The sequence below is a fragment of the Cetorhinus maximus genome, chromosome 10 (genome assembly GCF_964194155.1).
Source record: "Cetorhinus maximus chromosome 10, sCetMax3.hap1.1, whole genome shotgun sequence".
Taxonomy (NCBI): Eukaryota; Metazoa; Chordata; class Chondrichthyes; order Lamniformes; family Cetorhinidae; genus Cetorhinus; species Cetorhinus maximus.
The window spans coordinates 43,283,763-43,427,941 of NC_135888.1; the positions used below are offsets into that span (position 1 = coordinate 43,283,763).

At 44.9% G+C, this 144,179-nt stretch overlaps 1 protein-coding gene across 1 annotated transcript; it reads right to left on the reverse strand.

Annotated features, from left to right (window-relative positions):
- Positions 1-34,633: 34,633 nt before the first annotated feature.
- Positions 34,634-100,641, reverse strand: nsmfa (NMDA receptor synaptonuclear signaling and neuronal migration factor a). Its single transcript, XM_078550355.1, has 16 exons — positions 100,428-100,641; positions 98,953-99,020; positions 86,428-86,889; positions 82,389-82,464; positions 72,379-72,384; positions 72,191-72,259; positions 71,135-71,187; positions 64,559-64,648; positions 62,728-62,852; positions 60,763-60,846; positions 58,948-58,981; positions 53,803-53,873; positions 52,946-53,025; positions 50,088-50,190; positions 39,667-39,742; positions 34,634-36,629 (listed from the first exon to the last, which is right to left on the reverse strand). The coding sequence occupies exons 1-16, from the start codon at positions 100,496-100,498 to the stop codon at positions 36,532-36,534; spliced, it is 1,566 nt and encodes a 521-aa protein (XP_078406481.1). The 5' UTR covers positions 100,499-100,641; the 3' UTR covers positions 34,634-36,531.
- Positions 100,642-144,179: the final 43,538 nt, after the last annotated feature.

The following is a 144,179-nucleotide window of genomic DNA, read 5'->3' on the forward strand; positions in this document are numbered from 1 at the left end:
TTAGGCAGCACCTTCCAAACCCACGACTGCTACCATCTAGAAGGACAAGGGCAGCAGACAGATGGGAATGCCACCACTTGGAAGTTCCCCTCCAAGCCACTCACCATCCTGACTTGGAAATATATCGCCGTTCCTTCACTGTCACTGGGTCAAAATCCTGGAACTCCCTAACAGCACTGTGGGTGTACCTACACCACATGGACTGCAGCGGTTCAAGAAGGCAGCTCACCACCACCTTCTCAAGGGCGACTAGGGATGGGCAATAAATGCTGGCCCAGCCAGCAACACCCATATCCCGTAAATGAATTTTTAAAAATGATTTGGGTAGTCAAAGTGAAGCACAAATATTTGTGTAAACAAAGCAGCCTTATTTCATGATGGTGTGACTAGGCTTGTTTATACCTGTACTCACCCCTTTTATAAATAAACAGAATTGAGCAAAGAAATGGTCATCCAATTCTTTAAAAAGGTTACATCAGTAGGATTGTCCTGTAATTAGCCAGGGTGGATGGATGAATATTCTAGTTGGCCTGACTAAAGCAGTTAATAAGATGCAATGTTAGTCATTGCTATTGTTAACAAATTCTCATAGATATTGCCAGTTATACTTATTAATAATTGAACCTCATACAAAATACACAGCTGGCAAGCTAGTACAGCAGCAATTTACATTACCACTGAACAATACAAGCTGAGCAGTGACTCTGTAAATTAGTGGCATCACTGGCATTTTTACCACTTCAGCATGTCCTTCATATTCATTGTTATTCACAACTGAAGCCCTCTCAGTGTAGTTGTTGCTACTGATTGCTCCTTTTAGTTTGTAATCTCCATTGGGTATAAATGACTTTTAACAGGTCAGTAAGGTGCAGAAAACCTTCTACCCCTTATTAAAGATATTTCTAGTTTCAAGGTTTAAATGAAATGAAATGCCTATATTCCATGCACAGATTCAGGACACTTTCAACGCATGCATTCTGCCATGATTTTGTTGAATTGTGGAACAGGCTCAAGGGACTAAATGGCCTACCCATGTTGCCATGTAGTTTCCTTACACAAGGCATTCCTGATCTAGGCACGCTTGAAGATGCCAGGCGATATGAGCTACCTCTTGCATCTAACCTGTGCTGCAGCTGAGCTATATTATGTACATTAATGATCTAGATCTTGGTGTGCAGGGGACAATTTTCAAAGTTTGCGGATGATACAAAACTTGGAAGCATTTTAGACTGTGAGGAGGACAGTGTAGAACTTCAAAAAAAACATGGACAGGTTGGTGGAGTGGGCAGATAGGTGGCAGATGAAGTTCAATGCAAAGAAGGGTGAGGTGATTCCATTTGGTAGGAAAAACATGAAGAGATTATATAAAATAAGGGGTACAACTCTAAAGGAGTTATACCTGGGTATATATGTGCATTAGTCATTAAAGGTGGCAGGACAGGTGGAGAGAGCAGTTAATAAAGCATATAGTATCCTGGGCTTCATTAAGGGGCATAGAGCACACGAGCAAGGAGGCTATGCTGAACTTGTATAGGACATGAGTTAGACCTCAGCTGGAGTATTGTGTACAGGCATCACACTATAGGAAGGGTATGAACGCATTGGAGAGAATGCAGACGAGGTTTACAAGAATGGTTCCAGGGATAAGAAACTTGAGTTATGAAGATAAATTGGAGAAGCTGGGACTGTTCTCCTTGGAGAGGAGAAGGCTAAGAGGAGATTTGATAGAGGTGTTCAAAATCATGAGGGGGCTGGATAGAGCAGATAGGGATAAACTGTTCCTGCTTATAAAAGGATCGAGAACGAGATGGTATAGATTTAAAGTGATTTTCAAAAGAAGCAAATGTGATGTGAGAAAAAAAATTCACACAGCGAGTGGTTTGGGTCTGGAATGCACTGCCTGGAAGTGTGGAGGAGGCAGGTTCAACCTTGGTATTCAAGAGGGCATTGGATGATTATTTAAATAGAAACAATGTGCAGGGTTACATGGAAAAGGCAGGAGAATGGCACTGAGTCATATCGCTCATTCAGAGAGCTGGTGCAGACACGATGGGCCAAAAGGCCTCCTTCTGCACCGTAACATTTCTGTAATTCTGTGGCCTGGGAGCACTCATTTTTCCAAAAATAAAAGATTGTTTGCTTTTCCAGAACAGGCACCCATCATCTCGACAAGGTTGAAAATGAAAAGAAATCTAAATACAAATGCTAACTGGTTTAAGTAGTGATAACCATGGCTGAAGGATTAATGTGTAAATATGAAACTCCCTACATTTAAACAGGGTCCATACTTCAAAATATTTCATTGGCTGTGAAGTGCGCTTGGGTTATCCTGAGGATGTGAAGGGTGCTGTCTAAATGTAAGTCTTTCTTTGCTATTATAACAGAGGAATTGACTGGTTTATTTTAAATGCTTCATGCCTCTTGTTAAAATGAGGATGGGGATGGCATGGTACAAGTTTAGCGTTAACATTGCTCACCTGTTGGGGGAGTTAGTTTGGATTTCTGTTGAAAACAATTTTTCAAAGTTTATATCTGTGAGCCTTGTAAGATCCATTCACCTGAATCATGGAAAGACTCTGTCCTCCAGTTCAGAGCAAAAAAAACCTGTAAGAACAGCAGAAAACCTAAAGGAAAAAATACGCTTGCATTTATTTAGCACCTTTCATGAACTCAAGCATCCTAGAGTGCATTACAGCCAATGAAGTAATTTTTGAAGTGTAGTCACTGTTGTAATGTAGGAAATTATACACAGTATTATGATCCCCAGCTGAGATTACCCTGGACAAGCCTGATCCCTTGGTGGAACCCAGCTTGGTAGGTCCTAACATTTATTTTTGTTTCTTTAGATATGTGGAGAGTAGCTACTGAACAGAGTCACAGGAGTCAGCTGATGAAATTTTAACAGAAGAATAAAACATTTATTCAACAAGAAAAGATTAACTATATTACAATACTCCTTCACCCACAACTATACCTTTACAGGTATATATAGATATGTAAGGATCTTATACACTAATGTTCACAGTAAGTACACTGTAAGTAAGGCGACCTGTGGTCAGACACACCATATTCTGAAACCAAATGACAGATGCCACCTCAACCAGATGCTATGGGTCTCTTATCAACTCCCCCCAGGCGATTGTCACACCATGAGCCAACCGGCCTCACTGAACTCCGTCTTTCACTTGAGGGTTTCCAATCTCCATTCTCCAAGATCTCACTTTGGAATCTTCTCCCAAACCGACACTTTCTCTCAGATGCCTTCCGCAAGGGTTCAACTCCAAGGTTTCGAACTCTACTTCCCATGTTCCTCTGCCCTGGGTCACCACATACAGTCAAGCTTTCTTCCACACACTCTCTCCCACTGACTCAGCTGTCAACAGTACACCGATTCACATGCCCGTAGCAAAGAGTTACAGCCCTTCAGCCACCTCTTCGGACCTTCTTGCCTCTTGGAAGCTGTTCTCACTTTAAATCTGTTTTCTGTAGCTTTTGTCTCAATAAATCTGGAGCTTGGAGCCTTTCTGTCTGCCCCTCACTCTTAACATCATTAACAGGACCTTTTCCAGGTTCCTGTCCTTCCTTTGACTAGAAAGTCTGTTTGGAACTTTCCCTGTTTCTGATCCACTCCTTTGGCCATGGGTCCTTTTGGGTTTTTTGGGAAATCTGCTCTCACTCTGCAGTTCCCTCTCCCAGTGTCCAGTCTCTCTGGAGTCCTGGCTTCAAACTGAACTCAAAATTGTTGTTTCTTCAGTTTTTCTGTGTGTGTCTGTGGGAGGGGCCTCCATCTCTGGACCCCTGTTGCTAGGCAACAGCCCAATTGTTTTTACTTTTGATTGTTTACCATAGCTGCAACAGCCGTAAAACTCTCATTAGAAATGCAAGCACCTTTTAAAGTGAAACTAAAACTCAACTTGACCTTTTCTTAACACACAATACAGAAATACAAATCAAACTTAAACATTAAAGCTAAAACTCATTCGTAACACCTACAAATACCAATGTAACTTAATTAAACTATCTTTATTTCCTAACAACAGCAAGCTCCCACAACTCACCCAGAAGGGGGAGGTGAGGTGAGATTGACTGCCCTTGACATCAAGGCAGAACTTGACCAAGAATGGCATCAAGGAGCCGCAGCAAAATTGATGTCAATGGAATCAGTAGAAAAACCCTCCACTGGTTGGAGTCATACCTAGCACAAAGGAAGATCATTGTGGTTACTGGAGGCCAATCATCTCAGTCCCAAGACATCACTGCAGGAGTTCCTCAGGGTAGTGTCCTAGACTCAATCATTTTCAGCTGTTTCATCAATGACCTTCCTTCCATCATATGGTCAGAAGTGTGGATGTTCGCTGATGATTGCACAATGTTCAGCACCATTCACGACTCCTCAGAATAAGAAGCAGTCCATGTCCAAACACAACAAGACCTGGACAACATTCAGGCTTGGGCTGAGAAGTGGCAAGTAACATTTGTGCCACACAAGTGCCAGGCAATAACCATTTCCAACAAGAGAGAATCTAACCATTGGCCCTTGACACTCAATGGTATTACCATTGCAGAGTCCCCCACTATCAACATCCTGGGGTTTACAATTGAGCAGAAACTTAACTAGACTAGCCATATAAATAATGTGGCTACAAGAGTGGGTCAGAAGCTGGGAATGCTGTGATGAGTAACTCACCTCCTGACTCCCCAAAGCCTGTCCACCATCTACAATGCACAGGTCAGGAGTGTGATGGAATACTCTCCACTTGTTTGGATGAGTGCAGCCCCAACAACGATCATGATGCTCGCCACCATCCAAGAAAAAGGAGCCATTTGAAGAGCACCCCATTCATCACCTTCAACATTTACTCCCACCACCATTGACGTCACGAGACAAACTACCCTGCAGGACTCACTCACTATCACATTGTGACTTGCACACTTTGTGAAATGGTCACTGTAACAGTGTTTTACAAATATATAAAAAGGACAGTAACTGAAGAAACTGTTGGTCCCTGAGAGGCAGAGGCAGGAGAAATTATCCTGGGGAATGAGGAAATAGCAGAAACATTGAAGAAATATTTTGTGTCTGGCTTCACAGTAGGAGACAAAAATTACATACCAGAAATAGAGGGTAACCTAGGAGCTAACGAGAGTAAGGAAATAAAGATAATTCATATCAGCAGAAAAAAATGTATTGGAGAAACTCAAGGGTCCAAAATCCAGAAATTTCCAGGATCTGATGGTCTACACCTTAGGGAGAGCTGCAGAGATAGTGCATGTGCTGATTATAATTTTCCAAAGTTCCCTAGATTCTAGACTAGTTCCAGCAGATTGGAAGTTAGCAAAATTAACACCACTTTTCAAGAAAGGAGGGAGAGAGTAAACAGGGAACTACAGACCAGTTAACCTGACATCAGTCATTGGGAAAGTGCTGGAATTTATCATTAAGTAAGTTTTTAAGAGGCACTTAGAAAATCATAGTATAATCAGACATAGTCAACATGGGTGTACAAAAGTGAAATCATGTTTGATAAATTTATTAGCGTTTTTGAGGATATAACTAGTAGGTTAGATAGAGGGGAAACCAGGAGTTGGAGTATACTTGAATTTCCAAAAAGCATTTGATAAGGTGTTACGCAAAAGGTTAATAGGCAAGGTAAGGGCTCATTGAGTTGAAGATAACATAAAAGCATGGATAGAGGATTGGTTAATGAACAGGAAGCAAAGAATAGGAATAAACAGCTTATTTTCAAGTCGGTAGACTGTGACTAATGATCAGTGCTGGGGCCTCAGCTATGTATAATCAATATTAATAACTTAGACAAAGAAACAGAAAGTAAGGTATCTAAGTCTGCTGGTGATACAAAGCCAGGTGGGAAAGTAAACTGTAAGGAGGACACAAAGAGGCTTGTAAAAGAGGTAGGGACAGGTTAAGTGGGTGGGCAACAAGGTGCCAGTTGGAGTATAATGTGTAGAGAAGTGTGGGGTTATTTACTTTGATCATAATAAAAGAAAAGCAGAATGTTTTTTAAAAGTTGTGAAACTTATGAATGTTGACATTCAGAGGACCTTGGGTGTGCTTGTATAAGAAACTCAGAGAGTTAGCATTTAAGAAGGCAAAAAGGCATGTTGACCTTTATTACAAGAGGATTGGAGTACAAGAACAAGGAAGTCTTGCTACAATTGTACAGAGCTTTGGTGAGACCACACTGCAAACTGCGCTGTTTTGGTCTCCAGATACATGTGCACTGGATTCAGCACAGCAAAGGTTCACTAGGTTAGTTTCTGAGATGAGGGGGTTGTCCTATAATGAGAGGCTGAGTAAATTTAGCCTATATTTTCTGGAGTTTAGAAGGATGAGAGATGATCTCATTGAAACGTATAAGATTATAAAGGGGTTTGATAGGAGAGATACAGAAAGGCTGTTTCCCTTGGCGGGGGAATTTAGAACAAAAACAGAAAATGCTGGAAAAACTCAGCAGGTCTGGTAGCATCTGTGGAGAGAGAAGCAGAGGTAACGTTTCAAGTCCATATGACTCTTCCTCTTCACTCTGAAGAAGGTTCATACAGAATCGAAACATTAACTCTGCTTCTCTCTCCACAGATGTTGTTAGACCTACTGAGTTTTTCCAGCATTTCCTGTTTTTGTTTCAGATTTCCAGGATCCGCAGTATTTTGTTTTTATCTTGGGGAATTTAAACATGGGGGCACTGTCTCAGGATAAGTTGTCAATCATTTAGGACTGAGATAAAAAGAAATCCTTCACTCAAGAGGCTGTGAATCTTTGGAATTCTCTACCACAGAGGATTGTTGATTCACCATTGTTTAAAATATTTAAGGTTGTGATTGACCGATTTTTGGTCTCTCAGGGAATCAAGGGATATGGGAAACAGACAGAAAGTGGAGCTGAGGTTGAAAGATCAGCCATGATTGTACAGAATGGTGGAGTGGGGTGGATGGTCTACTCCTGCTCCCATTTCTTGTGTTCTTATCTTATTATGTGGCAATATATTGTAACTAGACAGCAAGTGGAATGCTATGCTCATGTGCATGTAAAGACATATCCACGTATAGGCCACCCCTGTGTATAGACCACTCCAATATACATTTGGTCCCTGTATATAGTCCTGTGTATAGGCCAATCCTCCATATAAGCTGTCCCTGTATATAGACATCCCCTTCAAATAGATTGCTTCTATATATAAGCTAATGCTACAAAAGAAACAACTGTCCAAGTAAAGATCATGTCACATCCAGTGAGCCAAAGCCAGTAATACAATAGTTTCCGTTCAACCTCTGAGCTGTAGTACAGCAGAGCAAGAAGTTATCGAGTGCTCATGGGACTGGCTTGTCAATGACCAAAGTCAGATCTGGCCGGACCACATAAGGCACTATTGGGTCCTCTTTTCATCTGTTAAAGCTGCTCACCATTACAACGTCTTACTGCAATGCAATGTTAACTCCTGGTTTCTATTCATAACAGTAAGCTGCCTCCTCTCCTGTCTCCTCCACCCTCATCATCAACAGGAAATGTGAGAAACTCATTGATTTCTTTGTTATTAAGGCTAAGATCATTTGATCAGCTGCCCCTGCCTCTTCCCTCCATTCCCACGGGGATAAACCTTCTTTAAGGCTCCCCCATGCCTTAACTTTGAACTTATGTCACTCTTTAGTTTCTCTGCTATCTCCTCTCATGCCCTCTCTGAGCTCATCTTGTCAAAGAGACCCACCTCCTGCTCACTCAACCCTTTTCCCACTAAACTGCTGATCATCCAACTTCCCCTCCCAGCTCCCATGTTAGCTAGTAGTATTAACAGCTCTCTCTCCTCATGTTCCGTCCCTTTCTCCTTCAAATCTGCTGTCGTCACATCTGTCCTCAAAAAAACAACCTTGGATTCTCTGACCTTGCAAACTACCATCCCGTCTCCATCCTTCCTTCCCAGTCCAATGTCTTTGAATATGTTATCTTCCAAATCTTTCACAGAACTCCGTGTTTGAATCTTTCCAATTAAATATCCTCCCACTACAGTACTGAAACAGCTTTTATCAAAGTCATCAATGACATTCCCTGTGACTGTGACTGAGGCAAACTATCCCTTCTCATCCTTCTCAACCTGTCTGCAGCCTTTGACGCACTAGGGTCACACCATCCTCCTCTGATAATGGCACCAGTCTTCCTAATATACAATTGGATGGAATTTCTTGTCATCCAGTACTGGATGTCAGGTAAGCAGTGGATAATTTAGCAATTAGGAGGAGCAGGGTAGAGCTGGGTGTCGTCAGTGTACATGTAGATACTGACACTGTGCTTTCGGGTGAAGTCACTGAGTGGCAGCTAGTAGATGAGAAATAGGAGGAGGTCACGGGTCAGTCCTTGAGGAACACCAGAGGTGACTGTACAGACATGAGAAGAAAAGCCATTGCAAGTGATGCTCTGTCTATGATTAGATAGACAAGAATGGAACCAGACAAAAGCAGCCCTACCCAGCTGGGCAACAGTGCAGAGGTGTTGGAGTAGGATGGTGTGCATAACCATGTCAAAGGCTGCAGACAGGTCAAGAAGGATGAAAATGTTAGTTCACACAGACCCTACTGCATTTAGTCGCATTCCGTTCCCCTAACCCATTCAAATTTTTCTGTTTTAAATATTTATTCGTTTTCCTGGACACTTGTTTGGGTTTCTTCTTTGATGTGTCTTTAAACCTGTCTAATCCTCTCTTAGCCCCAGTTCCCAGCATCCCTTGCTAATCGTTGCAGCACATTAAATTTAAACTGTGAGAGCTGGTTTATCTATGGGAGCAGTTGTGGTGATTACTGAGTGAGCGGAAGCTGAGTCCTCCAGGCCTGTTTTATTGGAGGTTACCATACTGACATTCAAGTTAACCACCGTCCTCAGCTGAACCTTCGTTGCTATGACAGATGTTGACGTTGGTGGATAATGAGCAGGGTTTAAAATCACTCTGCTTCAAATTGGGCTAATTTAAAACCAATTTGTTCTACTTCCCAATCAGCTGCCATTTACCTTCTCCTGATTTCCCAGAGTAACTATTTGGACTGAGAGTTTCTTGTATAGAAGAAAGCAGTCACAATTGCCTTGTCCCTCTGGTGGAACTAACGACCCTTCTTTAAGGGATGAGATTGAAAAGCCAGACTGGCAATGTACAGTGCCATTTATTTCAATGCATTCTGAAAATGCAATTCTGTTTCTTTTCCTCCTCCTTGTCTAATTTTTCCTTTCCTTCCCCCAATATCCAATTGATGGGTTGAGACTGTCGTGTGCCAGTTGCCCTTATTCACACGCAAGTCTTGCCAGTGTCATAGGTCATTCTCACCCTGCCTGCCCACCAATCTGCCGCCACCCTCACTATCCAAAGGGGTACTCCCAGTAGAGCCCACGGGATAGGGATCAGTCCATTTTCATGTGCTGCCAGCCAATCAGAGAGACTATGAGTCCTGAGAGTAATATCACCCTGTCCTGGGACCACATCCAATCCAACACTTCAAACACAAGATTTCTAATGCTGCCCTCGGCATTAAACACCTTGGAGACTATAGTTTCATGTTATGGTTTTATAAGAAGCCTCCAAGTCAAACCGCTCCACAAAAACATAAATATAAAGCATAAACTTCTCAAAATAATTCCCACAAGATAAATAGGAACATCCTGTTTCGTTGTGTGGTTGGGGTCTAGACGGGGGTTTTGGGGGTTGTCTGTTTTCCCAGAGTATGCTGCTCAAGTGTATAGTTTCTCAAAACCATTACTCTTTATTTACAGCAAGCATTTACACATTTGGACCTGTACATGAGGTTGGAGCTTCTCCTCCTTCCAGATCTCACTTACTTCTCAGTCACATGATCTGACATCATTATTACATCAGCATCATATATGCTTCTGATGTTAACCCTTTACTCTACATCTCCCCTCAAATCTTTATCCCTATCATATTTACATCTTCCTACATCTCCCCCCCAAAGTCTCAGACTTCACAGGATTAGTCTCTGAGATGCCTTGACCAGTCTCCCTGATCTCATTCTGATCTCCTATTGATCTCAAGGATATTCCACATTCTCCCTTCTCTCGGTGTGAGTGTTCTTCTCCTGGGTGGCTGTAGAGTTTGTAGTAAGCCTTGCTTCTTCTTCATCAGGATCTGATTGGTAAGCTAAGTTTCTATTGGCTTTCTGCCCAAGGGTATTAAGGTGCTACAGTCTCTTCCTATGATACCCTGGTGTGTCTCCATCGTGTACGATCTTGGTTGTGGAGATTTTTCAATGATTGTGTCTTCCTACTGTTGGTCTCAGACCCATACTCTCTCCTCACACTTCAGAACTGGTAACTCCCATGTTCTATGTCTGTGATTAAAGTTGCGAGCCTGGTTTCTTCACCATTCTTCCTCACACTGCTTTACCCTCTTTTGTGACCGTTTGTGGTGATATTGGGTTTGAGTTCTTGCTCCTGGCTGGTCATGTCTTCTATAGCATGAGTAATGCCAGGCCACCAGACTATTGCTGTGCTCATGCATGACATTTTGCTATTCCTAGATGACCTTGGTGAAGTCTTGCTCTCGGCATGACTATTCTCTCATTGAAAACTAGTAGATTGTGAATGACAGCGAGGTGCTTGGCTGTTCAAAGTACTGCCGGAGTATCAGGTTACAGGGGGTATAGCTTGGCTATCTTTCCAGACAATATTCTTGGATTTGGAGACATTCTTCATCTTGCTGCTGTTTTATTTCCTACAAATTTTTTGCAGTAGCTGGTAAATGCTGAGTGTTTAGTGATGTATATGCTTCAACCTCCTCGATGAAGTGTAAATCCTCTTATTTGGTTCCTTCTGATGGTATTCGTGGCAGTGTGTCTGCCATTGTTTGATACTTCCCTTTCACATACTCTGTGATGGAGTCATATCTCATCAATATTAGACTGAACTACTGGATTCTGGGTGGCATCTTCGCAATTTCTTTCACATTGAAAAGGGTGACTATAGGCTTATGTTCTGTTTTGATTTTGAAATGCAATCCCAAACATAGTCTGAATTTTTTTTCATACACAAGTTGCTGCCAATGCTTCTTTTTCCATCATAGTATATTGCTGTTCTGTTTCTGTTAGTGTCCTATAGGCATAGTAGACTGATCTACGCTTGCTGTCTCTCTGCACTTGAAATAAAACTGCCCCCAGGCCTGTAGATTATGTTTTTGCTGTTAATATGGTCGACAATTCTGGGTCATAATGTGCCAAGATTTCAGAAGAGATGAAAAGTTGTTTAATCCTTTCAAAAGCATTTTGCTGGCCCACATTCCAGCACCTCTGTTGACCCTGTCTCATCAGCTGTCTCAAGTGCTCATTCACCTCTGCTAAATTTAATAGAAACTTGGTCACTTGGTTGACCACCCCAAGGAATCTTTGAAACTCAATTATGTTTCTGGGTTTTGGAAATTCTCTAATTACTTTTGTTTTCTGTGGATCAACTCTGATTCTAACGGCTTGTACTTTGTGACCTAGAAATTTGATCATAATTTTGGCGAACTCACATATTTTATTCAATGTTAGGCCTGCATCCTGTAAGACTCCTAGGACTGCCTCTACTCTGCAATCATGCTCTTCTCTGGTGGAGCCATGTATAAGTATGTCGTCCATATGGCATATTACTCCTTCCATGTCTCTAGAGTGAGGCATTGTTCTCTGGAAAATTTCTGGAGTGGACACTATTCCAAAGGGAAATCTATTGAAACACTAATAAGCAAATGGTATTATAAAGGTGGTCAGCAATCTGGATTCTGTGTCCAGAGGCAACTGCTAAAATCTACTGTTCACATCCAATTTGGAAAATAAATTACCCTTGGCTGGTTTGGCAAGGCTTTCATCCACTGAGGCCATCAAATAGATCTCACGTTCCAATGATTTGTTTACTTGAGTTAAATCCACACACATTCTCACAGAGCCATTTGGCTTTGTGACCCTAACCATTCCTGAACACTATTATGTTGGCATGCTGACCAGTGAAATAACCCCTTGCTGCTGCACTTTTTCAATTTTACCCTTGACTTTGCCCAAGAGCAGGTGAGGGACTTTCCTCAGTGTAAAGAGGCAAATTGCATTAGCATCAGCTCACAGGGTGATATAGTTCTTGGCCTTTAAATTTCCTAGCCCTGTAAACAATTTTGGAAATTTCATTTTGAAATGTACTGCTGTAGTTCTCATTGGCAACTTCATCCACTTTAGGGATTAATTTCAGCTTTAAGCATGCCTTTCTGTTTAGTAGAGTGCACTCTAGATTTTGAATAACTTAGAGAGGTTGGAATATTTCTTGGCCTGAATGTTTCAGCTTTGCCATGAGTTGGCTTTTGACTTTTAAAATTGTCCCACCAGGATCTTGCAAGTTGATGGATGAGGGTTGCAATGTAACCTGTTTGAGCCATTTGACTTCATCTGATAAAACAGAAACCCCTGCTCCTGTGTCTAGTTTTAAACTCTGTGGGGTGTTCATCCACTTCAAATTTAATATTCCAAAACTTGTTTTCAATATCATTTACCTTCCCCAGGAAAGTTAGTTCCTTTGCTTGTTGTTCCTTCACTTCTTGTGTGTGGCTCTGTTTAACATTTTCTCCCTCATTGTACAGGGTGTCAGCATTCTCAAGTAATAAACAGTTTTGAAATGGCCTATTCTTCCACAGATGCAGCAATCTGCACCCCACTTGCTGAACATTCATCTTTCTTGTGCGGTTTGTTCCCGCCACACAAAAGAAATTTCAAAATGGTGGCTGGCATTCTTTACCCCTGTTTGGCAGGCTTACACTTTGGCGCGTTCTCTCTTTTATGGCCTATAAATGGTATGGTCTCACTCGATCTACTACATGGACCCTCCTTGCCCACAAATAAACGCCTGATTCTGTTTCCTAAGTTTCATTTGCCTCGCGATCTACACTGCTTTCTCCAGTGCTGAACCCTCTCTTGATAGTAAGAGATCTGATAATGCTTTGTCTCGGACCCCAACTATGATTCTCCAATGAATCAACTCGCCTTTAATATTCTGTAATTGCAGTTCCCTGCCAGCCTATAGAGATCATTGATGAACAAATCCATGCTTTTGCCGGGTCTTTGCTTCCTTTTATTAAATTTAGCCCTCTCTATTGTTAAATTCTGATGGGTGCTGAATAAGGGTTGAAAGCTTTCAGGACTTCTTCATAAGAAGTTGAAGTCTCATGAATGCCTTGCCTTGTGATCATGTCATCAGTGATAGATCCTATTGCACAAAATAGTGTACTGGCCTGCTCTTTTTGATCTTTTTTGTGTAATCATGGAGCAGTTCTGTACCTTGTGAACCCTTTTCTTCAGTTGTCCTAGTTCTGGGCCTTTTGTGACCCTTCTGCACTCTGAAATGGTTCTGGGAGTGGTCGTGGATTCCATGAGACCTGGAATTGTTCCTACTTCTATGCTGCTGCATGCTACTTCGAGCTTGTGCTCACTACTGTCTGGTCTCTGAGACTGTCTCAGTTTGCATCTGCTGCTGCCACAACTTTCTAACCCCTTGGTGAGTCCTAATATTTTTTCTTTTGCCCCTCCTTCAAGGACCTCTTTTCTTGCCAACCCTGTATCTTCTTTTTAAGATTCAGTGGTCTTTTACTCACTGCCACCATGTTTTGTTGTATGGCCGGGGGCTAGACAGGGATTTTGGGTATTGTCCAGTTTCCCAAAGCATCTTGCTCATGCCTGTAGTTTCCCAAACCATTACTCTTTATTTACAGCAAGTATTTACACATTTGGACCATTACACAAGGTTGGGGCTTCTCTTCCTTCCAGATCTCTCTTCCTTCTCAGTTATGTGATATGACATCATTATTAAATCAGCATCATGTATGCTCCTGATGTTAACCCTTTACTCTACAGTGCTAAAGCTATGTTGAGAGAGAGGTGGTTGTGGTTTGTTGCCTCTTTATTGAGATTTCCAGGTTAAGGCACAAGTGAGTAATGCGTTTTCTTCAGCAAGACTGGCCTGGTATTATTCACAGAGTCTAGTGTTGTCAGACTGTTTATCTGCTGAAAAGCTGCCTTCTCAACAGCTTATCTAATAAAGGCCCTAACCCTGTCACTAACCAATAGTGTCTCAGGATGATGAACGAGTGTATGCTTGGAGGATTACAATCACATTCTGGCCTCCCACCAGAGACCAGTGTTTGCTGTGGTAACGGCAGCCAGTGAGAGACAGAAAGTGAAGAAGGCCAGAAGGGGAGAGAGAGACAGGATGAGAGACAGAGAAGAAAAGGAGAGCAGGAGAATGAGAAAAAGAGAGAGGAGAAAGTGAAAGAGAGCACAAGTATGATAGAGGGAACAAGCAAGAAATTGGAGTGAGTGAGACGATAAGAAATAGGTAGACAGATAGACAAATGCCAGGGAGTTCCTCTGAAATACCAACTTAATCCATCCTTCACTTGGCAGCTGTCTGAGGCTAAACCAAGCTGTTTGCAACCTTGGTGTCATATTTGACCCTGAGACGAGATTCCGACCACATATCAGTGCCATCACTAAAACCGCCTAAGATCTCTGTTACATCACCTCACCCAGCCACAGCTTATCTGCTGCTGAAACCCTCATCCATGCCTTTGTTACCTTCATACTATCCCAGCACACTCCTGGATGGCCTCCCATATTCCACCATCCATAAGCTCGAGGTCATCCAAAACTCTGTTGCCCATGTCCTAACTCTTTTTTAATATTCTTTCACAGGACAGGGGTGTCACTGGCTAGGTCAGCATTTATTGCCCATCTCTAATTGCCCTTGAGAAGGTGGTAGTGAGCTGCCTTCTTGAACAACTGCAGTCCATGTGGTGTAGGTACACCCACAGTGCTATTAGGAAGGGAGTTCCAGGATTTTGATCCAGCGACAGTGAAGGAATGGCAATATATTTCCAAGTCAGGATGGTGAGTGACTTGGAGGGGAACTTGTAGATGGTGGTGTTCCCATCTATCTGCTGCCCTTGTCCTTCTAGATCGTAGAGGACACTGGTTTGGAAGGTGCTGTCGAAGGAGCCTTTGTGAGTTGATGCAGTGCATCTTGTAGATGGTACACACTGCTGCTACTGTGCATCAATGGTGGATAGAGTGGATATTGGAGGTGGTGGATGGGGTGCTTTGTCCTGGATTGTGTCGAGCTTCTTGAGCGTTGTTGGACCTGCACTCATCCAGGCAAGTGGAGAGTATTCCATCACACTCATGACTTGTACCTTGTAGATGGTGGACAGGCTTTGGGAAGTCAGGAGCTGAGTTACTTGCCTCAAAATTCTGAGCCCCTGACCTGCTCTTGTTGTCACAGAATTTATATGGTTGGTCCAGTTCAGTTTCTGGTCAATGGTAACCCTCGAGATGTTGATAGTGAGGATTCAGTGATGGTAATGTCATTGAATATCAAGCGGAGATGTTTGTATTCTCTCCTGTTGGAGATGGTCATTGCCTGGCACTTATGTGGCATGAATGTTACTTGCATCAAGTCACATTCACCCATTACCTCTGTGCTCACTGGCCTACGCTGACTGATTCATTGTTAAACAACTCAATTTTGAAATTTTCATCAGTATTGTTTTCAAATCCCTCCATGAACTTGCCCCTCCCTATCTCTGTAATCTCCTTCGCCCCCAGAACTCTCTGAGACATCTGCATTCATGCAATTCTGACCTCTTGAGCATCCTTGATTTTAATTGCTCCACCATTGGTGTCTGTGCCTTCAGTTGCCTTGGCCCTAAGCTCTGGAATTCCCTCCCTAAATGTCTCTGACTCTCTACCAATTTTCCCTCTTTAGGATGCACCACAAAAAGATGCAAGCTTTGTGTAATTCACATCTTTATTACTTTGAAATAACCTGATCTTTCTGTGAAGAGGTTTTTCAATGCCTGTTTGTTTATTTAGACAAGATTGAAAAGTGTGAAGTGGATTTAAGATTTCCTCAAGCGAACTTCCACTGTCTGTGTTTTATTGACAGATTTATGAGAAGGTAAGAGGATAATGTTTTTCAATGGAATGTTGAATGGCTGTTTTTTTCTCTCATGAGCATTTCAAAGACTTGTCAGTGTGATTCTATGGCTCATTGGTTGTGTACCTGATGCATAGTGGATGAGTGGTCAAGTCGGGGGCATGGGGGAATATGAGGGGCATGAAGGGACCAGTGGGGTATGAATGGGCCATGGCAATATGAGGGAGCATGGGAGAAATGAAGTGGCATGGGGCCATAGAGGATGCAGGGGAGGGAGTGGGAGGTGAAGGATTGAGGAGCGAGGGCCAGAGAGCCTAAAAACCATTATTACAATTTGGCTGAGATCCCAGTAAACAGAGGCAGACCTTCTCATCTTTGATCAGAAATGAAGGCCTTGCAGTGACTTGGGCATCTGAGAAACTCTCTGATCATGTACTGGGTCGGTACTTTAGATTGAGACAATGACACGGCATTAGTAACCTTGTTCAACACAAAGGAAATCACAAAGATATCATCCAAGGTTCAGTGATTTTGACTTAGACTCCTAAAATATGATGCTACTCTGGAGTACGTACAGGGTATTGTCATGAAACCCATTGATCTTTGTGTCCATGTGTGCTAAATTAGTAGTCTGTGGCGATTGTAATATTTAAGGTACAGGATGTTCTAATGCTTGTTACATCAATTCCTGCCTAGTAATAAGCATGGGACCCTCTCAGAGCATTTTGATAGGTCCCCAGATCAGTTCAAGGGTCAGTAAAGAGCTGTTGGCAGTCGGTCATTTTCAGGGGAGTCAGGTGCAGGGGGAAGAAGCTCCATGCAGCCAAAGTGCTGCTGTTAGCTCTAAGGAGCTGAAAAGGGGGTTAGGGGAAGCCCTGGTAATCAAAGAGGGCTCAGGGGAAGCCCTGGGAGTCATATTTAGCTGGATACAGCCGGGAGGCAGGAGTTCAGGGAAACTCAGAAGCAGTACAAGCTCAGTGAAGCTAGCTGTCTAGCAAAGGGCTGAAATTATGGCAGTAAGTGGAGGCTGAAGCGCAGACTCGGGAATCCAGGGGAGACAAGATTGAAACCCTGGGAAGTGAGCCATTGTTAAAGCTGTCCAAGTGGGACAGACTTTTGGAGAGAATTGAAGGGAAAGATCTTCAAAGATGGACATTGGAAACCCTCATGAGAAAGACAAAGTTTCAGTGAGATTGGCTAACTCACAGTGGGACTAATGCCTGGATGATTTCTTGAGAAATCCATGGACTCTGTCTTGGTTGCATGATCATTTACTCTGAGTGTGGTGTGTTCAACCACAGTCCGACCACTGTTAGTTCACATGTACCTTACGCTTACCCTGAATGTTAGGGTAGATATTGTAAATTGTTTTATCTTTCTGAACTTGTACAGTAAAGTTTGATTTTTTTTGTCCAAAATCCGTGGAATCTTGTGGCTTTATTCCAAAAGCAGCTTCTTGAATCTCAACATTTATCTACTTTAAACAAAATGTAATTGGTCCCTAAATAGATCTCTGGGCCTGGCTGGGATCATAACAGTATATATCAGATTATGGCTGATACACTGTCCAGGATACCCGCCACTTACCAAGCAGAGGAAGATAAACCTTCATAGTGGAAGTTGAAACCTCCATAGCCTTGACTACCAAATACTTGCCGGCAACAGACCAGAAGTTGCGTGAACTTCAAGCGGCTCAATGCCAAGATGAAGACTGCATCCAGATTCACATGTACCAACTGAAGGCCACAGTACATTCCAAGCAACCCCACCTTGAAGCAATATTTCGAACAGCGTCACCACTTCAGGGTCACAGAGGACCCCCTGGTATACAATGCAGGAGTGGTGGTACCATGAGCTTTCTGTCTGGAAGTTCTTCAGAGGATCCACAAAGAACATCTTGGTATAACCAAGTATTGAACCGAAGCACAGCAGTCAGTATTATGGCCAGGAATTTCACACTGAAATTTCACACATTGAAGAGATGATCTCCAACTGAGTCACCTGCGCCATTCACAGACAGGAGTAGAAAGAGCCATTTCTGCCCACCTCCTTCCCAGGCCTTGGGAACGCCTTGGCATGGATTTGTTTGATCATAAAGGGAAAATATTTCTTATTGTAGTAGACTATTATTCTTGCTGGATGGAAGCGCCAAAGCTACATTATTACATCCTTGAAGAAAATTTTCTCTACACATGACATTCCAGACATTGTCATCTCTGATAATGGACCACAATTCACCAACGAATGTTTCCAATCCTTCGCAAAAATGGTATGGATTTGTGTATGCCACAAGTTCCTCAAAATACCCCCAGTTTAACAGAGAAGCTGAGCGAAGAGTATGCACTATAAAAGGCCTACTGAAGATGACGACTTGGAGCTTGCTCTGCTTAGTTATCGTTTGGCACCATTACATCATGGGTTTGCCCCATGCAAGCTTTTGATGGGCCGCAGGCTAAAGACTTAAATTCCTTTCCTCCCCTACAGCTTGCCTCCAAATGTCATGGTGGAAGACCATGATCGAACTAGGAAGAAGGAAGTCAAACTCATATGTTTAACCAGAGACATAGGGATCAAGACCTTCCAATTCTTGGAAGGGGAGAGTGAGTATGGATCAGCGACTAGAACCGTGCTGGTACAGTAATTGAGAAGCTACAGCAACTGAGATCGTATCTGGTCAAGGCACAGTCAGGCATCATTTGAAGGAACAGATCTGCCCTGGTTTCAATGGACAGAAAACCACTAACAGCATGGGCAGGGTACCCTGAACCTCAAGACAGCGTAATACCTACAAAACCACAAATGAGGGAAACCAGGAGTGACAACCCCTACGAACTGACCTCAGAGCAACAGGATTCCCATCTACCTCAGAAGGAGCTTTGCACCCATTTAGGAAGACTAGTGAAACCACCAAAGAGACTTTCCCTTTAAGAGAAGAGATTTTGGTGGGAGGTGTGAGGGGAGGGAATTTGTGTATCACACTATGGAGATAAAGACTTGAGGGGAGATGTAAAGGGTCAATTCTAATGATAGCTACTGAACATGTGCTTAAGGAGCTATGTCATAGTGAGGTCACTCACTGAGAGAAGATGAGCATGAAGCATTTCAGAGAGTAGCTCCAGCTATGTCTTGGTCTGACTTAACTTTTGTAAATAGTTAACATGTAAATAAATGTGTTTTCAACAGAAGACCATTGCCTCTAACAAGGTCTCTTCTAGAGTAAGAAGCTAATGAATCCTGAGATAAACCCACAATAACAGGCTGCCCAAAAGTGTGAGGAGGCATGATACACAAATGCCACTGTACATGGCACCGAAGCCTATTGGGGGCGGGGGGGAAGTGCAAGGGGCACACGATGATCGGGCACTAATCATTGTGCAGATTGTTCAGCCTGTGGAGTTCTCATAGGCCATACATGTGAAGGAATGATTGTGCAGGAAATTCTAAATCACTGTAATGTTGCATTGTATCTTCAGAAGAAGAGGGCTCACAATGCCCGAGAAAGAAGCAAGACAGGAGACGGTGTGGCGAATCTGATCATCCTCACACCCATCAAGGAAGCGGTGTTGCAGCTCACTGTAGACGAGCGGAGCCAGTACATTGGCAGGGGCAAGATAGGAGGAAAGCCCCAGGGTGGTGAGATTGCAAGGGACATTGTTTGCTATTGAGAGAGATATGTGCTAAGTGGGCTAAGGGAAGGGTGCATGATGTCTGGTATGTTGTTATGAATGAGGCATTGATGGTATCAGATTGAAAACTCTCTCATGCATCAGGAAGGAGCGAGTGAATACATGCTGGAAGTTTCAAAATGCAAAGACTAACAACTCACTATGCTTGCAATGGTGCCAATGTGGAAGCATGTCTCTGTGCCCTCAACTCTAAGGTTGAAGACAGCCTTAACCTTCCCTATCTTTATCTCCTGCACAGGTGCACCACCGACTGCTGCTCCGCCACCCTCAAGGGTCCCATACTAACCCCTGAGGAGGAAGAGGAAGCCTCAGAGGGTGCAGCATCATATCCTTGCTCTGCACCCAGCACCAGTGCAGATACACACACCTCACTGTATTCATACCTTGGCAGTAAGGGAAACAGGAACTGGTGAGGGCACATCACAGTCGCACATGCAGCTGCCAGAGACTGAGATGGAGTAGGCCTCTGGCAGTCGGAGGAGTGCTGGAGGAGAGACAGGTGCTGAGTCTCAGTCTGATCATGAGCCTCTGGAGTCGTTCGTAAGGTGGCAGCGCTGGACATCCAGCGCGAGGTGCATGGAAATATGGTGGAGATACCAAAGGGGTTGCAGGTTCTAGCACAAACTTTGGAGGTGTCCATCAGGCCCTAAGTGCTGTGGTCACCCACTCAACAGAATGTACGGCTTCCTTCATGGACAGACTGGCAACTGTCATGAAGGGCCAAACCCAGCAAATTAATGAAGCAATCATGTGTATGTGTTCTGACCTGCGCTCGCTTGCCCTGTCTCTGTGCTTAAGGGACCAGAGCCTGTGTGAGCGAGGGACGAGGAGCCTGGATTCACATCCAGCTCCTGGTCCCCCTCAGTGGCAGGGAGGCCCAAATGGATCTCATGGCAGAGGGTGAGCAGCAGCTGACACCATTGTCGGGGGTGGGGGGGGTGGGGGCACCTCTCAGGGCGCTTCTGATGGCGAAAGCCTCTCCTCTGCACCTCTGCCATTGGCACAGATCCCTTTGAGTGCCAAGGTGACATAAGGGTCTCCTGCCACTGTGAAGGAGACACCCACCATGCCAAGGCCCTCACGGCCTCAGACAACCAGAGGACAGCCGCAAAAGCCATCCCAGACAAGAGGGAACAAGGGAGAGCAGCCTGTCTCCACTGCAGCTGTCAGCACTGGGGGAGCACCACACTGCAGCACCCGGAAAAGATTTTTAAAATTCCCACAGTAGTCACAATTTGGTGCACATTGGTGAGTTTATAATTTGTATTATTTGCAAGTGACTATAAGATTTTGTGTAAAGAAATGATGTGTTTTTTGAACATCCTGGAGAAGATCACTGGTTTATTTACTGTGTGTAATAATCCGTTGAGATAGATTCCATGGATGTTTTATTTGAATGTGTCATAAATTCCAGCCAGGGGTGAATACGGTTTGGGTGTTTGTGATTGTAGGAGATAACAAACTGGTTTCCCTGTAATGATGGAGGGAGAAGATGGAGGGAGTAGCCAAGATGAGAAGGTGTTTTGATGGACTGAGCTACTGGAAATTCCTCAGGATGAAGACCTCCCATGTCTCACAACCATCCAAATGCTCCCTGGCAGGGTCTTGCAGGGGCTGTGCCAGTTGTCCCTCCTCTTCCTCTGTCTCCTCATCAAAGGAATGGCTGATCTCCCATCGGTCTTCTTCCAGTAGGGGATCCCCTCTCTGGAGCGTCAGTTTGTAGAGACACAGCAAACACCCGCCATGAGGGACACTCCGGAAGGCAGGTACTGAAGAGATCCCCAGATCCATCAAGGCATCTGAGCGTCATCTTGAGGACATCAATTGTCTGCTCAATGATGAACCTGGTTGTGCCTTGGCTCTCATTGTAACGGCACTCAGGTTCAGTCCTGGGACCTCAAACCAGTGGCATGAGTCACTTCTTCAATAGGTACCCTTTGTCACCCAGCAGCCATCTTTCCAATGCACCAGGTCCACTAAACATGACTGGCACCTGAGAGTTTGGAGGATATGGGAATAGGAATATAGGGCACTTTGCATGGGAGTTCCAGGAGATATAGGGATCATGGCTGCTCCCTGGGCATCTTGCACACACCTGCATTATGTGTTGCTGGTTGTTGCATACTATCTGCACATTGAATGAATGATAGCCCTTCCTGTTAATAAAGACTCCTGGCTGGCTTGCTCGTGCCTTGATGGTGGCATGGGTGCAGTCGATTACACCTTGCACCCTTGGAAAACCTGCCATGGCTGCAAAGCCTCTGGCTCTTTCCATCTGATTATTGTGGGCTATGAATTGATCAGCACATCTAAATATGGCATCTGTAAACACCTTAATACAGTGGTGAACTGAAGACTGGATAATGCCATTCAGGTCTCCACACGCTGACCTGAAATGACTGAGGCAAAAAGTTCAAAGCCATGGTGACTTTCACTGCCACTGGCACTGGATGGCACCCTCACACAGTTGGATGCCATCTCTCCGACAACCATGTCGCACAGCGAAGTCACAGTGGCTCTGGAAAGGCACAGTCTCCTCAGGCACTGTCTCTCTGTCATCTGCAGGTAAGTCTTTCGCACTCTGTACACACAATTGATTGGGTATGGCCTCTGCCTGTGCCTATGCAGATGCTGCAATCTGCCCTCAGCAGCCCCTTGCTCCTTGTTGCACGCCCTGTGGCTCCTGTTAATCTGGCCTCCACCGTCTCCTCCTTCTCTCCCTCTCTCCTCCTCATTGCAGGATGTATCTCCAACAGTAACTATGCCCATAATGGACACAGCAGCAATGTTGCAGTGATGTTAGATTACAGAGTCCACCAGTTAGTAGACAGTGTAATGCTGAGTACCCCTGATACTGTCCAGGGATTAATGCACATCAAAAGTTAGACACTTAAAAGCCTTTTGTCAGCCTCTCCTGTTGAAGTCAGGCATAGACCCACCTCCAGCATTTATATCTGTCCTTACAACCAATAATGAAAAAAATCGAGATTCCCACTTGGTGTGTTTCATGTGCCGGGAACATTTTATTCCACTGGGGACATATTATTGCAGTCGATTAGACTGCTAATGAGCTTAAATGGTCGTTAATTGCTTTTATCAAATGATAGGCTCCCAATTTCGGAGTCCGTCCAGCCACCGTATTATTGCTTATCGGCCTGGGTTTTGATTGGATCAGATCGGATTGGGTTTGTGACCCTATATCATCAATGCTGGACATTAGGTCCCTGCGGGTTTTCAATAGCTCAATGTGCAGTTGGCCATGGAGTATGTGAGTGTACAAGCATTGTTCCTCTCTGTGGTTGTGTATGAGTGAGTGTGGAAGGGTATATGAATGTCACAACGTCTGTCTGACTTGAGGGTCTGCAAATATTTGTACATATTATTTTCCGCTACGCTTCATTGTGAGCTTTTGAACAGAGAATCTTTTTTGGTATCTTACCCTCTAGTTCTGGGATCCCACACATTCGGCAATTCGAAGAATTGTATAAGCTCTGCTTTCAGTCCAGTTCTCTCTGATGAAAACTAAGCCAAGTCTGTAATTAGCTTATAAATTCTGCAATGTTTTTTTTATCCAATTCATCAATATTGCTTTAAAGGTCAGATCTCAAGTTCTGAATGTGGCCCCTTGCTAATTAAATGGCCTATTTTAGCTCTGTAATCAAATACTTTTGAGATGAACTAATGTCATGATCAGATTAGGTGTCTTTATGGATCAATACTCTAATGATTGCTATAGACAGAGGCGCTGAGGGGTGGGAGGTGGGAGATGATGTCAACAGTTTACATACTGTCCTTTTCACTTCTGGAGCTGAAGTTACATTTCAGCCTTGACTGGAAGGAACTTTTCTCTTTCTCTCTGTCAACAACAAGGAATTGTAGAATCTTACAACAAACCCCCACACCCCCTGCCCAATTTCTGGCCTCACAGAGGGGAGTCTTGCTGGCTGAGAGCATATCAGATGCAGGCTCGCGCTGTGGCCAGTTTTCTGGCTTGAGAGGGGTTTTCAGTGGGTATATCTGCCTCCTGGCAGAATGATGTTACAAAATCACCCCATCCACACTGCAGCAGTCTCTGTTTTTTCTCTACATCAACCATCTAATTTACCCCGAACTCCTGCTCGCTCCCCACATGCTTCTTTCCTCTTTTACAGGCGACCCTTTCATTTATTCATTTCCTGTAGAGAATTGCACAAGTGAAATATCTCCAGAGCTTTTTGAAACCTCCACTTGAATTCTCTTAGTAATTATCTTTATTTGCATCATGTTATGTAGGAAATGCTAGCTAGAGGAGAAGGGCTTTTGATACAAGATTTCTGCCTGTTTGATTTGCACCCCACCTTCCTGTATCTCACTACAGTAGAAGTTTTCCTCTCTGTGCTGTCTAGTGAGACATCCTTATAAATAGGTTCATATTGCCTGTTACACAAAACTGACATAATCATTCCACTTAAGTGCCAGCTTGATTCTTATGTCCAAGGAGAAAATCCAGGCTGATGCTCCAGTGAAGTATTGGGAATGCTGCACTGTTGGAGGTGCTGACCTTTGGATGAGAATGTTAAACCTAGGCCTCATCTGCTCTCTCAAGTGGTCATATAAGATCCCATGTTCTTTTTATTTGCTCGTGCGATATGGGCGTTGCTGGCTATGTCAGCATTTATTGCCCATCCCTGATTGCCCTTGTTCAGAGGGCATATAAGAATCAACCACATTGCTGTGGCTCTGGAGTCAGGTGTAGGCCAGACCAGGTAAGGACGGCAGATTTCCTTCCCTTAAGGACATTGGTGAACCAGATTGGTTTTTACAACAACCGGCAATGGTTTCATGGTCATCATTAGACTTTCTTCAACTCCAGGTTTTTGTTGGATTCAAATTTCACCATCTGCCGTGGTGGGATTTGAACCCATGTCCCCAGAGGATTACCCTGGTCTCTGGAATACTACTCCAGTGACAATACCACTATGCCACTGCCTCTCAAAAAGTAGCAAAGGAGTTCTCCTGGTTAACATTCAAATCTCAATAAGTGTCACTAAAACATACTATCTGCTTATTATCACATTGCTGTTTATGGGCACTTGCTGTGTGCAAAGACGTTTCTGCAGAAGCTCCTCAGGTTAGTGTCCTAGGTCCAACCATCTTCAGCTGCTTCATCAATGATTTCCCCTCCATTATAAGGATGATTGCAGTGTTCAGCTCCATTCACAGTTCCTCAGATAACGAAGCATTCATGTCTGTGTGCTGTAAGACCTGGACAACATTTACGCTTGGGCTGATAAGTGGCAAGTAACATTCGCACCACACAAGTGCCAGGCAATGACCATCTCCAACAAGTGAGAATCTAACCATCACCCCTGACATTCAATGGCATTACCATCACTGAATCCCCCAGCATCAACATCTTGGGGGTTACCATTGACCAGAAACTGAAACTGAGCCATATAAATACTGTGGTGACAAGAGTAGGCCAGGTGCTGGGAATTCCGTGGAGAGTAACTCACCTCCTGACTCCCGAAAGCTTGTCCACCATCCACAGGGCACAAGTCAGGAGTGTAATGGAATATTCTCCATTTGCCTGGATGAGTGCAGCTCCAACAACACTTGAGAAGCTTGACACCATCCAGTACAAAGCAGCCCACTTGATTGGTACCCCATCCACCACCTTAAACATTCACTCCCTCCACCACCCACGCATAGTGGCAACAGAGTGCATCATCTACAAGATGCAACTTGACAAGGCTCCTTCGACAGTGCCTTCAAATCTTTACTGCCTAGGACAGGGGCAGCAGTGACATGGGAACACCACCACCTGCAAGTTCCACTCCAAGCAACTCACCATCCTGACTTGGAAATATATCACCGTTCCTTCACTGTCACTGGGTCAAAATCCTGGTTCGCCCTTCCTAACTGAACTGTGGGTGTACCTACACCACATGGACTGCAGCAGGTCAAGAAGGCAGCTCACCACCACCTCCTCCTCAAGAGCAATTAGGGATGGGCAATAAATGCTGGCCGAGCCAGCAACGCTCACATCCCATAAACAATAAAAAGAAATTGGCTGCCACATTTCCTACTTTACAACAGTGACTACATTTCAAATCGACTTCATTGGTTTTAAATCATTTTGAAATGTCCTGAATACATAAAAAGGCATTATATAAATCAAAGTTCTCACTTTCTTTCATCTGTCTTTTGGGCAAGATAAGACACTAGGTAAACATGGAACTATTTGAAGATTAGAGTTCTTCCAGCATCCCAACCAACATAAGAACTGGGAGCAGGAGTAGGTAATTCAGCCCGTCGAGCCTGCCCTGCCTTTCAATACGATCATGGCTGATCTCATGTCTGCCTCAACTCCAATTTCCCATCCCCTCCCCATAACCTTTCAACCCATTACTAATTTAATTCTATCTCCTCCTCAAATTTATTCAGCGTCTCGGCATCCACTGCACTCTGAGGTAGTGAATTCCACAGATTCATCCTTTGAGAGAAGTAATTCCTCCTCATCTCTGATTTAATTCTACCAACCCTTAGCCTAAAACTATGGCCTCTTTCTAGAATGCCCCAGAAGGGGAAACATCCGCTCCACGTCTACTTTGTCTATCCCCCTTAGCATCTTATATACCTCAATTAGATCCCCTCTCATCCTTCTAAACTCTAGTGAGTATAGGCCTAAACTGCTCAATCTCTCCTCATAAGACAAGCCCTGCATCTCTGGAATCAATTTAGTGAACCTCCTCTGAACCACCTCCAATGCAACTACATCCTTTAAGGGGACCAAAACTGTGCACAGTACTCCAGGTGCAGTCTCACCAATGCCTTGTAACACTTCCCTATTTTTATACTCTATTCCTTTAGCAATAAATGCCAAAATTCCATTTGCCTTCCTTATTACCTGCATACTAGCTTTCAGCGATTCATGCACAAGGACACCCAGATCCCTCTGCACTGAAGCATTCTGAAGTTTCTCTCCATTTAAATAATAAATCGCCTTTTTATTCTTCCAACCAAAATGGATAACCTCACACTTATCCACGTTAAAACTCCATCTGTCAAATTTTGGCCCAATCACCTAACCTGTTCATATCCATTTGTAAATTTCTTATTTCTTCATTGCAACTTACTTTCCCACCTATTTTGGTGCCATCTGCAAATTTAGCTATAGTGCCTTCTATCCCTGAATCCAGGTCATTAATATAGATTGTAAATAGTTGGGGCCCAAGAACCAAACCCTGTGGCACCCCACTAGTTACAGCTTGCCATCCAGAAAAAGATCCATTTATCCCGACTCTCTTTCAGTTGGTTAGCTAATCCTCTATCCAAGCTAATATATTACCCCTAACTTCGTGTGATCTGATCTTGTGTATTAATCTTTTGTACGGCACCTTATCGAAGGCCTTCTGGAAGTCCAGGTATACTACATCTACAGGATCCCCATTACCTCCTTTGCTTGTCACATCTTCAAAGAACTCTAAGCAAATTAGTCCAACGTTTCTCATTCAACTAACCCCACCATAACAGATTAACATTGTGTTTGTGGGACCTTACCAAGTGCAAATTATCTGCAGTGTTTGCCTGCATTTTTCCTCTTATGTGAGTCTAACCCATGATGATAAGTGGAGAAAACGTAAGTGCATGTTTCACTGTAGGACTTTATGATGGCTTCAGGATGTCTCAAAGCACTTCACAACTAGTAGGTTGCTTCTGTGGTGTTGTTGTCAGGAAGGAAGCCTAGCCTCTGACTCACTGAATTGCTCAAAGCTTCATCATTTCACAGCCGTCTGAGACAAGCAATAAATAAAACCCAGCAGAACACTGTGGCTTTTTTCTCTCAAAACAGTTTATTAAATAACATCTTGAAACTGTAAAACGATAAAGATTATTCAAATCGGTACAGAATACAGAAAGTGCAGAGCTTTATAGCTCAAGAAAGAAACCGCGATCTGTACATTTACATATTAATCAGAGAGTGGTGGGTAAAACACAGAGTTGAAAGAGATGGCGTCCCTAAGCCTGGGTCTGGCCAGGCTGCATTGTAACTCATTGCTCCACAACACACTCACACTTTGCGAAAGGATGAAAGGTCACAGACCTGAAACGTGAACTCTGTTTCTCTCTCCATAGATGCTGTGCTAGACCTGCTGAGTGTTTCCAGCATTTTCTGTTTTTATTTCAGATTTCCAGCACCTGCAGTACTTTATTTTTGCCAAAGAACCTTCTGGTTTGGCCACCTTTTATCTTAAGGCCAATCTTGTAAAAATGGCACAGGTTGGACTATTTTGGAAGACTAGGCTATATGAGGTGGCAGTTCAATGGGGGAGGGGCTGATCACTCATCTCTCGCCAGGTTGTACTGGGTTTTTCTGGACTCACCTGTGCATTCTTATACTTGGTGAGAAGCCAGGGTGAGGTGTGAATAGTGGGACACCTGTTTGGCATCAGCTTTCCAAACAGGGAGGCACGTTGGTCGGTTCCACATATTTAGGCCGGAATTTTACAGCCCCGTCACAGCAGCAGGCCATTCTAAACTCCACTGACTTCGGCTGGACCATAATATTCCACTGTCGTAAAATTCCACCCTTAATGTCTGCTTCAGTGGTGGGTGTTTTTATTAGAAAAACATTGAGTAGAGAAGCAACATTGCCTGCATCAACCAGCATCAGGAGAAGAATAAACTTGCTAACATAGAGGGTGAAAGGAGGTCATGAGTGCAGGGCAATTGGGGGAGCAAACAACAGTACATGCTAAACAGCAGGGAAAGGGGGAGGAGGAACAAGTGTGTGGGAGATGGGCAGAAGAACAAAGTTCCAGGGGTGGGAAGAATAGAGTAAAACCAACTGTGTTCCTGAAAATGACGGAAGGATAGGGTTGGAAGCAGGTTAGTTGATAAAATTAAGTTGTTTAGAAGCAGCACAGAGCAGGCTGACACCAGGGAGCAAACTGGAACAATCGACACTGAGGACAAGAAAGGGCAGAGTGGGAAGAGGTCGCTGAAACTGGAATTATCAGGATATAAAATATAATCAACCCTATTCTGGAGGTGCTTTAAGACACAATTAGCATTAATAAGGAGGATGCTGAAAAAGACAAATATCTACTACAATTACAAAATGAATCCACTGTAGGGTTTGGCCAACACCTTGGTGCCAGCAAAAAGGGACAATCTGCTTTGTTGCCTATTTGCCTCCCCATGAGTCAGAATGTCCTCCCCACCCCCAAGCCTGTGCACCTTTCACCGGGAAAGAGCTGAAAAACCCAACACAATCTAGGACTAGAATTTGAAAGAGGGTCTAGCCAACCAATAGCCACCCAGTTGGGGCCTCTTTGTCACCAGTTACACTGGCTCTCCCTCTTGACCAGCCAGGTTGGCCTCATTCCCTTTGCAACTGTAGCATAAATGAAGAAAATGTTGGGACTGGTGTGAGAACAGCCCATACAGGGGGAGTGAGGGAGCCATCTCTCATAACACCAACACTGCACTGTGACTTTATTGCTCCAAGTGTTCAACACAGTTATTTCACTGTGATAAAATAGAAAAATCTGTGCTTTAAATAAACTGTATTAACTATATAAAGGCAAATTTAAACAAGCTCAGATATATCGTGTGGCAAAGGACCAACCAAAGGCAGACCAAGTCAAATTGTGCTAACCAACATCAAACTATCTTATCCAGCATCACGCCAAACATCAAACTATCTTAACAAACATTGCACCAAACATCAAACCATCTTAACCAGCTTCACACTAATCCACCTTGCCTAACCTGCAATACACCAAACATCAAACTATCTTAACCAACACCATGGCAAACTCCAAACTCTTCTAAACAGCACCACACCAATCAAATTATCTTAACCAGTACTGAGTCGAATGTCAAATGCCTACCAACCCCAAATATTAAAAACTATTCTTAGATAGCATAACAGCAACTACAAACCATTGTTAGCCAGCACAAAGCCAACCACCAAACTCTCCTAACCAGTATAATGCCAAATCTCAAACACTTAACAAAGGCAATGCCAAATAATAAACTTTTCTAAGGAGTATTGTGTCATCTTTCACATTTTCCTACCCGGTACTGTGCCACATCAATCTACGGTAACCATGATGCCACACAATCCTAACCAGTTGTACCTGGTATTGCACATCAAACGCCTGGATAGCAATGCACCAAATATCAAAACCTCAGAATCCTTACCATGCTGAATACTTTAGCCTGAAGCAACCAGATCTAACCACTCAATAGAATTTAAATAGAACATCAGTGATTGTGTTCCTAGGTCACTGCGTATATGTCCTGGACTCTAAAAGCATTCTGTCAGTAGCTCTGTCACTGTACACTGAAAAAGCAGTATCTTGGAGCTGAGCTGATGTCTGTGCAGAGAGCAGCGATTCGGATGGGATGTTTTGCTTTAGTCTACAAAGCTGCTTTTCCCTATGATCTGCCTTGTGACTGTTGAAATCAAAGCCACTACAGAGCTGGTTACTGACTGACCTTTTAAAATACTTCCTGCCCAGCTGCCTTTGGAAGTTTTGTGTTACCCACCCACGGCTGAAGGTGTACATCGTCAAACTGAGTCAGTTCACACACTACTCCAACCACATGGAGATTCTTTTCAATGGGGCTGATCCCAGACAATTTACTCTTAACTCATGGTTCCAAGGCACAGAGTGTGATTGCGAGGAGTCTCAGGGTGTCTGAGAGAGGTATACTCCTGCGCTGTTTAGAGTTTGGGCGCTTGGCATTACTGTTTTAGAACATATATTAACATGTGGTTTTTTCTAAGCAGAACCAGCATTCCCACCACCTCTGCAACCTCTATGTGAAGTCACAGTATTCGAGCGAATTACATTGCAAGCAGTGAGTGCAGAAACTAGTGGGATTTACCGCAGATCATCACACTGCATATCCATGGGTCAGATCCAAAAATAATCAGGGATAGGGAAAAGGGGGTTCAGGGGCAGGAAAAAGGAGATTCAGAAATAGGGAACAGGGGACCTGGGACAAAGGGCAATTAACGAAAGGAAGATTTTTTTTGCAATATATTGAAACTGTTACTAATATCAACTGCAATTTAAAACATAACTTAGCCTCTGACACAAGACATGACCTCTTAAAGTTAGTAAATTCAGCCCAGCCTGTTTACCTGAAGCAGCCAGCAAATTGCCCAGCCTCACATTGCACAGAGTCACGGACAGCACAGTTGTTGGCAGCAAGTTTTAAAAGTATCGAGAATTAAACACCTGCTAAACAATTACCTAAACTCAAATTATCACCATCTCACTCATGTGATAATTACTTCATATGCTGTACACTAGAACTGCAACTTGACCAAACAATCATTTTATACTTATTTAAATAAGTACTGAACCTTGGTTCCACCATCCTGTATGATACGTGAGGTTAACCATTTATCCAACAGATGATGGGCACTAGCGTAGCCCCAAGGTTGAAAAGCAGTAGCAATTCAGCACTGCCAACTCCCAGTAACTGTCCCTCTGACAGTACCAGGGGGTGAGGGTGAGAATTTAATGGGGCAGGGTGACATTTAGGCAAAATTAAAGGGATTAGGTCGCTGTTGTATATGAAGCCGAAAGGGATTTTAAAGGGGCAGTGGTAGGCGTGACAACATGATCACACCAAATGAATGATTCTGCCAATTGACTCTGAGCTCACTTGTTCTTGTGTTTTTTTGTTGAGGTGTTTTTAGGTGTTGGTACTGTTTTATCATATAGCTGATAATTACTTCTACCTGCCAATACAAGCCAGTGCTAATATTGCAGTCTCCAGTCTCTGCCACAAGTGCATTGAGGCTGCTGAGGCTCAACTTCTTCCATCCTCTCGGAGTGACATAGACAGACCTCCACAGCATTGAGAGTAAATTAACAGCATATGGGAAAGCAGGGGCTAGAAGCACAAGGACTGCTAAAATTCCAAGCAAGCTACTTGTTTTCACCTCGATGCTGAGACCAGGATAATATCAACAGCCAAGAAATACTTCCCAGGATGAGTCACTGCTTCAGTAATGGAGTGTTCAGTGACATTCGCTGTGACTCAGTGGCTAGCACTCTCGCCTCTGAATCAGAAGCTTGTGGATTCAAGTCCCACTCCAGAACCGTAATCATGTAATCTAGGCTGTTCTGAGGGAGTGCTGCACTATTGGCAGTGCTTTGTTTCAGATGAGATGATAAACCCAGGCCCTGTCTGCCCTCTCAGGTGAAAGCAAAAGATCCCATGGCATTATCTGAAGAATAGCAGGGGATTCCTGACCAATATTTATCCCTTAACCAACACCAAAATCAAATGGTCTGGTCATTTATTTCATTGCTGTTTGTGGAAGCTTGCTGTGTCCAAACTGACTGACACATTTCCTACATTACAACAGTGGCTACTCTTCAAAAAGTACTGCATTGGCTGGAAGGCGCTTTGGAATGTCCCAAGGTCATGAAATGAGCTATATAAAGTCCTTTTTTTCTTGTTATTTAGAGTCTTCTTTTCAATGATTGGGGCTGTTATATTGCATCAACTCAGCTACTGAATGACGACCTAGCTTTACAACATCAGGCTCATGTTAGCTTCTTTATCTAGGATGAGGCAAAGGTCAGAGGTTTAATGCCTTTTTTAATGAGCTGATTGAATACATTTTGAACTTGTTAAACTTCAAAACAATTTGAAGTTGTTTTGCCCAGATTATAAAACTTGATGCTTGTACAATAAACAGTCTGTAATATGTCACCATATCAAAAATTATTCAATTTTCTCTACAATAGTTAACACTCCTATTGCCTATAAATGATTCTATCAATTAGCACTGTTAATAAGTTACGGGTGGCCTGAGATTGCACAATAGAGATACAACAAACAGAACTAACCAAGGGGTTGCAGCCGAGACAACTGACAGAAGAGTTGATCGGTCTCTTGTACCATCAGCCCAAATACAGATGTGGTATGTGGCCATCCTTACTTTCCCATGTCATGGTATAAACAGTCTAATCCTCCTGGAGGGGGTGTGAAGGAGAGGTGCTGAGCTTTTTTTATTTGAACAGGGAGCAGCAGTGAGCAGTACAATGATACAGTTTTGTTCTTTCGAAACTGGGTTGTCCCACAAGGGAGCACCTTGAGCTGTATTCACTGATGCTGTCAGTCGTGAAAGCAGTTACAGGTGACCAATTAAGTGCAATTAAGTGATATTTCACAGTCACCAATACACTTAAATAAATTTCAATACAACACTAAGGGCCACTTAAAACAGCAGTCAACTGTAGTGCTTTTACTGTACACAGTAGCCTTGGAATCAGTTGAGGAACCATCACGTGCGAGGGAGAGCACAGTTCTATCCATTTGCTGCCATCAATGTGACTGTCATCAATGAGCATTGCCCAGAAGGCAGCAGGACAGATGCTCTCACCAACTGTCACTGTAAAGGACAATCTGCACCACAGTGGGGAGATGGGAATTTTTTGTGAGGTATTTGAGCTCTGAGAACCATCGTGCACTGAATGCACACTGGCATCCAGGAGAATGAGCAGAGCTTCATCTTGGATACTATTTTCCCACATGGAGGGAGCAAGACATGCAGGATCTTCACTTTTGATCCTTCTGCCATGCTCACATCTTTTCTTGGTTGAGCTTTGTGAAGTAAATAAGATGCAGTGGGTGTACTGAGAGTCCAGCACTGACAGCCATCTCCAGTCTGCTGGCCCCTGGTGACAACATCTTTTAAAAATAAACTCCATTTCCCTCTTCCATAACCCTATGGGTCAATGTTTAGCTCCTCAAATGGTGGCCATATTTATTAAATGCGTGAAGATTTTCAATGTAACCCACAGGAATTCTTAATGGTTGTGTGATATCTCAGGCTATCAGGAGCAACTCAAGGTGGGTGGGTTATAAGCAACAGGCCGTCACTCAATGCAATAGCCCTCATGCTGGTACTTTAACATAAATGCATCTTCAAAAGGAGAGTTTAAGGGTTTCCATTCTTGCCAATTTAGTTCAATAAAAAAAAATTCTGTCCCAACAATGAGTCAAACAGCCAAACATTAATCCATACATATACTCTCAGATTTTGCCTGTGAAGGTTCACATCTATTCTTGGTATAAGTACATGTATTTTATATGATATAATTGTTATAATATCTAGACATAAAAGTACATAATCTCCTACTGATCCACTATCCAGCAAATCCTGCTGCACTCATCACAATTCAATCGTTCAGTGAGGATGTTGTGAAGTTTGCCATAAAAACTGCCTCCCCTCCAACCAAACGTAGGCTGTAATCTTTCCGAGTAACACGACCACAACTATTACTGGGTGGGAGTGACCCTGAGGGACCTCCTTCCTGATTTCAGATGGGTTCTTATGTCTTAGATCTTCATTTAATTAATAAGATTATACTCATCTAATATCCTGCACTTAACTGACATGAAAATTGGCTTAATATTGGTGATTAAGTTAAATAAATAAAACTACAATTTTTCAAAAGCAGTCTAACTCAATCTTGAAAGGTTTGTTGTAGGTTTTAATCAATCTTCAGACCATTGTCTCAGCATCAAAATTAAGGATGGATTGATTAAGATATTAGTTTGGCAACTGCGCAGGCCTCAATATTGAGCAGCAGTAGGCCGTGTGAGTTATTTTGTATTCGATGCATGTAGTAATGGAATAAGAGAACTCAGGACCACAATCTTAGATCACTTACAAAAGGTTTACATTACTCCTTTCTCTCAGGTAGGGTCACTACCTTTGCCAAGATTAAGATTGGATGGAAAGGTGCAAGGCCATCCGCTTCAACGATGGTGAAAATCATCAATAACTCTTAACACATGCTAATAGATGGGAAAAGTTTAATAATTTTAAAAACCATGCTACTACTGGGCTTCTCATAACTAGACTGGTCCTATACAGGTGGGTAATGATCCAATTCTCAGCATCTACTGGAAGTGGTGACAGAGGGGATAGTAAAGGTTAACAATCAACCAGACACAGAAATGGGGCATGATCGGGTGTTTCTGGAGGGAATAATTAAGAGGGGCTGAATGGCCTTCCTCATCCATAATTAATTTGTAATTCTTGTGTTAATATATTGCTCCCACTGCACTCAGTTACACGTAGGTTCACTGATTACTGGTGAGGGTTTATGATGAACTTTATTAGCGTATAAACACTTGACATGTCTATCTTTAAAGGGACTAACTCTCCATTAAAATAGTGACAAAGATCATCCGACACGATTACTAAGTACTTGCACGACACTATCACACTGATAAAGGGTACATGTCGAGAAAATTGAGATTGAAAAACTATTTGGTGCTTATTAATCTGCATGCCGAACTCTTCAGGCCTCGGAAGGTTAAAACCATTGGTGTATCGTCTCCCCACACCCGTGAACACAAAGGTTACAGTGTGGCTGTTGAAATTAGCCTAACTGTTGGAATATTTTACTGAAATAGAGTGAAACTTTACTGTTTAAAACCGGCTGACATACCTTCAGAAGAATTAAAGGAGTTACCTGAAACGTAATTGATAGAAAAGAGTTTTGAGTTTTTCCCCTTGTAGACTACAATGCAACACATGCTAGAATATTCTTTAAAGGCTTGGACTACAGTAATATCTTAATAAAGGGGCAGCTTCTAACCTAGACAACCTAACCTATATCGGAACAACAAAAGGTCTCCATGATGATGCCAAGCAGTCATTTTAAGAATGCTATTTTTCATGACAATACTATGGAGTATAAATAATCTTTAAACGCAATCATGCCTGTGTGTCTATCAATAAAAGTCAGTAGCTCACATTCAGTCCTTCGCTAGTGCAACAGATCTATCCTCAAGTTTAGATAAATCCAGAATTGACAAAAAAGACCAACATGGTGTCTCCAATCAGATGCAAGCAATGTTGCCGGTGTTCGTAACGGATCTAGATGGCACCCAGCTCCTCTCACTGTCAATACACTCTGATTCAGCATTTTACCTAATAAAGTCATTTTTGGCTCCTCCTGGTTATTAGGCCAGACCTTCAGCCACTTTTGCTTAAAACACAATAAAACCCGTATAGATTTTACCACTACTCTGTCACGCCTGTTAGATACACAAATATTAGAACTGTAATTCACAAAGACTATGAGGTCACTTCATCACAGAAAGGTACCCCTTGATGCTTCTATCTGGAGAATCAACCTTTGAACATTGTGAACAAAGGAATTGGTTCCTTTCATGCTTGTTATCACTGCTTGAGTGGCAAACTGAAGGCAATGTTAATGGAATCCACTACATTATACTCTCAAATAGATTAAATATCCTCCTAACTACTGAGACACTCTTACCAAATAACTCTTATAATTAGCACTATTCAATTAAAAATTCAATGTACTTATATTCAATAACAAAACCTTTAGCTTTCTCCTTCATGAAACCTGCCTTCACATCGAGGTTCTTACGGACACCCCAGGCCACGTATGTATTTCAAGCTGGGCCCATGGGGAATTTAGAATTTTCCATCATTAGAACCTTCAAAGAATCTTGTTTAGCACACTCTGGTTTTACCACGATTCCAACAGCTGACCTATTCGGCCTCGTCTTTTGCATAAGGACTTTAAGATGAAAAAAAAAACCCGAGCTCTCCTGTCTTGACCTGGACTGGCCGCAATCAGCAGAAAGAAAAATTCTGATTCCTGCTCCTTCTACTCAAAGAGACAAAGGCCCTAACCTCTCTTTGCCATTCTTTCCACGACTTCCATTAAGTCTTTCTTCATCCGAACAAGATATAACAGAGGTGTCTTCTGCCTCTTCTCAATCCCTTCGGAGACCCTCCGTTTTGTCTCCAGCATTGAGGAGACGTTGTTCTCAATAAGAGCGGCTACAAGTGATTATTCCAAATCTGAGTTTTCCTCTGCCTCACAAGATGTCATCGTAGTCCAGCAGCTTTGAGTGCTGCCTGGATTTCCAGAGTCTATAGAGACGAAAGTCAAAGTATGTCTCTATCATCCGCTTTCCTGAAATTCAATGTGACAACATTCATTAAATGGGCTCATCAACAATAATGGTCATTGAATCAGATGGCTAAAACATGGCCAATTTACTCCCTGATCGTGACATTCCTTATTACTTAGCACCCAGGAGATCTGAACTTTGTGAATTTTTCACTCAAGGCTCAAGCATTTTAGAACCTTTGGAGACCCTTCTTCTAAATACCGGGCTGGATTTTATGTGCTCCTGCCAGGCGTGTTTTTGGCAGGGGAGCATAAAAAATAGGGTGGGCCAAACACCTTCCCACCCACCCCCGAGCTCATCTCCATAACATGGTAAGTGGGCAGGCACCGAAATCAGCAACCCGCCTGCCATATTTAAATATATACTTAAGGGTCAATTGAGTTTGTTAACAAGCCAATTAACCCCAATAATACGCTGCCTATGCCATAATACGGTTGTCATGGACAGGAATGGACAGCCTGCTTTTTAAGGAAGTTTTTAAAAGAGCGGGAAGGAGGGGCGTGTACTATCTTGGGGCGGGGGGGGGGGGGGGGGGGGGGGGGGGGGCGTGCCCTTTGCATATCGGGGGTAGCCCCCCCCTAAGGTAGTAACACCCCCCTTCCTTCCAATCCACCTGCTCTCCAAAACCCATACCCCACCACCTCCCTAAGCTAGCCAAACCCTCCCCTCCCACTACCCCAGACTTGCCTCACTCTGGGATCCATTGGGCCTTCTTATTCAGATTACTTACTGTCCTGGGAGTGCCCGCTACTGAGCTCTTGGCGCTGCTAGGACTGCTGGCCAATCGGATTGGTCAGCAGCTCTGGAGGGCATGACATCCGCCCCAGTGAGAGGCGAAGTCCCACTGTTTGCCAACTTAGCCAGCCCATAGTGCATTATGGCTGTGGGGTGTGCTTGCACGGAGTGAATTGGCTTCCAGCTGACTTTCCTTCGGGGTGGTGGTGGTTGGGGGGGCAAGTGGGCCGCATCCCTCGCCCCCACCATAAAATGTGGGCCACTGTTTCTAACTATAAAAGATGAAGCCAAGAATTGAGCCATGTCACACCGAGAGTGGAAGACATACTTTTCTAACTGGCATTGCAATTTTAGGCATAATATTTTTCCCCAGTTTTTTTCTCTCCTTTCCTGCAAGTCCTACCCCATAGGTTCTATGGTAACATCTCCTGTGCCTCATCTAAGTGAGTAATCTGAAAGTGTGGGCCTCGACAGTTAGCACTGATAGGCTAGTGGATGGTGCAGACTGACAAAGCCAAGTCCTTCACAGGGCCAGACGTTGGTGAGAACACACCTCGATTACGGAGTAGAATTTTGGTCTCCTTACTTAAGGAGGCATATACTTTCATTACTTTCCTACCCCCTTCCCCCCACCGCCCATTACCGTTGTCTCCATTGTTGATCAAGAATCTGTCTAACTCAGCCTTAAGTTTATTCAATTACCCAGCCTCCACTGCTTTCTGGGGTAGAAAATTCCAAAGACTAACGACCTTCTGGGAAAAGGAGTTCCTCCTTATCTCCGTCTTAAATAGCTCGAGTTGGGAAGTTTCCAGACTCAGCAGACCCGCCTCACTTTAAAGGGCCCAGCTAGACCCAATTCTTGCTTTGGGGAGTGAGGCAGGCATGGGATCGAGTTGGGCCCACCAACTCCAGAAGAACATCCTGGCTGGATGCGGGGACAGGTGTGTGCCAAGGCACGCTGGTTGGAAGACCCGTCCCAGTTCTCTGGAACTTAGGTCCCAGTTGTTTCAGAAGCTCTTAGACCCTCAAGCCCTTCCCTGCCCCATGCCAACCTGTGCCTCCATCTACCCCCATGCCCCTTCATACTCCTATGGCCTTTCCATACCAACTATGCCCCCCACCCAAACCCCCATACCTCCTCATACCACTATGATCCCTCTATGCCAACTTATGCCCCGCATCTACCCCCCCCCCCATGCCACCTCCATAGCCACTCATCCAGTATCCACCACAGGCAGACCTCAGTAGCCATGTGGAGATGAAAAAAAACTAACAATCTAATATAGCTCCCATTCATACACAATAGTGAAAAAAATTCCAATTCATGAAATCCATTCAAATTTTTAAAATCTTCTCAAATATTCAATCGCTTATAAAAACAAACTTCATTGCAGACCCTAAATTAAAACCAGCTAATCCTTTAATAGCCTCTTTAAATAGTCAATCAATGAACTCAGAGCCCCTCCTGTTGGGATAATTGTATATTTTGAAGCTCAGCCAAGCATTCATAATGACATAATGATAACTTGGGAAATGTCAGCAAAGAACTCTATTGAAACTGCACAAACAGATGACAACCTTTTTATAACCTACACCAGATGGCCTATCAATTAAATCAGTTCAGCAGACTCTCTTTAATTCTCACAAACAGCTGCATCCTGTTTTTTTTCCAAGTTTAAAGAGCGTGGAATTTAAAAGTACTTCACATCATGACAGTTATACAGACCTTATCTGCCCTTCAAGTGCGTTTACATCTACACCAGTTTGTGACTCCCACACTGTGGGTTAAGGCTTTTGGGTCACCAAAATGAAGTCTGTTAAACTCAGCACCAAGTTCAAATGGCTCTGCTGAGGTTGGTTTTCCTCCTGTGTGATTCACACCCCCTTTCCCCACCGGCAAAAATTGGACCTATCTGAAAGGGGGCAGAACTTCTGAATCCGGGTTCACCCGCCAATTTAAAGGTCTCTGCAAAAATCTGGCTGTATGTGTTTGTTTGGCATCACAGTGGTAGGGATTTTGCATTGGTGCCTTCAGCCCATGATCAAGTTTCATAATGTAAGAAAAGGACACAAACCTAAGTAAGATTTTTCAACAATACTTCCTTGGGTGTTGAAATGAACCCGTTGACAGTAACCCTAAAAAGAGAACAAACCTGCTACTCATTAGGCCATTGGTATGAACTTCTCTAACCTCACCATTGGTATCAGACATGTGTTGAAGAGCCGCAATCCTCCCAACATTTTCTATGATGAATACTGAAAAATTAACTACCCTTTTAAGAGAACAGGGAAACCTCGACATACCTTGCGCTGAAAGCTCCAATGGAGACTCAAAGGATATTCGGTGAGGAGTCATCAAGACAGTCAGGCTCCGAAAAAGCTGAAAGCAACAAGCAAAGGCTTAAATATGTGAAGCACATGGAGTGCTCAAGTCCAATGTTACTTAAAATCTGGGTCGACCAGTTCACAAATCGTTTTTTTAAGTCTATAGTCCCTATGGATCTATAGTAACCCAATTAAAATAATTATTACACACAGTCCTGTGGAACAGTTGCCTTTATAGACAGGCAACCTCCCACTCCCACAACTGGCTCATAAAGAGTTCATACCCCAGTGCAAGCTCATTGCCCTGAATTGCAGCATAATCCTAAATATTGCTGAAAAGAGAGACGTACTGCTGAAGATTTTCATTTTGCACTGATCTGGACAAATGCAAGAATGCCAAATTTCAAACGATCACAAGAGAAAAGGGTGCTGATTGGTTGGCAAGTCGACCCTGATTAGCCTAGGCGTTGCCATGGAGAAAGAAACAGGACACTACAGGCTTCCCAAATGCCTGGGTAAATCAAAAATGGCTCAAGGCTTGAACATATTCCTTTTATTTACAGGGAACAGGTCCCTGCGTATGAATGTATGTCACTTCTAGCAAATGTAAATGAGCCATGCTGTGAGCTTAACTGATTATCTTAAATTGGTTGTTAGTGTGGCTGTAGCACACCCAGGATTGTTTGGCACGTGTGGCCTAATTGCTGTATCACATCTAACAGTGGACGTTTTGTTTTGTGTTTTGCTAGTTGAATGTGGTCTGTACTCTGCCTATCTACTGCTAGGTGATTCTGCAATTGGGCAACATGTCTCTCTTTTCAGTAATATACAACCCTAAATGTTACTATGCGAGCTAGTCACCTCACTGAGGTCTCTCATTGCCTCGCTTAATGAGCTATCTATCTGCTGACTGAGATTTTCAGCCCTCTCCTCATCAAAGCTGTTGATTAGATGCCATCACGTGCAACAACTTTGTTTAGTGGGTTCATAAATGAAGATGATGGATGGCATTTGGGGGTGCAGAAAGAGAAGCAGAGATAAACAGCAATCTCATAAAAACAGAGGGGGACAGGGAAGACAACATTCCCACAGAAAGAGAGATGAGAGAACTCAGAGAGAGAGAGAGAGAGAGAGAGATGAGAGAGACAGGGACAGCATTCTCACAGTGAGAGAGATGGACATAACTCAGAAGGAGAGGGAAAGAACAGGACTCCTGGAGAGAGAACAAGAGGCAACATTCTCATTGAGAGAGATGGACAGGACTCTTTCTGAGAGTTAGATGGACAACATTCTTAAGATCATAGAATGGTTACAGTACATAAGGGGGCCATTCAGTCCATCCTGGCTCTCTGCAAGACTGAATCACCTAGTCCTACTCCCTCACCTTTCCCCAGTAGCCCTGCCAATTTTTTCTGTCAGGTAATTATTCTACTCTCTTTTGAAGACCTCCATTAAATCTGACTCCACCACACTCTCAGACAGTGCATTCCAGATCCTAATTCCTCATTGCGTAAAACCTTTTCCTCATGCCACTGTTGCTTCTTTTGCTCATCACCTTAAATCAGTGGCCTTTGAATCGCCGCCATCCTTCTGTCAATGGGAACAGTTTCTCCCTACCTAATGTGTCCAGGTCCCTCATGATTTTGAATATCTCTGTCAAATCTTCTCTTCTCCAAGGAAAACAGCTCCAGCTTCTCTAATCTACCCATATAACTGAAGTTCCTTATCCCTTGAATCATTCTCGTGAATCTTTTCTGCGCCCTCACTAATGCTTCACATCCTATCATGTGGTGCCTAGAACTGGACACAATACTCCAGCTGAGGCTGAACCAGCCAATGAAGTAAGAAAGAGTGAGAGAGAGAGAGAGAGAGAGAGAAACAGAGACAGAGAGAAAGCAAGAGAACAGACAGACAGACTTTTTTCAGAAAGTGTGAACTGGGTGGAACTCTCTGAAAGAGATCGGTCTGGGGCAACATGTCGAGTAACAGCTTAGCCATATTATGAGTAGCGGGGATTTCAGGCTGAGTGCCTGGAATACAAAGGATTAGATTTCTCTGGAAAAGAGCTTTTACATCCTGCAGCATTAACATCATTCAAATTTATGTTTTCTTTCTAATTCAAATGACAATTTGAAAAAACCTACAAGAAATTGACAGGGAAGTTGAGGAGAATCAGAGTCTGCGAAAAAGCAGGTGATAGGACTGATTTCTACCCTTGACAGAATCAAGGATATGATTGGATTTGTGTATTGTTGGTGTTTCTTTTTCAAACTTTATTTTGATGTTTGATGATGAGAACCACCCCCCCACCCGGCCATTGAGTAAAATACAACCAATCATGCAGCTCCTGCCAATAGCACTGGATCAAAAAAAGGTACAGTCAAAGAGCTGAACAGAAACATTAACAGAGATAGAGAGACAGAGAGCGCGGTCATCCACTCCGGACCCAAGAAAAATAGATCAGAATATTTTCAAAATGATGTGAATCTAGCAATTGTGGAGCAACAGGGAGATTTAGGAGTCCAAGTACAGAAATCACAAAGCTGGTGAACAGGTATAAAAAGTAAAAAAGCTTATTGATCTTTACCTCAAGAGGGATGGAATCTAAAGGGTGAAAGTAATGCTACAGTTACAGAAGGCTCTGACTAGTGTAATGTGTTCAGTTTTGAGCATCACAACTCTGGAATGATATAATGGCTTTGGAGTGTAGTATAGTGTAGATTCACCAAAATTATACCGCGGCTTAAAGGGTTAAATTATGAGGGCAGCTTGCATAAACCAGGCTTGTATTCTCTTGAGTATAGAAAATTAAATAGTAATCTAATTGAGGTGCTTAAAATGATTAAAGGATTTGATAAGGTAGGTAGAAAGAAAATATTTCCTCAGATGAAAGAATCTAGAATAAGTGGCCTCACATTAAAATTAGAACAAAACCAAAGAGTAATGTCATGAAGCACTTCTTCACATAAAGAGTAGTGGGAATCTAGATCATTGTTCCTGCAAAAGTTGAGGGTATGTCAATTCAAAATTTCAAAACTGAGATTAATAAATCTTTGTTGGGAAAGGGTACTTAAGGGTTATGGAACCAAGGTGGACAGATGGAGTTAAGATACAGAGAACTAAATGAGGCGCTGAGTAGCTTTTACTCTTCCTACTTTATGTTACAGAGACAGACAGAAACAGACAGTTAGAGAGAAAGGGTTAAACAGAGATAAAAGGGAGACAGAGAGAGATAGGCAGAGAAAGATTAGGCAGTAAGGGGAAACAGGCAGATACAGAGAAACAGGCAGATACAGAGAAACAGGCAGATACAGAGAAACAGGCAGACACTGAAACATTCAGAGGGAGATATAGAGACAGCTAGAAAAACACAGAGGGATATATAGAGAGATTGACAGAAAGATAGAAACAGATTGCCAGAGAGATATAGAATGACAGAGGATAACAATTCAGGGAAATAAAAAGAGGGAGAGAGTTGGAGGGAGAAACATAGCCAGAGAAGACAGACACTGAATAAACAGACTGAGAATGAGGCAGAGACAGAATAAACAGAGAGAGAGAGAGAGACAGAAAGAGAGAGTGCGAGAGAGACAGACAGAAAGAGAGAGAGATAGAGAGAGGCAGAGAGGCAGAAAGAGAGAGAGACAGAAAGAGAGAGAGGCAGAAAGAGAGAGAGAGAGGCAGAAAGAGAGAGAGAGAGGCAGAAAGAGAGAGAGAGAGGCAGAAAGAGAGAGAGAGGCAGAAAGAGAGAGAGAGGCAGAAAGAGAGAGAGAGAGAGAGGCAGAAAGAGAGAGAGAGAGAGAAGCAGAAAGAGAGAGAGAGAGAGAAGCAGAAAGAGAGAGAGAGGCAGAAAGATAGAGAGAGGCAGAAAGAGAAAGAGAGGCAGAAAGAGAGAGAGAGGCAGAAAGAGAGAGAGGCAGAAAGAGAGAGAGAGGCAGAAAGAGAGAGAGAGGCAGAAAGAGAGAGAGGCAGAAAGAGAGAGAGAGAGGCAGAAAGAGAGAGTGAGAGAGGCAGAAAGAGAGAGAGGCAGAAAGAGAGAGGCAGAAAGAGAGAGAGAGGCAGAGAGAGAGAGGCAGAAAGAGAGAGAGAGAGGGGCAGAAAGAGAGAGAGAGAGAGAGAGGCAGAAAGAGAGAGTGAGAGGGGCAGAAAGAGAGAGAGAGAGAGAGAGAGGCAGAAACAAAGAGAGAGGCAGAGAGAGAGAGAGAGGCAGAAAGAGAGAGAGAGAGAGGCAGAAAGAGAGAGAGAGAGAGAGGCAGAAAGAGAGAGTGAGAGAGGCAGAAAGAGAGAGAGAGAGAGACAGGAAGAGAGAGAGAGAGAGAGAGAGAGAGAGACAGGAAGACAGAGAGAGAGAGGCAGAAAGAGAGAGAGAGAGAGACTCACACACACACAGACAGAGGGTGGAATCTTCCACTCCCACCAGCAGCACCAAGGCAGAGCACAGGGAAAGGGGTGAGACCAAGGCAGGACTGATGGGGGGTGGGAGTCAAGAAGCAGAGAAGAAGATTGAATGGCTGTCCGGGTGCCGTTTAAATATGGCACCCGGCTTTGGAGCCTATGAAGAAACTGCGGGGCAGGTTGCCTCCTGCCCACCCCGCCACAAGATTCATCATGCTGTTCACGGATGCATAATTAATGAGCTGAACAGCGCAAGTGCTTGTGTGTTCAGCTGCCCTGCTCTCCAAATGAAGTCATTCCGCCTTCTGCTCCTGCCACCGGACTTACTCTCCAGAACAAAGATTCCAGAGAGAAGTGGAACAGTAAGAGAGATCAACAGAGAGAGATAAGCATACATAATGATGCAGAGAGTGTGTGTGAGAGAGTCAGAAAGATCAAATAAAATAGAAATAGAGAGGCAGAGTGACAAAAACAGAACGGCTGAAGTCATAGTGAGCAAGTTGAAAAAGAGAGGGTTAGGCAGTCAAACAAAAGGGGAATAAGAGATGGTAGACAAGGTAGAGTGCGTCAGATCAGAGATGGGAATCTGATTGTAAATTAAGTGACTGATCAGATCCTTTTAATTGATTAATAATACCACCTGAAAGATTAAAGGTTAAAAGTATGTTGTTCAAAAAATAAAACTGTGTTTATATTTGCTTCATAAATATCTTCACAATTGTACAAATGGCATGTGTCCAAGGCTTGAAGGGAACAAAATAACTTTATCTTCAGGGTGATCTAGACAAAACCGAATCAGCTGTTACAATCACCTTTCTTTCAGGTAATTCTAAATAAACAAATATCAAATACAGATTTAGAAAAGGAGTCACGTCATTAATGTTAACAGCACAGATTTATTGATCACATGTATGATTTTCACAAAGTAGGTCGCTTTGTCAGTTTATCGAGCGTTGCTGATCAATGATGAATAATACATCACACGGCAACAGAAATGGAATAACCTCAGGCATTCAGCAGATTGGTAGATCAAATAAGGAGAGCTAGCTGCTTGGAGATTGCTGCCAATGCTGTCAATCTCCATATAGCATTCCATTGCAATACAACACAAATTGAGGCCATTCCACCCATCATGCCTATGCCAATGCCAATTCTCTGAAGAAGCCATTTCATTGCTCATTCCCCATAGCCGTGCATTTTATTTTAATTTTCAGGTCTATATCTAATTCCCTTCTAGAAACCACTACTGAATCTGTCTTCACCACTGCCTTCAGGCTGTGCATTTCAGATTATAACAGCTCTACATCAAAACAAATTCTTTCCACCCCAACCTCCCCGACTCTTTTATCAATTATCTTAATTTTATTTCCTCTGGTTGCCAATTTCTTTCAGTTGGAAACAGTTTCTATCAAAGTTGCTCATAATTCTGAACATGTCTATTAGATGTGCCCTTAATCTTTTCCGTTCCAGCTTTTCTAGTTCTCTTAGTGAAATCCATCATTTCAAGTATAATTCTGGTAAGTCTCCAAGACCTTGACATTCTTCCTAAAGGATGATTCCCCAGTTGAGGCCTAACCTGTGTTTTATAAAGGTTTTCCATGACAGGCTGGCTTTGTGTGTCTAATTTTAAAACCAAGGATCCTGTCTGCTTTTGAACAGCCCTTCTCAATGTGTCCCGCCACCTTCAAAGCTTTATTTATATGGAGTCCAGGTCCCTCTGTTCCTGCACACCCTATAAAATTGTACTATTTAGTTTATATTGCAAAATTGTACTATTTAGTTTATTCAGTCCCCCTCAAAAATGCATCACCACACTTCTCTGCATTAAATTTGATCTATGTGTCCACTCATTTCACCAGTCCATCTGTGTCCTTCTGAAGTTTGCTACTATCATCCTCACTACTTACTCCACTTACAAGTTTTATCTCAACCTCAAGCATTGAAATGATGCTCTGTATTCCCAAATCCAGGTCATTAATTTATATCAAAAAAAGCAATGGGCCCAATACTGACCGCTGGGAGACACTGCTGTATAGTTCCCTCTGGTCTCAGCCAATTTTGTATCCACACTGCTGTCCCTTTAATCCCACAGGCTTCAATTTTGCTAATAAATCAATTGTGTAGCACTTTATCAAACACCTTCTGAAAATCCATATATACATCAACCATACTACCCTCATCAAACTCATTTGTTATTTCTTCTAAGAACATAATCAAGTTTGTCAAACATGATTTGCTATGAACAAACTTGTGTTGCCATCATGAATTAACCCGTGGTTTTACAAGTAAAAATTAATTATTTCCCAGGTTATGATGCCTTAGACGTTTCCCGACGACTGATGTTAAACTGACTGGCTTAATTACTGGGTTTATCCCACCTCCCTGATTTGAATAGGAATGTAACATTTGCAATCCTCCTGTCCTCTGGCGTCACCCCTTATCCCCAGATTCTCCACTATTTCCATCTTCGCTTCCCTCAGCGATCTAGGATGAATCCCCTCCAGAGTGGGTGACTTTTCTACTTTTGGCGCTGCCAACCTTTTGAGTGCCTCCTGCATTGGCAACATCCTCTTCTCCAGTGAAGACCAATGCAAAATCTTCATTTAGTACCTCAGACATACCCTTTGTCAACGCAAGATTTACATTTCAGTCTCTAATCGGCTCCAATCTTCCTTTGACTAGGCTTTTTATATCTTTATGAAAAACGCCACTGTTCCCTTTTATGTTACCCGCTAATCTTTTCCCATACTCTTTTTGCTCTGCTTACTTCCTTTTTCTGTTCTCCTCTGCACTTGTATTCAGCTTGTTTCTCTCCCGTACTACCTGACATTTGTCATTAGCCTCCTTTCTCTGTTGCACTTTACTGAAGAATAACAAGGAGTTTTCCAAATATTCCGGCCAACATTAATCCCTTAACCGACAACACTAAACTACTCATTCGTTGTTTATTAGATCTTACTCTGCACAATTTGGCTGCCACATTTGCCCACTAAACTGTGAATACGCTTAAAAATGAGGAATTGTGTGACTGTGAAGCACTCTGGGGCATCCCGAGATTGAGATTCAAATCCCCCCATGGCCTTGCATTCATTCTATCTCGCTATCTTTATAACTCTCTGCACTCCTGCCATTCTGGTCTCCTGTGCATTCTCGATTTCCTTAGTTCCACCACTGGGGGTCTTGTCTTCTGCTGCTAAGTCCTCAAGCTCTGGAATTCCTTCCCAAAGCCTCTCCATCCCTCTATGCACTTTAAGTGGCTCCTTATAACCTACCTCTTTGACCAAGCCTTTGGTCATCCATGCTAGTATTTTTCTACGTGATCCAGCATCAAATTTTCATTGATAATGCCCCTGTTATATACTACAAGGTAGTAGATAAAGACAAATTGTTGTGATATAATGCTTACTAAATGTAAATTCTTCTTTCCTGTTCCCTGGCCCTCATCACTGAATGTAACAGCTTAGACATTCAGAATATGCTGATCCTAACCAAATATTATCCACCAAGCCAGCTCCAACTGCAATGTTACTTATTTAAAGACACAACAACTTGAAAGCAGGCATCAACCTCATGTATGGGAACATCACGGAATGTTTTTGCAAGGTGAAGGGAGAGGAGAGCACTGAGAAAGACAGAAAAAATATTAAAAAGGAGGGTTTAACATAAAGTCGAAGAGGTTACTTTGAAAGGGACTTTTAAAGGGAAAGTTCAATGGCATTCCATCGCTGAATCCCCAGCTATCAACATTCTGGGGGTTACCATTGACCAGAAACTGAACTGGACTGGCCATATAAATACTGTGGCTACAAGAGCAGGTCAAAGGCTAGGACTCCTGTGACGAGTAACTCACTCTTGGCTCCTCAAATCCTGTCCATCATCTATAAGGCACAAGTCAGGAGTGTGATGGAATACCCTCCCCTTGCCTGGATGAGTGCAGCTCCAACAACACTCAAGAAACTTGACACCATCCAAGGCAAAGCAGCACACTTGATTGGCGCCCCGTCCACAAACATTCACTCCCTCCACCACTGATGCACAGTGGCAGCAGTGTGTACAATTTACAGGATGCACTGAAGCAACTCTCTAAGGCTTCTTCGACAGCATCTTCCAATCCACGACCTCTACCACCTAGAAGAACAAAGGCAGCAGATAGATGGGAACACCACCACTTGCAAGTTCCCCTCCAAGCCACTCACTATCCTGACTTGGAAATATATCGCTGTTGCTTCACTGTCGTTGGATCAAAGTCCTGGAACTCCCTCCCTAACAGCACTGTGGGTGTACACCACACGGACTGGAGCAGTTCAAGAAGGCAGCTCACCACCACCTTCTCAAGGGCATTTAGGGTGGGCAGTAACTGCTGGCCTTGTCAGCGAGATCCACATCCCATTAATGAATTTTAAAAAAGAAATGCTGAGGTAAAGTAGTTTCAGGATGGTTGCATAGAGGAGGGCCGCAGTGACTCACATTTTGATATCTGATTTTGTAGCAGAACACAAGAAGTCAGAGGACAGGTTGAACATTTTTCGGGCAAAATGGGGAGATTGTGGCAGGCTCTGAAAGGACAAGGCTTGGGCCCTTTACTTTATTAATCATGAACCTGAGAAACACATCAACTACAACTTGCATTTTTTTGCACCTTTAACGCGCTAAAAGATCCTGAGGCCCTTGATAGGAGTGTAATCAGACAAAATCTGACACCAAGCTACAGAAGGAGATATTAGGACAGGAGAACCAAAGCTTGATCAGGAAGGTTGGTTTTAAGGAGCAACTGATAGGAAGGGAGAGAGGCAGAAAGTATTCCAACGCACTCCTGACCAGCCTCCATTCTACTCTCCATTAACTTGAGGTCATCCAAAACTCTGCTGCCTGTCTCTTAACTCACACAAGTCCCATTCACCTACCACCCCTGTACTCACTGAACTACACAGGCTATTGTTCAAGCAACATGCTGATTTTAAAATTCCCATCCTTGTTTCCAAATTGCTCCATGGTCTCTCCCCTCCCTATTTCTGTAATCTCCTCCAAACCCACAACCCTCCGAGATATCTGCACTGTTCTAATTCTGCCCTCTTATGCATCACAAATTTTAATCATTTCACTATTGGTGGCTCCACCTTCAGTTGCCTGGGCCCGAAACTCTGGAACACCCTCGCCACCTCGCTACCCTCCTTTAAGACACTCCTTAAAAATGAGTTCGTTGGCCAAGCTTATGCGGCTCGGTGTCACACTTTCTCTATGATGCTCCCGTGAAGTGTCTTGGGACATTTCATTATGTTAAAGGCGCTTTATAAATATAAATAGTAGTTGAGAGGTTTAGGGAGGGAATTCCAGAGCTTGGGCCTAGGCAGCTGATCTGACCAGCATTGAAAATCAAATATGGACAAGAGGCCAGGACTGCAGGAGTACCAACATCTCGGAGAGTGGACGAAGCTACCAAGATAGGGGAGTGAATCCTAATCTCACATCAGGGTGCATATAGCCTAACGTTCTCCTCTCTATACGCAGAGGCACTGAGGTCTGCTGCAGTGCCTCTGGGCCATCCCAGCTGAAATCAGACAAATTTATCAAGAATTGTAATATCAACTTGGGGCTTTTCTGGTTTGTACTGCCCGGTGTAGCCTTTAACCCTTGACCTATCAGGGAACTTGAGATCCATTCTCCTTAGGGAGAGATCCATTCATTCTTCTGTGTCTATTTGGGATTTTTCATGATGAGAAATATCAACTGCACAGAGTAGAATACTCTCTGGGTCTGTGATGAGAGGCATTTTCAGCATTCCACACAAATTACCTTCCCAAAAAAAAAAATCACTTGTTACTAAATCATTTTCTTCTGCTGACCGTTCCTTAGAAAGTGCAGTAAGTGACAGAATCCAGATGGTGGACCTGGCATATTCTTGGGTACCACTGCAGAGAGGTGATGAGGAAATCCGCCCTACCTGAAGAGGCAGGATTCCCCCCCCATGTCTTTGCTATGAAGATGCTGCGAGGAATGCCCTTTACCTTTTCTCCGTTGGGATTTCCCAGGATGTAGCAGCCCATTACATGGATCACATTTGGCTCTGGGTTGACTTTACTCATCAGTCTGCTCAGTCGCTTCCAAAACCTGCAAAAAATGTGAACGCAAAACTGTAATCAGCCGTCTCTGCTGTTGACGGGGAAATCAGAATCCCAACCTCACAAGAGCACCGTGACCATGGCAGGATTACAGCATCAGGCGGTTTCCCCATTTCCTTCTGGGATAGAGAGGAATGAAAACCTCTTGACATAAATCAGCCAATCTCTGCAGCCTCATGTGTTGCCATTGCTCGAGAAATTGTTATGTTTTTATCATGATATAAAGGCACCAATCACGCATAAAGGATTGGGTAAACACGTTGTGGGTTCATTTATTTAAACTAGGCAAATGAGAACAGATATACATGGATAGAAAGCTTGAAGACATCAGCAGCAGGGCTGTGTGCTGTGTTCTATTCTGTTCATGGGCCAAAGTGAAATGGAGACTGGATTACATGATACATGTCCCTTCTAGTGATGGCATGATGCTATCATTAAAGGTACATTACAAAAGAAATCAGGGCCGCTTTCCTCAATTGTGAAAAATTGTATGTGTGTGAGCATGCCAGCCATTTCCAAATACCCACTTCCAACAGGCAAATGCTCCACCCCTGGAACTGTATTTGGAAAATCAGCCCCTGTGAATGTGCTGCTGGGTGACAGAGTCCCTGCTGTTGGGATATCAACTTCATCCAAGGTGGAAGAAAGGACAAATTTGCATTGATATAGTTCTTATCACAGCCTCAGTATATCCTAAAGCACATTTGTTGTTTAATGTTAATCATGGCACTTCCACAAATGCAGCAACTACATAGCAGCAGCAGGTCACACTTTGTAGTTTGCTGTATATCTTCGATAAAGCAAATATGTTTCCACTGGCAAGATCAGCAGCTAAAGGACACAGGTTTAAGGTAATGGGCAAAAAGAGGTGAAGTGAGGAGATTTTTTTTTAAACAGTGTTCTGCCTGAAAGGGTGGCAGAAACAGATTCTACAGTAACTTTCAAAAGAGAACTGGATAAAGGTGAAATTTGTAGGGCTAGTGGGGAAAGGAGAGAGGGAGCAGGACAAATTAGATAGTTCTTTCAAGAAGCTGGAATCAGCACAATGGGCTGAAGGGCTTCTGTGCTGTAGTATTTTAAGGTGTGTGCAAGTGATTAGATAGACAGCATACCCTACAGCATCTTGCCTGTGCTTCAATTCAGAGCCATGAAACTGAGTGCTGGCAGCACGTGCCAACCTGGAGGAGACTGTGGCTTCACTGTACCCTCACCTGACATCCACACACCCTGCAACTTGCAGCAAAAGTCACTGGACAACAACCAGGAGCAGGAAAACCGGCTCTGATTTTTCTCTTCATGGGTTTTGGAGTGCTATTAGCAATTGGAATGTCCTTACCAGCCTCCCAGGCATGATCAGCTGACTCCATGAAAGCTAGACAAAGGGCTTTCTGCACTGTGTGGCTCAGTTTTATAGCGAGCTGTGCATTCACTAAATAATAACTCAAAGAGATCTTGTTATTTTAACTCCATAGACAAAGAATGGAAGTCTGTCAACAAAGGCTGATGTCCCTGCTGTGCATTATTTCCTGATAACTCCATGCCTTCTACTGCAGTTTAAATTTTAATGGATAGTTTCCTTTAGCAGATTAGTTTGTGTTGTGGGTCTGCCCCTTTAAAGAGCAGCCAGACTCAGAGCTGTCAGGGGGACATTCATCGAATTGAATTGCAGGCCAATGGAATTTACATGCTGTGCCCACTTAAGTTGTGAAGAACACCACTCTTTACAAGAGGAGATTTGAGCCCTTCCAAACCAGAGAGAGCATTATGAGCTATCTCATACTGATAAACACTGAACTGTCCCTGTGTTAGGAGCAAATTGAAATGGCGAATTGAGAGCTGCATAAAAGAGGGGGATTGGTCCAAGGGTGATTTTTCTGAGAGTGCTGGTACCAATATGCTAATTAAACTTTTATTAAATAATTATGAGGTGATGCATTTTGGCACAAGGGATAGAGATGAGGAGAAGCAATTCAGACTTAATGGCACAATTCTAAAGAGTATTAAGTTACAGAGGGACCTGGGGGTGCAGGTGCGTAGATCTTTGATGGTGGCAGGACATATTGAGAGAGCAATCAACAAAGCATATGGGCTTCATAAATAGAGGCACTGAGTACAAAAGCAGGAAAGTTATGCTGAACCTTTATAAAGCTCTGGTTAGCCACAACTAGAGAATTGCATCCAGTTCTGGTCACCACACTTTAGTGAGGATCCTTGAGAAGGCGCTAAGATTTACTAGAATAATTCTAGGGATGGGGTGGGGGGTTTGGTTGGAAAAACTGAAGTTGTCCCCCTTGGAGCAAAGGAGATAGAGAGGAGATTTGAAAGTGGTGCACAAGATTATGACAGGATTAGATAAGGTAGACAAAAAAGAACTATTAGCTGATGGTACAAGGTCTAGAGGACAAGGATTTAAGGTCTTGGGCAAGAGAGGCAGGGGGAATGTGAGGAAGAACTTTTTTTAGTCAGTAAGTGGTAATGACCTGAAATTGCTGCCCACAAGCGAAGCACAGACAATCAATGATTTCAAAAGAAAATTGGATGGGCACGTGAATGAAATAAACCTGCAGGGCTACAGATCAAACAGGGGAGTGAGTCTGACTGGATTGCTCTGCGAGGAATTGACATGGGCTCAATGGGCCAAATGGCCTCTTTCTGTGCCATTAGCTACTGCTCTGAATTTGGACCTTGCAGGAAAGCCTTGGGCATGCCAGACTCGAATTGCATATGAAATGTGATTGGCTTACATGATCAGGTCTTCCTCTTTCTCCACTTTTGCAAAGGTAGCGACCTTGTTCTTGAGTAGGTACAAATGGCCAGGTCCCCCCTATAATCAAAACACAGAAGCCATCAATAAAATACAGACATGGCAAGATCACATTAACATCATCCTGACAACGCTGACACAACACATCGTCAAGAAGACAATTTCCCAGGATGCATTTATCTGGAAATTTGGGTGTGCCCAATTTTGGATTATCCTGGTTAGGGACGAGGGGTGCTTTTAGGAAGTAAGATGCTGGGTAAATATCCTATGCAAAATGGTGAAATCCAAGACACCACTGATATTGAGACTCAGACCTCTTTGTCTTGGAGTAAGCCCCGGCAAAGAATGCAGCTGGGGTGAGCAAGACAGCGTGGGTCAGGTGTCAGGGCTGTGGGTTAGAGGCCAGGGCTGCAGATTGGGTCGGAGGGCCTTGAGCTGCACAATCCCTGAAATAATCAGGTAAGGAGCACCCTGTGGACATTCCAAGCAGATCCATTTTAACCTTCAGCAAACAGCCTTGTAGCAGTGGGGCTGTTACTGATGCCACGATAGCATCAACTGTGGAGTGCCCGAGCACAAGTCTATCCCCCGTCCAACTACACCCACAATGCAGAACGAATAGTGGCTGATGGGGCACCATTTGATCATGAGGACAAGGAAACAGGAATAGTGTTGAGTTCACACTCAACTCATTAACAACTAAAAGGTCTTGTCTGATGACACCACCCAGTGTGTACGTCAGACTGGGTCTTTTTGCATTGAAGTGTGAGAGAAGAGAGGCCAAATGGCATATGCCAGTATCAGCAATCGCTGGCAAGGGATCACCGTCAGACTCACCTGACAGAAGATCAGCAACTTCCAGATCTTGCAACCCCTTCGATAGGTGGTCAGCTTTTTCTCAATCTCCTCTATGGGGACACAGACTGGTCACATTATATTCCACACACTTTCCCGAAAAACAACATTACAAGCAACAACACCTTGGCATGATTTAATAGCTCATTTACATTACAGTATCACAGGTAATTTCCCAGCACAAAAGGGCCCTGGTAACATTGTGACTCTCCTCCGGCAGGATCGGTGGAAATCTTACGGCCACTGTTCAACCGGGAGTTAGATTGAGGTCTCAACCCAACCACACAGAGCATCAACATCAGAAAATTCAAATCGCAATGACAACTTCCAACAACTGAAGCTATAAGGGCTAAATTATAAAAGGCAGGTTACATAAACTAGCCTCATATTCCCTTGGATATAGATGAGGAAGTGTTGATCTGATCAAGGTGTTTTAGACGATCAAAGGGCTTGGTAGGGTAGATAATTTCCATTTCCTGAGTTGGGGGGCAGTCCAGTACAAAGGGACATGACCTTAAAATTAGAGCTAGACCATTCAGGGATGATGTCACAAAATGGTAGTGCAAATTCGGAACTCTCGCTCCCAAAAAGCTGTTGAGACTGTTGGGGGCGGTGAGAGGAATTGAAAATTTGAAAACTGGCATTGATAGATTTTTGTTAGCAAAGGTATTAATCGTTGCAGAACCAATATGGCTAGATGAAGTTAAGATACAGATGAGCCATGACTAATGAAAGGGGGCCAAGGCTTGTGGGCTGAGTGGCCTACCTGCTCTCCAATGCCCTGTGTTCTGTTCTTTTTTCAATGAACCCATTGTTGCAGGTTCCAAACTGTAGTAGTAGGGCTTTTTTTTTCCATTCATTCACGGGATGTGGGCTTCGTTGGCTGGGCCAGCATTTATTGCCCATCCCAGTTATCCTTGAGAAGGTGATGGTGAGCTGCCTTCTTGAACCGCTGCAGTCCAGGTGGTGTAGGTGCACCCACAGTGCTGTTAGGGAGTTCCAGGATTTTGACCCAGTGACAGCAAAGGAATGGCGATACATTTCCAAGTCAGGATGATGAGTGACTTGGAGGGGAACTTCCAGGGGGTGGTGTTCCCATCGATCTGCTGCCCTAGTCCTTCTAGATGGTAGTGGTCGTGGATTTGGAAGGTGCTGTCGAAGGAGCCTTGGTGAGTTTCTACAATGCATCTTGTAGATGGTACACACTGCTGCTACTGTGCGTCAGTGGTGGAAAGAGTGAATGTTTGTGGATGTGATGCCAATTAAGCGGGCTGCTTTGTTCTGGACAGTATTGAGCTTCTTGAGTGATGTGGGAGCTGCGCTCATCCAACCATGTGGGGAGTATTTCATCACACTCCTGACTTGTGCCTTGTAGATGGTGGACAGGCTTTGGGGAGTGAGGAGGTGAGTTACTCGTCGCACAATTCCTAGCCTCTGACCTGCTCTTGTAGCCACAGCATTTATATGGCTAGTCCATTTCAGTTTGTGGTCAATGGTAACCCCCAGGATGTTGATATTAGGAGATTTGGTGATGGTAATGCCATTGCATGTCAAGGGGAGATGGTTAGATTCTCTTTTGTTGGAGATGGTCATTCCCTGACACTTGTTTGGCATGAATGTTACTTGTCGCTTGTCAGCCCAAGCCTGGATATTGTCCAGGTCTTGCTGCATTTGGACATGGGCTGCTTCAGTATCTGAGGAGTCGCGAATGGTGCTGAACATTGTGCAATCATCAGTGAGCATCCCCACTTCTGACCTTCTGATGGAAGGAAGGTCATTGATGAAGCAGCTGAAGATAGTTGGGCCAAGGACACTACCATGGGGAACTCCTGCAGTGATGTCCTGGAACTGAGATGACTGACCTCCAACAACCACAACTATCTTCCTTTGTGCTAGGTATGATTCCAACCAGTGGAGAGTTTTCCCGCTGATTCCCACCGACTCCTTTTGCTAGGGTTCCTTGATGCCACACTCGGTCAAATGTGGCCTTGATGTCAAGTGCAGTCACTCTCACCTCACCTCAGGAATTCAGCTCTTTTGTCTATGTTTGAACCAAGGCTGTAATGAGGTCAGGAGCTGATTTGCACTGGCGGAACGCAAACTCAGTGAGCAGGTTATCGCTAAGCAAGTGCCGCTTGATAGCACTGTTGATGGCCTCTTCCTACTTTACTGATGGTCGAGAGTAGACTGATGGGGCGTTAATTGGCCGAGTTGGATCTGTCCTGCTTTTTGTGTACAGAACATAACTGGGAAATTTTCCACATAGCTGGGTAGATGCCAGTGTTGTAGCTGTACTGGAACAGTTTGGCTAGGGACGCAGCAAGTTCTGGGACACAAGTCTTCAGTCTGGTACATATAGGGTTAATGTGGGACTGAGTACAGTACTGTCCACACAGTGATGTAAGAAAGCACATGACCCAGAACCAGGGTCAATCTAGAGATGGACAGAGACCTAGGATGGCGTCAGCTCCATATCTGTACCCTCTACCGTATACATGTATATAGTTACAAGTTGTTAATAAAGACTTGCTGTTAATATACTCAAGGCTACGAAGCCTACTTCATGGTGTTTGAAGCAGTATTCTTCACAAACCACCAGAAGAACATAAGGAAACGGAGCAGGAAGTGGGCATATGGCCCCTCAAGCCTGCTCTGCTATTCAATAAGATCATGGCTGAAGTTCTACATCAACTCTTACTTTCCCTCCCAGCTCCTGATCCCCATATCCCTTGGTCCCCTTAGTGCCGAAAAATCTATCGATCTCAGTCTTGAATATAGTCAATGACTGAGCATCCACAACCCTGTAGGGTAGAGCATTCAGAAGAATCACAACCCTCCAAGTGAAGAAATTTGTCCTCACCTCAGTCCTAAATAGCTAACTCCTTATTCTTAGACCGTGACACCTGGTGCTAAACTCTACAGGCAGGGGAAAACATCCTCTCAGACTTACCCTGTCTAACCCTCTCAGAACCTTATATACTTCAACGAGATCAACTCTCATTCTTTTAAACTTTTGAGAATGTCGGCCAATTCTACTCAATCTCTCCTGAAAGGATGGCACTCATTTTAGGATTCATTCCATCATTGGGGTCCTCCAACACATTACATAACAAATTCAAATTGGGGAGAAGCTGTGATATTGATTGGATTTGAGAAACTATGGACCTAGCAGAGCACAGGGGCAGGCCACGGACCATGCATGGCTGAGGAAGTAATCAGAATGTGAAGATCCTGGTTATTCTACAGCCTGCAAGTGAACTCTTGCAGCCTCCCCGACTGTTCGATCGCAGTTTATTTTATGATAACATTCTCTCCAGTGCCTAGGGACCCTGATCAGAATTGGAAGCAGCCCCTTGAGAGGATGCATTATTGATCATAATAATAATCATAATTTTGCAGTTAACATCCTAATTTAACAGACTCTAAAACTAAATGAATCAAGAGCAATGCAAACACTTAAAAAAATCAAGTTGTGCATTATAAAGTGCCTTTCAAAACGTCTCAAAGATTTTCCAGTTAATTAGTACTGATTGTCACTGTTGTAATGTAGCCAATCCGCACTCAGCAGGGTCTGACAAACAACACTGTGAGAATGAGCTAATCATTTGTTTTACTGATATAGATTGAGAGAAAAATATTGGCCAGGATGCTGGGGAGAACTCCCCTAGTCTTCTTTGAAATAGTGCCATGGAGTCTCTTACTCCACCTGAGGGGGCAGGCAGGGACTTGGTTTGACATCTCACCTGAAAGATGGCACCTCCAACAGTGCAGCATTGCATCAGCAGTGTTTCCTGCAATCAGCGAGCAGATATAGCCATGCAGAAAGCCAAAAAGCAGTCTCCACTAGGAGTCGGACTTGAACCCACACCCTTCGAAATCAGAGGCAAGAGGGCTACCACTGAACTCAGGCTGGTACCTTAAGCCAGTGCTTCATAACAATCCCTCTGAATTCGCTAAAATATATTACAAACAACTCTATATTAGGAGACCTTGGCTTATTGATAATACTGTCATCTGAGAGTCAAAATATCATGGATTCAAGGTTCGAATACAAAATCTATGCTGAGGAGTGCTCCACTGTTGGAGCCTCTACCTTTAAGATAAGGTGGTAAACTGAGGTCATGGCTTCCTGTGCAAAAGAGTCTATGGCATTTAATTTGAAGAGCACAACATTCTGCCAAAGTCCTGGCCAATATTTCTTCCTCAGTCAGCAAATCCAAACACAGCTGGGCTGCTGATTTATCTCATTGCTGTTTGAGCAACTTTACAGTGAGCAACTGGCTGTTGCATTTGTCTACAAAACAAGAGGGAAGACATCTCTTCATGACTCACTGGCAGTAATGAGCATACGCTCAATCTGAGGGTCCGATGAATGACAGGCTTCAGGGTCAACACTCCTTTGTCCAATTTTGGAAGGTGGCCTATAAATAGACCCATGGTGCAAACATCGCATGGACTTTTATAGAATGCTTTGCCTGAGGAAGTGGTCATTGACCAGTCACTCTGACTTTGTTCCACTAATAAGGTTCTGCACTTATATAGTGCCTTTCATCACTTCAAGTCATTCCAAAGTGCTTTACAGCCAATGAACTGTCGTAACTCTTTGAATGTAGGAAACATGATAGACATTTTGAGCACAGTAAGATCCCATAAACAGCAATGAGATGAATGATCAGATAATGTTTTTACAATATTGGTTAAGTATAAATATAGGCCAGGGCACTGGGGAAATGACCCCTCCCACAGCTCTCCTTCAAAATAATGCCACGGAATCTTTTGTGTGTGCCCGAGAGGACAGACAGAGCCTCAGTTTGATGCTTCATCTGAAAGACAGCACCTCTGATAGTGCAGGACTCCCACAGTACTGTGATGGAGCGCCAGCCTAAATTCTGTGCTTAATTCACTTGAGGGGACTTGAGCCCTCGACCCTTTGGCTCAGAGGTGAGAGTGCTTCCACTGAACTATGGCTGACGCTTAACTTTGTTGGTCATCCTTCAGGATTTTCTCTTGGTTTAGTTTTGGATCTGCAACTTAAGGCAAGGTGAAACTTTTAAACACTGCTTTTTCATTGGCTTCTAGCCACCATGTGATAGCACCAACCAGTGAAACCCATGGAAATCCACTCACCCAAGATGTCATCGAACGTGGCATGTTCGTGGTCCTGTAGGGGAAATGAGAGCTCTTGTTAACCCTTTAAATGTTTAGTTCTTTCAAGTGACCCTCGGCCCACTCTATTTCTTGATTTGGATTTTTACTTTTCTGTAGGTATGGCCAAACAGGGTGAGGTGTCAGATTAAAGCTCTGAACTCTCTTGTTTCTGAACCTACAGAAAAAGCGAACAAAAACAAAATACTCTGGAAGATGAGTGTACAATGGGTTTGAGACTGTTCTTTCACTTCTGTAGCAATGATTCAAATCCAGCTCTGACCAATACAATTCTGCAAGAGCCCCATTAAAGTGAGTTGGGCATTCTCAAATCAATTCTTACCACTGGGACAGAAAATTCAATTTGTTCTTGGGATGTGGAAAGTATTTACTGCCCAGTCCCCATTTCCCCAAGATCATTCAGTGTCACCATGCAGTGTGGGGCTGAAGTCACTGGCTGAACTTTACACACAAGGTGCGATCTGTGCCCCCTGGCGTAAGTCTGTGGCAAGACCATCTACACCCAACTCGTTCTACCCCATCTCTTTCCCTACAGTTCTGCCAATTCACCAAATATATTACGTCCCAGTTGCCTTTTTAAAAAATGCAACTTTAAGTGGAACAACGTTGAGCGATTTTCCCATAAGATTAATGTATATACTGGACTTAGGTTCCCAACAAGTCTGTCCCCCGATCCCCGGCCAGTCTCTCCTGCGATGCCCGGCCAATCTTTCCCCTGATGCCCGACCAGTCTCACCCGATCTCCCGCAACTCTTTTCCCCGATCCCCGGAGAGTCTCTCACCAGGCTCTATGCATTTGGTGGGAGGTCGCGAATGTGATGGTAATTGGGCAGAAGCCGAGAGGCGATCAGGGCAGTGAGCAGGGAGGAAGCAAGACAGCAAGAGGAGCAGTGTTGTGGTCTCTGAGGGGGTCAGGAGTGACGAAACAGCAAACTTAGTGACTTTAACAGGATATATTCTCCCTATTACATTGGCAACGCCAAAACAAAAAAAAAATCGAATGAATCAACGTTAAGCAGGTTAGTACTGTGTGTTTAAAAGCAGTTCCAGCACCATCATTATAGCAATGGTGGGACAGCAATTTACTCCCAGCTCCCACTGCATCGTGTTCTGAATGAAGATTAGTTTCTCATCAGAGTGTGGATCTCTTGGAAGGGAGTTTCACCCCATTTTAAAGTTGCACTTCTTACCATCAGGACCCCCTCTGAAGATGAAAGGTCTCCATTGAAAAACGTGTTAAATGTACTGGGTTCATTGGCCAGTATTACAAAAATTGAAATTAAAAACAAAACCAGCATGTCAATCAACTTGAAAGAGAGATAAATCAGTGCTCTGGGTAGAAATATTCATGATTTAATTTTGTAACACTGCAAGTTATTATGCTCTGGTTTGCACTGCCTGGAGAGATGGTGGAAAGTGATTCAATAATAATTTTCAAAGGGGAATTGGATATAAACTTGAAATGGAAAAAATTTTCAGGGCTATGGGGAAGGATCAGGGCTCTTTAGATAGCTCTTTCAAAAAGTCTTTTGACTTAGCCTTCTGAGGTACTTTTATAACAAATAGATGAAAAATACACAGAATCTGTTTTTAATGCCTCTATATTGTTGTTCCTGGGTGTTGCTTGCAGTTGGGTTCTGAAGATTCACCTTTAATCCCTGGAGACTGCAGGGCGATCCTGGAAGGTTGGAAACCTTCCCGATGCTGTGTGTGATTCGCCAAGCAGTAAAGGAGTCAAGAAACCTGAAACCCAACATCCGAAACTGCTGTACTCACGTAGAGGATGGGGATGACAGAGGGGTCGTCTCTGCGAATGATGGTTGGGATGTACTCCGCCTTGGGGACCTTGGATGAAATGAGCTGCAAATGAAGCAATGCAATTATCTGAACCGATGGTTACTGTGTGAGGGAGTCTGATCTGAGACAGCTGTGACCACTCAAGGTCGTGAGAATTAAGCCAATTAAATAAGCAAACTGTGCTCTGACACTTGCTTTACATCATGAAACAGCACATTTGACTAAGGTGCAATTTGGAAAGTACAAGGGTAAACATACAGTTGTAATCCCCCAGTTTATAATATAACACAATAGCTTTGTTTAAAACTGCACTGTTTTTGAGAAGTACCAATGTGTTTGCAACAATTCCAAAATTTGAAGGCGTACTGCTTTTCGGGTGTCTTATTGCCCAATTGTAATCATGTGATTTCAGTTCTTAGTGACACTTTTAAACAACCCTTGTTGGCCAACAGTGCCATGTGACTGATCTGTTTGTATTGCTTTCTAGTAATCTCACTGGCTGCTGATAAGGACTGAACTCACTGTCTGATTGGCAGGGATCTGAACCAATGCCAGTAAAGGTTGGCCAAGTGGAAGGAGGAGGCTTCTCCATATGTAGCAATGGCTGCCTGACCCTGTTACAGCCACAACCAAGCCTGCTCCTAGCTTGACCTCCACTACAGTTCTAAATCTTCTGCTGCACTACCCAAGTTCAACAAGTTAAATTTGTATAGCACCTTTAATATAGGAAAACATCCCAAGGTATTCCACTGGTGTACTATCAGACACAGTTTAGCAGCAAGTCACGTAACAATCTATTCCAAGAGTTTGGTTAAAGAATTAGGTTTCAAGGAACATCTTAAAGGAGGAGAGGGGGGCAGAAGATTTAGGGAGAGAATTCCAGAGCTTGGGGCCCAAACGGCTGAAGGCAGCGCCATCAAGAGAGGGCAAGAGGCCAGAACTGGAGGAATGCAGAGATATCAGGTGCTTGTGGGACTGGTGAAGGTTGCAAAGTTAAGGAAAGGGGTGAGGCCATGAAGGGATTTGAACACTAGGGGAAGAATCTTCTGTCGGCTGGGCCGGTCAGGAGCGGGCGTAGAGCCGATCGCCACCCAGAATTGGCTGCGCGCAGCCAGTTTATGTGGGCGGGCCAATTAAGGCCCACCCAGCGTGACAGGCGTCTGGTAGCACCCAGCGCTACGTGTGTGTGTGTGTGTGTGTATGGGGATGGGGGTGGAGGTGGGGGGGTGGGGGGGGTGGGAGGGAGGGAGAGTCGGGGCCTGTACAGAGTGCAGAAATCTCCAAGGCACAGAGCTGCCTCAGGGAAATTAAGTTCAAATTGAAAGTTTAAAATAAAGACAGATTAAAATTATTTAGACATGTCCCCTCATGTGACAGTGTCACATCAGCTGGGACGCATTTATGAAATGTTTGAAAAATATTTATTAATTTAATAAAATCTTCATGAAATCTCATCCCGCCCGTGGATGAGGTTTCATGAAAAACGCGAAGGCCACTTGGACCCTTCGCCTCTGGCGTGTGCCCGCCGAACGAAAGATCGGAATGACGCGCGGTCATGTCGGGACGCACGCCCAACATCACCACGCATCATTTTACGCGCCGGCGTGCAGGGCCCGCCCACGCACACTGATATGAAAATTCTCCCCGGGATAAAAATGTTAAATTTGAAGCATTGACAGGTGAGAGCCAATGTAGGTTAGCAAGCACAGGGATGATGGGTGAGCCAAACTTGGTGTGATCGTTCAATTCAAAGCACCCTTATTCCTCTTACATCGCACCCACAGAAACATTTCTGACAACTGAATCTGGCCACTATTGGACTACTGCTGGAGAACAGGAGTGCTAGCTATGAATCAGTTCGCTTGGCTTGTTCAGTGACCTCAGAAATGTTTTAAGTTGAAAGATTTACACTTTGAACCCAGGACTTTACAGTGAAAATCTTACCATAATCTTGGGCGGGACAAAGTCTTCACCGTCACAGGACAGCAGCTCCAACTCCTTCTCTGCCTCCCAGCTGAGATCGTCAAAGTCATCATCTAAAGCACCGCATGAGGTCTCCAACTCCTGACCTGGCGTGACGCAAAAAGGAGATCCGACAAGGGTTACCATGGAGACATGGGCTTGGTTATGGCTGTGCCACCATTTGAATAACCGTTTCATAAAGAAACACAGTCAGGGCTGGGCTGGGAATGTGCCCCATCTGTTGCTTCAATGTTGTGTGGCTTTATTATGCAAAGCAATGAGCATCTCTCACGAGGAGAGGCGGTTACAGTCACTCCTGGGAACTAGGATAGCAGGGCCAGTGAAATAAATGGGATGTGGATTATCATATCACTTCAGGGACTGACAATCAGAAAGCACAGATCACACTACGCACATAATAAAACACAACACAACTATCCCACCTTCATGATTCTATTCAGTCACTGAAAGCCAATGGTGATTCAACATCTTGCTATAAAACAGGGGCAAACTCAAGAGCCAGAATTTGGAACATGTTTAAATAAAGTGGAGTTGAACTCAATTTTGGTCCAGTTTGGATGATTCAGTTTAGTTGTTTTCTATTTCAGCTAGCCCCAGTCTAAGTGATGCCTCAGCCATTTTCCACATTAGTAACTAACGCACAGACAACACAGTATCCTTTCACTCATCAGCTGGAGGACGTCTGTAGAAATACAAAATATCTTTCAGTTGTGACATCATCAAATACTTCCTAATCAGGTAGAGCACAGCCTATATATAGGAGAGGCTTCCTTTACACTGTCCTATCATGGTTCCAGGTTCATAGAACTTGGGCTAGATATAGTGAGGGTTTCATGTGTAGTGTCATGTCACTCATTCCAAGGTCAGCTATGATTATGGGCTAGACATAGGGTAGGCTCATTTTCAGTGTCTTAATACACACTCTGACCTAGGTCAGTCCCAGCATATGCTTGATAAAGGGTAGATTTAATTTACACTGTCCCACCAAGCACCCTAAGGTCTGGCACAACATGGGTTAAATTCCATTTAAACTGTTTCATCTATGTTTCAGGACTCTTCCAAGAGCTTTAAAGCCAAAGTTTCAATTCTCCTGAATACTCTTCCCTAGTGATTCCTTTAGACTGTGCTTTGGTTGCTGTTTTTTAAAAATTTATTCTTTCATGGCGTGTGGGTGGCACTAGCTAGGCCAGCATTTATTGTCCATCCCTAATTGCCCTTGAGAAGGTGGTGGTAAGCTGCGTTCTTGAATGTGTGGTATAGGGAGGTGGTGGCGTAGTGGCATTGTAATCCACAGACCTAGGTTGATGCTCTGGGGACCTAGGTTCAAATCCCACCATGGAAAATGGTGAAATTTGAATTTAATTTTTAAAAAATCTGGGATTACAAGTCTAATGATGGCCATGAAGCCATTGCCAATTGTTGTAAAAACAACATTTCTTTAGCGAAGGAAATCTGCTGTCCTTACCTGGTCTGGCCTACATGTGACTCCATAGCAATGTAGCTGACTGTTAAATGCCTTCTGAAATGGCATAACAAGTCACTCAGTTCTCAAGGGCAATTAGGGATGGACAACAAATGCTGGCCTAACCAGCGAAGGCCCCATCCCATGAACAGACAGGTGGCTGCTCAGTTTAAGCCTCATCCTAAAGACAGCATCGCCAACAATGCAGCAAGCCCTCAATGCTGCCAGCCTGAATTCTGTGCTCAAGCCCCAATTGTGGCTTGAACCCACGACCTACTGAGCGAAAGATGAGGCAAATAAAATGACATGCAAAGTGATAAATGAACCTACTGTCTCGAGGGTCGCACATCAAGTCAGACTTCACTGGCGTGGGGTCACTCCAGGAGCGACCGAAACTCTTCTCTTGTCGCTCAGAAAGACCTGAAAATTGGAAAAAAATTAAATATGCAAACATGTACACACACACACCACATACATTGCAACACACAAGGACACACACACAGAAACACAAACACACATTCTCTCACACGCACAAAGAGAAACAAACATGCACAGATACAAAGGCGCACACACACAAACAAACAGACATCATGCACACAGACACACACAAAAATATATATAAAACTACGCAGTCCTGGTGTAGAGTGTCATTTGCTGGGAAAGCATGTTGTGAAATTGTGAATGCACTGCCCCCAATTTTCTCGTCCTTTCATTTTATATAACGTAAACATAGTATATACATATAACAAGCCCGCATGCATTAATGCCAGATACATGGGGAGGGTCGGTGGCAGGAAGGGCATCTGGCTGTAAAACCACTTGCCAAACCCAAAATAATGGTTGATATAAAGGTGATCAACCAGCATTCTGGCAACCTTGTGTAATATGGGAAAAGCTGAAAGAGGAAGGAAGGAAAGATAGTATGTGCATATAACATTATACTGTACATATCTATACATAGTCATACATGCTCCACATGTGTCTGATATATATACACACACATGGGTATACTGTATATAAGTGTATATGTGAATATAAATAACCTATACAATGTATGTACAATTTAAATGTATTTATATATTTTCTACAGGTGACATATATACACAACATATACAATACATAAACACATATATAAACATGTATACAATGTATATGTATATATAGCATATAGATAATTTACAGAACATATAAACATATCTAATGTATATACGCAAATAGAAATGTAAATAACATGTCTGGTGCACATGTATGCAGGTTCTAACCCATGTATATAACCAATACGCAGCGTAAACATGTATAACACACATGTATCATGCTTAAAACACAAATAATAGTTTCTCCTGCTATTATTTAGATTGAGTTATAGGTCAGTTTTCTGATTCGCTGTTCACCTCTCTCTTCTTTTAAACGCTCTTTAAAATTTACCTCCTTGACCAAACATCTGTTCACCTGGCCTCATGTTTCCTGTTTTGGTTTAGCATCAACTTTTCTCTGATTATGATCCTGTGAAGCGTCTTGGGATGTTTCCCTATGTTAAAGGTGCTATATAAATTCAGGTCATTGCTGATGTTGAGGTGAAAGTTTGTTCTTAGGCCGAGTAAGTGAACCAGGAAGGAGCTGATTGCTGCTTACCAGCAACAATGGAAGAAGTAAACGTGCCCTCTGTCCAAATCCACGAGGATCCCAATGGGATATCTGCGATGTAATTGTGAGTCTTACTGCCTGACCAAAAGAAGGGTGTGAAACATAAGGCTTTCTGTAAGCCACCCTCCCCCACAGGAACCAATCACAGAAGCAATGGCATTCCTCATGCTCACTAGCATCGAGCTCACACAGTGCCCTTTCCGAGTCACCTGCACACTTCGATACACTTGGATAGGACACAGCACGCCAAGGGGAGGGGTCAGCACGGGGAGGGGAGGGGTCAGCGTGAGAGGAGGGGTCAGCGTGTGAGGAGTGGCCAGTGTGAGGAGAGGGCAGCGTGAGGAGAGGGCAGCGTGAGGGGAGGGCAGCGTGAGGAGAGGGGTCAGTGTTGGGTGGGGTCAGCATGGTGAAGGGAGGGGTTAATGTGGGGAGGGGAGGGGTCAGCATGCCGAGCGGAGGGGTCAGCATGCGCACTCCTTATGCTTCTGAGACACAGCAACACTCTGCCAGCATCAGGAAGCTCTAGAATCTAATCGCACAGCTGACCGCTCACCACCCAGGTCCATCTTATTAATTTCCCATGTGTGCTGGCTGTCATTAGTGTTGAGTCTCATCATAAGTAAGCTGCTCAGTGCTCTTAATCAATTCTGACACTGGCGCCTGAGGGGGTGTCTTTAATTAGTCTTTAACATAAGCAAGGCAATAAGGTACTTAAAGTGCAGATCACCATTAAATAATGCATGAAAGGACTAAGCTGGGAACGGGTGATGAATCTACTGGAGAATTTAATAAACAATTATACACATACCCTGGAATGGGAACTGCTGGCCTGTCCTCTATCATAACTCAGAGGCTATTTTTAGTCCCCTTCTCTCAGCTGCTTCCTTTCCTGAATTTGGCACCTCCTCTTGGATTTTGCAGGTGCCAGTTGCCCTTGCATTGTAGTGGCTATTTTTTCAGTGGGAGCAGCGCTATTACACTATGGGGTGGTGTCATTCCATCCACATCCAACACATGCAGGTTCTGGGACGAGACCCTAACCAGAAACTGTGAACAATGTCCCCTCTCTAGCCTGGGATGGCTTCCCAAACTGAAGAAAGAACTTGCATTTATGCAGCATTTTGTCTCTCAAGAATGTCTCTGTATTGAATCATTCTGTACAGATCCTGTTGTTATACACCACGAACATTGAGCTGGACCTCGCTGGATAAATTATGGCATCTTAACAACACAAGCCGTTATTAATGTGCAAATCATCCAGCAACTTCAGGGAATTCAGAGATACGCTGTTAGTCGCAAATCTCCAGACTTTATGCACCTCTTGCTTCATATAAACAGCAACTCACCCATAGCGTCTCCGTGATTCTCTATTTGAGCTTCCGATGGCCAATTCCCCAGCTCCCTGGGGCCCTCCAAAAGTCTCCAACTATGAGTTAGAGTCAGAGACTTTGGACGGTTCCGTAGTACTTACCTAGAAAGTTGCCCAGGAAATGTTAGGCAGAAAAATCCTAATCTAACTCTGGGTAACTACATAGCTGATCTCCCAATCACTCACACTGAAGCCCCCCCGAGCCCCGAGACCCTTACTACCACACCCCCGACCTGCCCTGGCTAGTCCCCACCACCCGACTCCTCCAACCCTGACCCTACCTGACTAGCCTCCACCACCCAAATCCCCCACCCCCTGATTCAACCTGACCAGCCCCCACCACCCAACTCTCACCTCCGACGCCCGACTCCTCCCCGAACCTCCGACTACTCCCCGACCTGACAAAACCTCCCGACCAGACCCAACTACCCCCTGACCTACCACCTCACTCACCTGGAACCCTACCCACCTGCCATCCTACCACCTCACCCACCTACCCACTTACGTCACCCACCCTACCAATTCACTAACATTCACACTGGGCATTTAAACTTACCTTCAGGCAGCTAGTGCTGTAAAAAGGAGGGTGTGTTTTCTGCGCTGATTCTCTTCACTGCTCTCTGTGAGGATTCCTGCACTGAGGGAGTTCTTCTGTATCATGGGTCAGAAGTCAGAACCTTTCCAATGTATCCAGGTAAGTGGTGGGTTTTCTGTCTGGGTAGTGTCGGAAACAGGGGTTCCTACTCTGATTGGAAGTTTTGGGCCTTTATTTCTATTTCTTTACCTCATTTGGCTCTAAGTCATCCTAGTTCCTTCTCTGTTGATTCTGTTTCTTTCCCAATCCTTAACTCTCATTGCTAAGGAGACATTTGATCTCATCCTTCACTAAAGTCCCAGATGCTCTGTTGGTCTTGCAGTACTCCCACTCCCAGCAGATAAATATTTTTCAAGTTGGACAGTGTTGGAAAGTTCTCTCTAATGGCATACACGATAATATGCCCCACTCCAGCAGGTTCCAGTGTGGTGTGTCAGACTTGGCTCAGTCGGTACCACTCTTGCCCATGAATCAATAGGTCATGGGTTGAAATCTAAGCTGACACTCCAGTTCAGTACTGAGGAAGTCCTGCACTGCCAGTGGTGCCAACTGTCAAATAAGGCATCAAACTGAGGTCTTGTCTGCCCTTTCAGGTGAATGCGAATGATCCCATGGCACTATTTCAAATAAGAGCGGGGGAGTTCCGCTCAACGTCCTGCCCAATCCCTCAGCTAGCGTTACTAAAACAGATTATCTGTTCATTTATCCCACTGCTTTTTTTGGGAGCTTGCTGCACACAAATTGGCTGCCACGTTTCCTACATTACAAGAGTGACTTCACTCGAGAAGCATTTCATGGGCTGTAAAGTGCTTTACGATGTCTGGAGGTCGAGAATGGGTGCTATGTGAATACAAATCTTTCTTCTATTCTTTGGCAACCCTTGCCAACTGCAAATGTGCAACTTTTGTACCATTGCGAGCATGAACAGCCCTGATAGCTGGCACTTGTTACAATGTGATTAAGATGGACATCATAACACAGGATGCATGGCACCAGCTGATGGTCACTGCATAGCTCACCTGCTTTCAGTTGCAGGAAACACCAGTGTGGATTCAGGAAGTAGCGAGTCTCCCATTTTACAGTCATTCAAAAATAATCAGACGCAGAAGGCACACCAGTGCATACAGAGCAGTTTCCCATTGCTGTCCTGAGATCTGAGCTAAAAGTAAATGCGTGTTGACTCACCAATCATTGGCCTCCTAGAGGTGGGATTTTGTCAGACTAACACACTGCTCTCGATCTTGCTCATATCATCCAGTGAAGGGAAGCAAATCAAGGGAATGCTTTTGGAAGGTGATACTATTGCAGCATCCTTAAGGGAAGTGGAAGAGCCCAATCAAAACTATGGAATTTGTCGTTTCAATATAAGCGCCAATTTTTTTTGTTTCCTTCAGTCTTGGACGTTGCAGCTAAGGGCAGCATTTATTGTCCAACCCTATAGTTGCCCTTAGAAGATGTCAGAAGGGTTACTTCTTGAACCGCTGCAGTCAATGTGATGAAGGTATTCCTAGTGGTTTGCTAGGCCACATCAGGGATTGGTTCAGAGACAACTACATTGGCATGCGACTGGAGTCACATATAGACTACACTGGATAAGGATGGAGGGCTTCCTTCCCTAAAGGACATTAGTTCTTTCATTGGGACTTTCTGACACACTAATGCCAGTTTATTAATTTCAGTTTTTATTTAAACCTGGGATATAAATTCTCAAAATGCCATGGTGGGGTTTGAACTAATTTTCTCTGGTTTATTGGTCCAGGCCTCTGAATTAGTCCAGTACCATGACCGTACCTGGGATTTAATTAAGCTTCCTCCTCCTTGTCACAGGACACCATTTGGGCAATTGGTGCCCAATTTGTAATCTGGAGCTCTGAGTGGGTATTGTAGGTGCAACACCGCCTGGTGTCCCAACACCATGCTTCTCAGGATTGTCCTTGTGATCGTGTGCCCTAACATTGAGTTAGTGAATAACGTCACTCAGCAGGCTGGCTTCACCACTGAGTGGCACTGCATCTGTCGACTCATAGTTACTCTCTCCTAATCAAATTGCCGCTAGTAAAATTATCATCGTCTTGGTTGGGAGCATTACATGAGCTTGAGGCATTCACTCTGCCTTAAAAACCCACTAAACTTCACCAAACACAGCCAAACACCACTGATACAGTCAGAGGTAGGAGACAAGTTGGGAGTGCAAACAGGCAAAATCAATACACTTGCTTCCACACTGCACTTAAACCAGCAGATAGCAGGAAGAATCCAAATGTGAAAGGGAGAACTGACACACTGTCAACAACGCATCTCGCACAAGCTCAGGTTCCTGCTCCACTGCTTCAGTACAGTGGGAATTGCCTTCTCAATAAAGCACGCCTCTCACTCCTGGAGCTTGGACTGTAGCACGATCATGGAACCGGTCAATAGCGAACACTGGAGGAGGATCATGGGAATACCTTCAAACAGCTTGGATAAAAACACTGTCCAACATGGCAGAGACCAATCACTGCCACTGATTCATGCAATGGAATCTCCTTAAAGATGTTTCTTCTTCGCTCATCAAACAGAGGAATGCTCCCTCTGCACTGTTAATCCAGCACTCCCAGTCAGGAACAGCACGGGCTAGATACCAAGTAAGAAAGATTTACATTTACACAAAACCTCTCCTATCCTCATGTCACCATAAAGTGCTTCACTGACGTTAATTATTCTGGAACAAAAACAGAATTACCTGGAAAAACTCAGCAGGTCTGGCAGCATCGGTGTAGAAGAAATCAGTTAACGTTTCGAGTCTTCATGACCCTTCGGCACTCGAAACGTTAGCTGATTTCTTCTCCACCGATGCTGCCAGACCTGCTGAGTTTTTCTAGGTAATTCTGTTTTTGTTTTGGATTTCCAGCATCCGCAGTAGCTTTCAGCTTTTTGTTTTTATCTCTGTGTTTAATTATTCTGGAGGCCCATGTAGCAGACAAGTTGCACACAGTGAGTTCCCACAAACAGCAATGAGATGAATAATTGGTTAATCTGTTTTGGTGATGTTGCTTTGAGGAAGAAATGTTGCCCAGGATACCAGGAAAGCCCCCGGCCCTTTGAAAAACTGAAATGGGCATCTTTCATATTAGGGCCTGACACACAAACTGGAAGACAGGCAGATTGACACAGAAACAGGAAAAATGACAGCCTAACGCAGAAACAGGCACAATGGCGGACAGATTAGCACACAAGCAAGAAGAAAGACAGGCAGAATGAGACAAATGGACTGATAGGCAGGCAAGGCAGAGTGACAGTCGGACCACTCCCGACTTACTTTGAACTCTGATTCTTCGACTCCCAACCATTCGAAGATGTTTGCGGAAATTTCTGCAAGCAAATAACAGGATAATTAAAATCATCGATAATTAATATGAGCACCTTAAGGAGCACAACTGGGTAATGTTGCCACTGTAACTCCATTTATATCTATTTACTACAGTGAAAATAATAGCGATGCACAACCACAATGTACTGGAGCAGCAAACAGACTGCACTGCAAATGGGTTGTGTCTTAGCGCATGTAATACCACATATTTTGAAGTCCCCATTGCAACACAATGGCCCACAAACCTCTGTAATGGGTGGGAGAATTTGTTGTCAACCTCCTGTCCCCCACACCAGATGGTGTTTTCCAGTTGCCACTGGAGGTCTGGCAATGCATCACCTGGTCACCCATCACCCAATGACAGCGCCTCGCATGGGAACATCACAGTTACATCACAGTTTTCCACAGACAAAGAGATGTCAATATTTGAGAATGGAACACACTCTTATTCAGTCACTCACTTCCAGTTGCAAGCACAGCCAGACACAGAGTGCATATTCCTTTGCTCTGCTGCCACAGTGTTCCTCAGCATCAGCTCAGGAATGGTGCCTATCACTACACCAATCTGACACTTCTACAGTCCCCACTGAGGGGGTTAAGGTCCTAGCTCCATTGTCCTGGTGTGTGCAGAGAGTGTCCACCTGCAGTCGGCTTTCCATCCACTATAATTAACAGCCAGAAGTCTGCAAATTCACCGTTCATGCTCCCACCGGTGTGAGTGTGGAATATTTACTCCTTTGTGTGTCAATTAGTGCTGAGCTAGGGGTCATTTTGTGCTGCCAGTCCACAGCCACAGAGAGCTGGACTGAGAGTGACCCAAGCATGTTCCAATAGGGCCCTTATAGTGGAGAGAGGAGACAGTCACCTTGGGCTAAGGCAGTGGGACATTGTGTAAACCACAGCAAAACCAGTCACATGGCAAGACATCTTTTGGGTTATGTGACAGCCTGTCAAGTCTTCGATAAGAGGAGCCAGAGGGGTTTAGCAGTGCAAAGAGCCACATACCTCTGGATCACAGTGGCACACTCATTCTCCCGCTTTCTCCTCTTCCTTTCCATGCAGCCTCGGAATGCCCTGAGGGAAAACGTGATTAACATTCACCTCTAGCTGAGTTGTATATTGAAAATCAAGTACTGGTTTGCTAGACAAAGAGAGAAGAGTTGCTATGGAAATAGGAAAATAGAAGTACTCACGATATCCTTTATGACAGAAAGGTTGATTGGCAGTAAGAGAGAAAGAAAAGATATTATTAATGATTCTGAGTCAGATATCCAGTAACACACAGAGAGACTGTCAAATAACTCAACAAAGAAACCAACAAATCCATGCTACCCACTAGCCCACCACCCCCTACACAACCCAGACAATAAGTCCTCATTTCTCAAGTAATGTTAGAGAATGCAATTCAATTTGGCCCTGTTTTGTAACCTCCTCCTTTATTAGGAGGTTGAAGAGACATTAGAACTGAAATGATGCCTTGCATTATGATGTCAAATGTTCATTCTAGGGATGTGCCAGGTTGGCATTTATTGGTCATGCCAAGTTGCCTAGTGAATGTGGCAGTAAGCTTTCCACTTGAACCATTGATTGCATTTTGATAGAACGGAGTACTTGCTGGCATTTCAGAGAACAGGTAAATAACAGCCACATGGTGTGGGATTGGAGTCACATCTGCAACAGACTAGATAAGGATGGAAGATTTCCTACCCTAAGACATAATGGGAATAAATTTTAACACATTCAGATATAATTTCTTTGTTAACTATGTAAGCTGATACCTTAACCAGGTTAAAAGGTTAACTGGGAAAGCTTGCCCGAAAGCTTAATTCTCCAAGGTTATAAAACTGGTTGAAAATAAGCCCCGGTTGAATGCTCGTCACTAATATTGCACATTGTGCCACTGTAGCTCTGTAGTTGGATTGTAAATGAAAGTCTTTGTTTACAGAGCCCAGCTTGAGAGCAGCAGTCATTGCATCTGCTGTGTTAACTATTCTGTTTATTAGCAGGGAAGGGGTTAAGAATGCCTGCTCATTATTTTAGCACTCTCACTCAATTGATTCATATTCAGAAACACCTGAATTACATGTGCTGCACTTTCAGTGATTTTATTTAATCTGATTGCTGTCTACATACAGAAGATGTGAGCTATTGTATCCTGGGAATAATGGGGCTCCATATCAGGTAGGGTCTTGGCTGCGTCCTGTACATCAGTGAGGTGATTCAGAGGCAACTTATTGACATCTGTTGTGTCTGAATGGGCACTACGTAAGAGGCGGGTCCCTGATCCTGTGTGCAATGGTGTTCCTTTGATGAATGAGTCTTTGATAATTTATATTTTTCCCATTACATGTTTAGCAAGTACTTTGGCACAAGCAGATAGACCAGTGTTGACAGGAATCATGGCATCTGCCTATCAGTTTGAGAGAAAAAGCCCCGGTAACCCATGTGATATTGACTCTTCTGCCCTACTTGTATTATTGAATGTTTGAAAGCAATTCTGCAACAAAGTGAACTGTCTATATCCTAAAATGAAATGGCAAACCCTAAGGCAATCCTTTCCATCTCCTTGTCTTATCTCCTCCATGTCATTCCCTCCACTTCCCACTCTTTCTCCATTCCCCCTCCCTGCCTGGGTCAAATCATTTCCCTTCTCAATTTGAAAGCCTCGTCTGGTCCTGACTCCCCATGTTCCACACCATGGAGGGATTGACTGGTAGTTATTAACGAAAGAGAAATTGCATTTATATAGCACCATTCACAACCTTATAGCATTTCAAAGTGCTTCATGGCCAATGAAGCACTTCTGAAGTGTAGTCACGCTGTAATGTAGGAAATGCAACAGCCAATTGTGCACAGTAAGGTCCCACCAGATAACCAGATAATCTGTTTTCTGGTGCTGGTTAAGGGCTAAGTGTTGACCAGGACACTGGGAGAACTCCCCTATTCTTCTTTGAACAGTGCCGTGGAATTTTTACATCCAGTTTGCATATAGAACAATAGACAACAGCCACTGATGTATATGGGCAACTGAACCCCACCGTGAAATATCAGAATACAAAGTGCTAAACTGTTCAGATGACATCCCTCACTTGGCAAATTGATACATTCCTATAACACAGCTTAATTTCACACGCCAGACTATAACCCTTAAATGGGTCATGAAATTAACCCCTCTTGCACAAATCCTAGTGTAGGGTTAGCGCGGGCTGCAGTGTGAAATGGCCAACATCAGTGCAGCTGTGCAAATAGCCCTGGGAGACTGAGGGGAAACAAAGGGCCATCATCAGGGCTTTAAACAGACAGTGAACACAATGGCCCCTGTACCCCAAGTGGAACTCCCTCCCTAACAGCACTGTGGGTGTACCTACAGCACATGGACTGCAACAGTTCAAGGAGGCAGCTCACCACAAGGGCAATTAGGGATGGGCAATAAATGTTGGCCTAGCCAGCGATGCCCACATCCCATGAATGAATAAAAAAAGGTGATTTAATCTCCAACCCGCCCACTCAGTTCCTAAGTGAGTTAAAGTCCCACAAAACAAACTATCCCTTCCCCATGAGCAACAACTGGCCCACATCATCGAGGACAAAGGCCACTCTGGCTGGCTTAGCTCATTTAACATTCCCTTTAGTGATTCCAGAGCATTTGCCCTCTTGCCTCTGTCAGGAGATTGTGGATTCAGGACTTGAGTACATATCTTGGACTGACTTTTGAGTGCTGCATGGTCAGAGGTGCCATCTTTCAGATAGGACATTAAACCGAGGATTTTTCCTGGCCAATATCAATTCATCATGCAACACCTCAAACACATGTTTGGTTAAACACATAGCATGCTTATACTATAGAGTGGGATTTCAGTTGCCCAAATACATCTATCTTTCTCTCTTTCCATTCCAGCCTCTCCCTAAACCATAGGAACAGAATAACTGGTCTTTTATCGCATTCACAATTTGTAAGAGTTTCCGGTGAAGATTGCTGTCCTGTTTCCTACATTCTGACAGTGACTACACTTCAAGAGTACTTCACTGGCATTTTGGGGTAATCGGAGGTTATGAAAGTTACTATAAAAATGTGATTTCTCTTCCTCTGCTAATACCAGCAAGACAGATTAACTGGTCATTCATCTACTTCACTGTTTGAGGAATCTTGCTGAAAGCAAATTGGCTGCCGTGTTTCCTATAGTGACTACATTTCAGAAGTATCTAAATGGTTGTACTGTCTTCTGGGATGTCTTAAGGCCTTCAAAGCTTTCATTGATTCTTTCTTTCTATTCTTCCCTCTGCCAATACCACCAAGACAGATTAATTGGCCATGTATCTCATTCGCCATTTGTGAGATCTTGCTGTATACAAAATTGGTTTTATATTTGCTGCTGCTGCCGCTTGTAGCTACTTCTGCTAGGCGATCTGCTCTCATGGTACGTCACACTCGTCTGTCTTGCAACATCCTCACACATCCACTGTAGCTTGTCTGCAACCACATCTGTCATCAACCATGCCTAGGTCAACACACAATTTCTGCTGCCCTCCACTTTGTCCTCCAGAAGAGATCTCTGTAGTTTTTCAGCTCTGATCAAATGATCAAAATACTGATATTTTCTTTTCTGAATATCACTTTTTAGAATTCTTTTTGTTCTTGCAATTTCAAGTGCCTCTTATTGGTCTTATGGTCTATATGTGGAATTTTCAGCACACGTCTTAGCACTCACATTTCAAAGGCATCTTTTCCCCCCCCCACAGGTCTTTATTTATTGTCCAGGTTTCTGAGGCTGACAGGAAATGAAACACCTTATGAGTTTTTTCCTTATTACAAGCTTGAGTTTTTGGTGACTGACAGTTAACAGCCAAGCATTTCCATTAACTGGTGCATTTGACATGGCAATGCCTCTACCAATCAGAGTCCACTTGCCAATCAATCAACACTCTCTTCTCATACAGTATAAAGTTGTTGCTTCCCCTTACATAGGTGTTCTTGCGAATTGTCCTGATGAATACAAGACAAAAAGCTTGACAAAATGTCTTTTTTCAGCAATACTCAAGACATCAGAGTCCACAAAGGAGTGACTGTCATCATTAAAATCTAGATAATGTCAACAGCATCTCCCAATTGGTCGTGAAGATGGCGGTAAGGATGAGATTTATTTTTTGTTTAACCCATCGCCTAGGTAACACAGAGGAGTGAGAAATTCTGGGGCACATGAAATACAAGTGATGATATCAGGGCTTTGAAACCTCTCTGGATTCAAGATCAGAGTAATCATGGATCCCTTTCATTACTTAATCTGTTCACTGCCATGGCAGATTATCATCAAGAAAGCAATTGGTTGAAAGCCTGCAGTTATTACATAATGCATGGAGCACAGCTGGTACATTAAATTTACATTCAGTTGTAAATTCACAAATGGATCGCTCGCTGTACATGCTAGCTGTCTGAACCTACTGCTATTCAATATTCAGCGTAAGCTCATTAAACACCAAACTGAACTCTCAAGCGCTGGCATATCTCACACGTTCAACAAAAAACCACTGATAGGAATAATAGGTCAGAAGTGCTTCAGCGAAGGCTTCAATGTTGGGTGACACCCAATTAGTTCCAAATTACTGGAATGCTATTTAGGGTCTAGGAAGTATGAGGACCAATGCTTAAGCCCCAATAAGTACACACTGTTTCTGTTATTACTGAATTCAGGTGCAGTTTCCTTTCATGTACTGTACACACTGGATAAAAGAGAACAAATCCTCACATGAGAAACTGTGCAACTCGTGCGTGGCTCCCTATCAGCTTCTGTACATTAGCTGTACAGAAAGAAGAAAAAGGTACATTCCATCTGGTACTTTACAGCTTATGCACGTCTCAGTGTTAGCTCCTATATATGTATACAGGGAATCATTCATTTTCTGTTACCCATATCATAACTCTCACCAAGTCTCGTTCACCCTTCACCTGTGCCCACTACCTACATGGCTCTAGGACCCTGAATGCCTCAATTTTAAAATTCTGCTCGTGCTCAAACTCTCCATGGACTCGACTTTCCCTATCTCCCTAACCTCCTCCAGCCCTACAACCCTCCAAGATATCTGCACTCTTCAATCCAGCCTCTTATGCATCCCCCACTTCCTTCACCCCATCACTGACAATGCGCCGTTAGCCATCTTAGCCCTAAGTTCTGAAATTCCCTCTCTAAATCTCTCCACTTACTAAATTGGTATGTGGGATGAAGGGGTTGTCCTATGATGAGAGGCTGAGTAAATTGGATATATATTCTCTGGAGTTTAGAAGAATGAGAGGTAATCTCATTGAAACCTGCAAAATTCAGAAGGGGCTTGATAGGATGGATGCTGAGAGATCAATTCCGCTGGTCAGGGAATCTAAAACACAGGGGCACAATCTCACGATAAGGGGAGCCCCATTTAGGACAGAAATTAGGAGAAATTTCTTCACTCAAAGGGTTGTCAATCTTTGGAATTCTCAAACCCAAAGGATTATGGATGCCCCACTGCTGACTATATTTAAGGCTGGGATAGACAGACCATTGCTCTCTTAGGGAACCAAGGGATATGGGGAGCAGGTGAAAAAAATGGAGTTGAAGCCCAAGATCAGCCATGATCATACTGAATATCAGAGCAGGCTCGATGGGCCATATGGTCCACTCTTGCTCCTACTTCTTGTGTTTTTATGTTATCTCCTCTTTTAAGATGCTCCTTAAAACCAATCGCTTTGATTAAGCTTTTGTTCAAATATCTCCTTTTCAGTCTTGATGTCAATTTTTATCAGATTACGCTCCTGTGAAGTGCATTGGGATTTTTTAACACTGGTTATATCAATGCAGGTTGTTGGTGTTGGTGCTGTGTGGCTTTGTGTATGTCTGTGTCATCTGTATTCATATACAGTATATACAGGGCCAAAGAGCATGATCTACACCCTCGGGTGAAAGGGAGATGGTGTAGTGGTATCGCCACTGGACTTGTAATCCAGAGAACCAGGGTAATGCTCTGGGGACCCGGGTTTGAAGTCAGCCACAGCAAATGGTGGAATCTGAATTCAATAAAAATCTGGAATTAAAAATCTACTGATGACCATGAAACCATTGTCAATTGTTGTAAAAAAAACCCCATGTGGTTCACTTAGGGAAGGAAATCTGCCGTCCTTATCTAGTCTGGCCTACATGTGACTCCAGACCCACAGCAAAAACTCTGAAATGGCCTAGCAAGCCACTCAGTTATATCAAACCGGTACTAAGTTTCAAAAAAGGAACGAAAGCAGACAAGCCACCCGGCATCGACCTAGGAACTGGAAACGACAACGGCAAACTCAGCCCTGTCGACCCTGCAAAGTCCTCCTTAGTAACTAGTGCCAAAATTGGATGAGCTCATAGTCATCCTCACGGATTCATACCGAGAAGCCACCATCACCATCCCTGGGTATGTCCTGTCCCAACGGCAGGACAGACCAAGCAGAGGGGGTGGCACAGTGGTGCACAGTCGGGAGGGAGTTGCCCTGGGAGTCCTTAACATTGACTCTGGACCCCATAAAGTCTCATGGCATCAAGTCAAACATGGGAAGGAAACCTCCTGCTGATTCCCATGCACCGCCGTCCCTCAGCTGATGAATCATCGTTCCTCCATGTTGAACATCATTTGGAGGAAACACCGAGGGTGGCAAGGACACAGAATGTACTCTGAGTGGGGGACTTCAATATCCATCACCAAGAGTGGCTCAGTAGCACCACTACTGACTAAGCTGGCCGAGGACATAGCTGCTAGACTGGGTCTGCAGTGGGTGGTGAGGGAACCAACAAGAGGGAAAAACATACTTGACCTCATCCTCACCAACCTGCCTGCCGCAGATACATCTGTCCATGACAGTATGGGCAGGAGTGACCACCGCACAGTCATTGTGGAGACGAAGTTCTGCCTTCACATTGAGTATACCCTCTATGGTGCTGTGTGGCACTACCCCTAAATGGGATAGATTTTGAACAGATCCAACAACTCAAGACTGGGCATCCATGAGGCATTGTGGGCTATCAGCAGCAGCAGAATTGTACTCGAACACAATCTGTAACCTCATGGCCCAGCATATTCCCCCACTCTACATTACCATCAAGCCAAGGGGTCAACCCTGGTTCAATGAAGAGTGCAGGAGGGCATGTCAGGAGCAGCACCAGGCATACCTAAAAATGAGGTGTCAACCTGGTGAAGCTATAACACACGACTACTTGCATGCCAAACTTCATAAGCAGCAAGTGACAGACAGAGCTAAGCAATCCCACAACCAACAGATCAGATCTAAACTCTGCGGTCCTACCAAATCCAGTTGTGAATGGTGGTGGACAATTAAACAACTCGCTGGAGGGGGAGGCTCCACAAATATCCCCATCCTCAATGATGGGGGAGCCTAGAACGTTGGTGCAAAAGATAAGGCTGAAGCATTTGCTGCAATCTTCATCCAGATGAGCTGAGTGGATGATCCATCTCGGCCTCCTCTGGCAGTCCCCTGCATCATAGATGCCAGTCTCCAGACAATTCGATTCATTCCACATGATATCAAGAAACGGCTGAAGGCACTGGATACTGCAAAGGCTATGGGTGCTGACAATATTCCGGAAATAGTACTGAAGACTTGTGCTTCAGAACTTGCCACACCCCTAGCCAAACTGTTCCAGTACAGCTACAAAGCTAGCATCTACCCGGCTATGTGGAAAATTGCTCAGGTATGTCCTGTACACAAAAAACAGTACAAATCCATCCTGGCCAATTACCGCCCCATCAGTCTACTCTCGATCATCAGTAAAGTAATGAAGGGGTCATCAACAGTGCTATCCAGCGGCACTTGCTTAGTGATCCTGCTCACTGATGCATAGCTTGGGTTCTGCATGGGCCACTCAGCTACTGACCTCATTGCAGCCTTGGTTCAAATATGGACAAAAGAGCTGAACTCCTGAGGTGAGGTGAGGTGAGAGTCACTGCCCTTGACAACAAGGCCACATTTGACTGAGTGAGGCATCAAGGAGCCTCAGTAAAACTGGAGTCAATGGGAATCAGGAGGAAAATGCTCCACTGGTTGGAGTCATACCTAGCACAATGGAAGATGGTTGTGGTTGTTGGAGATCAGTCATCTCAGCTCCAGGACATCACTGCAGGAGTTCCTCAGGGTAGTGTCCTCGGCCTAACCATCTTCAGCTGCTTCATCAATGACCTTCCATCCATCATAAGGTCAGAAGTGGGAATGTTCGCTGATGATTGCACAATGTTCAGCACCGTTCATGACTCCTCAGATACTGAAGCAGTCCACGTCCAAATGCAGCAAGACTTGGACAATATCCAGGCTTGGGCTCACAAGTGGCAAGTAACATTTGCGCCATAAAAGTGCCAGGCAATGACCATCTCCAACAAAAGAGGATCTAACCATCGTCCCTTGATGTTCAATGGCAGTACCATCATTGAATCCCCCACTATCAACATCCTGGGGGTTACTAATACCAGAAACTGAACTGGACTAGCCATATAAATACTGTAGCTACGAGAGCAGGTCAGAGGCTAGGAATCGTGCGACGAGTAACTCACCCCCTGACTCCCCAAAGCCTGTCTGCCATCTACAAGGCACAAGTCAGGAGTGTGATGGAATACTCCCCACTTGCCTGAATGAATGCAACCCCCACAACACTCAAGAAGCTTGACACCATCCAGGACAAAGGAGCCCTCTTGATTGGCACCACATCCACAAACATTCACTCCCTCCACCACTGACGCACAGTAGCAGCAGTGTGTACCATCTACAAGATGCACTGGAGGAATTCATCTAGGCTACTTCGACAGCACCTTCCAAACCCATGACCACTACCATCTAGAAGGACAAGGGCAGCAGATAGATGGGAACACCACCACCTGGAAGTTCCCCTCCAAGCCACACACCATCCTGACTTGGAACTATATCGCCGTTCCTTCACTGTCGCTGGGTCAAAATCCTTGAACTCCCTCCCTAACAGCACTGTGAGTATACCTACACCACATGTACTGCAGCAGCTAAAGGCAGCTCACCACTACCTTCTCAAGGGCAACTAGGGATGGGCAATAAATGCTGGTCTAGCCAGCGAAGCCCACTTCCCGTGAATGAATAAAAAAAAGGTATTGTACAGTCTCAGTGTCAGCTCCACCAAATAGATTGTGGATTTTTAAAGGCAATGATTCATTCCTATTGTGATACTGTACAGCTTGTTTATGTCTTGGTGTCAACTCCTGCGCAAAAACAGTTTGAAAAGGGGACACCTCACTCCCATTTATTACTATATAACAACTTGCACATATATATTATATATATTTAGCACCTTTTGTAGTAAAATATGCCAAGCAGCTTTGCAGGAGTTCCACATCTCACGTGTTTGTGTATTAGTGTTGGCCACAGTGCACAGTAGTGAAAAGAGAATCAATGCTACCTGGTGCAATACAGCTGATGCGTCTCTCTTGTGTCTGAATTTCAAACCTGGGAACATTATCTCCACTTTGAGTCAGAAAAGCTTAGCTCTGAAAGGAAGATTCGCTTGTGCGAAATTCCCATGGCAGGGAATTTTTAGCTTGTTAAGACTCTTGTGAGACTGCCACGCAATCATCAAACAATGTTACTGAACCAAAGGAGACTTTCAGCACAGTCTAAATTATTGGACTTCCAACCAATGGGGCTCAATTAAACAAAGAATTAGCATTTATATTGCACATTTCACATGTTCATGACTTCCCGAAGCACTTCAGAGCTAATTAATTACTCTTTGAAGTTGAGTCACTGTTGTTACGCAGGCATGTGGCGGCCAACAGGTGCACAGCAAGTTCCCACAAACAGCAAGCAGATAAATGTCTTTCTGGTATGAGCTAAGGGGCAAATATTGGCCAGGACACTGAAGAGAACATGCCTGTTCTTCTTTGAAACAGTGCTATGGGATCTTTTTGCCCACCTGAGAGGACAGATTATTTAAAATATAGAAGATCCAACAGTGCCACAACCAATAAACACATATCTTGCTAAAAACCTGTATACAGATTAAGCTACAATCCCTTTTTGATCAGTTGAATAGTGTCATATTTAAAAGCAGGCATGACTTTTTTTTCTTAGTGACACTGGTCCAACAATTACCAAACATGCTGCATGCTTTTCCACATGAATGCAGCAGATTAATATGAAACAATGATAATGTGTTATCATACTCACGCCTGCATTGTGGTGGTTGCCGTCTGGAAGTTGAAGAGGTTTTCCTTTGGGAACCAAGTCCGAATTGGAACATCATCTGGAAAAAAAATGCATTTCACTCAAGATTATCCAGAGAGGGATTCGAAGAGTCAATCAGTAAAGGTCACTCTAAAATGGACAGCTGTGAACTGCAGCTACCACTGCTGCCTGGACACCAAATGTGGCAACTACAGGAGCCAATGTTGGACTTGATGAGACAAAGAGGCCAGAGTCCAATAGCCAGGTCAGTGGGTGAGGACACTTGGAAATTATCCAGATCAACAACCTAGCTTTCTTTCCCAGATCCAGAATAAGGGAACAGATTTTATATGTGAACATAGGCAGCAATGCGTATCCCATGTCCCAAACTACAGAAGTAGCAAATGTATAGAGGCACTTTTACCTCAGTGGCCTCTTCCTACTGCTTAAAAGTGGCCAAACTTGTGGGCTACCCAAATACGTACAATGAAAGCTCATAGGCCACAGTCCCATTGATTTACATACATCCCAAGCTGTTGAATGTAACAGAATTTAGAATCATAGAATGATTTCAGCACAGAAGCTAGCGCTAACCATATAAATGTTGGTGTAATATGGATGTTAGTCCATGAAGCTGACACAACCAAAGCGGAAGCAGAAGCTGGCCATTTGGCCCACCGTGTCTATGCTCGTTCTCTGTAAGAGTGACTCATTAGTCACAGTCTCCTGCCTTTTCCCTGTAGCCCTGCAAATATTTTCTCTACAGATAATTATCCAATTCTCTTTTGAAGACCTCGATAGAATCTGCCTCCACCGCACTCTCAGGCACTGCATTCCAGATCCTAACCACTCGCTGTGAGAGAAAGATTTTTCTCGTGTTGCCTTTGGTTCTCTTGCCAATCACCTGAAGTCGATGTCCTCTGGTTCTCGATCCCTCCACCAACAGTTTTTCTCTAACTACTCTGTCTAGGCCCTTCATAATTTTTGAACACCCTCTTCTCAACCTTCGCTTCTCTAAAGACAACAGCCCCAGCTTCTCCGACCTATCCTCGTGACTGAAGTCCCTCATTCCTGGAACCATTCTGGTAAATCTTTTCTGTACCTTCTCCAATGTCTTCACATCTTTCCCCACGTGCGGTGCCCAGAACTGGATGCAATGCTATAGTTGTGGGTGAACCAGTGTTTTATACAGGTTTGACGTAATTTCCTGCCGTTGTACTCTCTATGCCCCTATCTATAAAGCCCAGGATCCTGTATGCCTTTTTAAACATTTAACCTGTCCTGTCACCTTCAATGATTTTTGCACATATACCCTCAGATCTGTCTGCTCCTGCACCCACTTTAGAATTGTATCTTTTATTTTATATTGTGTCTCTTTGTTCTTCCTATCAAAATGTATAATTTCACACTTCTCTGCATTAAATTTCATCTGCCACGTGTTTGCCCATTCCACCAGTCTGTTTATGTCCTCTTGAAGTCTATCACTATCCTCTTCACAGTTCATAACACTTCCAAGTTTGTGTCTTCTGTATTACTCCCATTGCCACACACTAGTGAGTATAGAAATAGATTGAGCAAATGAATGTGTGGTTGGACAGCAGGTGTAAGAGGGAGGGTTTTAGATTCCTGGGACATTGGGGCCGGTTCTGGGGGAGATGGGAAACTTGATTAACCCATCAATGAAGTAGCAGCATCCACAGCCGCTCGAGGTCTGAGGGCCAGATTATCAGGGCTCGGGAGCTGCACATGGTCCTCGGGTCTCAGGTTGGATATCACTACCCTGGGAGACCCATGGCCAGATCCTCAGAGCCTGTTCCCAGAATTTCATTTGTCTTGATTCCAAAGAGAGGTTTCCAGATTCCAGCAGTCTTGTCTCCAGAAACTCACAGGCTTTATTTCTGGATTGTAAAACACCTGGTCATAATCCAGTCAGACCTGTCATCAGATAGTTATAGGTGGTTTCCAGTCAGTAGATTCCACTGCAAAGCAACAGCTTGCAATTCTCCATCTCTATTAACAGGCAGACTGAACAACAGCTTTAGTAGGAGACAGTGATGTAGTGGTAATGTCACTGGACTAGTAATCCATATGCTCATCAGGCCAATGCTCTGGTGAGATGGGTTCAAATCCTACCATGGCAGCTGGTGGAATTTGAATTTAATTAATAAAATCTGGAATTGAAAGCTAGTCTCAGTAATGGTAACCATGCAACTATCACTGATTGTTGTAAAAACATGTCCTTCTGGAGAGGAAATATGCTGCCCTTCCAAATTCCAGACCCAGAGCAATGTGGCTGACTCTTAACTGCCCTCTGAAATGACCTAGCAAGCCATTTATTTCTAGGGCAATTAGGGATTCGCAACAAACACTGGCCCTGCCAGCGACGCCCACATCCCTATTTGTTTCAGGAGGGCAGAACTGGTAGAAAATTCCATCATGGTTAATAGTTGATTCTATTCGCAACTACCCAAGGTTGAAGAATACCAGGTCATATCTGCATTGCCCATTCAGATCATTTAGCATAGCAAGTATAATCATTTTGTTGTTTTTATACAGGAATATTGTAACCCAGTAACCCAGAGTATGTTACTACATCGTATATGCAGACAGCAGTTTCCTAGCAACCAACTGAAAATTATTTCTCAATAGGATTGCAGTTTTCGTGCCAGAATGGTAATGCAATTGTTTTGAACTTGATTCAGATGTGGGGAGTAGTTACAATTTCCCCTGAACACCTAGGGCTGGAATTTGCCTCCAGAATGGGTTTGCCAACAGAGGCAGGTCCAGGGCAGGCCTTTCACCTACCCTTCCCCCAATCAAACCTATGAGGCATGGAGCAGACAGGTCCTGACAAGGTCTCCTTCCACCAAAACAGAGCCCGGCATGGTGGCCAGGGAAATGATAAGGTGCTGATCACTCGCTGTAACATAGTGAAGAAGGACCATAAAACTTTAAAAGGGGGGAATGTCCCAAAAACTTTTATTCTCAATTATTTGGAGAGGTCATTCAGAGGTTGTGTCAACTGACCACCAATCGGTGCTTAGGAAATGTCTCCATGGTCCTACTGGTGTCTCACGAGCTAACGTACCTGAACTGATGAGATACTAGCCTCTTATCGCTGAGGGCTTAGTTCAGCCATTTTACAACTCCTACTATGGTGGAGACTTGAATGGGACAATAACTATTAAGCAGCCATTTTCAACATGCTTCATCCCTGTTCCTGCCTTGACGAGGGTAGGGGGTGTGGGTGGGGTTTAAAAATCAGCTCCAATATCTCTCATGCCCCTCAGATGTTGTCTGTCCAATCCCTTCTTAGCTTTGCCAACAAGGGCTGCCCCACTATCTCCTCAAGACAGTTCTTCCCATGTGTTCACCACCGTCTCAAAATGTCAACCTCCTTTTTTTCCCCTATTGTAATAAAATGTCATTTTTATGCGCCTGTGACACAGTCCAAAACGAAGGACCATAAATGGTAACTAGTCACTAACAAATCTAATAAAACATTCAGAGAAACTTCTTTACTCAAAGTGGTGGGAATGTGGAAATTGCTACCACTTAGTATTATAAGTGTGTTTAGATAAGCACGTGAGGGAGAAGGGAATAGCAGGACGGACTGAGAGGGAGAGAGAGATGGGGGTTCAATGAAGGAGGGTGAGAGATGGCTTGTGTGGAGCATAGACTGGTTGGGCCCAATGGCCTGTCCTGTGCTGTAAGCACAATGTGACCCGAACTAAAACAAACTCTCTCTGCATCTCTCCCAGTGGGGTAGAGGTTAGTACATTTTCGCCTGTTTTAGGGTTGCAGCAGGTACCAGTTTCTGGGCACCAGATCCACATGGGCTGCCGACATGTCAATTCTCTTTTTTTTTCCAGCGGTTCCCCGGAATCAGCACCGGGGCCAATTTAACGACGCAGAGAAGGGTCCATCTTCAAATTTCATGACAAACGTCTCAAAATGTCAGCTACCTTTTTTCCCTCCTCCTCCTCCTCCCACCCCCGACCCCCGCTCGGCTCGGCTCGGCTCGGCTCGTCCAGCAACTCACCAGACACTCTGTCGACGCTGTACATCCGCTCCAGCTTCTTGCGATGGCGAGCGGCCTCGCGGGACTGCACGTGCTCCATTTCGACGGACGACTGTGAGGAGACGGGGGCCTTAGCGCAGCTCGGGCATTCCTTGGAGCTCTGCCGGCTGCCCGCCCAGCTCCTGCAGCGCGCGCCGGGGCCGTGCGCCGCCGCCGCCGCCGCTCCCGCCTTGGCGGGCCGCGCGCCCTTGGCCGGCGTCAGCGCCGCGCCCCCGTTCTCCCTCTCGGACAGCAGCTGGGCCTCGCCGGAGATGGTGTACACTCGAGACTTCTGGCCCTCGGCCGGCTTCTCCGCCCCTTCCTCGGAGAAGCTCCGGTCGAACCTCCCCTGAGAGATCATGGACAGCCGTCGCTTGTTCTGTGTGGGCTGCTGGGTCTGGGAGGGCTCCTCCGGGCCTATCAATGTCTCAGCCACCAGGTGATCTGTAAGGCAAGGAGAGGGGCAGTTTTTACCTCTGGCTGCCAGAACTTCTCTTTTGCAAAGTTCTCCCCTGCTATCCTCTTGCCTAACTTTCTGTGAACTACCTCAGCCGTGGCTCAGTTGTTGGCACCTCTGAATCAGAAGGCTGTAGGTTCAAGCCTCACTTCGAAATCTGGAACACAAACATCGAGGCTCACACTCGGGAGTGCCGCACTGTCATAGGTGCAGCCTTTCAGATGAGATGTTAAACCAAGGTCTGCCCTTGGTAAAAGATCCCATGGCATTATTTTGAAGAACAAAAAGAAAATTTCCCTGGTGTTCTGACCAATACTTATCCCATAACTAACATCAGTGAAACAGATTATCTATCTTTTATCTCATTGCTGATTGTGGGAGAGATTAGCTGCTGTGCTTCCTCTGTTACCACAATGAGTACACCATAGGCTGTGAAACACTTTGGGATGTCCTGTTCATCACAGTTCACTGATCTCCGATGGATGGCATCTGTGTGTATATTGGCAGAGACCAAGAACAAGACTTAGCCGCAATGGCATCCAGACTCCCACACAAAGAATGGGCCACTTGGGTGATGGGGACATCTGCCCCCTTATGTGGAAGTCCCAGCCTGAGTTCGGTGCGACAAGGGAGGAGGGGACGGTGTTTAATCTGCTTGTTTGAAGTAGTCAATGTTTGCAGTGCACAGAGCAACATGAACTGTGGAGAGCAGCTCAGTTAAGAAATCCAGGACATGATTTTAGATGTGAACACACTGCTGGTGTCCAGTGAGCTTGTAAATTAAGGTTCTGGATGTGACAGCCAGTTTCCTGAGTTTATACAACACCCATCCATACATCTCTGGTCCAACCAGTTCTGCTCATCAATGATTTCAACAGACAGAATTATAAAATAGATTTTAAGCTATAACTCAATCCTGATAGTCACTATCCCACTTTGATCTAAATTTCCTTTGTTTTTTTCATAATAGCAAATCCCAATTCCGAGAGGATGGAACGAAGCTGAAAGATTTCTTGCACTTTCATCCCTCAGCTGGTCAGAGAGCAATGATCCCAGCTGGGTGGGAGACTCATGTCACATGGAATATCATGCCAGCACTCACCCAATGCACGATTCTGTCACACTGTCACTGACACAGGGCTAGCAGCTCTCATAACTAATGGCAGCAACAGATCCTCAGTTATTTTTACATTACATAACGCACAGCAAGAACAAATCTTTCCTTTTCTGGGGTCAGTAAAGCAAGTGACAGAGGGAAATCTGAATCTGTTTAAATACGTAAATACCTAAGCAGATAATCTCATCTGTTCAGTGTACATTGCTGATAATACTGACTAGCTCAGTGTATCAACCTAATTACTTGTAGCTATTCAGTGTATGTCTGGTATCATTTACCTGCTCAGTGTATAATCCTAATAAACTCAAATCTGTTCACTGTATAATCCAGACAGGTTGCTCATCAAATGGACCCGCTAACTTGCACCAGTGCACTTGTTCAGTACGTAGCTGATGCACTGAACAGTGTCTCAGCTAACAGTCTTTGTGATCTCAGTATATCTCTGATGGCCAGGGCACCAAGGAGAATTCTCCTTCAAAATAGTGTTATAGGATCTTTTACAGCCACCTGAAAGAGCAAATGAGGCCTTAGTTTAATGTCACACCTGCAAAGCAGTATCTCCAGCAATGCAGCACTCCCTCGGTACCACATTAAAATGCCAGCCAAGATTTTGTGCTCGAATCTTTGAAGTGGGTCTTGAACACATGACCTTTTGACTCAGAGGTGAGCTAACAGCTCAGGAGAAACAAATTGAGAAGAACAATGACCTAAAATATCAAATATCTGTATACTGGAAATGCTTCAAAAAATCCTTTGTTAATAATTGAGACCTATTTTAATCATCCAAGGCATCTCTACCACCACTGCCCCTCCCAACCCCACCCACAAACTATTTCTGCTACAAGTCAATGGCTCCAGCCCCCACTAATCCCCCCCATGTCAATGTGAACACCACTAAAACCTGGAAACACATCACTGCCATTTTTCAATATTCACACACTCTGGCAAGCAACTGATTTATTGGCAGCCTTTAGGGCCAATAATCAATTGAAGCCATGGTTCGTGCTACAGGAGAAAATAAAAAGATGCATTTCACAGCGAGAACTCATCATTAACCCTCTCTCTGCTAAGCCCTCCTCACTGTTGTTGCCCCCCACCCACCCCCCTCCTCCCTATTCCTGGCTTCACTGGATGTTAGTGTTTTCCATTAACTAATGAGAACTATTTCCTGATGCTGTGAATGAAATGGGAGCTGCCCAGGAAGAGTCATTAATACAAAGGCATGTGCAATTTTTGGTGAGGTTTGATTGACAGGCCCAGAGGTTGAGTAACAACATTCTTCTAGGTGCAATGAACAAAAATATACACAGGTAGAGATGCAGAGTGGTGAGCGCACAGGTTCATAGACATAAACATGCACACAAAGACACAAACAAACACACACACAAACATAAACACACGCAAACACAGGTATGTATGTGCACACAAATAAGCGTGCATGCACACACGCATATACAAACACGTAGAGGTGCACAGCGATAAGGCACAGACTCACACATAAAAACACAGAAATACAAACAAGCAAATACGTGCACACTCAAACACCTAAACACGCACACCCTCAAACACGTAAACATGCACACATTTCTATACACACAAATGTGTGCACATGCACACATACAAACATGCACAAAGAAACACACATATAAACAAACACAATATATGAACAAACATATATACAAATATACACATATATACACCCATATGCTACATACCTATACACACGAAAATACATGCAAACAAATACTCTCCATAATTATGTTAAAGCACATGAATACAGATGCAAATATATACACTACCAAGCACATATACAAGTCCAGAGATATAAATCCATACAGAAACACATAGACTGGTAGTTAGTCACATATATATTCTGACAGACGCACACCGACAATAGGCAAAATCACATACAGATTCGCAGCCACAGATAGGCACAAACACAGGGAGAATTACAGAAATGTATCTACACAAACACAGAGAAAGACCTACAGGCACAAGTGGCTGAAGTTTGTTTTTGACTTGGATTGTATCGGGACACACAAGCCGAGTGACTGCAGACACTAGGCTCTGGGCCAACTCACTCCAGGTTAACAGCAGCAATTAGTTGCCTCATTGTAATTAAATTTAATCATTGGCTGTAAAAAACATCTGCTGGGATCGTATCGCATTCAGAAATGGATGCTTATAACCCTTCTTTGCCTACAGCATATATAAAACTGTATTAATCTTCTGCTCCCCTTGACCCCTCCCTCCAGCCCTTACACAATACACACAGAGACAGTGAAACAGAGCAAGTGGCTGAGATACAGAATAATTCACAAGCATCAGCACATCACCCTCCATTGCAAAATATCCTTTTCAATGCACACTGTGCTCACAGAAAAACAATAGGTTAAAGATGAGAAGCGAAAGTGGCCAGGCTTTAGCTCAGGGACTTGTCAAGTACTTAAAATGTACTGTGTGTCAATCTAGCACAGGTTTCTGTGTGGTTACAGAAAGGGGGTTGGTCCTACAGGGCTCAAGGAATCAGGACAGACACAGGCTTTTCCTAGGATACATTACAGGGTAGTTCCAGGCCAGCCTCAGAGAGCATCAGCTCATATTCAACTCTCGTCACCAGAATCGGGAGGAAACTCTACCCTGGTTGGAGTCATACCTAACACGAAGGAAGATGCTTATGGTTGTTGGAGGTCAATCATCTCAGCTCCAGGACAACACTGCAGGAGTTCCTCAGGCTAATGTCCAAGGCGCAACCATCTTCAGCTGCTTCATCAATGACCTTTCTTCCATCATAAGGTCAGTAGTGGGGATGTTCGCTAATGATTGCACAATGTTCAGCACCATTCGCGACTCCTCAGATACTGAAGCAGTCAGTGCCCATATGCAACAAGACCTGGACAACATTTAGACTTGGACTGATAAGTGACAAGTAACATTTGCACCACACAATTGCCAGGCAATGACCACCTCCAACCAGAGAGAATCTGCATTATCTCCCTTTGACATTCAATGGCATTACCATTGCTGAATCCCCCAATATCAAAATCTGGAGTTTATCATTGACCAGAAATTGAACTGGACCAGCCATACAAATAATATGGCTACTATGAGCAGGTCAGAGGCTAGGAACTCTGTAGAGAATAACTCACCTCCTGACTCCCCAAAGCTTGTCCGCCATCTACAAGGCACAAGTCAGGAGTGTGATGGAATACTCCCCAATTGCCTGCATGAGTGCAGATCCAACAACACTCCAGAAGCTCAAGACCATCCAGGACAAAGCAGCCCACTTGATTGGCACACCATCCACCAATTTAAACATTCATTCCCTCCACTACCAATGCACCATGGTAACAGTGTGTACCATCTACAAGATGCACTGCATCAACTTACCAAGGCTGCTTAGGCAACACCTTCCAAACTTGCGGCCTCTACCACCTAGAAGGACAGGTGTAGCAGATACTTGGGCACATCGGCACCTACACGTTCCCCTCCAAGCCACACACTTGGAACTATATTGCCATTCCTTCACTGTCACTGAATCAAAATACTGGAACTCCCTCCCTAACAGCACTGTGGGTGTACCTATGCCACATGGACTGCAACGGTTCAAAAAGGCAGCTCACCACTACTTTCTCAAGGGCAATTAGGGATGGGCAATAAATACTGGCCTAGCCAGCAATGTCCACATCCTACGAGTGAATTAAAAATGACTGAAGCTATTAAGGGACAGGACAGATAGATTAAGGGAAACAAACAATTAAGAAAAATCAAAAATGCTGGAAATCAGGAGATGATAGGGAATGTCAGTTAAAGTCTGAATGCAAGAAGGTTCATTAAGCTTGTTCGGGCAGCAATCAAGGGTTAGAATCAAAAACATTAACCTACTTTCACCTTTCATAACTTATTCAATCTCCTGCCTGTAACCAGCATTTTTCCTCTAGATTTCAATATGCTAAGAGCTTTGCCTGGTTCTTACACAAAGCTACAGTGCACTACATGCAAAACACAGTACAGCAGAATAGGAAAAAAGGAGTATGTGAAAGAGAGGCAAGGTTTCTGGCAGGTATATCCCAGAACCTAAATATCAACACTCAATTCCCATACACATATCGTCACAAAAAATCACATTCCTCAGGCAACAGTAACACGGCCGTTATGTTCCTGGACTAGTAACCCAGAGGCTCAGACTAATGCTTCAGAAACATGAATTTGAATCCCACCATGGCAGTGAGGCAATTTAAATTCAATTAATTGTAGAAACCTGGAATAAAAGGCTAGTCTCAATAATGGTGGGCATAAAATTACTGATTCACGAATGTCCTTCAGGGAAGGAAATCTGCCAACCTTACCTGGTCTGGCCTACATGTAATGTGGTTGACTCTTAACTACCCTCTTAAATGGCCTACCAAGCCACTCAGTTGTATCAAACCGTACAAAAAAGTCGAATAACAGTAAAACTGTCAAACCACTTGGCATTGACGTAAACACTGGACATGGCAAAGGCACAACCAGCCCAGTCGATCCTTCAAAGACCTCCACAAGAACATCTGGGGATTTGTACCAAAATTGGGACAGCTGTCCCACAGACTAGTCAAACAGCCTGACATAGTCATACTCACTGAAATGTACCTTACAGTATATGCCTCAGACGGCTCCATCACCATCCCTGGGTATGTCCTGTCCCACCACTAGGACAGAGCCAGCAGAGGTGGTGGCACAGTGGTATACAGTTGGGAGGGAATTGGCCTGGAAGTTCTCAACATCGACTCTGGACCCCATGAAGTCTCATGGCATTAAGTCAAAGATGGGCAAGGAAACCTCCTGTTGGTTACCACCTACCACCCCCTACACGACTGCACCCCCCTCCACCCCACTTCAGCTTATGAATCAATACTCTTCCATATTGAACACCACTTGGAGGAAGCACTGACAGTTGCATGGACACACAATGTACTCTGGGTGGGGAGCTTCAATGTCTATCACCAAGAGTGGCTCAGGAGCACCGCTACTGACCGAGCTGGCCGAGTCTTAAAGGACATATCTGCATGTCCGGGACCGCAGCAAGTGGTGAAAAAACCTACTTGATTGCAACCTCACCAACCTACCTGTCGCTGACGCATCTGTCAATGACAGTATTGGTAAGAGGAATCACCACGTGGACCTTGTGGAGACTAAGTCCCATCTTCATATTGAGAATACCCTCCATTGTGTAGTGTGGCATAACCACCTTGCTATTGAGATGGATTTAGAATAGATCTAGTAACTCAAAACTGGGCACACATGAGGCACTGTGGGCCATCAGCAGCAGCAGAATTGTAATCTGTAAACTCAGGGTCCATCACATCCCTCACTCTGCCATTACCATCAAGCCAGAGGGGCTAGCCCTGGTAAAAACACGGTGTCAACCTGGTGAAGCTACAATGCAGGACTATTTGCTTGCTAAATAGTGGAAACACCATGTAAGCGATCCCACAAATAACAGATGAGGTCAAGCTTCTACAGCCCTACCATATCCAGTAGTGAACAGTGGTGGACAATAAAATCTCTAAGTGGAGGAGAAGGCTCCACAAATATCCACATCCTTAATGATGGGAGAGCCCAGTACATCAGAGCAAAAGACAAGGCTGATGCATTTGCAATCATCTTCAGCCAGAAGTGCCGAGTGGATGATCCATCTTGGCCTCCTCCTGAGGTCCCCAGCATCATAAATGCCAATCTTCAGCCAACTGTATTCACTCCATGTGATATCAAGAAACAGCTGAAGGCACTGGATACTGCAAAGGCTACAGGCCTTGACAATATTCTGACAATAGCACTGAAGACTTATGCACCAGAACTATCCACACTCTTAGTCAAGCTGCTTCAATACACCTAGAATGCTGGCAGCTACCCGACAAAAAGAAAATTGCTCAGATCTGTCCTGTCCACAAAAACCAGAACAAATCCAACCGGGTCAATTGCCACCTCATCAGTCTACTCTCAATCATAAGCAAAGTGATGGAAGATGTCATCGACAGTGCTATCAAGAGCCACTTACTCAGCAATAAGCTGCTCACTGACGCTCAGTTTGGGTTCCACTCAGGCCACTCGGCTCAAGACTTCACTATAGCCTTGGTCCAAACATGGACAAAAGAGCTGAACTCAAGAGGTGAGGTGAGAGTGACTGCTGTTGACATCAAGGCAGCATTTGACCAAGCGTGGCATCAAGGAGCCCTAGCAAAACTGGGCTCAATGGGAATCAGTGGGAAATCTCTCCACTGGTTGGTGTCATACCCAGCACAAAGGAAGATGGTTGTGTTATTGGAGGTCAATCATCTCAGTCCCAGGACATCGCTGCAGGAATTCCTCAGGGTAGTGTCCTAGGTCCAACCATCTTCAGCTGCTTCATCAGTGACCTTCCCTCCATCATAAAGTCAGAAGTGAGGATGTTCACTGATGATTGCACAACATTCAGCTCCATTCACAACTCCTCAAGTAATGAAGCAGTGCAGCAAGACCTGGACAATATTTAAGCCTGGGTCAGTAAGCGGCAAGTAAATTTCACACCACACAAGTGCCAGGCAATGACCATTTCCAATAAGATAGAATCGAACCATCGCCCTTGGACATTCAATGGCATTACCATCGCTGAATCCCCCACTATCAACATCCTGGGGGTTAACATTGACCAGGAACTTAACTGTACCAGCTATATATATTGTTGCTACAACAGCAGGTCAGAGGCTGGGAATTCTGCGATGAGTAATTCACCTTCTGACTCCCCAAAGCTTGTCCACCATCTCTGAGGCTCAAGTCAGGAGTGTGATGGTATATTCTCCAATTCATTGGATGAGTGCAACTGTAACTATGCTCATGGAGTGTGACACCACCCAGGACAAAACAGCCTGCTTGATTGTCACCCCATTCACCACCTTAAACATTCACTCCTTCCACCAGTGATGCACTGTGTACAAGATGCACTGCAACCACCCACCAAGGCTCCCTTGACAGCGCCTTCCAAACCCACCACCTCTACCACTTAGAAGACAAAGGGCAGCAGATACATGGGAACGGCAGCACTTGCAAGTTCCCCTCTGAGTCACACATCATCCTAACTTAGAACTATATCGCCATTGCGTCATTGTCGTTGGGTCAAAATCCTGGAGCTCCCTCCCTAACAGCACTGTGGGTGTACCTACACCACATGGACTGCAGCGATTCAAGAAGGTAGCTCACCGCCACCTTCTCAAGGGCAATCAGCGATGGGAAATAAATGCTGGTCTAGCCAGTGATGTCTACATCCCTTCAACAAATACCTGTTGACACGCAATCCCACATTACCTGACATGCCGTTTGCTGAATCAGTGGAATCTAGTTGTGTTGGGGAAGGAGTTATATGTTGAGAGATGCAGTGTTTTATGAAAACAGCAGATCAGCTGATTCTGGGGACATTGTGCTTGTCCTAGTGAGATTGATTAATATTGGGATATTCTGATTAAAACTGGGACAGTGGGCAAGTGTGCACATACCTATTACTGGCTCTACTCTCACGAGAAATCCTGCTCACTTTGGATTTTATATATTAAAAAAACAATGTGGCGAGATGTGTGGGTATGGCCCTCCTGATTTTTTCTGCTCTCATTTATTTTGATTGGGCACCCGCCTCAGGGGAAGAGGTAGCATTGAAGATATACCAGAGCTCAGCACAGCTGTATCTCTCTCTCTTTCAATCTCTCTCTTTTTATATCTCTCATTCACTTGGTCTTTCTTTCATGCTCCACCCCTTTCTCGCTCTATTTCTATCTCTTCCTAAAATCCTTGTCTCACTGATTTTCTTTCTCTCACTTTCTTTCCTTCTCTTTTTCCCTCTCTCTCTCATTCCCCCCTCTCTGTCTCTGGTTCTCTCTCTCTCTCTCTCTATCTGTCTCTCTCTATCTGTCTCTATCTCCATCTACAGTTCCAGGCTGTGTGATTTCTACACAGCACATATTCAGATACTAAGGTCACTTTTCATTAAGCTAAGTGCTTGACGGAAGGGTAACAGATTATACTTAAGGACATTCACTGGATCGCTTCTGATGGCTAAGCTCATAATAGGTGTGCAGCATTTATCTGTCATTTACATCTAGCTAAATAATTTGCCCCTGCTGCATCTCTTGAGGAAAGACTAAATTGGACAGAACAATCATGAGCTGAGCTCAGCACATACAGAGTTTTCAGGGGCTGTCAGTAAGGTTGTATTTTCTCCAAGTTCTGAACGTTCAGAGTGAGAGGTGACTGGTTCCCCAATCTTTCTCACTGCTGTGTAATCAGCCACTATGACAATCCCAAAAAAGTGCCTAGATTCAGGCTGGCGTCAGCCAGTGGCTCAGTGGTAGTGCTCCCAACATGAGATAGAAGACTGCTGGTTCAAATCCCCCTCCAGCAACTCAAGCAAATAATCCTGCAGTACTGAAGGAGTGCTGCAACATCAAAGGTGCTGTCCATTGGATAAGACAAACTGAGGCCACCTCTGCCCTCTTAAGGTGGATGTAAAGATCACATGACATCATTTTAAAGACAATCAGGAGAGGCCTCCCAATGTCCTGGCCCATATTTATCCCTCAACCAACATCAATAAAAACAGATTACCCGCTCATTATTGTGATGTTCTTTGTGGGAGCATTTTGGGATATCCTAATGACATGGAAGGCACTATATAAATGCACATATTTATTTCTTTTGCTTGTCAACACTACAAAAGTATAAGATGACATGGGTAAATTCCTCTCCTGTAAAGGATTGAAGCTCTGTCTGACTGTCTCGCTCTGCTCCTGTTCACAAACTAACACAGTTGTGCATTATTCTGTCACTTCCACTCGCCAGCCAGATTCTTGCTGGTCCAAACTTTGAGGAATAATGAAGAGAGCCAGTTGTTGTGCACGGAGCACATGTGCAGGCTGGCTCTGTGTCTATGGATCCAGAAAATTGAATCCAACAGTTACATCAGTGGAGCCACATATCCATGTTCTTTTGCTATCATTGGGACTTTGAGTGTTGAGGCGTATATACTGCAAAGTGCAGCTGACTCAAGAAGACCCACAATTTAATCTCGGATACGTACTTAATGTAAAAATACCTAAAGAAATCAACATTAGTGTCATGGATAACAGAACTCAGGGGCTATAACCAACCATCCCTACAGAGAAACTTTCAAGCATACAGTCCCAAATACTTCTCTCACACACAATCTCATAGACATACGATTCTACTCAATCTGTCACACACACAAAACACACCCACACACACACACACACACACACACACACACACAGTCATAAAGTCACAGTCACATGCATGCACAGACACACACACACGCAGCCTCACACATACAGTCACACACACAGTCACAGTCTGTCTCTCACACACACACACACACACAAACACACACACAGTTAGTCTTTCTCATACACACACACACAGTCACACACAGTCTCACACACGCACACACATTCACATACACACAGACATACATATATACATACACAGAGTCCCAGTCACACACACAGTCATGCACACACAAACACAGCCACACATACAGTCTCACACACACCGTCACACACACAGTCATGCACACACAGTCACAATCACACACACACTCACACAATCTGGCTGATATACAGTTCATATCAGAAGGGAGATGAGGAGAAATGTGTTCACTCAGAGTTTTTAGGATCTAAAACACAATTTTAAAAGCAAGTTGGACAGGTACATGAAAATAAGGAACTTACAGACAAAAAGTGGGAGTGTGCTGTTCTTTCAAGGAAACAAGACAGGAACAATGGGCCAAATGACCATCTTTCATGCTGTAAATTCTTATGATTCTATGATCTCCCTCTAGCTCACGCGCACAATACAATCTCTCAGATCTACAATCCTATTCAGTCTTGAGGAGCAGGGAGATTTAGGGGCCCATGTACAAAAAGCACCAAAAGCTGGTGGGCAAGCACAAAAATTAATTTAAAAGGCTGATGGACTGTTAGTCTTTATCTCAAGAAGGATGGAACTTAAAGGGGTAGAATTTATGCTATAGCTATATAAAGCTCCGTTTACACCTCATCTGGAGCGCTATATCCTGGACACCGCACCTTAGGAAGGATATATTGACCTTGAAGGCAGATACAATGCAGATTCACTAGAATTGTGCCAGGGTTAAAATGGTTAAATTCTAAGTAAGGTTGTATAGAATGGGCTTGCATTCACTTGAGTGTAGAAGATGAAGGGACGATATAATTGTAGTGTTTAAGAAGGGTAAAGAAGATTATAGGTAGATAGAGAGAAACTGTTTCCTCTTGTGAGGGAGTCCAGAACAAGGAGGCATAATCTTTATATTAGAGCTAGACCCTTTCAGGGTGACATCAGAAAGCACTTGTTGGCACAAAAGCTGCTGGAAATCATAAACTCTACCCCTCAAGAAGCAGTCAATTCAAAATTTTAAAACTGAGAAACACAGATTACTGGGTAAGGGTGTTAAGGGGTATGGAAATAAGGCAGCTCAATAGAGTTGAGACACAGATAGGCCATTAAATGGAATGGCAGAACAGAAGCGAGAGGCTGAACGGCCTACCCCTGTTCTTATCTTCCAATGTCTCTCAGGCACACTCAAGCACACGCACAGAACCTCACGGAGATACATCCCACTCCAAAAGTGTCCATGAGTCCTGTGCATGGCAGGAACCCCTGGGAGATCAACAGCAGTCTGATCATAAGAGCTGGGGAGCTTCCCAAGAGAGAGAGAATCAGCACCTTCAAGACAAACAGCACCGAGCAGAAAATATATCGCCAGGTTGTCGTCTAAGCCACCCTTACACCTATTATTACCTTACACAAGAGAGCCCGTGGAGCTTGGGAAGAGCAAGGTGAGAGGGGTGGGAGTGTCTCCCTGATACACAGTAAATGAGAGCTGCTCTCTTACCTGGCTCCTTGGTACTGTTGGTGCTATTCTCACTCTGCGACAGGCACTCTCCAAAAGCTCGTGCTGCTCTGCATGTTTGAATCCACAACGCAGCAACAGGGCAGAGAGAGAAGGAAAAGAATGTCAGAGGGATGCAAACCTCACAAAACTACACCAAAGGGGTGGGGATGATGAACTGACATTGAAGTACAAGGAGGTATGCCTTGCCTTGCAGCTACAAGGGGACAAGTGAATGAATGTTTCAGAAACAGTTCCAGTACAACCAGCATTGTAAATATGATCCAATAAAATTCAACAGCCCATCACAGAGCAGGCAGTAAAGCACATTCAATATTTTGATCTTTCCAACAGCTGCATCGTGAAGTGTTTCATTAAAAAAAAACACAGAAGCAATCCAGAAAGTGATAAAGGCCTCCTCACTTGCTGGGTAGGGTAAACCTAACAGCGTGATGTGTGTCAAAGAGACAAGACAGAGGAACAAAGAGGGACAAGGGGCAGAAAGAGCCAATGCAGAAAGGCAACGTAACGAGAGCAGAATAGTAGGATAAAGAAAATAAAACAGAAGGTTTGAAAGAACTGATATTAGGGGACAAATGCTTAGCACGGTATAGAGCACACGCCCCTGCAATTTTAAATAGACTAACAACTCCATTAAAACCGTGGATACAGGAATGTTGTACAAGCCCTTATGTACTTGCTGGCTAACAGTGCAAATTGTATAGGGGTGGAGAGAGGAGTAGGCATAGTGACAGTGTGCTTTGGCAATTAGATAGAGAGAAACAGATGAGAGAGACAGAGGAGATAAAAGAGATTTATAGAGGAAGAGGAAGCCAGAAGGACGAGAGAGAGAGACCGGAGAAACTGCACGGAGACAATACAAAGCAAAAATATAAATAAATACAGAACACACAGAATACAGTAAGGGAAACGGCAAGGAGCCACTCTTCATAAGAATATGGAGATGTAGATAGTGAGAAAACGGTAACGGAGAAAGATGCAATACAAACACTGGGGGAGAGACAGAGAGACAAGCCGACAGACAGTCACAAGAACTGAAAGATCCCGGTGGAACCAGTCGGAGCTGGGATAAGCTCTTGAGAGACAATCAGCCTCACATCTTCACAATGAACCGCACAGAGCTTACAATAAACTGAATGAATGGGCAGTCACTCTCTGCAGCATCGCTTCCCAGGGCAAGGGCTCTGGCACCAAGTGAATGGAATTTATTTTTGTTCCGAACAGAAGCGAGCAAACTTTCATAGCATCAACTTTCGCAAGTGAGGGACATCAGTCGCATTAATAGACCCCAGCAGCAAATCAAAGAGCCGCTTAAAGGGAACTTAGAAACAAGATGTAACTTGGCAATACCATTGCAGTAGAATCGGCAGCAACAGTGCACATTAATAGATAGATATATAATGTGCAGACTGGGCGTGAGACTACCGTGCCCAGCTCCGGACCCAGCTGCCACTTACCTAACCTTGGAATCAGCCGAGCAGATGGCATTGCTCCGCGGGGTTTTGCGTTTGGAAACAGCGCTTCCCATCCTGGATGGAGAGCTGGGGAATGGGAGACATCGCAGTCACAGGGCGGCCGGGGTGAACCCCTGGCCCATGCCAGGCAGTGCCAGTGTCAGGGAGCTGTGTACCGCCTGCAGCTCCCAGCCACCTCCCATACTCTGCTCGGCTGCTGCCGGACTCTGCGGCTCCGCCTGGATCTCCCGTGTCACCTGGTGGAGAGTGTGGGCAGAAAGAACCGAATATGGGCAGGGGAGGGGAGAGAGGCACTGACGCACTGACAGAGAGAGACAGCAGGGGAGGTGACAGCGGCAGAGAGGGCAGATAGAGAGAGAGAGAGAGAGAGGGGACAGATAGAGAGAGAGTGGGAGTGGGGAGATAGAGAGAGGGTGGGGGGCAGATAAAGAGAGAGGGCAAATAGGGAGAGAGGGGGCAGATAGAGAGAAAGAGGGCAGATAGAGAGAAGGCAAGTGGAGAGAGAGAGGGCAGATAGAGATAGAGCACCTAGACAGATAGAGAGAAAGAGATGGGGGGCAGATAGAGAGAGAGGGCAGATAGGGAGAGAGAGAGAGTGTGGGCAGTTAGACAGAGGGGCAGATAGAGAGAGGGAGAGGGCAGAGAGAGAGAGTGGGCAGATAGAGAGAGAGGGCAGATGAAGATAGAGAGAGAGGGCAGATGAAGATAGAGAGAGTGCCTAGGCCATAAAGAGAAGGGGGGGGGGGGCAGATAGAGAGAGAGGGCAAAGAGAGAGAGCATGGGCAGATAGAGAGAGGGGGCAGATAGAGAGGGGGCAGATAGAAAGAGAGAGTGCAGATAGAGAGAGAGGGCAAATAGGGAAAGAGAGAGTGCGGGCAGATAGAGAGAGAGGAGGGCAGATAGAGAGAGAGGAGGGCAGATAGAGAGAGAGAGCAGATAGAGAGAGAAGGCAGATAGAGAGAGGACAGATAGACAGACAAAGAGTGAGAGATATGGGGGCAGATAGAAAGTGGGCAGATAGAGAGAGGGGGAAGGTAGAGAGGGGAAAGATAGAGGGGCAGATAGAAAGAGAGAGAGGGGGATAGATAGAGAGGGGCCAATAGAGTGTGGGGCAGATAGTGAGAGAGGGGAAAGTGTACATAGAGAAGTGCACACGGAAAGGGGGCGGACAGATAGAGACAGGTAAATAGAGAGAGAGGAGGCAGATGAAGAGAGACAAATAGAGGCAGAGGGGCAGATAGAGAGGAGCCGATAGAGAGAGAAGGAGGCAGATAGAGAGAGAGAGGGCAAAACAGAGAGAGAGGGGCAGATAGATAGAGAGAAGGGGCAGATAAAAAGACACGGGTCGTGGATAGAGAGAGAAGTTAGATAGAGAGAGGCAGATAGAGGGGGGGTACATCGAGAGAGACGCTGATAGAGAGAGGGTGCAGATAAAGAGAGGGAGGGACAGATGGAGAGATGGAAGGTGCAGATAGAGAGAGGGGACAGATAGAGAGAGGGGACAGATAGAGAGAGGGGGACTGAGAGTGAGGGCAGATAGAGAGAGGGGAAGATATAGAGGGAGGGGCAGATAAAGAGAGGGAGGAACAGATGGAGAGAGGGAGCAGATGGAGAGAGGGGCAGATAGCAAGAGTGATAGGGAAGGGCCAGATAGAGAGGGGGGAAGATAGAGAGAGGGCCAGATAGAGAAAGAGAGGGGTAAGTAGAGAGAGGGGCAGATAGAGAGAGAGGGACAGATGGAGAGAGAGGAACAGATGGAGAGAGGGGGCAGATAGTGAGGGAGGGGGCAGATACAGGGAGAGGGGCAGATAGAGGGAGAGAGGCAAATACAGGGAGAGGGGTAGATATAGAGGGAGGGGGATGTAGAGAGTGGCAGAGGGGGGAGCAGATAGAGAGATGGAACAGGTGGAGAGAGGAAGGGTGCAGAGATGGGGTGGATAGAGAAAAGGAGGGGCAGATTGGGAGAGAGGGGCAAATAGAGGTGGACAATAGCAGATAGGGAGAGAGGGCAGATAGAGAGTGAGAGAAGGGTAGATGGAGAGAGAGAGAAACACAGCGGCCAATAAAGAGGTAGCAGGGCAGATAGAGGGAGTGGGGCAGATAGAGAGAAAGAGGACAGATAGAGAGGGGGCAGAGAGAGAAGGAGAGGGGTACATAGAGGGAGGGGCAGGTAGACCAAAGGGCAAATAGAGGGGGAGGGGCAGGTAGAGAGATAGGGGCAGATAGTGAGAGGGTGGGGTAGATAAAGAGAGGGACAGATAGAGAGTGAGATAGAAGGGCAGATAGAGAGACACACACAGGCAGATAGAGAGGGGGGTTCAGATTAAGCGAGAGAGGGCAGATAAAGAGAGATGAGTGGATGGAGAGAGGGGTCAGATAGAGCGAGAGTGGCAGGTAGATAGAGAGGAGCAGATGGAGAGAGGGAAGGGGCAGATGGAGAGATAGAGGGGGCAGGTAGAGGGAAGGGCAGATAGAGAGAGGGGGCAATAGATAGAGGGAAAGGGGTAGGTAGGGAGAGACAGGCAGTTAGAGAGGGAGGGCTACTAGAGAGAGAGATGGGGCAGATAGAGAGAGAGGGCAGTTACAGAGGCAGAGGCAGATAAAGGGTGGAGTGGTCAGATAGAGAGAGAGGGCAGATAGAGAGAGAGAGAGGCAGATAGAAGGGGTGTAGATATAGAGAGAGGGGCAGATACACAGAGAGAGAGAGATGGCCAGATACAGAGAGAGGACACAGAATGAGGGAGGGATAGATAGAGAGAGGGGGGAGCAGATCGAGAGAGAGGGCCAGATAAGGTGAGGAGCAGATAGTGAGAGAGGGACAGATAGGGAGAGAGAGGGGCAGATAGAGAGAGAAGGGGGCCAATAGAGACAGAGAGGGGTCAGATAAATAGAGTGAGGGGACAGATAGAAAGGGGGCAGATAGAGAGGTAGGGGCAGAGAGAAGGGGAGGGGTACATAGAGAGAGGGAGGGGCAGATAGAGCATAGGGTAGATAGAAAGAGAGGTGGCAGATAGAGAGGGAGGGGCAGATAGAGGGGGTAGATAGAGAGGGGCAGATAGATAGAGAGATGGGGCAGATAGTGAGAGGGGGCAGATGGGGGGGCAGATAAAGAGACAGAGGGGGAAGATAGAGAGAGGGGCAGGTAGAGAGAAAGGGATAGGTTGGAGAGGGGCAAATAGGGAGACAAGGGCAGATAGAGAAAAGAGAGGGTAGCTAGAGAGAGGGGGCACGGGTAGAGAGAGAGGGGCAGAGAGAGAGATGAGGATAAATAGACAGAGAAGAGGCAGATAGAAAGAGAGGGGCAAAAAGAGAGAGATGGCAGCGGGTAGAGAGTTAACGCAGATAGAGAGAAGGGGCAGGTTGAGAGAGGGCCCAATCTAGAGAGAGGGTGGCGGGGGGGAAGGTCAGATAGAGAGCGAAGGGCAGATAGAGTGAAGGAGGGTGAGATAGAGAAACACATGGGCAGATAAAGACGGGGTTCAGATAAAGTGAGAGAGGACAGATAAAGAGGGATGGGCAGATAGAGAGAGGCAGATAGAGAGAGGGAGGGGACAGATGGAGAGAGAGAAGGGGCAGAATGAGGGAAGGGCAGATAGAGAGAGGGGTAGAGAGAGAGAGGGGGCAGATAGAGGGAGTGATAGATAGAGAGAGAAAGGAGTAGGTAGGGAGAGAAGGGCAGTTAGAGAGGGAGGGGCTACTAGAGAGAAAGGAGGGGCAGTTAGAGAGAGGGCAGTTAGTGGGAAAAAAGCAGATAAAGACTGGGGTGGTCAGATAGAGAGAGGGGGGCAGATAGAGGAAAAGGGGCAGATAGACAGGGGGAGGGGTAGATAGAGAGAGGACAGTTGGAGAGAGAGGGAGAGAAGCGCAGATAGAGAGGGGTGTAGATATAGAGAGGGGGCAGATATATAGAGAGAGGGGGCAGATATATAGAGAGGGAAAAGATAGAGAGAAGGGCAGATAGAGATAGAGAGAGAGAGAGGGGTGGGCAAATAGAGAGAGAGGGCACAGAAAGAGGGGAGGGGTAGATAGGGGGGTGCAGATAGAGAGAGGCAGGCAGGTAGAGAGAGAGAGGCAGATAGTGAGAGGGGCGGGGCAGATAGTGAGAGGGAAGGGTAGATAGAGAGGGGGGCAGATACAGAGAGAGAAAGGGAAAGATATAGAGGGAGGGGTAGATAGAGAGATGCAGGGGTGAATGGAGAGAGGGGCAGATAGTGGCAGATAGAGAGTGGGAGGGGAATATAGAGCGAGGGGCAGATAGCGACAGGGGACAGATAGAGAGAGGGAGGGGTAGATAGAGAGAGGGGGACAGATAGAAAGAGGGAGAGAGAGAGGTGGCCAGATAGAGAGACAAGGGCAGATAGAGAGAGGGGCTCAGATAGAGAGGGAGGGACAAATAGAGGTGGGGCAAATAAAGAGAGAGGGACAGATAAAGAAAGGGGGCAGATAAAGAGAGGGAAGCAGATAGAGAGAGGGAGGATTGGATAGAGAGAGGGAGGCAGATAGAGTGGTACGGGCAGATAGAGAGAGAAGGGGAAGATAGTGAGATAGGCAGATAGAGAGAAAGGCGGCAGAACGATAGAGGGAGTGGTAGATAGGGAGAGAGAGAGCAGATAGTGAGAATGATGCAGATAGAGAGAGTGGGCAGATCGAGAGAGGGAGGGGCAGTTAGAGAGAGGAGTAGATAGACAGAGGGGATAGATAGAGAGAAAGGGGCAGAAAGAGAGAGGGGTCAACTGGAGCAAGGAAGGGGGAAGATAGAAAGAGGGGCAGATAGAGAGGGGCAAATAGAGAATGGCAGATAACAGAAGGAAGGGGCAGATAAAGGGAGGGGCGGATTGACAGAGGGGGTCGATCGAGAGAGAGGCAGATGGAGAGAGGGAGGAGCAGATGGAGAGAGGCCGATGGAGAGAAAGAGGCAGATGAAGAGAGAGGGGCAGATAAAGAGAGAGGGAAAGATAAAGAGAGGGGGCAGATAAAGAGAGGGAGGGGCGGATGGAGAGAGGGAGGCAGATAGAGTGGTAGTGGCAGATGGAGAGAGAAGGGGAAGATAGTGAAATAGGCAGATGGAGAGAAAGTTGGCAGAAAGGTAGAGGGAGTGGTAGATAGGGAGAGAGGGGGGCAAATAGTGAAAATGGGGCCGATAGAGAGAGCGGGCAGATGGAGAGAGGGAGGGGCAGTTGGAAAGAAGTGTAGATAGAGAGAGGAGGGGCAGTTAGAGAGAAAGGGGCAGTTAGGGGGGCAACTGGAGAGAGAGGGGAGCAGATAGAGAGAGGGAGGTTGATAGAGTGGTGGTGGAAGATAGAGAGGGAAGGAGAAGTTAGAAAGATAGGCAGATAGAGAGGGAGGGCAGATAGAGAGAGAGGGGCGATGGAGAGATAGAGGCCGATTGAGAGAAAGAGGCAGATGGAGAGAGAGGGGCAGGGAGAGAGAAGGAGAGACCAATATAAAGAGGGGGCAGATGGAGAGAGAAAGGAACAGATAGAGGGCCCAGATAGAGAGGGAGGGGCAGATGGAGTGGGGGCAGAGGGAGAGTGGGGGCAGATGGAGAGATGGGGTAGAGATGGGGGCAGTAGAGAGGGGGAAGATAGAGAGGGGACAGATAGAGAGAGGGGGCAGATAGAGACAAGGAAGGGCAGACATAGAAAGGGAACAGATGGAAAGAGAGAGAGAGGCAGATCGAGAGAGAAGGCAGATGGAGAGAGGGAGGAGCAGAGAGAGAGGGGGAGCAGATAGAGAAAGAGGGGGCAGATAGAGAGAGAGGGCAGAGAGAGAGAGAGAGATGTAGATAGAGAGGGGGAAGACAGATAAAGGGAGGCAGATAGAGAGGGGGCAGTAGACAGTGAGAAAGGGCAGATAGAGAAAGAAATGGGCATATAGAGAGAGAGGGGGCAGACAGAGCTGGCGAGGGGTAGATGGAGAGAGAGGGCAGATAGCAAGAGCACGGGCAGCGAGAGAGAAAGGGAAGATAGAGAGGGGGAGATATAGATAGAGAGAGAGAGTAGGGGCAGATAGAGAGAGAGGGCCAAAAGACAGAAAGGGAAGATCAGATAGGTGAGAGAGGGTCAGAGAGAGTGGGAGTGGCAGAGGGAGAGAGAGGGGTGAATAGAGAGTGGAAGGGGCAGATAGAGAGAGGGTGGGGTGGATAGAGAGAGAGGGGCAGATAGAGAGAGAGGTAGATGGAGATGGAGGGGAGCAGACAGAAAGAGTGAGGGGTGGATAGAGAAAGAGGGGGCAGACATAGGGAGGGGCAGATAGTGAGAGAGGGACAGATAGAGAGGGAGGAGCAGATGGAGAAGGGGAGAGGCAGATGGGGGGAGGGGTAGATGGAAAGAGAGAGAGTGACAGATAGGGAGAGAGGGGGCAATGGAGAGAGAGAGGGGCAGATAGGAAGAGTGAGGGGCAGATAGGGAGGGCAAGGGGTAGATGAAGAGAGCAAGGGGCAGATAGAGAGAGGGAGGGGCAGATCAAGAGAGGGGGAAGATAGTGAGCGTGTCAGATAGAGGGGGGCAGATAGTGAGAGAGGGGAAGTTGGAGGGGGAGGGGTAGATAGAGGGAGAGGGGGCAGATAGTGAGAGAGTTGGGCAGATAGAGGGAGGGGCAGAGAGTGAGAGGGAGGTGCAGAGAGATAAGGGAAGGGCAAGTAGAGAGAGGCAGTTAGAGGGGCAGTAAAGACTCGGCCCATAGCATACAAGGCTACGGGCCATGTGCAGAAAATGAGATTAGAATAGATAGGTGCTTGATGGGCCAGCACAGACACAATGGGCTGAAGAGCCTGTTTCTGTGCTGTATAACTCTATGACTCTATAAAGAGAGGGGCATAGAGAGAGAGGGAGGGGTAGATAGACAGAGGGTGGGGTAGATAGAGAGGCAAATAGAGTGGAGAGGGGCAGATAGAAAGGGGGAGGTGTAGATACAGAGGGGGAGGGACAGATAGAGAATGGGATGCTTAGACGGAGGGATAGATAGAAGGCGGGACATATAGAGAGAGGGGCATATAGAGAGAAGGGTAGATAGTGAGGGTATGGGTAAATAGAGAGGGGGAAGATAGAGAGATGCAGCAAATAGAGAGGGGGGTCGATAGGGAGAAGGTCATATGGGGAGAAAGAGAGGCGGATGGAAAGAGTGGCAGATAGAGAGAGTGAGTCAGATAGAGAGATGGGCAGATATTGAGAGGGGCAGAAAGAAAGAGTGGGTCAGATAGAGAGATGAAGGGGCAGAGAGAGTGAGAGGTGCAGATAGAGAGTCGGAAGGGCAAATAGATAATGGGGAGCAGATAGTAAGAGAGGGAGGGGCATATTATGAGAGAGGGGCAGATAGAGAGGGGGAGGAGCAGATAATGAGAGGGGCAGATAAAGAATAGAGATAGAGAGGGGAAGGGGCAGATAGAGAGAGGTGCAGGTAGAGGGAGAGTGGCAAATGGAGAGAGAGGGGCAGATAGAGAGAGGGGGTAGCTACTGAGAGAGAGGCAGCTAGAGATAGGGAGACAGAAGATAGTGGATGCTCCATCATTGAATATATTTAAGGCTGAGATAGACAGATTTTTGGTCTTTTAGGGAATTAAGGAATATGGGGAGCAGGTAGGAAAGTGGAGTTGAAGCCAAAGATCAGCCATGATCATGTTGAAAGGCAGAGCAGGCACAAAGGGCCTTGTGTTCTACTCCTGCTCCCATTTCTTATCTTCTATCTGTTTCAATAGCTAACTTAGATATATGGCTTTCTATATATAAATATAGTGAATAATTGAGGTCCTAACATAGACCCTTGAGGGATACCGCAGTCACATCCCGCCAATTAGAGTATCTGTCCATTATCCTTACTCTCTGTCTCCTGCTGCTCAGCCAATTTCCTAACCAGCTCAATAACCTGCCTTCAATTTCATGGGCTTCAACTTTAGTTCATAATCTCTTATGAGGGACTTTTTCAAATACTTTCTGGAAGTCCATATAAACATCCATGGGCATTCCCGTGTCCACTACTTTAGCCGTATCTTCACAAGATTCAGTCATTAGGAAGGCTAATTACAACAATATTAGACAGGAACTGAGGAATCTAGACTGGAGGCGGATGTTTGAGGGCAAATCAACAACTGACATGTGGGGGGCTTTAAAGCATCAGTTGATAAGAATTCAGGACCGGCATGTTCCTGCTAGGATGAAGGATAAGCATGGCAAGTTTCAGGAACCTTGGATAACGAAGGATATTGTGAGATTAGTCAAAAAGAAAAGGGAAGCATTCGTAAGGGCTAGAAGGCTGGGAACAGATGAAGCCCGTGGAGAATATAAAGAAAGTAGGAAGAAACTTAAGCAAGGAGTCAGGAGGGCTAAAAGAGGTCATGAAAAGTCACTGGCAACCAGGATTAAGGAAAATCCCAAGGCCTTTTATACATATGTAAAAAGCAAGAGGGTAGCCAGGGAAAGGGTAGGCCCACTCAGGGACAGAGGTGGGAATCTGTGTGTGGAGCCAGAAGAAATGGGAGAGATACTAAATGAATACTCCTCATCAGTATTCACCAAAGAGAAGGACTTAGCGGTCAATTTGTCTAGGGAAGAGTGTGTAGATAGCCTGGATCATGTTGAGATCAAAAAAGAGGAGTTAGGCGTCTTGAAGAATATTAAAGTGGATAAGTCCCCAGGGCCAGATGGGATCTACCCCAGAGTACTGAGGGAGGTAAGGGAGGAGATTGCTGGGGCCTTGACAGAAATCTTTGTATCCTCACTGGCTACGGGTGAGGTCCCAGAGGACTGGAGAATGGCCAGTGTTGTTCCATTGTTTAAGAAGGGTAGCAGGGATAATCCAGGAAATTAAAGACCGGTGAGCCTTACGTCAGTGGTAGGGAAATTATTGGAGAAGATTCTTCGTGACAGGATTTACTACCATTTGGAAGCAAATGGGCATATTAGTGAGAGGCAGCATGGTTTTGTGAAGGGGAGGTCGTGTCTCACTAGCTTGATCGAGTTTTTCGAGGAAGTGACAAAGATGATCGACGATGGAAGGGCAGTGGATGTTATATACATGGATTTCAGTAAGGCCTTTGACAAGGTCCCTCATGGCAGACTGGCACAGAAGGTAAAGTCGCACAGGATCAGAGGTGAGCTGGCAAGATGGATACAGAATTGGCTTGGTCATAGAAGACAGAGGGTAGCAGTGGAAGGGTGCTTTTCTGAATGGAGAGCTGTGACTAGTGGAGTTCCGCATGGATCAGTGCTGGGACCTTTGCTGATGTAGTATACATAAATGATTTGGAGGAAAATGTAACTGGGCTAATTAGTAAGTTTGCAGTCGACACTAAGGTTGGAGGAGTTGCAGATAGTGAAGAGGATTGTCAAAGGATACAACAGGATATAGATCGGTTGGAGACTTGGGCGGAGAAATGGCAGATTGAGTTTAATCTGGACAAATGCAAGGTAATGCATTTTGGAAGGTCTAATACAGGCAGGGATTATACAGTAAATGGCAGAACCCTTAAGTGCATCGACGGGCAGAGGGATCTGGGTATACAGGTCCACAGGTCACTGAAAGTGGCAACGCAGGTGGATAAGGTAGTCAGGAAGGCATATGACATGCTTGCCTTCATTGGCAGGGGTATTGAGTATAAAAGCTGGGAAGTCATGCTGCAGCTGTATAGAACCTTGGTTAGGCCACACTCGGAATATTGCGTGCAATTCTGGTTGCCATATTAGCAGAAGGATATGGAGGCGTTGGAGAGGGTGCAGAGGAGGTTTACCAGGATGCTGCCTGGTCTGGAGCTTATTAGCTATGAGGAGAGGTTGGAGAAACTCGGATTGTTCTCACTAGAGCGACGGAGATTGAGGGGCGACTTGATAGAAGTTTACAAAATTATGAGTGGCATGGACAGAGTAGATAGTTAGAAGCTTTTCCCAGGGTGGAAGAGTCAATTACTAGGGGACATAGATTTAAGGTGAGAGGAGAAAACTATAGAGGAGATGTGCGGGGCAAGTTTTTTACGCAGAGGGTAGTGAGTGTCTGGAATTTGCTGCCAGAGGAGGTGGTGGAAGCACGTACGGTAGTGGTGTTGAAGAGGCAGCTTGACAAGTACATGAATAGGATGGGAATAGAGGGATACGGACCCCAGAAGTGCAAAATGTTTTAGTTGACGGGCAATATGATCGGCGCAGGCTTGGAGGGCCGAAGGGCCTGTTCCTGTGCTGTACTTTTCTTTGTTCTTTGCTATTACCCTGCTCTTTTCCCAGATGCCCTGCAATGGGACCAGGAGATACACTATCACACTACCTAGTGGCAAGAGGTCTGTGACTGACAGCTGTTTACATACAAAATTGCCATTATAACTGTATGGGCAAGAGCTTGGTGTCCTTTTGGGGCTGCTTTCAAAGAGAGATGATGCAGGAGTAGCAAGCTTGATATCATGAGCCGTGCATGAGTGATTTACTCAAATTCAGGCCATTAAGGAATGAGTGGCATATTCATGGCTATCTACAGCAGAGTCCTGGATCAATGAGGGAACAAGTGAAGAACAGTGTGACTGATGCCATTGAGACCTTGGTACTCTACAGACAGACCCTCATGCAGCTCATGATTGATCCAGCTCTGTCAACCAGGATCTGAGAGATTTCAGGAGATCATTCCAGTTAGACCTGGTCAGTGGTAGGAGGGCTCTATTACCAGCAGTAGTTCATGATCAAAGAGCCCCACTGCAATCTTCCAAAACCTCATCCCTATTGCTGTCTCCATCTTCCTCAACTTTCTTCCTGGGGCCCCATAATTATGGGCCTCCTGATGACCTCACACTCCTCTCTGCACAGCACAACTATAGTGGATGATGATGATCTTTGAGACTTTATCTGGACTGTAAAGTAAATCAGGACCCAAGTGGCCCAAACTATGGAATAGTTGCTTCTGTATCTCTCTGGTTTGCACCTACAGTAATTCAGGTATTAGCATGGGCCTGATTGTATCTGGGTTCTGCTGCTCTGTTGAGTCTCTCTGTTGGGATTCATCAGCTATGATTCACTATTGAAATGCATTGGATGATTTGAACTTGCTGTATTTGACTGGTAGAAACTTACTAAACTCCCCACAGAGATTTAATTCTTGTCCACTTCAGTCTGAGTACCTCACTTAGTGATATGATGAGTATTACTTGCTGCCAAACTGCTGCCTTGGCACTGAAAATTAACTATTGCAAGCGTGGAAGCTCGTTCCTTCAGGTTTTAATTGTTATTTGAGATTTAAAAAACATTTTTTTACTTTTCCTTTCTGTCTCTTTTCTCTCGCTCTTAATGTACTCTTTCTTTCCCTTTCTCTTTATTTCTTTTCTTTACCTAATTTGATATTAAATTGGCATAATGGAGAATGCAAGTATTTTATTCCAGATGGTAGATTAGTCCATGTGTTGATGTTATGATCTTGTGAATCCCACCCTGAAAGGTGAGCTTGAGAATGTTACCCTTTACAGGAATCTTTGTAATCATAAAAACTCAGACAGTAATGAACAGTTGCTAAATTCCAAGTAGCCTCTAAATGTAGAGAAGAGAAGGCTTTCCTGTATACCTAGCCTGACAGACTAAAGCCATTTATTCCTGGGCTGACACTCTATGATAGGGTCTGCTTTGTCTTGCTACATGACATCAGGCTACAGTCTATTTATTTATTGAATCGTGAACTGTATTCACTTAGCAAGTAAAGTGGCCCCCAATATTTGCTTTGATGTGCAAGTATGGCGCTGTTAACAGTACTGCAGGTAGTGAGCACCTCACAACCTCAGCTTGTTAAAGAGTGAATGCTTGGTAAAGGTTTATTCCATTATGTAATTATTGGGTTGACGTAATGCCAGTGAAGTCTGGGGGAGATCTTTAAGGCAGGTTAAATCAAAAATGTCAGCTCCCCAAACATATACTCATTCATTCCTCTACAATCAGCTTCATTGTATAACCTATACAAAATTCTCCCTCATTGTCTCTGCATGTCTCCCTCACTTTGACTTTACTTCTGTGTCTCTCTTTCTGCTCTCCTGTCTGTTCAAAATGTGTACAGGCGCACTCTGTACCTCAGTGTAAGATGTCTTTCTTTGCATTTATTTGTGTGGGTGTGTCTTTGTCTGTGTATCTGTGTGTGTGGTGGTATGTGTCTGTATCCCTCTCTCTTGGTCTCTCTGAGGGCATGTATCAATGCGGAAGTTTCCATATTGACAGGGATTCACTTTGGATCGCTCCAGTGTTATACCTTGTGGAAGTGCATTATTGGGAGAATCTCCTTGGGTTTCCACGGCACTTGCTCTGAAGTTACACCAGCGGAGCATGGAAGCCTTGAAGACATTCCTGTTGTCACTGTGTCTAAGTCTCTGTATCTGTATCTCTGTCTGTATCTGTGCCTGTGTCTCTGTGTCTGTGTCTCCGTGTTTGTGCCTCTATCTGTGTCTGAGTTTCTGTATCTGTATCAATGTCACTATCCGTCTCTGTGTCTGGGTCTCTATCTGCATTTGAGTCACTGTATCAGTATGTGTGTGTGCTTCTATCTGTATTTGTGTCTGTGTCTCTATCAGTGTCTATCTGTGCCTGTGTCTGTGTCTCCATGTCTGGGTCTCTACCTGTCTGTGTGCCTGTGTCCGTGCCTCCATGTCCATGTCTGTGTCTCTATGTCTGTGTCTCCGTGTCTGTGATCCTATCTGTGTCGGTGTCTATATCTATGTTTCTATCTGTGTCTGTGTCTTGTTCCAGACAGGGCAGAGATGGTAGGATGATTTCCCCCCTTTTCCACCCCTTGACTGACCAAAACAAGCTGTGCTTTAAAGAAGAAATATTTTGACCCCTTGGGTGCTGTCACTCTCAAGAACTGAGACAAGACAAGCTTTCTTGTAAGTTTAGAAAAAGGAAGAATAAATATTTATTTTTCAACACCCAAATGTATTTGCAACAGTACCTACTCACTCATGCACACAAGACACGCACACAAAAGAAGGTAATTATGAAAGAGGAAGCATGCATTTAGGTTTTTTTTTTAAAAAGTCCCAAAGCCACTATTACTCTTGTCATGAAGCTATTAAAGTATATAATGTTGGAAATTATTTTTTTTAAAATAGAGGTTTAATCTGTGCACATGTCTTAACTGGATTAAAGCCAGCTAGCCTAGGTGTTTTGATGTGTACTAGTTTTGAGATGTAAGAGAGGTAGAGTGTATTTGCATTTTGTTGAATAGAGCATTCAAGAAGGGGAATGAATTTTGGCACCTAGCTAGCAGAAATCAAGCAATGTTTATATTACTAATACAATTGGTACTATGAAAGGGGTTTTATTGTTAGAAGAAGTGGAGTTCAAAGGGGCTGGTGATACAATGAGAACTTACATTCAATGAGATGTGCTAGGTATAACAGATAGCAGTTTTGTGTGTGCAGGGCAGAGGCAATGTAAGAACAAAGCCTGTAAGCCTACCACTGTGTCTGCAAAGGAATCAAAGCGAAAGGAACCTCATTTTGAATTTGTAAGTTGAAAATGCTTTGCCTGGTGTCTGCTCAAAGTCTATGTGTTGCTTTTGCCTTAGTGGAGATTAGTCTGAGAATTTGTTAAAAGTTATGATAGTAGTAATTTGTAGCCATGTGTATATATTTAACTTGTGTAAATTAATAAATATCTCATGTAGTTTGATATAAAAACCTCTCGAGAACTGGTGGTCTGCTTCCTGAATTTAAAGCTGCATCTCAAAAATTTCACCTAAAAGTATAGGTTATGACAGTTGTTCCAAGTCTCCTTGTCTCCCAGACTGATAATTGAAACTGCTCTCAAAAAAATGTCAATAAAAGTTTCTTATCATAAGCTAGTTTCTGTCAGGTGACCATAGTATTGAAACCCAAACTTACCTTAATGTTGAGCGCGGAGGTCAGGAACTCCAAGTCCCAACAAACCTCATACCTCCCATCATGCGCAGACTGGGAGCTGGCTGCACATGTGCAATTCAGAAACTCTGGATCTTTAAGTTCTTCAGGCCCAGGATAGGCCCAGCACACCTGTGCATAAAGAGAGAAGCAAAAAGAAAAAAAAGTGTGAAAACCCAGGTCAGGTGACCAGGAGCAGAGTGCCATCGAGAAGAAGTGTCCCAGGCAAGAGTCAGGGGAGAGGCAATAGGGAGAGGTCCCAAAGGGACAGGGGACAGGGAAAGGTCCCAAAAGAAGAGTCCCAGAGAGGGGACAGGGATAGGAAGAAGTCCCAGTTCATTTAGAAAGAGAGGAGCAGAGAAAAAAGGCTCCATATAGGAAAAGGGCTACGGGTAGCAGACTTTAAGCGAAGAGAGCTCAGTAGAAGCCCTGGTAATTGAAGAGGGCTCAGGAGAAGGCCTGAAGATCCAGGAAGGCAACCAAAGGTTGGTGACTCCATGCTGCAGGCCATTAGGGCAAAGGGGCCCCTTTGAAGCAGTAGTGTTCTGCTCGGCATAGCCGAAGATCTGGAATTGTGCTTGTGAGTTGGTGTTTGAATGTATGCTCGGGTATCCAGGGTAATGGAATCTCAGGGGACGAGATTGAAACCCTGCGAGGTGGATCGTTGTTGATGCTGTTCAAGTTGGAGAGAATTCCCAGGATAGATCTTTGAAGGCAAAGACTGGAATCCCTCGTGAAAGAGACAGAGTTTCAGGGAGGTTGGTTGACTCACAGTGTTTACTGACGTCTGGTTGAGAAATCCATGGACTCTTTCTTGGTTGCATCTGCCATTTATTGTACAGTGTGGTATGCTTGACCACAGTTTGCCTGTTAATTCACATGTACCTCATATTTACCCTGAATATTAGAGTATAAGATAGATATTGTAAATGGTTTTATCTTTCTGACCTTATATAATAAAATGTATTTTTGTTTGTTCAAAACCCATGGAATCTTTTGGCTTTATTCACTTAATAATAGTCTTGAATCTCAAACTTTGTCTACTTTAAAAAAAACGTTATTGGTCCCTTACCAAAAACTTGGGGTCGAGGATCATAACAATCAGCATTCCTATTGTCCACACAAATGGCCCCAACAATGTGAGCATTGACACACAATGGGGTTTGAATCTCAACCAATTGCATCTCCTTGTGATAGAATGGGTTCTCCGCACACCAATTCTGTGGAATTTCATTCTGCAGCCACTAAGTCTGTGGGCTTATTGTGCACAAGTTTCTGTGGGTATTTGGACAATAGCAGCTGCTAATTCCACAGGAAAGATCTGTTGCCTTTTAATATCATCTCAATTAAATGTCCTAAAACTGTCATTTACATTTTACTGTCCTGGCCAGACAAGCAGGCAAAATGTCAGCCTTGGGCTGTTACATGTGTATTTGGCAGACATAAAGAGAGAAAGGGTCTGACCTCTGACTCCATCTTGTTTCAAAGTCAATCGTCCATTTCCTTTCTGTTTTTAAAAGTAAAATGCCCATTTTCTATTAAGCCACAGGTATTACTGGGTGTCTCTATCTCTGGGAGTGGAACATTACAGTCCTGTCGCAGCAGGGGCAGGGCGGTAAAATATGGTGAGCCATTCAAAAGTCCATTGACCTCGATGGGACCGTAAAATCCCACCGGTGTAAAATTCCACCCTGTGTCTCTGTCTATGTCCCTGTCTCTGCCTGTGTCTATGCCATCCATCCCAGGCCACCATAGGTAGCTGTGTGCTATGGTCTTCATTTGGGAAATTTCTGGGTGTGCACTGTGTAGTTCAATTAATAGTGGCCCCCTTCCCTTTGGAGGAACTATCACTCGTGCTCCCCACATTAAGATGCCATCCTGACTGGTTATTTCATGTCTTCTGTTGAAGTACGGTTTCATTTCGTCAGATACGGGCTCTTGTGGCCAACCATGCTTGAGATAGGACTGGGTCCGGACTTATCCATTCTCTGATATGTCGGGCACATACCAGCAAGGAACCCAAGAAATTTAATAGTAAAACAAGTTCCTGTGGAACTGGGACTTGCTCACCATTTTCTTGTAAAGGCAAATGACTAAGGGCATCGTCGTTTGCGATTTGATTGCCAGGCCTATGTACGAAAGTGTACTCAATGCTGCCAGTATTAAAGTCCTGTTGGTATTTCTGTATCTTCTTTCTACGTGCCCGCTTTTTTCTAGCGCAGACTTTAATCTCAGCCTTCTTTTTGACTTCAATATTGGCCAGACTTCTTTCAGATGCGAGCTCAACTTGTCTGAGCTCAGTGGTTGAGTCTCTCAAAATTTCATTATCTGCCTGCTTCTTGGAAAATTCTGCGACTTTCACTTCCAAAGCCTCTTTGACTTCATTTAGCTGATTCTTCAGCTCTTCTGTCTCTTCTTTGTATTTGTTTGCTGCCTCCTGGTTTGTTCAGAGCAGTGCTGAATTCTTTCTGTTTCTCTTCATACTTTTCCAGAGGTACAAACTTTGACCTGAGAGAATCTTGCAGTGTGTGAAGGTCTTTCAACAGGTTTTCTTTTTCTCTGCGAAGGTTGCTCATCTCGTCTCGAACTCTGTCATCAAGCAGGGTCTCTTCCTGTTTCTTCTGCTGTTCTCTCAGGTTTTGGTTTAAGACAGTCTGCATTTCTTCAGGTTGTTGAGTCCTTACACACTCCTTTTTCAAAACAGGAACGATTCTAGCTTCCTTTTAGAACCTCAGTGGCCAATCAAGGTTGATTTTCCTCAGCCAATTTCACCCTAGAAGGCTGGGTCCTCTGCCTCTCAATACCAACACAGGCAGTTTTACCAATTGACTTCCATAATGAACAGTTACTCTGCTTATGCCTTTGATTTGAATATCTTCATCCATGTATGTTTTTAGTTTGGCAGCTGTTTCTTCTAAATTTAATTGATGTTCACCATTATTCAGATATATGAAGGTGTGTTCCCCAATTACTGTAGCGGGAGTTCTTGTGTCCACTTCTATTCTAACAGGTTTGCCATTTACTTTCACTGTGACAAATATTGGCTCTGTCTTTCCAACTTTCAGATTAAAGAATGGGTAAATGTCTGAATTTGTTGTTTCAGGCTCTTCTATGTTGTAGATTTCACAGGTTTTTTTCTTTTGTTTAAAAGCCTGCTTGAATCTTTCCTTGCACTGTCTCATTATATGTCCATTTCTGTGACAATAATAGCGTTCAATTTTTTTAAACTGCCAATTCTTAAAAGACTGCTTGTTTCCACCTCTATTGAAATTATTCTTTGATTTTGCTGCTAAGTTATTTATTTTTATTCTTTGGCTAGCGGGGGCTGGTTCCCGCTTCTTGGCAGAGTCTTGCATTTTCGCACCCTTTTCAGCTGAGGTCTCCTGCTAGATGTGGGGGATGGTGCCATTTTGCATGCCCTGTATGGCTTTTGAATCTCTTACTGCACTTTCCATGGCCAATGCTATCTCCAGCGCCTTCTTTAAATCAAAATTCATTTCAGACAATAATCTCTTCTGAATAGTGTCTTCATTCACACCACACACTAAACGATCTCTGAGCATGTTGTTTAGCAATGTACCAAACTCACAATGTTCTGTTAACTGCTTCAAATTTACTACATAGCATGCAACTGTCTCACTCGGTGTTCTATTTGTCGAATTAAACTTAAACATTTGCACCATTACTGAGGGCTTTGGTTGATAATGACCATTCAAAAGGTCCACCAATTCATCAAAATTTTTTGAATCTGAGGCACTGGTGCCGTCAAACTTCGAATCAAAACATACTCCCACATGTACTTGAGAGACGCACTCGCCTCTTCTCTTCCCCTGTAATCTCGCTGGCTTGAAAAAAGAACGTAAGGCGTACTATGTAATGAGACCAATCATCTGTGGCAGGATTGAAAGGATCAATTCTTCTGAATTGCAGCATTTTGAGAGGGAATATCTTCTTGAATTCGAATGGATGCTTTCTACTTACAATTACTGGGCGAGGTACAATGCCCATTTCTTTTCACTTGAATTCCTATGTTAAACTTATTTTATCCTCATTGCCAGTTTGTTGTGAGTGGTAGCTAAGTTGGTACTATTGATAGAGTTGATCAGCAGACACTTTTTGGGTGGAAATTTAAAATTTATTTATCAGGTACTCAGCAGCAACTACATATGTGCTTTCAACTCAAACTCAATCTCTACACTACTAACTGCTGAGATAGCCCTCGCTACTCTCCTGTTGGGTACTGAAGATCATGTGATCTTCCTTGACAAGCATTATTTTTAGAGGTATATTACACACTAAATAAAACCATAATTACTACGCTGTGTCTCTGCCTCTATGTCTCTGTCTCACTATCTCTGTCTCTGTCTCTCTATCTCTGTGTCTCTCTGTCTCTCTGCCTGTGTCTGTCTCTAAGTCTCCATGTCTGTGTCCCTATCCCTGCCTCCGTGTCTTTGGGTCTGTCTCTAGGTCTCTGTCCCTGTCTCTGTGTCTCTGTGTGTGCCTCTGTATCTCCGGGCAGGATTTTGAGGGCGTGCATGGTGGGCAGGCCCCAGAGCGGCCAGGAAACGGTCAGCCGCCCCCACCCCCGACGATCAGCCCTGACCGTGATTTCATGCTGACAGGCCAATCAAGGCCCTCCCAGTGTGAAAAGCGGCTTCGCACTGGCTGGGAAGGGGCGGGGCCTGTCGACCGCAGGGTCCAATGGCGACCCGGCGGATGGTTTAAAAGTGGCCCAGGCTGCCCCTGGAAAGCTGCCATGGAAGGCCGTGTGTTCAGCATTCCCAATGGGGTCGCGTGTGGCTGTACATGGCAGGTAGGAGGGCAGGTCGGGTGAGCACTCGGCCACCCAGCTTTTCCAATGAGTGCCTCACCATCTCCTGAAGGAGGTGGTTGCCAGGAGGGACATCCTTGTCCCCAGAAATGGGAGGAGGAGGCCACTGCACCTCAGCAAGATGGCATGGGAGGAGGTGGCAGCAATGGTGAGTAGCCATGATATGGTGCAGTGCACATGGGTGCAGTGCTGGAAGCGTATCAATGACCTGCTGCACTCAGGAAGGGTGAGCATCGTGTTGGTATGTGTCAGTGTGCAGAAGTGTTAAAGTGTAGCCGTTCCCCCATGGACCTCGGGGCGCTAGAGCCTGAGTGCCAACTGTCAATGATGCCAGAGCTGGCCAAGGGGGTGAGCCCTGGCTGCTCGGACTGAGTGCCATGCAGCTCGAAGGCCATAATTCGGATGTGCCCTGCGAGGTGTTCCTCAGGTGGGGTTGACAAGGCTGCAATGGCGCTGCAGGTAGAGAGTGGACTAATCAATGCTCCTCTGGTCTTTCAGGAGAAGATGAGCCATAACCGGGCAGAGAGGGCATATACAGGTGGAGGCCCACCAACCTGTTGCTGCACAGCAGGTTCGAGCAGGATGCCCTTGAGCTGGAGAGCCGGCACACTCCCCGAGCAACTGGGCATGGACAGACGGGGGTGCCAGACAAAGGTGAGAGTGCAGTGCACAGAGGTGAAAGTTTTGTATTGTGCAACCATTCTAGTTTAGTCTCTTCATTGATGTGAGCCACATGCCTGGAGTGCCCATTGATCATTGGAAGACGATGGCACCATGATGCATATCTCCATCGCCTCACCAGAGTGCCTGGCATGCACAGTGACAGTGTGATGACTTTAACTAATGACATGTCCTTGTTCTCCCTTTTAAATCCACCAGCAGGTGTTCGCTCTGTGGACCCCAACAGGCCACCCCTGACATCGGAGGACCACCAAGCTTCTGTTGCGTCACATCTGCTCTCTGAAGTAGGCACCAGCGCAGATACCAGCACCTTGGTGGGCATTAGTTCAGCAGCTAGTATCTCGGTGCACATGAGTGAGGGCACTTCACATTCGCTTGAGGAGCAGACGGAGGCAGAGGGTGCCCAGGGTGCCGGCAGTCCGAGGACTGCTGGGGACCAGGATGATGCTCAATCGAGGGCTGATGATGAGCCTCTGGAGTCATCCATTAGGTGGCAGATGCTGGATGTCCAGTGAGATGTGCGGGAGGATCTTGTGGAGATCCATGAGGGTCTGTGTGCTGTGGCCTCTGTTATGGAGGAGTCCATGTGGAGCATGAGCACTACGTTGACCCTCATGACCGAGCGCAATGTCTCCTCCATTGAGAGAATGGCAACTCTCATGGAGAGGCTGCTCCATGAGAATGAGCGGTTCCTGGGGTTGCACTCGGACCTGCGAGCCCTCATGCAGGCACTGACCTCAGGTGGTCATTGTCAGTGTGGGAGATGGATGAGGCACCTAGTATCCCAGCTCGGTGCCCTTCCACTAATGGTGAGCAGGGAGGTCCAGAGCGACCTCACATTGGTGCATGAGCTGCTCTCCCGGGCTCTTCTCAGGGCACTGTGGATGACGGCAGCAGCTCCTCCGCCCCTCTGCCAGTGACCGTGGCATCTGTTCAGGCTGTGATTGCTGGGGAGATGCCAGCCGTGGCATTGGCCACTCCCTCCCAGGCGGGGCCAGCACAGGTTCCACTGGCCGGAGGATGACCACCAAGGTCATCAAGGCCAACAAGACAGCAGGGTCAGCAGGCTATCTCCAATGCCGGTGCTAGCGAGGGGGGAGCACCTAGACGTAGCACTCACAAATGTAACTTAAAGGTACCATGAGCACAAGAGCGACAGGTCACGAGTGATTATATGTTCATTTATGGTTACTTTATCTATACTGGTCTGGGAAAGAAGACCAGAGAAGTTTATGTAAGAAGTTTGGAATTGTCAAAATGAGATAAATTTTGTTTTTGTCATCATGGCCTGAGTATGTTTTGCCTTTTTATTTCATTGGTGCAGGGTATGCCAGCATGTAATGCTGGACGTATGTGGCTCTGAATTTTATTGTATAGGTACTGAGTGTTCTTTGTGTTCAAATAAAAAGGTCCTTTCAGACATCCGGGATGGAGGCGGCAACCCTGGCATGTGGTTGAAGCTGATCTTTAGCAGCCTAGCTGAAGGAGGGTTGGATCAAAGCTTCCCTGGTGTCCCTGCCTCCCTGGAGGTTACCGAGGTCTGGCTGCACACCCGCAATGTTCTCCTCACTGTGCTCATCTTCTGACTCACTAATGGACTCATCATCTGTGGCCTGTGCAGCTGTGTCAAGATCCTCTTCCTCCAGTGGGCCCCCCGCCCACTTGCCAGTGCCAGATTGTGGAGAGCACAGCATGCAACCACGATCAGTGACACCTGCTCTGGGGGGAATTATAGTGCACCCCATGAACAGTCCTGGTATCGGAAGCACACCTTGAGAAGACCAATGGTCCTCTCTATCACCACCTTTGTGGAGACATGTCTTAAATTGTAACACTTCTTTGCCTCTGTTCTTGGGTGGCGGAGAGGCGCCATGAGCCACCTCTTCAACAGATAGCCCTTGTCACCCAGCAGCCATCCATCCAGTCGGTCTGGAGCACTGAAGAGCTTCAGCATCTGGGAATGTCTCAGGATGTACGCGTCATGGGAGCTGCCAGGTTCCTTGCACAGACTTGCAGAATCTGCATCGTGATCACACACTATCTTCACGTTCATGGAGTGAAATCCCTTCCTGTTGACCAAGGCACCTGGCTCACCCGCTGGCACCTTGATGGCCACATGTGTGCAGTCGATGGCATCCTGGATATGGGGGAACTCAGCAATCGCTGCAAAGCCTCTGGATCACTCAGCCTGGCTGGCCTCGTCCATATGGTAAAGAATAAAGGTCAGTACCCACCTGAACAGAGCTTCTGTCACCAGCTTGACGCAACTGTGTACAGCTGATTGGGAGACTCCACAAAGATCCCCCACTGAGCCCCGGAAAGAGCCGGAGGCATAGAAGTTGAGGGCCACTGTGCCATTCAGAGTCTCTGGCATGGGGTGTCCACCCACACAGTTGGAGCTGATCTCAGGCCCAATCATCTGACAAATGGAGGTCATGGTCTCCCTTGAGAGGCAGAGCCTTCTTTGGCATTGCACCTCGGACATATTGAGGTAGCTGCATCGCCACCTGTAAACCCTGGCAACAGGATAGTGGCATCTTCTGTGGCCCTTTCCGCCTTGCACTACCTGCTGGCCCTGCACCCCTTGTGCCTGCGCCTCTCCTCCCACAGGGCCTTCCCCTGAAAGCTGCATTGGGACACCTGGCCCCCTCTCCCTTCTGGCCCTCCCTTCCTCCTCAGCGGAGGAGGTGCCACCAGCGGAGACCACAATCCCCATTACAAGGGCAACAGAAGGCTGTCTGATACTTGGAAGGGTCCACGCAGGTTGAATCGTCTGGGGGCCTTGCAGATACCAATGAGTCCTGAAATGAAGCCTGGAAATGCTAAGAATGAAGCCCCGAATAGAAATGAAGTTGACAAGTGCCAATAATTCACCAGCAGCAAACTATCTACCAAACTCCTCACTACTCCCACTAGTAATGCTGCTGACCCTTTTTATCCTACCCTTGGATGAGGTTTTTGAAAATGTCGGCTGGCCGCCTACCCATTTTGCCCGTGCAATGAGCACAGGCAATGAAAAGTCGCTGTCAATTGGACTGTCAATGGCCTTAAGTGGCTTGACAATTAATGGCGGGTGCGGTCCTGGCACCTGCTCGCGTTCACTGAGCAAAACATCACGTGAGTGCGCGATGACATCGGGACACCCACCTAACATCATCACGCGCTATTTTATACCCGATTGGGTCGGGTGTGTACCCGCCCACGGGACGTAAAATCCTGCCTTATATGTCAATTAAAATCCCCCATGTTTATTGCTGAACCTTTCTGACAAGCTCCTATTATCTCTTCTTTTATACTGTGTCCTACTATGTAGTTACTGTTAGAGGACCTGTACACCACTCCCACAAGTGACTTCTTCCCTTTATCATTCCTTATCTCAACCCAAACTGCTTCTACATCCTGGTTTCCTGAATTTAGGTCATCTCTCTCTAATGTGTCACACCATCATTAATTAACAGAGCCACCCCTCCACCTTTTCCTAACTTTCTTTCCTTCCTAATTGTCACATACACTTCACTATTCAGGTCCTAATCTATGTCATCTTGTAGCCATGTCTCTGTAATGGCTATCAGATTGTATTTATTTCTATTTGCGCTATCAGTTCATCTGTTTTGTTTTGAATGCTATATGAATTTAGGTACAGAGCCTTTAGTTTTGTTGTTTTATTACTTTTGTAGCATCTAATCTTGTTTGCTGATTTACTCTTAGATTTGTACTCTCTGTCCCTTCTTGCCCAGTCTGTTTATTATTTCCCATATTAGCACCTTTCTCTCTTGCTAGGTCTCTACTCTTTGGTTTATTTGATCCCAAATTTGATTCCCTGCCCTACTATTCAGTTTAAAACACTCTCTACTTCCCTAGTTAGGCAGCTTGCGAGGAGACCAGCCCAGCACAGTTCAGGTGTAGACCGTCCCAATGGTACAGATCCCACTTTCCCCAATACTGGTGCCAGTGCCCCACAAACCAGAACCCACTTGTCCCACACCAGTCTTTGAGCCACAGATTAATTTCTCTATTCCTATGCCAATTTGCATGTGGCTCAGGCAATAATCCAGAAATTATTACCTTTGAGGTTCTGCTTCTTAATTTGGTGCCTAGATCCTCATACTGACTATGTAGAGTCTCCTTCCTCATCCTGCTTAAGTCATCGGTACCTACATGGACCATGACCACTGGATCCTCCCTCTCTACCTGCAAGCTCCTCTCCAGCCCTGAGCAGATGTCCCAAACCCTGGCACTGGGCAAGCAATGTAGTCATCTGGACTCTCGCTCCTTGCTACAGAGAACAGTGTCAATCCCCCTCACTATACTGTCCCCTGCTATCACTACATTCCTTTGTGCTCCCCTGACTTAAATGTCTTCCTGTACCACAGTGCCATGGTCAGTCAGCTCAGTCACCCTGCAGCCCCCACTCTCATCCAAACAAGCTGAAAGAATCTCAAACCTGTTGGACAATTGCAGAAGCTGACACTCCTGCACTTCTGCCCTCTGGGTCCCCTTAACTGCCTCAGCTACAGTGACACCCTCCTGTCCCTGACCACCTTCCAAATCTGAAGTCCCTATTCTAATAGGTGTGACCACCTTCTGGTACAAAGCATCCAGGGAACTTTCCCCATCCCTGATGTGTTGCAGTCTCTGCCACTCAGCCTCCAGCTCAATGACTCTCAGCTGAAGCTCCTCAAGCTGCAGATACTTACTGCAGGCGTGTTTGCCCTGAATAACACTGGTATCCAGGAGCTCCCACATGCTACAGCCATGGCACATCACCTGTCCTGCCATACTTATGTGTTTTAATCAACTGCTTAGTTATTTTACTTAGTTATACCACACTAGTCTATTCCTTCTTGAAATATGATAGTTTAAATCTTCAACTCATTTAACTATCATTCATGCACATTAGGCACAGCAGGGAAGTTTCTCAATTTTTCATGACATTTATGTCATGAAGATCTATTCGCATAAACTGAAAATGCAGTGAGGTGAAATAAAAGCTTATACTGATAGGATGGAAGGAGGTTCAGGTGGAGCATTAACACCAGCCTTGACCACATATAAAAACAAAATACTGTGGATGCTGGAAATCTGAAACAAAAACAGAAAATGCCGGATACGCTCAGCAGGTCTAACAGCATCTGTGGAGAGAAAAACAGAGTTAACGTTTTGAGTCCATATGACTCTTCTTCAGAGCCTTGACCAGTTGGGCTGAGTGGCCAGTTTCTGTGTTTGTACATAAAACAAAAATTTAAGAAAAACTGTCAAAAAATTGCAATAAAAGTCCAGGAAAATGACTTTGTTGCTGGCTTTGCCTGATAATTTGCTCACGATTTGAAGAGGGTCTCTCAGAAAACACCATTACAGGAAGCTGCAGTGCGAGGCTCTGTGACATGACGAAGCTGGGCCACTATTATTGGCGGAGTTAAGTCTGGGCAGAGGGATTGATAGATGGTGTAAAAATAAATCAAGATGATTTGGACAAATAGTATTCGACCGTAAAGCGGCGCAACAGCATGGGCCACATATTTGGGCTGTGCCCTCATTGCGCCTGTCATCAGATTCAAATGGTGGCATGTTCCGGGCCATTCTCTGTGAGAAGTTTTAATGGGAACCCTGTCCAGTTGCTAAGGGCAACTGGGCACTCCATGGAGACAACAACAATCCTTCGCCAGTGGATGATTACATCATGCCAGCAGTTTGACAGATTGTCAATTCCTGGAACTGCTGCAAACAAAAGCTAAAACATGGGCTGTTATTTAACATTTTGATCCTGGTTTCTTTCGGCGCCGGTTTAAAATCAAGCTCAGGCCAGGGTAAGGAATTTAATTTACTAAAGACTGAGTGATGTATAAGAAGAATTTCCTATATCCTGGTCAAGCTAATGGGGATTTATTGGGTCCAAGCTCACTCCCTTCACCTGGAGTTATCAATATGGCAACAGCCTCAAAATGGGGTCAGTACCCTCACTGCCCCCTTATCATTGGCAATGTGACCTCTGTCATTTTGAAAGGGGCCTATCACCAGGTGTCTAAACTACCCACCTGTTTCGGGCACTATGCTCCTTGTAATATGGGAATCGAGCTCTTAGGAAATATATATGACCCCGATGGTGATTTTAGAATGGAATTAGTCACTGTTTGCATCAGATCCAAAGAGTGTGGAACAGTAGTGGCCCAATCATCAGTGGGTGCCGAATTCTTTCCGTGGGCCTGGGCGTGGCAGAAGTTATCCTCCAGGTGCCACAAAAAATAACCTGGGGCACTGTGGCTATGAGACCCTCATCCTCCCAACTCGGGACTAGCCTCCTCTCCCAACGGATGACTGACCTTTCCAGTGGCAGCTCTGCTCTCTTTACTTTTGCTGAGTTTGCCTTATGCTGAGTTTGGTGAGTCGCATCAGGAAGCCAGTTTGGCTACCTGCAGCTCACGTGGAGCCTCTGTATCATGGAGGGGCCCCTTCACCCTGGAATGGGTAACCAGCCAAAAACCTAAAGGACCCCATTGTGCCCGTTGGTAACATGTGAATGGAGCCATGGAGGCAAATCCAGATCTTCTGCAGGATATTAGTGGGGATTTTCTGATCAGCTTCATCCAACTTGCACCTGTACAGGAACCCAATCAGAAAAGTGGTGGAAACCGCTGGCTCAGGATAATCGTCATTTTTATAACAGTTTTTAATTCAAGAAGCAGATTCTCAGCCCAAAGACTGAGTTGCAGTAGCTTGCGTCAAGAGCTTAATAAAATTCTAAAATAGACTAAGGCCGGGATTTTCTGGCTTTGTCATGGTGGGACCTGCCGTGGGGGATGGGGCGGCCCAGCCAAAACTCCATTGGCTTTCGACGGGACAGAACGATCCCAGTGACAAGCAGGGCTAGAAATTCCCACCCTAAGTATTCAAGTTAAAAACATGGAAACGTGACAATCAGGTAGTAACAAAAATAGACAAACAAATTCAGCAGATAAGGCAAGTGGTGGACTGTATATTAAAAGAATGAAAATTGAATTAAAATCATATTTCAATTGCAAACCAACACACCATTCCTACATTCCAGGCATTGAAGTACATATAGATTTCATCATTTAAGCACCTCATTGAGGGCCCAAACAATGTAAGGAATAGGGCTACATTGGTGCCTTTCCGTCCTATACCTTATGGGGATGAATTTAGTCAAACCACTGAGTTGCCTTCATTGCTCTGGGTGGTAGTTCTGAAACTGGGTAGATTACATGAAGGACCTCCCAAACTTAGTACAAATATTAACTTTTCTTGTTTATAGAGTTCCAAGCATTATGACTTGAAGGGCTTTGTTGAGCGGCTGCTGCTGACGGTGTAAAATTAATCTGAGCGCATGCATCTTTATTCTTTTAGTCTGAGTAGTTTGCCAGTGTGGGGCCAGTGTGCCACAGGCACAGCATATTTGACCAAAGGACAGGCATAACCAATGTAGCTCATCAACAGTTTGTAGATAGGGAGGCTGAAAGAGGTGAGGGATCTGTGAATAAACATCCATTTTTTGTTTTTTTAGCATAATGTCCACTTAGCCATCCCATTCAATCAGCTTCAATGTGTATACCCAAGGTTTTCAAGGCTTCCACCTCAGCCAACGTATAATTGCCTAACTTTATGTGCAGGGGCATATGCTCATGACTTGCATGCTATGACATTTAGTAGTATTTAGCTGCTTACTATTTTCCTGATACCATTCATCGAGAATGTCCTGAGCCTCACCGACTACATCTAACAGACTAGACTCCTAGACTAAGAATCATCAAACCTTATAGCACAAAATGAGGCCAGTTGGCACATTATGCCTGTGGTGACTCTTTGAAAGAGCTATCCAATTAGTCCCACTCCCCTGCTCACTCCCCATAGTCCTACAACATCACTATTGAATCTGTTTCCAGTACCATTTCAAACAGTGCGATTCAGATCTGAACAGTTCACAGCACAAGGTAGTTTCTCTTCCTCCACACCCCCCACTCCCCCACCCCGACCATTCTTTTACAAATTACCTTAAGTCTGTATCTACTGGTTACTGACAATTAGAGATGGGCAATAAATGCTGCCTAGCCAACAACATTCACATCCCACGAACAAATAAAAAAAGAGACCTATGGGATTTCTGGATATTAGGAGAGTCCTGAATGCTAGGTGTTGCCGATGGGTGGATATTGGGAGTGTGGTGCATTGAGCAGTGTGACAGGCTAGTAGAGAAGTGGGTAGGAGATGTCATGAAAAGACACATTCACCGACCTTGACGACTCTCATTGGGTCATTAGACTTTTTGTGATGCTACTGCCATGTCCTTGGGTTCAGACACTGGCCTTGAAATTGACCTTCCTGGCACCCTATCCCTACTCCCTTCTAAGGGTGGTTCTTTAGGGCCTTCTGGTCCCCTGCAGAACCGTGGTGGTGCTCCTCCAGTTAGCCTCTACCACTAAGGTATCCAAAGCCAAATCCGTGACCCTGGTGCCCTATCTCTTTCCTGGTGTTCTATTTTTCTTGTTCAGAATTGCAGCAATAGTATTCAGCATCAGCCAGTAATTCAGTTTAGCCTCCCTTTAGGAGGGATAGACTGCCTTTAAGAAGAGAATGCCAGCTGCACTGTGCACTATCAGCAAACCACTGATCTGGCTTCTGCTGAGCGCAGAGGCAGCCAGCAGTGCAGGAGCCACTCGGCCCTATATGACAATCATGGAAATGAGGTAGCAGCACCAAATCTGGTCTGCCCACCACCACCGGAATCAACCATACACTCCCATGCACTGGACAAAAATTGCGAATCATGACACCCACATCCATTTACCAGAACTTTCTAATTTTTAGCCACCTGTCTCTCTCTTAGCCCCTCTCTTTCTCAAACTCTCTCTCAACCCCTCTTTCTCTAAAACCCTCAGTTCTTGTTCTCATCCACCCTATCTCTCTCTACTCTTAATGCACCTTTCCACTTAGCCTCCCTGGTTATCTGTGAATTCCTCCACCCTCCACTCAATTCTTCTCTCTCAACCATCTCATTCTGTCCTCTCTTTCAGTCAGCCCCATAAACTCCACTGTTTCTCTGTCCATCAACCTCCTGCTCTGGTAACATCCTCTACCTCAGTGCCCTCTCTCTTAACCCCATTGACCCATTTTCATTCCTTCCCTATCCTCCCTTCCTATCTGTTGCCCTCAAAGAAGCTTTCTTTCTGTCCAAAATGCAACATTTTGAATAAATATTAATTTAGAATAAGAAAAGAGATAGGTTGTCAACGTTTATTTTTATTTCTCTCTCTCTCTTACTCTCCCCCACTGTCCCATATATGTTAGAAATTGGAATCTTTATGTCACAAGTTCTAGCCATTAACATTGGCCTAACCATCAACAAAAACTGGTGGGGGGGGGGGGGGGAGGGGGGTAGATAATTAGTTGAGTTCAATATTCAACTGTTTTATTAAAAATGGGTATTGGAATGAACAAAGCCACTCCTTACTCAGCTAGTTTTTTTTTCTCAGTTTCACACAGCCTCGAAAAAAACCTATAAATTTTATTTCAATTTTGATTTTGAAACCCGTCCTCTTTATTTTCAAATTATTTGAAGAAAACCCACAGGGAAGAAAGTTCTAGAAGTATTTTTTTTAAAAATGTGCAGCCATACGCTTGTCTGAATAGAACTGACATGTCCTGAGAAATTAGTGCAATGCACATGTTCAGACTGAAAAATACAAATTCACAGATACACAACTCTGGATAAAAACATCAAATCAAAGCACAGGCTCTTGTGAGAGGCTGAGGCCTTCAAGTACAATCTTTAATGAAGGCATTAAAAGACAATTGAATTAAGAAATTTATCCTGCTTTTATAAAATATGACCTTTTTAACATTTTTATTCTGTCCAATCCCTTATTCTGGATGTTAGAAATTTTAATTCATGGAAAAGAAATGAAAGATAATCGTGAATGGATATGTCCAAATGAGAAGTTTATATAAGTCAAAACCCATACTCAACGTCAATATAAGAATTTATAAAGAGAATAAAGTTGAAACAAGTGTGATAAAAACAGGATATCACACCGATGTAAGGACTGAAAAATTCATGGGAGGACCCGAGAAAACAGCAGTTTGCATCTTTATCTTTGGGTCCAGCTGAAGCCTCATGGAATTTTAAGGCCAAGATCTTTAATGAGATAGACAGGTGGATTTTTAAAAATTACACCTGGAGTTCATGTCTTCTCAAAGATTCTTGGCCACTAGGCCATTATTGACGGGCATTTCAGAAAGGGGGAATTGAAGCAAATAAAATTCACTGTTGGTCTGATGGCAGGCACTTTGCTGTTTCCACTAAGATTGCTCAAGTGTGAGCATCTCCATTTGGCTAATTACCTGCACTTGTTAACTGAAGGTGAAGTGCCCCATGATTCAGTGGCTTCACGAATCATTAACTTAATCACGCACATGGATTGCATTCAGAAGAGTAGCTTCAAAAGCCTTCTGCTTAGAAGATGAGTTTCATTTTACAGTTCTGTTTCCTGTGTTCTCCCCTTTAAAAAAAAACAACAGCAATGTAGCCAGGGAGTTTTGCAAGTGTCCCTGTTTGAGGCAGTGGATGAGATAGATTTTAGTCTCTGAGGGAAACAGCAATTCCCAGTTTCAAATTAATCCATGTGTGGGAATTTTCAGCCAGAATCAGAAAGGAGAGTTAAGGATTTAAATTTGAATTTTTGACTGAGGCAAGGCAGCTTTGGTTTTATTCTCACAATACCAGTTTCTTTAGTTATGGAGGCCAAGCTGGGGTGGTACCTGAACAGAGACTAGTTAGATCTGGAAATTACTCTAAAAATCCTTCTTCTTGTTATTGACAACTAAATCACTGCCTGGTATATCAGCTGTAGCTGTATTAAGTTCTGTTCTTGATATGTTAGGTAGATTTTCCAATCAAGCCTCCAATTGGCCTTAAGTTATGACCAATCTTCTGACCAATTACTGGCCCCATCTGATTTTGTTCCACATTACATGGCAAGCTGTGGCTCAGTTCATAGCACCCTCGCCTTTGAATCAGAGGGTTGTGGGTTCACGTCCCACTCCCGGAAACCAAGAACTGTGATTGTACTCGAAAGAGTTGCAATCTGTGACTGTTGATAACTCAAAAGAGTTACATGGCAAGCTGTGGCTCAGTTCATAGCACCCTCGCCTTTGAATCAGAAGGTTGTGGGTTCATGTCCCATTCCCGGAAACCAAGAACTGTGAATGTACTCGAAAGAGTTACATGCGATCTGTTGATAACTCGAAAGAGTTACATGGCAAGCTGTGGCTCAGTTCATAGCACCCTCGCCTTTGAATCAGAGGGTTGTGGGTTCACGTCCCACTCCCGGAAACCAAGAACTGTGATTGTACTCGAAAGAGTTGCAATCTGTGACTGTTGATAACTCAAAAGAGTTACATGGCAAGCTGTGGCTCAGTTCATAGCACCCTCGCCTTTGAATCAGAAGGTTGTGGGTTCATGTCCCATTCCCGGAAACCAAGAACTGTGAATGTACTCGGAAGAGTTACAATCTGTGACTGTTGATAACTCGAAAGAGTTACATGGCAAGCTGTGGCTCAGTTCATAGCACCCTCGCCTTTGAGTCAGAAGGTTGTGGGTTCATGTCCCACTCCTGGAAAAAAAAAGTCAAGAACTGTGAATGTACTCGAAAGAGTTATATCTTCTTAACCACTCCCTTCTCAAAAGAGTTACATGGCAAGCTTGAGCCTCACATTAGGCTTGGCATTGGGATCTTACCAAAATACTCAGAGGTGTCAGGATACAATCATGTGTAAGCAGCCCTTAAACAGGGCCTGCGGGAAAAATGTGTGTGGTCTTTATTCATATTTTCAACGTGCATTTCGGCCTTTGCAAAAGCTAACACAAAATGGCCCACTAAAACCAATATGTGGAAACACAAAACCAAGTTCCTGACCAAGGAATGGAGAGACATCGCACTCCAACTGCTAGTTTGATGGCTGGAGAAGTGGAGATGTTGCAGGGAGAGGTGGTAGCTTCAGACTCAGTGACACTGCCCTCATAGGACAAGCTAACTCCCCAGTTGTCACAAACCTAGTCACATCAACAAAATAATTACTGTCTGCTCAAACAAAACACTTACTGTTCATCCCAACATCAACATAAATTCTGGCCCATTTAGGACAAGAAATGTTTTTTAACCCTTTTTCAATATAAAAGGCTTAACCGTGCACAAGTGGGAAACTGGATAGGCCTGTAACTGGGCAGAGATATGACCTGCCACCTTTTTCTCAGATATTTTATTCCTGCCTTATGGGTATAACTGATCAGAAGGTCTACCTTGTCAGGTCTCAGCTAGAAGGAGATGGAAGAAAAGCAAAAAACTTGCATGTAGTAGCACCTTTCATGACCACTAGACATCTCAAGGTACTTTACAGCCAATGAAATACTTTTGCAGTGTAGTCACTGTTGTAATATAGGGAACATGGCGACCATTTTGTGCACAGCAAGATCCCGCTAACAGTGATGTGATAATGACCATATAATTTTTTTTGTGCGATGTTAATTGGGAGATAAATATTGATCAGAACACCAGGGAGAACTCTCCTGCTCTTCTTCAAGATTGTGCCATGGAATCTTTAACATCGAGAGGGACCTTGGTTTAACATCTCATCTGAAAGGTGACACCTCTAACAGTGTAGCACCCCCTCGGTCCTGCACTGGAGTGTCAACCTCAAAATTTGTGCTCAAGTGCTGGAGTGGGACTTGAACACAGAATCTTGTGACTCAGGCAAAAGTGCTACTGATTGAGGCATGGATGACACCTAAGGACCAACATTTCACTGTGGCTCATTTCACAGTGCGTTCTCTGGTTGAGAGCTGAATTCAAAGTGGCCCGACCTGGATTTGAGTCAGCCTGGAAACTAGGTTCATCTCCAGCTTTTAGAAGAGATAATGCAACCTGTGTTCAGGCGAACAGAATGTCTTCACTTGTTAACATTTTGCTGTAAGCAATCCTGACGAACTTGGAGTTGGCAAGACAGTGATTGGCATCTGTGGAGCACAGTAACACAAGCTGGTTTTCAATTCCGGATGTTTGGTAACCAAGCAGATGGTATCTGATTCCTGGAGGTACTTGTACAGTATTTGTTCAAGGCTTGTTAGGGCAGCTGAGATGGAGAGGAGGGATATTATGTCTCCTGATGATAACGTTGAATCTGTCCAGCTCTTGGTCCTGTTTCCATGGTGGTATTGAGACCATCAAGCCATTGATGACATTTTGGGGAGGGAGGGGTATTTGTAGCACTGGAGCAGAGACTATATCCAGTCCCCTGTAGCCTAGAAAAGTGATGTGACCCAGCCATGTGGCATCTTAAGACTAATACAGACTAATTTTCATCATTCCTTCCATAGCCTTCTTTCTACCAAACTCTGTAATCTCCTCCAACCCAACATCCCGCCATTATCTTCGTATTCCTCCATTCTGGCCTCTTGCGCATCCACGATTTGGCCTTACCTTCAGCTGTCTAGACCCTAAATTTCAGAATTCCCTCCCTAAACCTCTCTCTCCTCCTTTAAGACGCTCCTTAAAACCTACCTCTTTGTCCAGGCTTTTGGTCACCTGCCTGAATATCCCCTCATGTGGCTCATTGTCAAAATTTGTTTGATTACATTCCTGTGAAGTGCCTTGGGACATTTCACTAAATTAAGGGTGCTATATAAATGCAAGTCTTTGTTGTAATTTTGAAGAAGGCAAAAAGTTTCATGGAGTTGAAACATAAACTCATTCTGCGAATGAACGTCAAAATAATCCATTAGTGCACATGCTCATTGACTAGAAAAAATTGCTCCATTGTATAAATTCATGCTGTCAGGTGATGTGCAATATCAATTGCTTTATTGTTTGTTCTGCAAAGCTTTCAGTCTCTCTCTAAACATACTTGCCTATTTGCTTTTTCTGTCTGTTTCTGTGGTCCTCACTTTTACTCATGTTTTCTCTCTCACACACCGATAGGTGTATTAGTCAGTTTCACTATAGCACTTCTAGTTATTCTCGTATGGAAAGAAGCAAGGTCAGAAAGAACGAATATTTATATGGCACCTTTCAAGGTTTCAGGTCATCACAAAGTGGTTTACAGCCAAGTAAATATTTTTGGAGTGTAATCACCGTTGTAAAGTTGGAAATGCCACAGTCAATTTGTGCATAGCAAGCTCCCACAAGTAGCAATGTGATAATGACCAGGTATCAGCCGAGGGTTACACATTGACCCAGACACCATGCTCCCCAGTTGTTCTTGGAAATAGTGCCACAGGGATCTTTTGTGCCCATCAGAAGGGGCAGACACAGCCTCAGTTTAATGTTTCATCCAAAAGACAGAACCTCTACAGAGCAGTACTGTACTTGACTGTCAGCCTGGATTTTGTGTTCAAGTGTCTTGAGTGGGGTTTGAGCTCATGATCTGCTGACTAGAGGCAACAGTCGTATCACTGAACAGCTTAAATAATGAGAAGGTATTCATTAGCCTGAGGGTAGAATGGTTACACTACCCCTGGGAATGGAGATCTGGAACTCTGTATTGGATTGTATTACCTGTAGATTAGTTGCTATGTTCAGTGTTGTCTTACAGGGCCGACTTACTTCTTTCCCCTTTGTCTTTGTGGTTTTATATAAGAATAATTGATTTCACTGCCTAGGCCTCCCTGTTGAGAGGCCTTGTGGTCTAGTGTTAGTGTCCCTGCCTCTGAGCCACAAGCTCTGTGTTTGAGTCCAACTCCAGGACTTGATGGCCACGGGAGGAATGTTCCTAACGTGGACAAACAAGTTGATTATCAACCTGCAAATCCTTCCAATAGGCACAAAGGCAGGTGGGAGAAGTGGGAGAGATTCCTGGTCAGCCATGCTTGTGGTGCTGCTCAAGCTATAGCCTCTGGTTTCAGGTCACCAATCTGTTCAGGAGGAACAAGCTACAGAAAACAGACACAAGCATGAACTTTGTCTGCCTTAAGTGTCTCTAGATGCTGGAAGTATTTGAAATCTAGGCCTCCTCATTCTGTTCACATTGATGCTGGAACATCAGTATGGTGAGGTTAGAGCAAGATTACAATATCATTAGGTTATCTTTCAATCCTCAGAATTCTTTATTCAAATGTACTGCAATAACACAGTAACATCCTTGCCTAACCTGGGATAAAATGGGATCGGCACCATTGGCATTTCACTCTGGGATGCTGAATGAATGGGAGCCATGTTGTACTTGGGCAATTTGAGGATGGTCCCTTTCAGCGGGCATTCCCCTGTGATTTGTCTTTCTGTGTGGTTAGGTCGCCACAAGTAAATTGATTTTTTTGTTTAATAAAAAAGCCTCTCTGTGCTGCAGTGATCCCTGAGCATTGTTTGCGAGTAAAAGATTGTTAGGTCGATCAGGAGGTGCACTGGGCTGCTGTAGGTCCCTATGGACACTGCAGAGGCACAAAGTAACGTGATTGTGAAGTGCTGTGGTGCTGAGGTCCTGCTCGCATGTAAACCAATATGTTCAGTGAGTGCCTGATTATTTAAATTCAGCAATGGCACCATAATGTGTTTGGCATGTCTGAGGCTGCTCCCTGGGTTTGTAAGGAATGGGTGTTTCAGCGAACAGACTATCCTTTGCCTTGTTGCCACTATCTGCTGTGCTTGCTGCTAAATAGTTCAGGGTTTTCATTGTTGTTTTGGGTGTTTACCTGTTCAGGTGCTTTGCTGTTTTTCCAACAAATCAACTTAGCTTTTTAAACTGGACCCCATCTGCCACCTGTTCCTGTTTCCCCAGGGACATTTTATTGTGTGCTTTCTATACAGTAAATATGGCTGTCCTTTGGGCTCTCCTCTTCTAATTGCTGGTTGTAGAGGGGGAGGGGCTGAGGATCGCAGGATTACAGCAAGCAAGCCGGACACTTCAGGTCACTGAGGAACGTCCCATATGTCACATTCCACTTTCGTGGGGCAGCCGTTTGTAACAACAATGACAACTTGCATTTATATAGCACCTTTAACATAGTAAAATTGCCTGAAGGTACTTCACAGGGGTGTACTCAAACAAAATATGACATTAAACCACATAAAGCGACATTAGGACAGGTGGTCAAAATATTGGTCAGAGAGGCAGGTTTTAAGGAGCATTTTAAAAGATGAGAGAGAGTTAGAAGGTAAAGAGGTTTAGGGAGGGAATTCCAGAGCACAGAGCCCAGGCAGCTGGAGCCACAGACACTGCTGATGGAGCAATTAAAATTGGGGATAAGAAGGAGTCAGAATTAGAGGAAGGCAGATATCTTGGAGGGTTATAAGGCTGGAGGTACTTGCAAAGGTAGGGAGGGGTGAGGCCATGGAGGAGTTTGAAAACAAGAATGAGAGCTTTAAATTTAAGGCATTAGCAAAATGTGGAAAGAACTCTGTAATTTTTTTCATTCTTTCACGGGATTTGGGCTCCGCTGGCTGGGCCAGCATTTATTGCCCATCCCTAATTGCCCTTGAGAAGGTGGTGGTGAGTTGCCTTCTTGAACTGCTGCAGTCCATGTGGTGTAGGTACACCCACAGTGCTGTTAGGGAGGAAGTTCCAGGATTTTGACCCAGCGACAGTGAAGGAATAGCTGATATATTTCCAAGTCAGGATGGTGAGTGGCTTGCAGGGGAATTCCAGATGGTGGTGTCCCCATCTGTCTATTGCCCTTGTCCTTCTAGATGGTAGAGGTCACGGGTTTGGGAGGTGCTGTCGAAGGAGCCTTGGTGAATTCCTGCAATTCTGTTGTTACTGCTGTTACAGTGTGTTGGTGGTGGAGGGAGTGAGTGTTTGTGGATGTGGTGCCAATCAAGCGAGTTGCTTTCTCCTGGACGGTGTCAAGCTTCTTGAGTGTTGTGGGAGCTGCACTCATCCAGGCAAGTGCAGAGTATTCCATCATGTTCCTAACTTGTGCCTTGTAGATGGTGGATATGCTTTGGGGGTGTCAGGAGGTGAGTTACTCACCTCAGAATTCCCAGCTTCTGACCTGCTCTTATGTTTGTATGGCTAGCCCAGTTCAGTTTCTGGTCAATAGTAACCCCCGAGATGTTGATGGTAGGGCATTCAGTGATGGTAATGCCATTGAATGTCATGGGGCGATGGTTAAATTCTCTCTTGTTGGAGATGGCCATTGCCTGGCACTTGTGTGGCATGAATGTTACTTGCCACTTGTCATCCCAAGCCTGAATGCTGTCCGGGTCTTGCTTCATTTGGGCATGAACTGCTTCAGTAGAGATAATGGGTGGAATCTTACCACCTTCATCTCTGGTGAAATGGCGGGACCATTTCTGGGTCCTGAACCCAATCTTCAGATTAGTGGACCTTGGAGTTGCTCTTTGCCAGAGCTAAGCTAACCAATGAAGAAAGTGCCTCCGGGCTCCCCCACCAATTATGGAGGGAGGGCGTTATAATGCATCTCTTTTGTCAGAGGAAAAGCCTCTGTTTAAAGAGTCCATGGCCTGTTTTAGAGAAATTCAGCAACACTTGGATTTTTGAGGCTGCAGCGCCCCCAGGAATGGAGATCTGGAAAAAGGCTGCCCACCCACCTCCATCACCCCACCACCACCACCCTCCCCCCAGCCCCACCCCACCCCGCCACCCCTGGGCTCTCACTCTTACCTGGAGGTCCTGCTGTTGAATCTGAGGAACTGCACTGAGGTGATGATCTTCCCCAGGTATGGAAGGAAGAGGACAGCCTCTCCAGCCAAGCAGGTGTAGGTGGAAGTGACCAAGGAAGTCAGCAGCAGGAGGGTTCTCTCTTCCCACCTGGAGACAGTGCACTGAGAGGATCCAGGACCTCAGGAGGCCATGACAGTTGAGTGGCATAACACTTTCAGATGTCAAGCTCCACACTCTGACTTTCCCAGCATTCTCCTGCACCTCACCTCTCAGAACAAGACACCTGGCAGCTCCACTCATTCCTCTCTCCAGGCACCTCACATTCCCATCTGAAAAATCAACACTCACACTCATCCTCAGCCTATTGTCCTCTCCTCACAAACCTTTACGAGCACCCATACCTTTCTCCTTTCTCACACTGCAGGAGAAGAGAGCACACAATTTGGCGAGAGACTGAGACCCAGGGTGGGGTTGGGAGACCCCTCCATTGATAGGCACCTTGATGGTTATTGGCACTGTGTGTCCACCTGTCCCACTGGGCAGGAGGTCTTGTTCCAGGAGGTTGCAGATGTCAGCAGTGACCTGCCACGAGAGCCGAAGTCTCATGAGGCACTGCTGCTCAGACATGTCGCGAGAGCTGATCCTCTGCCTGTTGACACTGTGTTGGTCTCTTGTCCCTCCAGCTGGATCTCTGTGCCCATCCCTTCTGCCCTGTGGAGGGGCATGTGGCTGAGGAGAAGGCAGCTGGTGTTCTCCAATTGCAGCTGGAGCATGCTGTAATGATAAACCCCCTGCCCTAAACCCTCAGCATACACTAGTAAGGTGCTGAACAGGCGAAAGGCCACCAAACCTGCTGGCAATCACCTGGCACACAGTAACAGCACTCTTTGACACAAGGAGCACTTTGCACATGCAGCAACCTCTAACCTGGCCATGTCCGCAGCTCTTTACTGTAACTGATCACTTGATCAGCTTGTCACTGAGGAAGCCCCTCCCACTGTGCTTTCACCTTCTCCTATCTGCTGGGCTGGGGACACAATGTGGAGCTACTCCAGTCTTGGGAAAGAAGGAACCCATGCACAAAATCCTTCCTAATTGCCCTCTTTAGTGCTTCAATTGGCTATCTGCTTCAGCTGCGGGCATTTCTGACTTCACTCCTCACCCACTCAGGGGAAAGACGTAAGGAGGCAGGAACACATTAGGAATTTTCTGCAATTTTCCCATTCCCCACCCCTGAACCCAACTGCACCGGCCTGGGAAAATTCCACTCTTTTCTTGCCTTAAGATGATTATCAGAAAAAATGCCTTGTCCGAAAGCTCGGTCTGAGTGCCACTCACTTTGCAGTGACAGCGCGAACAGCTGGCAGCATTTCAGTGCCCAAGCGACAGTAATTTTCTGACCAGCCTATTTGCTCATGGAAAACATGACTGTTCTCCATTAAAGAAATTTGCCATGAACCAGGCAGGGGGTGATATAAGCAGTGGTCAGGCAGGAGGAGATATGAGAACTGGCCAGGCAGGAGGAGATATGAGTAGTGGCCAGACAGGGGCCAGATATGAGTAGTGGCCAGACCAGAGGAAATAAGAGCAGTGGCCAGGCAGGGGGAGATATGAGCAGTAGCCAGGCAAGGGGAGATATGAGCAGTAGCCAGGCAGGGGGAGATATGAGTAGTGGCCAGACAGGGGAAGATATGAATAGTGGACAGACAGGAGGAGATATGAACAGTGGCCAGGCAGGGGGAGATCTGAGCAGTGGTCAGGTAGGGGGATATATCAGCAGTGACCAGGCAGGGGGAAATATGAGCAATGCCCAGGCAGGGGGAGATATGAGCAGTGGCCAGCAGGGGGAGATATGAGCAGTGGCCAGGCAGGGGGATATATCAGCAGTGGCCAGGCAGGAGGAGATATGAGAAGTGGCCAGGCAGGGGGAGATATGAGCAGTGGCCAGGCAGGAGGAGATATGAGCAGTGGACAGGCAGGGGGATATATCAGCAGTGGCCAGGCAGGAGGAGATATGAGAAGTGGCCAGGCAGGGGGAGATATGAGTAGTGGCCAGACAGGGGGAGATATGAGCAGTGATCAGGCAGGGGGAGATATGAGCAGGGGCCAGGCAGGGGGAGATATGAGCAGTGGCCAGGCAGAGGGATATATCAGCAGTGGCCAGGGAGGGGATCAGGCCAAAGTGAGCAGTGGCAGAAAACAATTCCAACCAAGTGCCAGAAGATGTATCAACACAACCAGTTACACCTCAAGAGTTTTCGTACAGTCTCTGTACGAATAAAAGGCATGGAGGCTGCCAATCTCCATTGTCATCTTGCATGCCAGCCAGTGGGATTACAGTGAGAAATGAGGGAAAAATTCAGGCAGTGGGATCCAGCACTACTGAGAGAGGTAATCCCCCTCCTATCAGGCCTGCAGTGACTTCATTCCTTTGAACAGTACTGTGGGATATTTTACAGCCATATGAGAGAACAGATGGGACCTGAACATCTCACATGAAAAAATGACATTTCAGGCAGTGCAGCACTTTGACAGTGCTGCATGGAAACACCTTCGCAGATTATACACTCAAGTGGGCGATAGATTTGAAACCACAGCCTTCTGACTCAGAGGTGAGAGTGCTAACCCTGAGTGAAAGATCACATCCTAACAATGCTACCATTGCTATTAAACCTGCAGTATAAAGACATTCATGAGTAAAAGTTGACAGCCCCCAGTAATCACAATGCATGATTAACCTGTACCCATTCAAGTAATTCAAAGGCAGTACAAAGTTTGCATGCTGCCTGTGAATTTAAATGATGTAGGGTGTGTACCCCAGCACTGAACATACTGTTGGGCTGCTGCAAACATCAATAGGGGACCCAAGTCTGGGCCAAGACTACACTATTTAAAGACCGCCCTCACTCTTTTAAGAGCAAGATGGATTCCGACTGCAGCTCTGTAGAAGAGCATCCGTCCTACAGGAAGAGTGAAGATGACCCACATGGCAGAGAGTAGGACCTCTAATTGGAGTAATTAAAATGCAAATCAGCTGCCTACCTCCAAGGAGAGGACAGCTGGTCTGCAGCTGACCCGCCTCCTGTTCGTTGCTGGGAAACTTCTCTGGTGGCGAGACAGTGACAGAGAGCCTCAAGGTGGTTCTCCACTATCTTACTGCCCGGACCCACCTCCATTACTTCCACCCAGGAGCCAAGAGAATTCAGCCCTTTGTCATTGATTTTATAATGGAGCTCTCCAGAGTGCTGAAATATTGTTCTTTGTTGGAATAGTGGTTCTTAAATTTTTTTAGTTGAAGGATCCCTTTTCAAATGGGTTTATAATCACAGACCCTCCTTCTAAATTAAAATGCCAGATTCTAATGCCAGCAATAGTAAATTCTTGACCATTTGGCCTAAAATATATATATTTCATCTCAAACTGGAGAATAGCTGAAGATAGAGACACTCACACGCTATCATCAATCAGCTTTTTGATACACACTAACTGGCAATTTCCCTGACACTGTTGGTGCTCTTCAATGTGTTCTCTGTCCTAGGTGAGACAGCCAGCCCACATCTGGTGACTGAACTCCATTCCTGCCTCCTGGTTCATGTCAAGCCTGCCTCTGGCCACCGCTCATTCGCTTATTCTTGTCCTAACCACGATATCAGGGCTGTAGATGTGGGTGCTAGTGGTGGAGTGAAGAGAAAGGGGAAAAGAAAAATAGGCCAGAGTCAGAGAAATGGAGGATTTCAGCATTAACGGGAAAGTAACATTGAAGGATGTCGCAGACAGAGAGACGGAGTAGATGGGGGACATATTTAAACACAAAGATGCAAGTTTTAAATTGAAGGTGCCTGGAACCAGTCTAGGTCAAAAAGACAGGAGTGTTGGACAGGATATGGGTAGTGGAGTTTTCGAAGTGCTGAAGTTTGAAACGCTAACTCTGTCTTTCACAGATGCTGCTAGACCTGCTGAGTACTTCCAGCACTTTCTGTTTTTATTTCAGATTTCCAGCATCTGCAGTATTTTGCTTTTGGATTGGAATAGTCAAAGCTGGAGGTGATAAAGGTAATATAAAAGTTCAGTGACACATGGCCTGAGCAGGCGGTGAGGGGTGGTGAGGGGTGGTGAGGGTGCAGCGGGGGTGCTATGGAGGGGAGAGATAGTTAATGTTACAGTGGCAGAGGAACATAGAAACAGGAATAGGCAAGTCAGCCCTTTGAACACATGCAACAAGATCATGGCTGATGGAAAGAATATGAGATTGGAAGCTGAGCTTGTGGTTAAATAGGGCACTGAGGCTGTGAATAGTCTGATTCAGCCTGAGAGAATGACTGGGGAAGGAGATGAAATCCATCCCACTACAGAGTTTGTGCTGAGGGCCAAAGATAATGGTTCAATTCCCTAATGTTTTGGGTTTTGCAGCAACCAAATCTCTTAATATATTGACATCAAATTAATGAGCATTCACGAATGCACAAATTAGTCAAGGACAGCCAGCATTGATTTTTTTTTAAAAGCATGTCATGTCTGAAATATTTAACAGATGCCAAAATGTACAATTGCAGCTGGGTTGTATAATACCCTAAACTACAGCAAGTACAAAGCAGATAGCAAAGAAATCATTACAAGGTTCTGTGGCTTTTTAAAAAATTCGTTCTTGAGGTATGGACATCATTAGTGTTTATTGCACACCTGTATTGCCTCAAGCCCACTGTTGATGCTACTGAGTGGCTTCCTAAGCACACCACAGACTCAGCAATACACATGTGGGACTGGAGTCACACAGAGCCAGGCCAGGTAGGAAAGCCAGGTGTCCATCTCTAAAGGATGTTAGCAAACCAGTTAGGTTGTTATGACAATTTGAGAGCTTCATGGTCACATTTATTGACACCATGTTATTGCATCCAGGATTTTCAAAGACTCAATTTAAATTCTCAAACACCATTGTGGGATTTGAACTCATATTACCTGGATTATTAATTCAGACCTCTACAGTACTGATCTAGGAATATAACCACTACACTACCATACCCAGGCCACCTTACAGAGCCACTCGCAAGCTTTGCTGTTATAATTCTGGCAGGCTTGCCTTCTGAATCAGATACTTGTAGCCAACAGACCAACACAAAAATGGACAGACTGACAACTGAGTTTTAGGTTTTCTTATATAAGAAATGCATTTTCACATTTTATTCCTATTGTCCTCCTCAGTTGAAAACCAATCTTTTTATAGCTTAAACACTGCTTCAGTAAAGTGATTACTTGTTCGCTTTAATATTGTGTGATGGCCTCCTGGAGGGAGATGTGACTGAGCAGCAAGGGGTCTTCATGCACCATCGAGCCTGTTCAGCAGGGGGTGTGCATCAGAGTGAAGCATCATGCCCTTCAGTGTGGGCTCGATGAAGCAGATTTCTCATACAGAAATAAGGCAGCGATCATACAACCTGTAATTTGGGAAATGAAGTGTCTTCAGGTGCGTTAAACCGGTGCTGCTCTTTATAGCAATGCTCTAAGTGTACCAGATACTGAAAAACATGCTCCATTAGTTGAAGAAAGGGCACATATCAACTCAGCCATTTTAACTGGTGGAAGTTTGCTTCACAGTTTATGGGGTGATGGTGACATAGTGGGACTATTACTGGATTGCTAATCTAGGCAATGTACTGGAGAGCATGGGTTCAAATCCCTCCATGATAGCTGGTGGAATTTAAATTCAATTAGTAATTCAGTAAAAATCTGGAATTGAAAGTTTCAGTAATGGTGCTATGAAATTGTCATTAAAAACCCCATTGGTTCACTAATGTCTTTTCAGGAAGGAAACCTGCCATCCTTACCTGGTCTGACTACATGTAACCCCCAGACCCACAGCACTTTGGGTAACTCTTAACCACCCTTTGAAATGGCTGAGCAAGACCCTGACATCAAGGGAAATTAGGGATGGGCAACAAATGCTGACCTTGCCAGTGATGCCCACATCACATGAAAAGAATAACAACATCTCTCTCAGTTCTTACTTCTTGATTTTAACACTTAAGCATTTGACTCAACTTATGAATTATTGCTCCTCCCTGCTGAACACCATTTTGAAGAAGGACTAATGGTAGTAAGAGCACAGAATGAACTCTGGGTGGATACTTCAATGTCCATCACCAATAGTGGCTTGGTAGCGCTACTACTGACTGAGCGGGCCGAGTTTGAAGGACATAACTGCCAGGCTGGGTCTGCAGCAGGTTGTGAAGGGAATCAACAAGAGGGAAAAAACCACTTGACCTTATCCTCATCAACCTGCAGATTCACCTATCTATGGCAATGTTTGTAAGAGAGACCACCCCACTATCCTTGTGAAGTCTGGTCACCACACTGAGAATACCTTTATCGTATTAGGTGACATTACCTTAGGCCCCACTCCACTGCTGGCCAAGGACGGAAAGGTGCTCATCAAGGGCAGAGAGGTAGTCAGTACCCACTGGAAGGAGCACTTGGAGGTTCTTCTTAACAGAGACTCTGTCTTCAACGTGAGTGTCCTCGACTCCATCCCGCAGCATGTTACCCACCACCATCTCAGCACAACCCCAACCCGGCACGAGGTAGAAAAGGCCATTCGACAGCTAAAGAGCAACAAGGCATCAGGATTAGATGGAATCCCCGCTGAAGCACTAAAGCATGACGGAGAAGCACTATTGGTGCAAATACATGGTCTTATCTCCCTTATCTGGACGGAGGAGGACGTGCCAGGAGATCTCAGAAACACCGTAATCGTCACCAT

What these genes read in the sequence shown, in the direction of transcription:
- nsmfa (XM_078550355.1), bottom strand. Translation starts at nt 100,498, where the DNA reads ATGGGAAGCGCTGTTTCCAAACGCAAAACCCCGCGGAGCAATGCCATC. An exon ending in TCGGCTGATTCCAAGGTTAG is followed by an intron (nt 99,021 to 100,427) that starts GTAAGTGGCAGC and finishes TCAAACATGCAG; the next exon opens with AGCAGCACGAGCTTTTGGAG. An exon ending in CAGCGTCGACAGAGTGTCTG is followed by an intron (nt 82,465 to 86,427) that starts GTGAGTTGCTGG and finishes TTTTTTTTCCAG; the next exon opens with ATGATGTTCCAATTCGGACT.